At 43.3% G+C, this 126,685-nt stretch overlaps 4 protein-coding genes across 10 annotated transcripts; 3 read left to right on the top strand and 1 right to left on the bottom strand.

Moving 5' to 3' along the window:
- Window positions 1–32,178: 32,178 nt before the first annotated feature.
- On the bottom strand, window positions 32,179–51,942 carry TACC3 (transforming acidic coiled-coil containing protein 3). Its single transcript, XM_036383103.1, has 16 exons — window positions 51,892–51,942; window positions 48,168–48,348; window positions 47,886–48,031; window positions 44,468–45,550; window positions 43,238–43,337; window positions 42,587–42,779; window positions 41,560–41,606; window positions 40,562–40,695; window positions 39,827–39,938; window positions 38,975–39,127; window positions 36,598–36,674; window positions 36,464–36,507; window positions 35,352–35,512; window positions 33,913–34,019; window positions 33,588–33,708; window positions 32,179–32,356 (listed from the first exon to the last, which is right to left on the bottom strand). The coding sequence occupies exons 2-16, from the start codon at window positions 48,345–48,347 to the stop codon at window positions 32,291–32,293; spliced, it is 2,724 nt and encodes a 907-aa protein (XP_036238996.1). The 5' UTR covers window position 48,348; window positions 51,892–51,942; the 3' UTR covers window positions 32,179–32,290.
- Window positions 51,943–53,467: 1,525 nt separating this feature from the next.
- TMEM129 (transmembrane protein 129, E3 ubiquitin ligase) lies at window positions 53,468–62,190 on the top strand. The gene is made up of 4 exons (XM_036382858.2): window positions 53,468–53,880; window positions 54,960–55,434; window positions 57,672–57,831; window positions 60,347–62,190. The coding sequence occupies exons 1-4, from the start codon at window positions 53,676–53,678 to the stop codon at window positions 60,593–60,595; spliced, it is 1,089 nt and encodes a 362-aa protein (XP_036238751.1). The 5' UTR covers window positions 53,468–53,675; the 3' UTR covers window positions 60,596–62,190.
- A 2,845-nt stretch (window positions 62,191–65,035) lies between these two features.
- Window positions 65,036–83,996, top strand: LOC118686316 (uncharacterized). Of its 7 annotated transcripts, none has more exons than XM_036382469.2 (18): window positions 65,036–65,134; window positions 66,628–66,744; window positions 67,989–68,093; window positions 68,455–68,574; window positions 69,310–69,459; window positions 70,253–70,390; window positions 70,999–71,118; window positions 71,519–71,626; window positions 74,992–75,108; window positions 76,816–76,935; window positions 77,671–77,820; window positions 78,614–78,751; window positions 79,360–79,479; window positions 79,880–79,987; window positions 80,364–80,477; window positions 80,794–80,907; window positions 81,653–81,844; window positions 82,710–83,996. In XM_036382469.2, the coding sequence occupies exons 1-16, from the start codon at window positions 65,082–65,084 to the stop codon at window positions 80,897–80,899; spliced, it is 1,884 nt and encodes a 627-aa protein (XP_036238362.1). In that variant the 5' UTR covers window positions 65,036–65,081; the 3' UTR covers window positions 80,900–80,907; window positions 81,653–81,844; window positions 82,710–83,996. The 7 variants fall into 7 exon arrangements, with proteins under 7 accessions (XP_036238362.1, XP_036238363.1, XP_036238365.1 ...); XM_036382470.2 differs by having other exon boundaries at window positions 81,670–81,844; XM_036382472.2 differs by having other exon boundaries at window positions 78,617–78,751.
- A 3,001-nt stretch (window positions 83,997–86,997) lies between these two features.
- On the top strand, window positions 86,998–94,567 carry SLBP (histone RNA hairpin-binding protein). The gene is made up of 8 exons (XM_036381513.1): window positions 86,998–87,241; window positions 87,527–87,658; window positions 89,834–89,938; window positions 90,469–90,528; window positions 90,778–90,909; window positions 91,493–91,642; window positions 92,798–92,882; window positions 93,595–94,567. The coding sequence occupies exons 1-8, from the start codon at window positions 87,198–87,200 to the stop codon at window positions 93,709–93,711; spliced, it is 825 nt and encodes a 274-aa protein (XP_036237406.1). The 5' UTR covers window positions 86,998–87,197; the 3' UTR covers window positions 93,712–94,567.
- Window positions 94,568–126,685: the final 32,118 nt, after the last annotated feature.

Genomic DNA, 126,685 nt, shown 5'->3' on the forward strand with positions numbered 1-126,685 from the left:
GAGATGCTGGACATGACCCAGCAATGTGCACTGGGAGCCCAGAAAGCCAAACATGTCCTGGGCTGCATCAAAAGCCCCATGGGCAGCAGGGGAGGGAGGGGATCCTGCCCCTCTGCTCTGCTCTGCTCTTCTCTGCTGAGAGCTCACCTGCAGTGCTGCTCCAGCCCTGGGCTCCCCAGCATAACAGGTACCTGCTAGAACAGGTCCACAGGAATGCCAGGAAAATTATCAGGTGGCTGGAGAACTTTCCCATAAGGAAAGGCTCAAAGTGTTGGGGTAGTTCAGGCTGGAGCAGAGAAGGCTCCAAGGACCCTTTATTGTGACCTTCCAGTTCTTAAAAGGAGCTTATAAGAAAGGTGGGCACAGAAGTTTCAGCATGGCCTGTTGCAGTAGCACAAGAGGTTGTGGTTTTAATCTGACAGAGGGCAGATTTAGACTAGACACAGGGATGACATTTTTACTGTGAGGGTGGTGAAACACTGGAACATGTTGCCCACAGAGTTAGCTGATGACTAATTCCTGAAAATATTCAACATCAGGTTGAACAGGGTTCCAGGCAGTATGATCCAGGTGAAGGTATCCCTGCTCATTGCAAGGGGTTTGGACTAGATCACCTTTAAAGGTCCCTGCCAACCCAAAGCATTGCATAGTTCTATGAAGACAAGATTTAATCTGTTCCCACAGATCTCCATGGCAGATCCCACAGCTAATGCTGTCCATGCTTCACTGCCTTTCACTACCTTTTGCTATTCCTAATGTCTAAATTGTTTTTCTCCTCTAATTTATTCCTCATATGCTTCCTGTCTTAGCTTCATATATAGACAATATATAATTAAGAAACCAAACCCTGAGGTCTTCACAGTCCTGAATTCTGGAGTGCCAGACAGCCTAGCAGCCTAGATCTGATTTTTTTTCTTTTTTTTTTTTTTTTTTTTTTTTGGTAGCCACAAGTGAAGCTAAACAAGCTAAACAGGGGATCTAAATGTCTCCACTTGCCCTCAAGGGAATGCAGATCCAGGATCTCAGGCTGGGAGCAAGCAGTCAAGCAACGGAGCAAATTTTACTTCCTTTTATTCTGGCAGAAACTACTGTGGAAATGTGAGTAAACTGCACCTTTGGTTTTATATTGCCTAAGAGAACAAGAAATATAGACTGGCTCAGAAGTAAAAGGCTTCAATGGAAGGGACAAAGTCCTTAGCAAATATATCCCAGGTCCTCAAAAAAGACATTGCTGGCAGGAAGGAGAGGTGGGCAGGTGAGGTACTGAAGCCTCTCTATGAGGCCTGGGACTTCTCCAACTCAGCCAGAATATCCTTTTGGAAAATATTTCAGGGCCCCAGAAAAGGTGAGATACCTGTTTAGTCCTCTATAAACAGAGTGGAGCAGGGGTGGGAAGAGAGGCTGCTCTGTTCAGCTGCCTCTGGCAGAGCCCTGGCCTGGCCCTTCTCTGTCTGTCTATGATTTGGCTCCATGGATAATGACAGCAAATGACATTTTGATAGCATTCCTAACTTTAGCTTCTTTCTGAGGTCTTGTTGAGAAATCTGCCCTTTTGCTGCTTCACCAGTTCAACTCCCCTATGGACTGTGAACCCCCAAATTATGAAATCACAGACACTACAAGAGGAAGCTCAGGAACCAGCAGAGGCATTTTGGCTGCCCCAGCAGAGAGCTTTTGGACCAGCAGCCAATCCTTGTAACAATTTCTCACCACTTCATTTACTGATGCAAGCAGAGTGTCTGTGTGGTCACCAGGGTAGGATCCCTCAGGCTGTGCACTTCAGAGAGCCTGTGAAAACACACTGGGCTAGCCTGCTTAAAACCCCACTCCCAGGCTGAAGAGAGAGAGAGAGAGTCAGAGAGATATCCCATGCCATCATCAGCCCCATCTATATTGAAGGAGACAAAAGTGGTGGCTGTGCCTGTCTGGGATGGTTTGGTGATGATTTCTAATCACACAAAAACATTCCTCTGTTTTGGTGATGGATGCCCAGCCCAAAAGTCAAGGCAAAGTTTGCTCTGCTTGTGTAATCCAAACTTCTCAACTTCCCCCTTGTATTTTGGCCTCTGCTTCATCCTCCAAGCTGGGAATGCTTCTTCAGGAATGCAATAAGACTTGAAATGGTGACAATGGCCCCAGGGCTGCGAGGCTGTGGCTGTGTTGGTCAGATGGGGTGGGTTCACTCAGCTCTTGGGCTGAAGTCAGCAGTCACTGAGTCCAGACAAAGCACGAGTCCCAGCTCGACCTCAGCACACAGCCAGGCTGGGAGAAGTGAACCCGGAGGGTTTGGAAAGGAGTAAGTGAAGGATGGAACCAGTTCTTCACCTCTGTTTACGGATGTTGCCACTTCAGTTGATTCATCAGGTACCAGAACATCTCTCTAGTGTCTGCTCCTCCCACTCCATCACCATGGACAAGTGCACCAGCCAGTTCTTCCCTCCAGCTCCTGCCAGGACTGCTAAAATAGCAAGATGTTGTCCCACCTTTCCACAGTGTGTGAGATATCTCCTCTGGAAGAAGAGACAGGACCCTGGGCAAGCATCACTCAGTGCTTTATTGATTCCTCTGCTTCACTCTTCCTTTGACACTTCCACCCATGAAAGGAGTTTGGGCAGGGTACAGATTGGGTTCCCTGCCCCAGCAGGTGCCTGTCTCTCCCCCTGGCCAATACTGAGAGTGATGGGCAATTTGGGGCACTTATTAGCCAGGTTTTCTGCCCCAGCTCCCTCTACAGAGAAGCTGCTGTGCTGCTAAAGCTGCATCCTGAGACTGGGCTCTATGAACCTGGCCCTTCACCAGCACTGTCTGGAAGATGTGATGCTCCCTCCAGTCTTTGAAATAAGAAAGAAATTTTTGAGCTTCTCTGCAGTGGCCTGCATACCAACCCACTTCACTCCCAGGGCAGTAAAACAGAGCAATCTGCACCTTTCACCTCAGCCCTCTGCTTTTCATTTTCCCCTTTAATCACAAGCAGACTTCAGCTATCAAGTGTGAAAGTTTAGCAGACCCAGAGACCCCTGCAGAGGAGAAGATCCAAGCTCAATGGGAAATTCATTTTGTGCCTGCTGATATACCTGATCCCTGGCTTGAAAAAGGGGATTTGCTGAATGTTTTACCCCCATAGAGAGAAAGAAAGAGGGAAGATTTACACTCGCAGGAAGGTAGTTAAGCAAATACCAGCAGTACTGTAGACAGTCTCCCCCTACTCCAGGAACAAAAAGCACCTTCTCTGTGATAAAAAGAAACACAAACCACAAAGAAAAATGTGCATGGTGACTGATTCACCCAGCTCAGTGCCAGCTGACCTCTGCTTACTCTCTGATGTGTTCTGCATTTGCAAAGCTCCTTGCACTGTGAATAAAGAATAACTTCAGCTCCCTCAGGATGGGTCCCAGTAGCTTAAAGCCCAGCAGCAGGAGAAGATGAGGGAGGAACAGGGATGCACACTGACTGTAGGGTCAGGCATGCTCCAGGTGTGGATTCTCATTGAGGTTTCTCACAGGGGGATGTGTGAGATATTTGGGAAGGCTCTCCAGCTGAAGGATGCACGTGGATAGTCAGTGAAACCTCCAAGAGGCAGTGGGTGGCTTCTCAAAGCCAAATCTAATACAAGGAATGCTGCAGAGTGCAGCAGGAGCAGCTCCCCAGGTGGGACAGTCTCTTCTGGAGTTGTTTCCATCGCCCTGGGGACTGCTCAGGCTGTCAGGCTGGAGTAGGGTGAGGTGTACATGGAGGAACAGGTCTGCTCTGAATGCACCAGATCACACTGGGGAAGCTACAGGAACAGGGAGCGGATTCCTCAATGCCTGAGGGAGGAACAGCTACATTAAAACACCTTTTTTTAAAGTCTCTTTCACAGCCATCAATGTCAGCTTTGCTTTCTCCACTCTTGTTTATTTTAGTGACTTTATACAGCTCCAAACACTGTTCAGCTGAGCTTGCCCATACACAGAGGATGAAAACACATTGTCAGGGCAAAGCATTTGAGCACAGCCTTCAACATGCACACCCAGAGCCTGTGAGAGTGGGGGGAGCAGAGGGGCTGTCCTGGGGAAGGCTTGTGTGAGCAAGATTTTGGGGACTCACCATTCACCCCCAGCCATCTGGTTCCCTTAGGAAAACCTCACAGACAGCAGTAGCTGCTACTACTTGTCTCCTCTCACCATGCCTGGCAGCATCCCAGGCACTCACCTTTTGAAGTGTGTTCCCAAGGCTGTGCTGGCCATGTCAGTCATCCCCCACCCCTGGGCTCTTTGAATTTGTTGACAAATTTTTCGTGCTCAGCATACCAATAGCTCACCACTTGCATCCAGCTCTCCATTCCTCTTGTCCTTGTAACATCTATGTTGCTCTGCTGCTTGAACTATTTAATATTTTTGTGTCTGGGGAGCACACTGAAACTCAAATTGTAGCAAGAAAACCAATCTCCAGCAGTGTATCAGTGACTTCTATTAATCTCCTCTGAAATGTCTCCCTTCTCTGGACCATTAGTTACCATTAACTGTCCAGAAGTCAATCAAGATTAGAGTCTTATCATCTTAATACTTATTTTTGCACAAAAGAGCAACTAGTTCTTGGGTACTGAACAGAAAAATGTAGGAAAAAAAAAGAAGGGAAATTACTTGAAAGGGACTTGTCACAACCACTTTTCTCACTGGCTGCATCATGGCAGCAATGGGCTCAGGATGTGTGGGAAGCTGCTGTCAGCAGACACAAGGTCCTCAGGATCACTCATTGATCACATCCACCCTCCTGGCCCTACCACACCTGAGCTGAGGATGAAATTTCCCCATGCACAGGGGATTTTGAAGAAATTCGATTATTATACATCGAAGTTTTAGTTATTTTGTGCTTATTCTAGCATTAAGGTACTTTTGTACCATAATATTGACAGCATGGCTACGTAGGCACTGTAGTACATATTGCATTAAAATAACATCACATGGTGCATTTTAATGGGGATCAAGGCTGAAAAAAGTTTTAACACTTTGGTAATTCTGTGCCTCAAGTGAATATTTTGCCATGCAGTGAAAAAATCCCACAGGACTCCATATTTTTTCTGTCTGACATTTCCTACAGTAAAATGGTCCCGAGAACCAAAGGGATTGGAACAGACAGCTCATCCCTGGTGTAGATGGAAAGGATTATTCTAGTAAGCTGAAGTGGCTGGAGGGAGAGGGCATTTCTACTGAATTTGCTGTTCTGGCTAATAAAAGAGCTGAAGCTTCACTTCAGTTGTTGTCAGATTTGCAGTGTTCCTGTGTGATGTGCAGCTCCCAAGCCAGCCAGCACCTCCCCTGCCCACAATGGCGTTTGTGGAAACTGTGTTAGCCTGCTCCTCTGCAGAGACAAGACAAATGGCTTGTCTGCAGCCAAAGAGCTTTGTCACCTGCTGGCACCATGGTCCTGAGGGACGCTGCTCTGAGCACTTCAGGAAAGCAGGCTGCAGTTAGCTGGGGACAGGGGATGCTGTGGAGACCTGCATGGAAGGTGTCACCATGAGCCTGCACTAGGGGCAGAGACCCTGGCTTTGCAGCAGCCATTGCCCCTCCAAAAGAGACCCTCTGGCTTGTCTCCTTGACTTGGACACATCACTTTCCCAGCTTTTCCCCCACATAAGCTGCCCTTGCAGTGGTCAATTCCTCAGGAACCTGAGGAGAGGCTGTTCCCCATCAGCCTGCAGGGGAGGGCCCACACCAGCTGTGCCTTCTGCAGCCACCCCAGTCCCTTCACAGGGCCCACGCCCAAAACCACTTGCTCAGATGACCACAGCAGGATTCACCCACAAATCCCAAATTAGACACACAGGAAGCACAGCAATTTTCAACAGAATCTTCATGTGCAAGTGGAATCAAAGTCACTTGGAAATGTCACCTCTCTGGACTTGGGGTGGTGTGGGGCCACAGCCCCCCAAACATACAAAGATCCTTAAATTCATGTCCCTCTGTGTCTCCCCACGCTCACCACATTGTAAATACTGTGCTTATACCTTGCCACTACCTGGGACTCGTCCTGATACATAACATTTTCCTTCCCAAGGACAAACATAACAAGCAGGTTTCTAATGTGCTGGAAATGCTAGGGAATAGTCTGTGCTCAAGATAACAGTCCTCTTGTGTTGAGGGCCAGCCATCCTAAATTGCTCCCTTGGCTCTGGGCTGGGAAACACTCACTGGCACTGGACAGCTCTAATCCTGGAAAAGTGGCAAAAGCAGGGAAACTGCTTTTCCTGCTTCCCTAGGTAACATCAATGCACCCTAATCCCACAGACACCCCCAGACTTACCCCCTTCAGAGGTAAGAACACCTGCACAGTCCAAACACAGCAAAGATGCAGAAGTTTGAGTGGGATATCAAGAGCTGGAGATACCATGGCCCTGTTACACTCCTGCTATTTGTGTATGGAGTAAAAGGAGTTTCTGCTGCTGAGTTTCAGTGTCCCTGGCTGATGGGAAAGGCATATGCTGGAGCAAAAGGTCACATCTCAACTTACTAATATTTGTGGACATTGAGGTAGAATAAGAATCAAAGTTTGGACTTCAGACTGGGAATCTCAGGAGGCAGACAGACTAAACCTGCCAAAAATGCCCATTGCTTGTAAAGCCCAGCCTGGTGTTAATCTCTTGCCAAACAAGGTAGCAATAAATTTACCAGCCATGTTACTGGAGCTGGGCATCAGGGAGGAGAAGGAGGAGGCCCACAGATGAGTGCCAGGGCTGGGGAGTACCTTGCTGGCCCTCAGACCTCACTGAATGTGAATTCTGCCACTGTGCAAGGGTTGAAATCTCAATGTTTCCTGACGTCCCACGCTCCTATTAAAAATAAACCAAAAAGGTTTCCAACAAAGCACCACATTTTATATATGCCAGGAAGAAAATGAATTAAAAATGCATATCTTTGTTTCTTCCTGACAGTATCACATTGATTCAAAGCAGTGAGCAGAGCAGTGAGCAACAATCAGCACTCTGCAAAGAGGTGCCTGTAACCACACAAGGAGGAGGTTTTGTTCCCCAACCTTGGACTCTGCTCTCTGACAATCTGGATTTCCACACACATCTCCCTCCCCACCACGGGGAAATCTCAAGGCCAATTTGTGTGCAATGACTCTTGAAGGAAGAAAGCTCTTTAAACCATCCCTGACACTGTGGAAAAACCAGGAAACTTTAATTAAGGGAGCAAAAACAAAAAACCACCCACAAGGCATTTTTGTACTTACTTTCACTAAGTGCAAAAACGAACTTCACAGGAATTTCATCCCACAGGAATTTCCAATATTTCAGTATTTGTTTCCGTTATGACTGGGGACAAAATGTTGAAATATCAAAGCATTTTCATGGGATGAAGTGTTCTGGGAAGCAGCGTTTTTCACGTCATTTTGACGTGTTTCAGGCTTGAACTTGCACCTGGCTGAGCTGCCCAGCCATCCCCATGCTAGTGCCTTGTGGTACCAGGCTCCTTTTTTGACCAGCTCAGAATATCCAGGGCTTCCCACCCAGCATTCATCACCAGGTCCCATGGCACCACACAGAAATCCAACAAGGCAGAAAGCAGTAGTGCAGCACAGAATTCCTAATCCAGCCAATGGCCTGGTCTGTGTAGGAGAAGGGGCCATCAGATCTCATTCTGTGAGAGCTGAGCAGACAGAAATACTCAACACAGCTGAGCCCAAATGTTTCATTTCAGCATTGTTGGCCTTGTTTATTTTTTAGCATAAATGATGGACAATTTTTAGCCAGCTGTATCAGTTTATTGGTCTGTCAGCACTCCAGGGACATCCCCACCTCACACTGCACCCCTGTTGTCTTCCCTGGGGCACAGATGGGGGGAGAGTGGGGCTGTGGTGGCCAGGGTTGGGAATGTCTGTCCACATCAGCATTTCCTGGGCCTGGATCCATTCTGGGGACTGGATCTGTCCATCTATTCCCTCTATCACCATCTTCAAGACATCAGGCTCTCCCACTGAGTCTGTCCTCCTCTGGTGGTCATTTGTCCCAGCCCTGCCCTCAGAGTTTTCTAGAGGAGATCAAGGTCAGAGCAGCAGGTAGGGCCATCAGGGAGAAAGTCATCTTTGGAGGAAAGGAGAGAGTTGTAACCAAAACTCTTGTCCAGCAGGACAAGAGCTCTTGTGCCTTTTTCTGATGGCCAGTCTCAGCATCAGGTTTTCCCTCACCTCAAAAGGATGGCAGAACTGATCGTGAGCTTTAATTTTTCAAACATGTCTGGCCTAAAAACAGCTATTGTACATTTTCCACTTCTGATACTTTCTCATATTGTTTTGTGCTCTCCAACTGTTGCCTTTCTGGGAATTCAGGTGATGTGTGGCTTTTGCAGGCATTTCTTTGCCTAACTTCATTTTTCCAGACATTTTTGGTATCAAGAAAAATAAGTCCCACTCCACACACACACTTTTTCTTTCAAACCTCAGTTTCTCCTGGAGCAAGTGTGGATCAGTAGCTGGCCAGGACCACACACAGCTCTTCTAACATCCCAGCCTGAAGAACAAGAAGGGGATGGAGGAGAAAGGAAGGAGAAGAAATTCAGCCATCAAAAGGAATGGACTGTGCATGTTGTGGGCTTAATGAACAAAGAGAATTTGTTACATGTTCCATCAGATCATTTCCACTGAGATATGAGAAATTTTAAGGTCCAGACTGTGGAAGATTTTATCTATGAAAAGACTGGGCAAGTATCAGCTGATATTGATTGGGAGAAGGCCTTTATCTCTCATAACACTACACTAATTCAAACCAGAGCAGATTTCCTGAGACTATGGTGGCAAGCTCAGGCTGCTACAAGAACCAGGAGTGTTCATAAGACCAGACTGATCTGACCAGACCTAAATCTTAGAGATGATGTAACCTGGTCAGAAAGCACTGAATCATTGATGGGGTAGTTTATAGATGGTCCCACTGGTGTTTCAGCTGCCATTCAGATGTCTGATCCCACTTCAGTCCAGGACTTCAACCCTTTTGCTTGCCTCAGTGCCAAGAACCCTGAGTCCTGTGTCCTGGAAAAAGCTGAAGCACATGGCTTCTTTCTATCCAAGCATCAAGGAAATCACAGATTTGCAACTTTCCGGGAACCTTAATAATTCAAAACTCAGATAAGCTGGGACAGATCCTGACATTTTGCATCTTCAAATCCATCTGAGAGCTGCCCAGTAGGAGCTGATGAGGAGTCACTCCATATGGGGAATAATTTGCTGGTGAGAGAAATCAAATTGACTACTTCTGACTCCTGCAGTAGCACAAAAAAAAATATACTTGTGTCATTAGGATCAGGGATTTTGTCTCAAAAAAACTCATCTCAGTTTATTTGAAGACACCAGAGAGTCAAATGATGCTTCTCAAAGTATGTGATTCCTAAGGACTGTAGGAATCAGAATTTCCAGATGCAAAGTGCCATCACAAACTCCAAGGAAAAATGTCCACACACACTTACAGATAGAGACAACTGCATCCTGAGCCACCCTGCCTGCTGGCTGCTGGCCCAGCTTTGGGGGCTGCCCTTTGGTACCCAGTCATGCAGAGAAGGGTTCCATGCTGGCTTTCAGTCAGGTAAAATCATTCTTGTGGTCTGCTCCCTAGCTACACTTCTTCAGGGTAATTTTGCCTCTCACATTTTTTACTCTACCCATAACTAAGTTGTTTTCTATGCAGTTTTTTCCTGTGTCTGCTCCCAGACCTTGCCACCACCTCTCCTCCAACAATGCTGAGCACCTTCTTTAGTACTCCATGCTAAATTAATTCTTGCCCTGGAGACCTAAAGGACACTAGAAAAAAGTATTTCCTCATATTGTTTTTTGGGACTGCCACTTTTCAGAGGTGCTGGCTCCACCAGTGTAGGAAAGGTGAGTCTGGAATGAGGAGCACCTTGCTTGCAGAGGCAGCACTGGGAAGGAAGAACAGCACAGATGGAGGAGGAGTGGGGAGACCTCACAGAAATGCTGCCTGATGGTTGAGGGTGGCACCAGTACCTCAAAGCAGCAACTTGCACAGGTCAATGGCAGCATTTGTAAGAAAATTCTGTTTCCTGTGCATTTATCACCTCTGGGTCCAGATCTGTAGGAGATGGCCATGGTATTACAGCCAAGCAGAACAGAACATTCTCTAATAACTTTAAAAGTGGAGCCCTTTGACTCAAATATCTCTTTATTCTTTATGTCTATATCTATATTATATTATATATATATATAATCTGCAAAACTGGAGGTCAGTGTGCAACAGCATCTACTCACAGGTGGGTTTGCTCTCTCTGTATCTTCAACAACAAATATTTTAAAAAATAAATTCCCAGCACAGGCACAGAAGTACCAGAACTAATTTTCCAACAGATGCAAGGGACTGTCAGCTAATGTAGGAAATTAAATGTTTAAGGAAATTATAGAATGAAAATATAAACTCTTGAACGGGAGCCAAAAAATACAAATTCCATCATTTATCAAAAAAAACTCCAAAATGGGCCTGAAACGGTGTGGGGAGAGCTGAATGAAAGGCTATATTCAGGCAGCAGCACTGTTTGGCTTACTTTTTGGACCTTTTCCCCTTATTGATGCTGTTGGGAGGTGCTCATTCCAAAACCTCTAATGCTGTCGTGTTCTGGGATGAGTTACTAAAAGCAGCCATTCTTCCACATATGAAAACATTTGATTATTTGCATGTTCGGTGTCTTTAATGCCTCTTTTGTGCCTCTGTTTTTTGTGGGGGGAGGCAGATGAGGGATCTTGAATTTCAGCAGTATTCTGATATAAACTTCCTCTGAGAGAGGGAAGGCAAAGAAGAAAAAGTCTTTGCAAGGCTGAAATGGAGTTGAGGCAGGTTTAAATTTGCTTCTTGATTTGCTTGAAGGGTCTGATGAAGGTGTTATTCAGGACTTGTGCAGTGCTGCCAGCCCTGAAGTAAAGACTCAGCTCTAAAGCTGAAGCATTACCTAGCATTCCTTCAGCCATGTGACAAAAAATGCCCAATCTGAACCGTCCCAAACTGCTGCTGTGGTAGTACAAATTCCAGCACTGTGCACAGGACAGATGAAGGGCTCAGAATGCTGCTCCTCAAGCATCTCCACACAGAAAGGGGGGGGTGCTTTATGTGTAAAGGGTGAGGGTATGCAGTGCTAGGCATGTATTTTGGGGTTGAAAACCTCCTGGCAAGTCACAGCAGTCAAGTCCAAGCTTCTATGTGGCCATCTTGGCTCTCTTTTGCATGGGCTAGAAGGTTGCAGGAAAGCTGGAGGCACCTGGCCAGCCAGAGACATGTTACCAGCATCAGGAAATACTTTAAATGCTATCCAAGTGACCTGTGAAACTCATTGCTACAGGGCATTACCAGGAGCCTGGGAATAAACAGATCATGGCTTGCTCCTTAGAAACAGTCTGGTGCTGGGGACATCCTCCCCTTGTGTAAATGCAGGCTAGATCTTGGCTAAAACTGCTGAGCTTTGCTGTGCAGAGGGCTAAGAGCTCACAAATGGCCAGTGGAGAAGTGGTAATTCATTATGCCATGGTACTTCAACTGCTTGTGATTTTCCTCCCATACACAACAAACCTAGCAGGAATCCAAAAGAGAATGGCTTGCACTTATGGCTAACAAGATTAGCTAGTCACAAGAGCCAGAATTAAACAAACAAAAAAGAAGATGTTTGGATGAAATAAAGTTCCTCAGTGTTTAAACCAGTGAATGGGGATTAGGAAGATGTTTCTCTGAAGTGCAGCTATTCCTGAGCCCCTGAGGTGTGCTCCATCTCCTCCCAGAGCCTCCAGCCTGTGCCCAGGAAATACTGGCATGGGCAAAGCTTCACCTCAGGCAGGCAGGGTCTGCAGGGGACAGCCAAAGGAGAGTGCCCTGATGAATCCCACAGTGATCCATGGTTACTCCACAGTCTCTCTGCATCCCATTTTTGACTGACCAGTATTTGGCCCTGGAGCTCAGGATTTACCTGGCAAGGTGCTCCCGCAGCTCTGAACCACCCCGGTTTTCTCCGTCCCTGTGACTTGCTCATTTTACACTGCTTTTATTGGCGCTTTTCTCATCGGTGAATAAAGATCCCAGCTTTGCTTTCCCGGGACAGCAGCACCATCTAGAGCCTCCTGTGGCATGTGCAGTCCCTGTCTGCCTGCGGGAACACCTTCCAGCCACAGCTGAGAAATACAAGAGACAAAAATAATGTGCAGGTGTTAGGGTGGGAAAGAGAATGTGGCAGCCTGAACAGCACCTCTGGGTCTAGTAAAGCTAATGTACAGTCATATACAGCTGGTGTATTGCACTAAAACCGGGGAGGTAGGCTTTGTACTGTTGGGGGGTGATTTGTAGCTGTAATCTCATTCTCAGGTAGCACTGTTATGTATTTGGAGAAAAAAGCTCTTCAGGGGTGTATGATCCTTGTACACTGCTTCCATGATGTAAAACAGGGAAACAACTCGGGCAGAGTTGTAAAAGCAGCTGCTGACAGAGCCAGGGCTGCAGCCTGTGGCCGCTGCTCACAGTTTCCCAGCCAACAGTGGGGTCACTGCTCCTCTTCCAAAGGCAAACAGAGAGGGTCACTGCCTCCAGTGTCCTAAAAACACCCAGCCAGCTCAGATGGCACAGTTCCTCCATGCACCTGGGCATGCAGGGCTGCTCTGCAGTGCTTCCAAGGGCCACTCAAGGGGCCAACCTACATCCTGCAGCAGAACACCTTGGGAAATCACTCTGATGTGCCAGTGGAACAGTGTCACCACATTTCTCTTCACAGGGAAAAGCAAGGCACATCTTCCCAAGAATATTTCTGGGTTTCACATTCTCTGAACCTCAGAGAGAGAAAAAACAATTCTTATCTCATTTACTGCTCCTGTGTTGTTCACAAGTGGAATGCATCGTGGAAGATTGTTTACCTGAAGGCAATGATAATTGGATTCTGGTGTGAGTGTTTTGATTCACTGACCAATTGAATCCAGGTGTGTGTCAGGACTGTGGGCTGGCAGTCACGAGATGCTGTGGAGTTTCTCTGCAGATGGAGTGCAGTTGAGTGCTTGGCAGTTTCAGTTTAGATGTAATGTAATATAATGTAACATAGTATAGAATAATATAGTATAATAAAGTAATCAATTAGCCTTCTGATAAGATGGAGTCCTCCTCGTCATTCCTCTCCTTTATTGGGAGCAAAAATATCCACTATAGAAGAGAGCCTGAGAAACCCAGGTCTCTGGGCCATTCACTTAAGAGTTGGGCTCCAAGATCCTTGTGGGTGCCCTCCAACTCAGAATATTCTGTGAAATTCAGTAGGAAGGGATTTGTAAGACAAAGCTCTGAGATATTGCTGGCAAGCAGAGCCTGCCCCATGCTCACAGAGGAGAGCAAAAGTGAGAAAAACACTACTCATATTTATCTCCTGGTCTGGGGGAAAACCCTGCCTCAGGACCCATCACTTCAGATTCCCTGGGCTGGCTTCTGAAGGACTTGGACAGGGAACTCAGTACCCTAGACATGAGTGTGGGATGGTGTGTGCTTCCCCAAAATGACCTGGAAATGTCATTTCCTCAAATCTGGGTTAGCCAGACACTGAGGTTGGTACAGGAAAGGATGGTCCTGCATGGCCCCAGTGCTAAAGCCACTACTGAGGAGGTTACAGCAGCTGTGCATATCTGCACTGTGGCACACACAGAAATGTGGGAGGAAGAGCTGGGTGCACCAAAAAAAAGAAATTGAACAAGCTGTCCTAACCTAACCTCTCTGTTTTTGCAATCAATCAGTGTTTTGTTTTGCTGCTACAGAGGCCATGGAGTAGTGAACACAAGGAACAGACAGATTTCTCCCTCTCCTCTGCAGAGAGCAGGACCTGCTCTACTGGCAGCAGCTGAGCCAGGCCCCACCAGCATTCACTGGACAGGGGTCCTGGAGAATAGATTCCATCTTGTGGCTACATCCATCCTAGAATCCTAGCTGGAAAAATACCCTGTCTATAGTCCCAGGAGTGTCCTTGGCCTCCCACAAGATGCTGGGGCACAACAAAGCAGCATGGGCCAGAACTGGTTTTCCAATAGGTAACGTGGATGGAAACCTTTTCTCCTCCTGAGGAATTGTTTTAATCACTTTAAAAAGTGGTTATAAAAAAAAGTGGTTGTATGGAACGTGGTTATATGCAGTAGGACACCACAGTTTTGGGTACCCAGGAGCAGCAAGACACAAGTCCCAAAGCCACAACTGCAAAAATTCCTGGCAGGAGGGAGCAGAGATTTCCCAGGAGATGCTGAAGTGCAAGGACCACGTGTCTTTCACTGCCTCTCTCCCTGAGTAACAAAGGACTGCATGGGAATAAATCAGCATATTAATGGGATGCTAATTGCAGCTGAATCTGGGATGGACTCAAATTTACACATTCCTTTAAATTATGAATTCTACAACCCAGTTTGAACTGCACTTGGAACAATTAATGAAAACAACTACTATTTTAAAGATCAACCATCCTTTCAGTGGCTTTGATATTCAGATTAAAATAAAAGTCAGCTAACAGGACAGATCCCCATTTCAACATCACAGCACAAAGCAAAGCACCTCACTTATAGTGTAGAGGCCACTCAAAGTAACTGAGGTCAGGACAGGGCCCAGCATTTGAAAGTGTGCCTTTTTAACAAAAAGCAGAAATACAATTCTGTTCCCATTTCTCCTTGGCTGAACAACCTGCAGGGATGTGTAACTGGAATTTCAATGCCCGTGTGCAGTGACCATGTTCTTGAAGTGTCTGTAACTACAAGCCCTACATATCAGTGGATAGATAGATAATAGATAGATAGATAGATAGATAGATAGATAGATAGATAGATAGATAGATAGATAGATAGATAGTAGACAGACAGATAGATAGATAGTGTGTGTGTGTGTGAGAGTGTGTGTATGTATGCTGATTTCTTACCATTCCTCCCTGTGCAGAGGAGTCAGGGTGTTGCCTGTTATCCCATTCCAATTTCCTCAGCCCAGAATGGCTTCACAATGGGGTTTAAACATGTTTCTTTTCTTTTTAGGGGGCTAAATGAAGTCTAAAAGAACTGAAGCATTCCCTCACACCCACAGAGCCCTTGTCCTTGCCTTGCCTCTGCCCCCACTGAAGCCAGTGTGAGTAAACCAGTGTCAAAGACCACTCCCTGGTGGGAGCCTGTCTCAGGAGGGGATGATCTATAGGCACTCTTGAAGGTCAAATGTGTCTCACAGGACTCCCCTGAGGGCAGGAGGAGAGGTGAGAAACAAGGTTCTGCATCCTCCCCACCTGATTCCAAGGTCTGCTCATTTTCTGCCTCAGAATAAGTTGCCAGCCCCCGCGGTGTCCTGCAGCAGTGAGCTCCAAATGCCGCACCAGCACTCGTCACTCAGTCCACTACTTTGTATGAATGACCCCCAGCCTGTGGTTATCTAATGTAGCCTAGTGTCCGGTCTGCCTTCTCTTGTCAGGCCATTCTCCTGCCAGGAGGATTTTCCTCCCCTTTATTTTATTATGGTTATGGTCCAGAGTGAGGGTGACCCCCACTGGAGACCACTCAAGCCACCTGAGTCTCATCTGCATTATGCCCATGCATGATAACTGAACCTGCATTAGCTGAGTAGTTCTTGAGCTGCAGATATTTCCAGCGACAGAGAAGCTGTGACAGCCCTTGGAAATAATTTTAAATATTCACTCTTTCCTATTTTTCAATTGTCTTTCCTTTCAACCTTCTGAAGGTCCCAAAAGCACCTCACTTCATCCCTTGGCTGCCTGAGGTCTCAGTCCCAGGAGCAGATGCTGAGCTCACTGGCACAAGAGCAGCATCCAGAGCTACTCTTTATGACCTCTCCAGAATGCCACTGCTAGGAGGCTCCTCCAAATCCCTCCTCCCCCACCCACATATGGCAGTTCTTCATGGCTTTCTGTGTTTGTCACAGACACTTCATGCCTTCATCCACCCCAAAATGTTTGCCTGGAAATTAAGACATTGGCCAATTTCCCCATTGTAGCCTGTTCTCATTTCTTTCTGTGTCTTTGTTCAGGAGAAAGTGAATCAGTCTCGGGTGACAGCTCAAACCTGAAGGGATTTAATTGTGACAAAGCCCAGAGCTATTTTAGATCTTAATCTGGAATACAGCTCTACTCCTAACAGAAAGGCTCGAGACTAGGGCCAGGAATGCATAAACTTCTACACTGAATTTAACTTATGGTGTGTTGTCATATAAAGAGCTGCTAAGTGAAGTGCTAATCTTCTTCTTCAAGGATGAGCTGTAATAACACTGGGGTCTGAAGAGGCTGCTGCACATGAGCCACCTCAGTCAGATCTCTGCAGACCTTCTGCCCTGCAAGAGAGCCAGGGAAATTATAGCACTGCTGATGTCAGTGTATGAAAATATATTCTGATTATTCAGTGTATGAAAATATATTCTGATTTCTGATTATTCTGAATATCCTGATATCTCTGACTATCTGTGCATGCATATGAAATTTGCTCTGCAGTTTCATGTTTCACAGATATAGGCAGAGACTGGCTTTGTTTCTCTCGCAGAAACCTTGAGGCTGAAACATCCAGGTGGGAGCAGAGAGGCCCCAGGGCCCCAGGGACAGTGGCCCTCAGTGACACTGCTGCAGGCACGAGGCACCCAGCCCCGCAGGGACATTAGAAGGAAAAGAACAGAGGATAAGTGGTGTTGGGATGGCTCTGGATTTACCACCACCACTCCAACCTCCCTCAGGAACTCCTTGTGGGGGCATTCCAGACAGTTGTGGGAGTCAGCCCTACATTACACCATGGGAATGCAAAAACCAGCTTTAAATCCCCCTCAGCCCTTCTGGGGTTTTGATCCATCCCATCCTAAAGAAGGATGCTGAGAAGGTTGAATCCCCCTCTGGAAATGCCTTTCCCTCCCCAGTGACCAGGCAAAGGCAAGACAAGAAACTCATGTCAGGCACATGTGCCCACTTTTAAAGAGCTGCATCCATCAAGAGCAAACCCCCCTCATCCTCTGTGAGTGTGGAAGGACCCTCTAGGAGAGATGTCCAAGGAGGGGGAATATGCCAAATTCTGGGTGAGTTCATGAGCCCAGGAAAGGTTTTCAGCCCCAGGAAGGGTCTCCAGCTGCTTGCCCCAGGCCCAGCAGTCCCCACAGGGCTGTGGGATGATGCACTCACACATCACTGCTGGAGATCAGCAGGTTTCTCCATGCTTCAGCTTTACCAAGAGCATCTGGTTCTGAATATCTCACCAAATAAAAACTTCAGTTCATTAAAAGCAATTAAGCATTAGGGCCTCACCTCTAACCATGGTTCCCGAGCTCACCCCGGCACAGGCACGGCTGGAGTGAGTGGCCAGGGGTTGAACTGGGCACACGTGCTGTAAAATAAATACAGAAAGTATCAAAAGTAAATAGTTTGTTTTATGGTTGTTATATTTATTCTGCTGAGGTGTTTTGATACCAGATTCAGAGGGAAGAGGGTAGAAGCTGAATTCACTGAATGGGAACTGGCTCCAGTAAAAATGTCCTTTCAAGCTTTGTCAGCCACTGTTCTAAAGGGGATGGCAGGATGGGTTAACACACCAGCTCTTGAGTCTTGCATGTTTATGGTCAGTTCCACAGCCACACACTGATTCCAGCTCTCTCTGGATCAGCATGCCCTTGCTGTGGGGCTCTGCTCCTCAAGCTGCAAGCCCTGCTGTCCAGTGCATAGGTGAGTTCTCAGCTCCTGATAGAGCATAATCTCTCCCTCTGTCATAAGACATCACAATAGGACAGAAATACTTTAAAAAATGCACAGTAAGGAAGAAAATTAAGGTTGGAAAAGGCCTCTAAGACCATGAAGTTAAACCAGTAACACTGTCAAGTCCACCACTAAACCACCTCCCAAAGTGCCACATCCATACATTTTTTGGACATTTCATGGGATGATGACTCCAGCACTTCCCTAGGCAGCCCATTTCAGTGCTTGACCACCCTTCCAGTGAAGAATTTTTTCTTAATACCCAATCTAAACCTCCCCTAGCACAACTGGCATCCATTTCAAACACCAACACACAAAAATATTGTCACATAAGCCTTTGCTGCTGAAGCTTTTCTCATGCCTATTGGCATTTCTGCAAGAGAAAACAACAGTATGGAAACCCAGAGCACCAGGAATATTTCTCTGCCCTGACCCCTAGGGGAGCACTGACTTTGACCCTCATTCATGGAGAAAGTTTCCCAGACTTCAAGATAGACTGGAATCCACAAAAAATGTGAAATAGATTATAGAGAGTAGTGTAGGTGTATCACTTGGGGAGAAATTGAAGTTTTGGGATTTTTACTGATAAGAAATAATAAACACTTGAGTCTGAACCTGAACTACCATCTCAAGTGCCTTCAATCCAGACCCAGAGAAACCAACAACTGGTACTGCCACACACCAGGAATACAAACAGGCTCCCATTTAATTTACTGCAAAAGCAGAGCTTTTAACCAATGTCACTATGCAGCATACAAAAAAACTCAAAAGAGCTGAAGATCCTAAAAAAATTTAGCCAGGCCCAAGCCTACACAGCAAAGCACCATGGGATTTTAGTTCCATATAAACCTTATAAACCTTTACCAAAGAGGCAAAGCAGCAAGTGCCTAAATTATAGCACAGGCCAAGAGAAATATGACAAAAATATGTGAAAGTCAATGGAAACACACTGGGGGTTGGAGGGCTCATTGGCTGCTTCCTAAGAAATGGTTTCTTGTGTTTTCAAACGTGCTAAAGAAGGAGCCAAAGAAAACCTGTGGGTTTTCATAAAGAAAACCAATGAGAGTAAATGTCTCTCCTTGGTGCTCTCACACAAGAAGAATTTCACTTTCAATGCTTTGGGATAAATTTTTCACATCAGGTGTGTCTTTCACCCTTGGGCTGGCAGATGTCCAGCCAGGCTGCCACAGGAAGCAGCCAGACCTTCCTCCAGGTCCTGTCCAAACAATTCCTGGGCGAAGGTTTTGAAGGAGCTGCTGCTGGACACAGGAGCAATGGGTCTCTACTGGGCCATAAACTCACCCCAGCTCCTCTGCTCTCCTGGCCAGGTTCAGTGGAGGCACCAGGGGCTATCCTGGAGCTGTGCATCCACTGATGGCCTTGCTGGAGCTCTCAGTGCACTTGTGTGGACATTGGGCATTCCCTGACTTCCCCCAGGTGCATCAGCCTGTGTGTCTGTGAGATATAATGATGTGGGTCAGACCAGAGGTGCTCTGGGGCACTGTGCTGGCAACAAAGCAAACCAGTGCCAGAGCTTCTGGGAGTGATTTCTGGAGAAAAAACCCAAACCAAACAAGTTTCAGACCAATGTGGAAGCAAGCACAGTGTATGTAATGGGCTGATGATGGGATAAAGGGGAGCAAACAAAATGCAATGAATTTTACTGCCTCACTGTGATAAAAAGCATGTGAATTGAGGCATTGGAGAATGATGTCCCCAGGAATGCAAAAGCTAAAGAGTTATTTGATGAACACTGAAACTCCATCAATGGGAAGAATGACAATAGAATACAATGCTTTGGAGTTTGGTTTTTGTTGTTGGGGTTTGGGTTTTTGTGTTGTTTTTTTTTTTCAATTGAAACCGAGGAATGGAGGACAGGATAGAGATTTCTGCTCCACAGCTGAGAACTTTGGCATCTTCATACAAACCAGGAAACACAAATGCTCCCTGACTTGAGAGAGAGCTCTCTGTGGGACCCAAGATTTTCAGGAGGAATTACTGCAGGCACAAAGCTAGACCTGCAAACAGGAAGGCCATTAGAAATGTCCAGGGAGAGGATGGGATCAACAAACACTGGAGCTGAGCAAGGACACAGCTTCAAGTGAAGGGAGGCTGGGAGTGGGGAAATCATCTATTGCAGGGCAGTGCATGGATGTAGAAAAGTGAAAATGTACTTATTTTGGACACCAGAGCAGGGGGAAAGAGTTGTACTTTGTGTCCACAGCTAGTCCTACTTGCCAGAAGTCAAGCCAGGAATAAAAAGCAGATTTTGAATCCTTGGAACCCTCCAGTATAATGGCAGCTGTTCGAGCAGGGCTCAAGGCTGGGTGGAAGTAGACAGGACTAGAGGATTTTCCCCTCCATGTAAAGATGCTCTTATTCCAGGACAGGATAAGTCAGGGGAGAAGCTGTCCTGAACTGTGGCTCTGAAGATGTGCTGCCTCCCCCATGGAGCAGAGCAGAGCAGGACAGGCTGAGCTGATGTCCCTGGCACCCCTGGGAGAAGAGCCTGCACCCTAAAGAAAAAGTAAATGTGACGCACCTGAAGGCTGACAGCTCTCTGAACATATCCTCAGAGGTAAATCTCAAAGAGGTGTCACAGGGACAGTCTGGACCCAGCTGAGGATGTGCTAAGCAGGAGGCCCCAAACTACTGAAACAGCAACGAAGGACCAGAGTGGGGACAAGGCATAAGGATAAAACAGCCAGCAGCCCCCAGGGACTCAGGTGAGGGAAGAACCCTTGGATGGTTCCAGTCCTTTGGTGTAGGAGTGTTGGGGGGTGGGACAGTTGGGATGGATGGAGATGAGAGATCTCTGGAGCCAGGTCGTGGAACTTGGGGCTCATTGCAAAGGGCCTGGGTGCAGGGCCCTGCTTGGAGCTGCCAGCCACAGCTCAGAGCAGGCCTGAGAGAAGAGAGGGGTAGAGAGGATGAGAGGGTAAGAGAGTGGAGTTCCTGTTACAATACAATAAATCTTCTCTGTGTTGAATATTCTAATTCTGACTAACCAAACTAGTACAATGTATAAATCCCATAGCATTTCCATACAGCCTATAAGAATCATTACATTACCATCATGTGTTACATTTTAAACCCTAAAAACTACTCTTTGGACCCCTTCTGCCAAGCTAGTAGGGTCTGCTCTGACCTTTGGACCTGCCTGCAAGCACAGGGTATTGTTTCATCAAAAGGGGATCACCTTCAGCTGGCCACACCATTGTTTTCCCGTTGTTCAGTAACTGAGGTATCTCAAAGCTTGCTTTCATTTCAATCTCACTTATAGTTTCTATATTCTCAAAATCTTTTGCCAGGCAATCCTATTTATAAGGCTTTCCTGTTTCATCTTCCCCAACACTTTGGCTTGATGAATAACTCGTAACTCCTCACCATTCCAAGCCCCAGTGATGATCCTGTCCAGCACAAGGAGCCCAATGTCCCAGGAGCTGCTCCTCAGCTCCCCTCCTCCCCTTCCCAGAGGTGTCTTCTGCAGGAGACCTCCCAGACCCCAGATTTCAGAGCACACAAGCCCGAAACAGCAGGTGCCAGTTTCCCAGGGGCCCCAGCTGGGCAGCAGCACTGCTGTGCTCCCCCTGCAGCAGGGTGCCCCTGCCTTTGCCCCTGGTGGCACACGCCAGCCCCAGCCCCTGGCCCTGGCACACCTCAGGCAGCCCCTTGCTGCATGGCTCAGAGTGTTTTAAAGCATATTCAGCTTTTAGATTTGACAGTGGCTTGCTATGCACATTACAGTATAAAGGATTTTATTTGTTCGCATTGTTGCAATGTTTATTCCCCAAACTCTTTTAATAGTGGGCTTTTGACAAAGTGTTTCCCCAGCAGTGGGAACTACATACACAGCCCAAAGCAAACACTTGCAAGATAAACATCCTTCACATCCCAGGCTGGTCCTAACCCCTTGGAGCTTGCCATTACCTCCCTTGGAGCAATTCAGCACAACTTAATCAAAGTTAAAAATGATATTGTGTGATTTTATTTTTTGTACTTGCTCAGCGAGCTTTTATTGGCAGCTGCTGCCAGGATCTGGGACTCTGCCAAATCCCCTGGTTATATTGCTCCAGTGTGGACAAACAAAGAAGGCCTATTTAAAAGTTTCTTGGACACAAATAAGGTAAAAACAACAAAATAAAAAACAATGTGTAATTATTTGTTTCCTTTATGAAGGGCCTCCTTCAGAGTCCTTTGAAATCAGTTCTGGTTTCCACCTACTAAAGTCACCCAAGTGAATAATTTAATATTAACAGACATTCCTGAACCACAATGTTACAACCAGAGGCACAAAATTCAGGAGAAAAAGGCCATCTACCTTTCTCTTTCATATTACACTTCCTGAGCCAAAATGCCAACTTTAGCTCCTTGCCTTTCCCAGTAACATTTGCCACTTCTAAACACAACTCAAAAAACTTTATAACTTTATATTTAAATTATTTAAGCATAATTTCACTAATTCAGAATTCTATAGTAATTAAATATTAAGGCCCCTGTCAACAACACATGCCTTTAGATGCCTGGGGTTGATGTCCCCAACTTTGGCATTTCTGCATGAGTGCTGCCACATTCCCATGTCTTTTTGCAGGTAATGATCACTCCTGTGGGAGTGACACTGTGGGCCCTGTCACCTTGCTAAGGTCACTGCCATGGCACTGGCTCCTTCAGCAGTTAAAATGTCAGAAACACAAAGACACTGCTGAATCCACAGCCTGAAATTCATCCCTTTGCACAGCACAGCCCCTCACCCTCATATTCTTCACAAGAGGAAGAGGTGCAGAGAGGACAGGAGAGAGGGAAAAGGAGGGAGACAGACAGAGGAGAGAAGGAGAAAAGAGAGAAAAAAATATCTCCATTTGACAGGGCTATTTGGCAGTATTTTGGAGCCAAAGTGCCTCCTGTCAACAACACACACAATGTGCTTTTGAAAAACCAGAAATGTACATGTAGTTCCTTGGCAATTGGAAATAATAGTCAATATAGGGACAAACAGATTTTGGAGCATATGTTTTTGAACTCCCTAGAAACTGCAGCTTTTCCATTTTTTTTTCCAGGTCACCAATTTATTATGCAGAGGCAGTTGCTTGCTAGTGTGCACAGTCCTGAGTCACAATAAAGAATAAGGGAAAAAAACACCCCTCTCTCTCAGCAGAAAAGTCTGACAGCAATAAAGGCCTTAAAAAACAAGCTTCTTGTTTCCTCACCAGTGGCTTCAAAAAGGAGATTAGGGAGTACATAAAATCCCTGTTTTGCTTCTCCCTCTCACTCAGCAAGTTTGCATCTGAGAGAGCCTCTTAAAACTCATTTAAGAAGTTCCAAGTTTGAAAATTCCAAATCTAAGTAAAATTCAGGTCATTTGCAAGAATTTCTTGGTCTCTGGAAACATCTGAATTCTCACCTGTAACAGAAAGAAGGAGCTGAGGTGTTTGCCTTCTGTGCTGGACCATCTTCCCCACCTTGACTCCACCCTGGCTCAGCAGGTCCTTGTGTTACCTGTGCACATCAGAAATGTCACCCTGCTCCCAGCTGGGAGCTGCCAGAAGCTGCCTCTGGCCATGGACAAATTGCATTTTGGGCAGCCTCAGGGACATGGGCACAAGGGCTGGAAACCCTTCCTGCTGCAATTTGGCTTCCTCCACTCCTGGAGACAGAGACAGCCCAGCACCTGCAGTGTCTGTGCCAGGGACATGAGCCAGAGCACACAGGGACTTGTTCTGTGCCTCATAAAGATGCTGCTGTCTTATCCCAGCAAGGTGGGTTTGATTCCCCTTATTCCTGTGCAAGGAGATGTTGGCTCTTCCTTGCTTTTGTCAGGATGGATGTGACTTGGACCAGGATGGAGGGGAAGAATTGAGTCTTCACCTCACTGAGCTCATTATTGTTGAGATTATGTTGGTTTGTGGTGGTGCTAACCCAGTCCCCCAAGCTTTGCAGTGGGAATAAAGCAAGTTGACAGTGCACAGTTGGACAGTCAAGGCAAAACCCCCTGGCTCCTTCACACAGCCAGCTGCAGATGGTGTGGAAATGCTGCCTTGTACTGTGCTCTGTCTTGTCTTGATTGTCACAAATTCCCTGTTCAGATCACTCTTGTGTGGACCTGGAGAGACACTCACTGCTAATCCAGGGACACACAGCTCTGCCTGGGCTACATCAGAGGACCTGGAACTCAAATTGGCCCATCCAAGTAATTTCTCCTGCCACCTTCATAATCTTTAAAGCCCTTACCTTTATATTCTACTGATTGTTAATCAAACCAAAACACAAGCTGCAGTTGGTTTTACTTGCAAGATTGCAGTTGTAAATCCCTTTTTATCCATTTCTTTAACATCTTCTGGATTTCACAGCTACAAATCACAGCAAAATCCAATTGAAAGATGCAGTCTGAAGTAATTACTTTGTTGGTTGCCAGGATAATAAAGTTCCTATAAATAATATTCTTTACAATGCTGAGAAACTGAACATTACTGTGAGCACAGCAAGTAATTAAGCACACAGTAATGTCACACTTGGACAGGCAGTACAGCCAGCCTTGTCTAGAGCAATCAACCTGCTTTGCTCCCTGTCCATCCATGCAAATCAGCTGAAAACCACCTGGCACACATGCCAAGTGCTTTGCTGTCAGTGGATCAGGAGTTCTGGCCAGCTGTGTGTGCTGGCTTTGGCTGGAACAGAGTTAATCTTCACAGAACCTGCAATGGGGCTGTGTTTGGTGTTGAAGCAGTGCTGATAACCCAGGGGTGTTTTTGTTGCTGCTGCCCAGGACTCACACACAGCCAAGGCCTTTCCTGCTCCTCACCCCACCCCAGCAGGAGGAGGCCGGGGGTGCACAAGGAGCTGGGAGGGGACACAGCTGGGGCAGCTGACCCCACATGACCCAAGGATATTCCACACCATATAGATGGCATCAGGCTCAGGATATAAAGCTGGGGCAGGGAGGAGGAAGGGGGGGTGTTTGGAGTGGTGGCATTTGTCTTCCCAGGTCACCATTACATGTGATGGAGCCTGGCTGTCCTGGGCATGGCTGAATTCAGCCTGGGGAAGTGCTGAGTTTATTCCTTGCTCTGCTCTGTTGCATGCACAGCTTTTGCTTTACCCATTACACTGGCAGTATCCCAGCCCATGAATTGTCTCACTTTCACTCTTCCGATTGTGCCCCCAAACCCACTGGAGGGATGAGGGAACAGCTGCCTAGGGCTGAGCAGCCAGCTGGGGTTGAGCACCACAGCAGGATTTCTGGGAGCTGGTGAGCCCCAGTGGGGCTGTGAGGGGCACTTCAGATCCCTGGCAGTGCAGGGCATGGGGGGCTGAGACCAGGCTGCCTGACAAAACCACTGCTGTTTTGTAGTAGGACCTCTGAGATAAACTTATCATCACCTGCCTGTGAACCTCTCTCCTCCACAGCACACAAAGATTTTGGGATATCACTTGTAGAGTCAAGAACCTTGGCTACTTGTACTCAGGAGACAGTTGGACCCTGACTAAAAGTTGCACACCTATTTTTCACAGAGGGCTTTGCAACTCTCTTCTTGTGCAAAGGGGAGTAGTCAATTCTCTGCAGCCAGGCTCTTGCTCAGAGATCCCCCAAAAACAACACCAGAGACCAGCAGCTCCAGCTCTGATCGCACTTGCCACAAGTGGCATCTTGCCCAGCCAGTGCTGGGATAAAAATGAAAAGATGGATTTTAAAAACATGCTTAACTTTCTAGCAGACAGATGCACACTTCCTCTGCTTCTGATGTCCTAGGAAGCTTTGGTAAAACAGCAAGGAGTGAAATCTACAGATATGTGCATATACATATGGACACAGGTACATCTATATGTACACATAGATGAGCAGAAAAAAGGCAAACATGCTGCCAATATTTCCAGCTGCAGTTCTTTTCCTGACCAAGTTATCATAGATGTTCAGATTAGATCTAATCCTGGAAATTAGGATTAGGTACTGCTAACCCCAAAAGTCTCTGGAAGACTAATTTCTTTCCAGATGGGATTCTTCCTCTCTCAGGAGCCAGCCAAAAAAATATCAATGTTTACTCTCAAGTGTACACAGTTACTTCCTAATTTATTTTTTTGTGTGTGTGGTCTGAATGAACATAATCTTCTCAGTCCAGACCAAGGACAGCTCATGGTACGTTCACACCTGGTACAGATATTTATCACACACACATTTCTCTGTCACTTCATTCCACATCACCAGCTGGTGTCACCACCAGCATCCTCCTCCTGCCTCTGAGCTCTGTCATTATCCAAGTGCTTTCCCTGGGCTCCTCAAATGGGGTTTATGGTACAACAGGACAACAGCACTTGGAAGAATGAATTACACATCCCTGCCAGACAAACAGACTCCAGGCTACACTTTGCATAATTGCCACTGCAGGGACCTCAGGCTCCAGAAGGAGGTTAATAATAACTCTCACTGCTTGTGAAGAGCCACTCCAAGCACTGAAATATCCTGAGCTGGAGTCATGGATTTGTCAGTACCAGCTGCTCTGGGCTCTGCAAAGGGATGCCATTTGCCACACCTTAGAAACTCCTTAAAAGCACTCATTTTACAGAAAACATGGAGCTGTTTCCACTTTAATTTTGCAACATCACATTTAACTCATTATAAATATATGATGTTTTACCACATGATCTAAGAACAGACATAGCTCCTGCATGGCTTGTCACAGGTACTGCAAAAAGCACCCAAAAAATTTAGGTCAGGTTTCTCTTTGGAAGGGGGGTTCTGGGCATCAACAACATTAAAGAGTTAAATCTACAGCAAATCTACCAGCCCTGCTGTCCCAGATTCCTGTCATACTAGATCTGGTCTGGAGACTTCAGATTTGGGACCCAGATATGAGTTCCATTGTTTGGAAACCAACTGCTGGTCAAAACACTCTTTGGAAAGGATTTTATTTATTTACAGAAATCTCCATAGAAACTGCAGCAGAGATTTTTCAACCAGATGTGATGCTTCATTGTTAATTAGTTCATCTATTGAAACAACAGCTTTCCTATCACAAGATCTGGGCAGCTAAAATTTGAAGTGCTAACTCCAGGCTGCCCCTCAGATGGAAAATATTAGCAACACTCTCAGCTTTTGGAACTGGAAACCTCAAGCGTGTGGTGTGCAAGCAGCAGACACTGTTAATCTCCAGACACCTCCATGGAAAAGAGAGGGGCAGAGCACCAAAGTGATTTCTCCCAGAGCATGTTACTACTCAGATCCCTGTGCTCCAATTCACCTCCTATCATCTAGATCATTAAACCCTGAAATGAACTAAACCCCATCTTCACTGCAACATCCAAGAAACAACATCATTTACTGATATTATGGATTATATCTGTGACTTTCTGCATCTAAACTCTGGGGGCCAGGGTGAATACCATGAAAAAAGATCAGAGTAGCAGCAGATGATGCTGTGATTGGGAAAACAAAGCAGTCATTGCATCTGAGTCTCCTCAGTTTAGGAGCCAGGCTGGATGTATTTTTAGACCAACATCTACCTCTCTTCCAACCCAAACATAGTTCTATGTAACACCAACAATGCCTTCAAACAGAACAGTGAAGTGTGGTGCCATGATCATAAATAAAATTATCAGCTGTCAGGCACAGGCTCTCACAAAACTCCTCAGTGTAAGCCAGGGGAGCTCTTGTCACTTGCCTCCCAGGCCAGTTGGCTTTGCCAAGGGAAGAAAGGCAGGGAATGGTGTAAAATGCCAAGAGACAGACAACCAATGGAACTTACTGCATATTGAAATGTTGCATAACTAACTCTCCCAAAAATGTTCAATTCCTGGATCTACTATCAAGTGCTGGTTTGTTTCATCATTTTTTTTTTCTTTAATGCTACCTGTCCATTAAATTTGAGACAAATCCCAAACATGAGATGCATGGGAAGCATTTGGATTTCCTCTTCACCTTGACTGGCACCTTCCTGAGCTCCAGGAAGCACAGCCTGTTCATACTGACTAATGTGGGCTGCTTGATCCCCAAAGCTTTCAGTTATCTTTGTTCTCTTTTTAGTTGGTGCATTCCCCAGAGGAACTAATGGATAACTGGTTTGAAGAACTTATTCTAAAGGAAATGGGTTCATTGAATTTGACACACACATTTACTTGTGTTGGGAGGGGGTGATATAGGCTCTTGATTTAGAGAAAAAAATTATATGGCACATGGAGAGAAGGTATTAGAAGGAATGAAAAAGTAAAAAGTACAGTAGTTAACTGGGCTCCAGGATGCAGTGTTGCTTAGCAAGCTTGGAAAACAGAGTAAAAAAAAGGAGACTGTTAATTAATTTTCTGATTTTCTTCTGTGTTTTAATTTTTACATCAGGGAAGAGAAAAATACTTGATTTGGAGGTGTAACTTGCAACCTAAGAAGTAGAGCTGTATGTTTAGAAGTCCAGCTGAAGTCAGAGTTTGAGCCCTTGCCTGGTTTCAATGTCATACCAAGGTGACTCCTGAAATTCCCTCATGTCAAACTGTGACATTTCTTTACATACTCTGTGCTGTCAAAGCTGCAAAACAGGACTGGAAAATTGATCACCATATAACCCACTGATGCTAGAATCAATCTGGAGAGATTCCCTGACTCCAAAGAGGTTTCAGCCACAATTTCTGAACTGAAGTCTTTACTTGTGCAAGAGACTAAAGTCTGTTCTTGGACCACGATGAATGCTCTGCTGAAAATTGGTTTTGGTGGAACAGGAGTGGAAATGGCTGGGAAGAAGGTCCAGTACCTTTGCTCCACCTTAATCAGCTCTGAGATAAAATACATCCTCCCAAGTCCTTCAGCTGGAACAGGCTGTCTGGAGCAGGAACTGTCATCCTCTGTTTGTACAGCACCTGACAGTTTTTCATATAGGTTATAAATAAAACTAAGTGGGCAGAGGCACCAAGTAGTATCACTTTTCTGTCCTATAACCTGCTTGCAGAGCAGGCAGTTCATCAGTAAGTAAATGGCAATAATGCAAAAAACAAGACAACTTAATTCTTATCTTAGTAAGAAAACATTAATTCTACTGAAACCCATGGGTATTTTCCACACAACAGTTCACACAAATTGACTAACATGTGTTAGGCACCTCCATTGTACACCATAAAGGTGAGTTCTGAGAGGACTGTCCAGCTTTAGGATAGTAACAAGAACAATTCTTTAAATAAGGAAGGCAACACTTAAATGATGCTTTCAGGTAGGAATTACAGAATACCAAATTCTTACAGATGGTGGGAGTGTTAAGTTGGTGGTACACATTGCACCTGCAGAGAAAAATCAAACATCCTTTCTGAGCAGCTTAAAATGCAGAGGCCTTCCCTGCCCCACAGCCTCTGGCAAGGAAAAGAATTATCCAAGGCAGTGCATTGAAGTCAAGCCTCAGGGGCTCATACTACAAAAGCTGCTCACTCATCCTGCTCAGTGCCCTGGCATTTTACAGCCATCTCCATTCAAGCATTGCTTTCCATGTACTGTCAGGTTTCTTGTAGGTACTGACACAAGCAGCAAACAAGAGAGCCCCAGGCAGATTTCCCGGGGGGGAGGTGGTCACAGATTACAGTAGGAATGTGGCAATTTCCAGTATTTAATATCAACAGGCAGTAACTGGACACACAAGGTGCAATTCCTAAGAAAACTTTTGATATCAGACAAGAATTTTCAGGCACCAAAACAACGCTTGCACCTGTATCTGGCATCCTGGTGTCTACTGGCCTTCTGTATTCACCTCCATCAATACACTGGGGGTGGTGGTGTCTCTACAACTGCTATATTCAAGAAACAACAAAATACGTTTTAAGTCTCCCCTCTCTCCACCCAGCAAACTGGACCAGAGATATGCTGCATAAATAACAGAAAGCTAGGGGGAAGAGTAGAAAGTCATTTTACCCTGAAAGAATGCAGGAAGGTAAGGAAGAGCCCAGTGCTCCCTGATGCAGCAGTTTCCTAAAGGTACACAAGTGGTGTAATGCTTTGCCACCTGTATCACAAAAACTCCAGAGAGCATTGTCACTATTTACAGTTTACTATTTATCATACATCCCTGTGCAGCTCTTTATCCATTCCAACAGAAATGCATAAAAGCAATTGTCTTACTAGCATTAAGCACAACTCGAGAAGAGGGGAAACCTCCAGCTCTGACATGTGCTGAAGCATCATCCCATAAAGCCTCTATTTCACAGAGCAGCAGCTACATCTTGTGGAAATATTTAGGATTGCAGGCTTATCCCTAATAAATATCCATTTATCCCTGAAATGCTCTGCCCTTTGCTGCCCTCTTTTTATGCACAATGTACAAAGTGAACCTGCACCACACCTTGATCTATTGTAGAACAGCAGCTGCAGCCAATCGCTCAATCCCCCAGAGCAGTCTGGCTCATCACACCACAGCAATGATCCAACACCAGGGAGCAAAGCTCAGGTCTGGCCTCTGGGGCTGAATGCTGAGCCTTTGCTAATTGTAGCCTAATAGAAGCAGCAGCTCCGGTGCCAGCCTCGTGTGTTGCCCAGAGAATCCGTGGATAATTCAGCCCTGGAAGTGTTCGAGGCCAGGCTGGACAGAGCTCCAAGCAACCTGGTCTCACGGAAGGCATCTCTGCCCATGACCCGGGGTTGGAATGAGATGATCTTGATGCCCCTTTCAAACCATTTCATTGCAAATCTAATGAAAATCTGTTTCCATAACTAAGACATTTCCAAATTAGACCAAGTACAATATTTCTCATTGTCAGAGCCCAGGACATTCCTCTGGCTGCCCTGGAGGACTCAGGACTGGGAGGGGGCTCAGAGACTTTGGCACAAAGACACCTGTGCCTTTGATTTTAGCCCATGGAAACAACTACCAACTTTGTGTGAGGAGTTACAAGCCACAAGAGTTTGAGTAGAATGTTAGTGAATTTATCACAGGGTGGAAAAGTAGGATTTTGGGGCTTTTAGCATGGGGGTCCAAGAGGCAAAGATGGAGGAATCTGGGCGTGTCCTGTCTTTCTACTTCTGGTCCTCCATCTTCTGCTGTAATGGTGGCACTTTTGGATTGGTTTAGAGTAGAGACAGACTGTTTAACATAGGTGATAGGTATTGGAAAATTGTTATAAATAAAGTACACGTAGTATAAAACGATAACACTGCCCTGATGGCAGTCAGTGTGCTTCAACCCAACCTGCCAGACAGACCTCAGCAGGTCAGAAAGACAATGTATTAGATACAATCTAATGAGCAAATACACAACCTTGAGAACGAGAGCCAAGGAATCTCAACTTCTTCAGTCTTGGGGCTGGGAAAAAGAGACTTTCTAACACCTGAGGGTCATCTCAACACCAGAGACCTCACCATCTCATCAATATGGTTATTTACAAAGGAACAGCCCAAGGGCATCCTACAGTCTGAAGCTGAGGCAGGGGATAGTGAACTTTGGTTTTGTGTACTCTTCTATGGCTATTTCTTCTCCTCTTCCACCTGCCACTTTCCTAAGCTGTCAGTTAAAAAGTACAGCACAACTTCCACAAGAGCCAGGCATTTAATATCATTGCCACTGCTGTCCCCCTCTCACATTAGTGCAGGAATCACAAAGAAAACCCCACAAATCACAAACCTGAAGCATGTTTATTAACTAGCTTTGATCTATAGGGAGTTCCTGCTACCTACACTGAGCAGGAGCTGCCTCACAGAGGAGTGGACTCTGGACTTGAAGGCACTGCTGCTCATTTTTCCACCTGCCCAGGCAGACCACCCTGATTTAAGGGAAGAGCTCCAAGTGCAGCTCAGCACAGTCAGCAGCAACAGCCCTTCTGAGGGAGATGCACCTACAAGTCAGGGAAGTGGGGGAATAACCTCCCAAGTAATGTTAGAAATCAGAAGCTGTAGCTTGCACTGAGACAATCCTGCTGTCTGCCAGGTAATAACAGCTTATCCAAGATGTCTGCTATTGCCTAGGGCTGATTTTGTCATGGCCTGTGACCTGCAGCCCACAGCTCTCAAGGCTCTCCACTACAGGCAGGGCCAGGGAGATTGATTGAACATTTTATAGCCAAGAGTGTCAGACAGACTAATGACATGGAAAACCCCAGAGAAGGAGAGCAGCAATCAGTCCCGCCATCAAACCCTCTGCTTAGCTGATCTGCAAAAACAAATTCACTCCAGCTCCTCTTAATAATAATAATAAAAACCCAAACCCACAAACCAAAGCCAAAGCTCCAAATCTTTTTACATTACTAAATACTTTATAGCATTTGTGCAGGTTCAGTTTTACTTCAGTCTGGTAACTCTGGAGTGCCTTAAGTGAAAGAGCAGCAAGAGCAAAATAGAGACAATGCCCATAGCAACCCTCCCCAGCAAAGCCAGGTCAGGAGTATAGAACTCTGAAGTTCTTACACAGGGCACAGACTGAAGGTACACTGATTAAAAGTTTTTCCTTTGAGCAATGTGTGAAAATGCTATGAAAGACATTGTTAATTGGAAGCAGCAATTAAACATAATAGATGTTTCCTACAAAAGATACAGCCAACAATATGGAAGTGTGAATCAAGAATTTTATTTTTTCCCCACATACATTAAAAAAGTGAATGAACACACAAGACAGCAAGTCAGAGAAAATAAACATATTTACAAGACAGTTAAGATATCAATTTTTTTCCATCTTCAGGATCAAGTCATCACAGATTTTCGTTAATTCATCATTTTCTTTAGTCTGTGGAAGAAAAAAAGAGTGAGTTTCAGGTATGTCCAAACTATGTTAGAACCTCGTAGTGAGCTGACTGCAGTAAGTCCTGTTTGCCAGTATATGCAATAGGAAGTCCATTTACATGATGGTGGCTCATGCAAATTTAATGTAAAGGAGAGTCTACTATGCCAAAGATCACATGGCATCCTTAGGAGCCTCAGGAAATGAGAAATGAAATCCAGTACACTGTTTCTGCTTCTTCCACAGACATTCCCATAACACATGGAGACCAACTGATCCAAGGGAACAAGACTTTTGGGGCTCAGCCTTTGTTAGTTACACCAAAATTCAGGACATGGACAATTTAGATTTTGATCTTCACAAGAAAGACTCTGCAAAATGATGCCTTGATACTTTTACTGACATATGACAATTTCCAGTTTGTAGAATTCCTTATGGAACAGTTAAGCCATTTTAATAAGAACTCTTATAATGTTACTGTATTTATGACAAGACCAAACCTAGTTCTGTGTTAAATGGCTTGTCTCATCTCTCCAGTTACAGGCCTACTGTTTCCTCTGCTATGCAAACTTCAGCCATAAACCTGAATACTCACAAATATGGGTTTTTTCCATAATAGGAATCTGCCAGCATTATCAATTTTTGAGTCTTCAATATTGGCAGCAACAACAATGATGCAGTAAAACTAACAGCATGCACTTCCAGCAGTGACTTTTAATCTTCAAAAAGCTTATTCCTTTGAAGGGTTACAACAAAGGATATGCCTTTACAAAACATTCTAAGACTTTACCTATGGAATATGAAACAATATAAAGTACAAGGACTAATGGCCTGAACAACATTGAAATCTTGAGTCACATACAGTTAAATATGTGCTAACAGCTTACAAGTCATGCTCATGAACAAGCTGAGCCAGACAGTTATTCAAATTTACTCCCAGATTATGCTCTGCACCATGTGTAACTGTTAGTCACCACCTCCTTCAGTAACCTCCTGACACAGGAGCCCAGACTGGTTTGGAAATGAACCTTGTGCTCCAAAAAAATCTAAACATACAGACAAGTCCTAACATGACACTTATGTCAGGTCTCAACGCTAATTTCCCAAAGCCTGCCAGGAGAGCAGCCATCAAAACCAGCACAGTTAGCAAGGCTCCTCCTAGCCCTGATGCAAGGGAGTTCTTAACTTAGTCCAAGGCAATAGCTTGAGTAGACTCAGCCATGGTGTTGTGACTGACCTTTTGTTCAAGGCTCCTCTCTAAAGACTGGATCCTCATCTGCTCTTTGCGCAGAGTGGCTTGAAGTGCTGCAGTCTCTGACTTTGCTTTGCTGCGGACCTGAGCAATTTCCTCATTGGCTCTGAAACAGGCACAAGATGGTGTTTATATTCCCTTCAGACAGCAAGCAGACCTCTCCGAATCACATTAGATGCTTGTACTTGAGATTAATTAGTAAATGAAGTATGTTTAAGCCAGGTTTTGGCACTATTGAATCACATTCTGCAGCTACTGTGAAAACTATGTATGCCATTCCTGGTACCTGGCTTTTTTACATGGTACTTACTGCTGCAGCTTTTCTTCAGCATGTGCTTTCAGTGCCTGGTATCTCTGCTCCTCTTTTTTAATTCTAGCCAAGTAATCTTCTGCACATTTCTTCAGAACTTCTTCATTCTGTCCCAAAACCCAAAGAAGTTCAGTTAGCTGTTTAAGCTGGTAGAGGGAGGAGTTTCCCCACTTGACAAAGGGGTTATTTGACTACACCTGAGGGACAGTATTTGCTCACTGCAGTTACAGAAACAACTATGAAATCCCACAGGCCTATATGGACTAAACTGCTTCCTTTCAACTATCTTAACTTTCCAGACATTTATTCACCATATTTGCCCCCAATAAATTATTCAGTAGCAAACTCTAGTAAAAGAAGGCCACTAAAACAACAGTCACTAATTGGTTTTGGTTTGCTCCAATTTTTTTTAAATCAGCTTTGTATTAAGTTGCAAATGTCACAAGAATAGCTAGAAATCCACCTTCTCCAAAGAACCCACAGAAAGATTCAGGCTTTGGACCCTGATGTAAACAAATCCAACACTAACAGCAAGGAAGCTACCTTGGCAGTCACACTACAAAGATATTTTATTAGCCATTGTAGGAAGTTGGAACTGTTTGAAATAATTGCTAGGACTCTACTAATTGTAGGCCTCGAATTTAGTAATTGTGTCTCCAAGCAATGTTTATCTCCATGCTAAGGAAAGGCCTCCTGAACTTAGGGTGGAGATGGAAGGGACACAAGATGAAGGAAGCCTGACATGTTAGCAAAGAAGAAACTGAAGTTTTAACAGACACTATGCCTATTTCTAAAACCTAGACTAGCATGAAACTTCTAAGGGACTAGTTTCTGAGTTTTAGTAAACAGGGACATTAAAAGATAATTGAATGAAAAAATCTGAAGGCACTTTTTAAAGCACCAACTGAATCAATTTTCAGGCATTTCATGAGTAAGAAACCATAGCTTATACTCATTACCTTCTTTCCTCCAGCCTCTGAAGAAGCTGCAGAAAAAGGCTTGACTTTAGCTTTAGAAAAAAGCCACAAGCATCTTAGTAGGGAGCACCTAATAATCTATTATTCTGACTTATAATTGCACATCCTCTCCAGCATCCATTCAATATGGTGTAGGGGAAACAAGCTGCTCTTATGCAGCAGCTGCCACGTGAGAGTATCTCTGTGATTAGCAAAAAAAGATGTGCTGCAGCGAGAAAACAGCTCACTTCTGTTTGAAGAAACTTTGCCATCTAAGATATTATCTTGCTTTAAGTCAGTCACTAAATACAACAAATTAGTAGTTTTTTAATAATCTTTAAATAAACAACTTAGCACATGGTTTCACCTTTTTAGGTAGTCCTTATACTACCTAATTAATGGCTGCTCTAGAAATTTCACCATTTCCTCTCCCAAAATAAATGAACTTTAGTGAAGAGTATTATTTGCATTAAATCATCTTACTTTGTGGTAACCCTCTAACACCTCTTTCTGTTTCTCAAGTCGTTTGAAGATTTCAGAGAAGGACTTCTCCATAGAGTTCAGATCTGAAATAGCCTGCTGCTTCTCTTCCATCAGCTTCTGTATTTCTTTCCTTGAGGCTTCCTTTTGCTTCTGAGCATCCTCTAGAGAAAGTGGAGTTAACCCATGATAGTTATTGCTTTAGCATAAAACCAGTTCCATAGTACAGACAGACAGATAATCCCCACACCTTCAATTCTTCCCCTTACAAAGGTTCCATAACATGGCCTCTCACCTATAAGGACACCATGTCTGTGCTTTTAAGAAGTCTTTGTATCTTGGTTACATATTTCCTCACACCAAACTTAAAGCCATTAAACACTATGACCATGTGCTTGCCAAAAGCATTTTTTCTCCTGCACTGTAGTCAAAATACTCCACTAGAGTTTACTGTTACAGGAGCCTTGAATGTTGTGATAGAAGCAAGGATCCAAAAATATTTTTCATTAAACATACACAGCAGCTGGAAGATCTGGAGGAGACTGGGATAACAAGTCAGACTAGCACAGCAGACTTTCAGAAGAGGTTTGGGTAGTACACCCAAGCTATGTTTCCCATGGCCTTAGAGGAGCACAAAAGAGCTGGCCCAGATGTGCCTAATTCAGCTTTGAGCTAAGAAAATGCAACTATACAAGAGCTTCACTGGATGCCTTTCCTAGTTTTGAAGCCACAAACTTGACTTAGGCAAAAGGCCAAATCTGTCCAGCAGGAACTTCTAGTGATACCTTGACACTTAAATGATGCCAGAGTAAACAATCAAACAGAGTGCTGACAACTGGATCTGCCAGATTTAAAAAACCAACAGCTCCAGTGAAGAATAAGAAAAAGTTGTGTTCATGCCTGATTCAAGAAGTCATCATTACCTATCAAGTGATATCATGTCTGTATGGATATGCATAAAATTGTGAGTCTATCTTGTCTTAAACCTTACACTTATCCTGGAAGCACTTGAAATATTAATGTCAGAGGTGAAGGAGTACTAACCTCATTTAGTAACTCTGAGCTAAGCACATCCCAGCCCCCCAAAGCACTCAAAATGTAAATAGGGAACTTACCCATAATTTGCGTTATTGTCTGTTCAAATTCAGCAACTATTTTTCTAAAAACCATGAGAAAGAAAAGTTGAACATAAGTTAGAAAACGTATCTGGAATAACTAAGTAGATATAAAAGTTAAGACAGATTCATACCCCATTTCTTTGTATTCTGTATGAAGCTTATTATACTTCTGGTTCCATTTCTCAATCTCCAGCTCTTTCTCTTGAACCTTTGAGGGTGAAAAGGTAAGCCTTTACTTTTTGCACAAAAAGAGATAAAAGACTTGATACTAAAAACAGTCTGAAAGACAACTTTAACTTAATACAGAGAGAGAAATAAGTTCTAATTGCTTAACAGAATCAAAATTGTTTAATTACAAATTTGACTCAAATAAAATTTAGATTAATACAGAGATTTTGCATATATGATTCCCAGCACATTGCCAGTATCTGTTCAAGTGGCAAGATCAGAGTCAACTCAGCCAACCAACCTCTTACCCAGTGTCTGTGTAGACTATAACCTTAGAGAACACAATGGGCCAAGGAACATTTTCTCAAGTGACACACATTTCCCTCTTATTTACAGGGCAGACAAAAAAAGCACTTCACAAACCTGCTAATATTAACACATGAGAGAACAAATACCAGAAGCCTGTTCAAGATCAAATTGCTCTTTGCAGTAACTTTTACTCAACACTAAATTAGGGAAAGTGGAAAGGGGGAGGATTAAAAGATACCTCAATTCATTTGAGAATAATGATACCTATTTCACATCAGCTAAACTAAAGCAGAGCTCACAGTAACAGAATTAAGCAGCACAAATACCCTTTGCTAAACACTTTGTGCAAGCTCCATAACAATTTAAGAGCTGTAACCACAGAGCTGACTGCACTGTGGGAGGCCTTCAAAGACAAGAGGCTCAAAACACATAAAATAACCTGGAATTTAAAAAATATCAAAGAGAAAGTAGAAGCACATGATTACTGTTTGTTTGCTAGTTTTGTCACAAAACTACATAGTAAACTGTAGTACACTGATTTTTCAGTATTTTAGAGTAATCTAGTTTTAAATATATTGCAGTATTTCAGGTGACAGGAAGCAGGACACTAGCAAAAACAGAATGCACTATTAAGAGAAGGAGTGATAGCTAAGCTAGGAAAAAAATATTACAAAAGCAAAGGTATGTGAAGATGGAAACAAGTTAGAAACTTGCACATGCAAGCTCAAAAAGGTTTCAGTAGACCCCAAAATAGCAGACTTCCCTAAGTCCTGTATTTGCTCAGAAGGAAAAAAGGTTTACACTTTCCTCCTACTCCTGAGTTGTTTCACAGATGAAAAAAAAAAAAAAATTTGAAGTTTAGCCTGTCTTCCTTTCAGGTTGATATTGCAATTCCAGGCCTTTTTATTTAAGTGACATAGCTGGAGTCACCCAGTCACACCTACAACAGTGTTTGCAGGTTTAAAGTAGTTCTTTCCAACAGGAAAGAGCAGTATTTTAATGATATTACAAGCTTAACCCCCTGCTATTATATAGGTTCTTAGTTTTACATCAATGAACTAGAAGCTGTCCCCTGTCAAAGCCACATTTATTTTCCTGTACTAGACAATATGCTGAGTGAAAGTCACCTCCTAAATGACAGAAAGTAAAAGTTATTCCTACAAAAGCCACTATCTCTGTACTCTAAAACAAAAGAAGAACTTAAGCAGCAAATAATCACAGGTCATCCTTGATTGGTGTCCCTAGTGCCACTGCCTGCAGTACAGCAGTCAGCAATTCTGGAAGCTCCATCTTTTGCTGAAGTGATACAATTAGCTTTAAGGACATTTATGCTTAAATGCTCCTCTTACATTATTTAGTGTTTGTAAGGTAACATAACTCAGAAGTCATAATGAATTGAGTACTCCAGTTGCTGAAGTAAGTGGATATATGTCTTCTTGCATCAGTCAGCAGATAGGCTTTTAAAGGCAATTTCTGCAATTATAGCACAGGCTTAAAATCTTACCAACTTCTTCCCTCCTTCACTAATGTCTTTGTCCTCTGGAGTGAGCTCCAGACCTCACCTTCACTTTATCAGCTGGACATGCTCTCGTGCATTCAGGTCCCACAAGAAAAGAACTGATCATAGCACTGAACTGGCACTACAGTTTTATCTTGTCTTAGGGAAGTTACATAAGTCACTCTCTTCCATTGGCATGAAAATGTATTCCTGCTTGTTGAGTAAGTATCCAGATGACAGATATTAAGCCTAACTATCCCATCTGATAACATCTGATAACAGGTGCCTTTTAATAGTGACCAGATATAAGGCAAAACCTGACTAATAATGAAGTTTGTCCTATTTCCCTAAGTGTTAGCTCTAAAAAGTTCTATGCCTACAGAACCCATCAAGTCCACAGCAAGCTTTTCATAATGACAAACTTATGTCAAGAATGATGAGAAAAACTGCAAAGTAGAGATTTATCCCAGATAATCCAAACAAAAGGACCTTCCAAGGCTCTGCCAAGTTCTGCTTTGGAAGGGCCACCATACCTCTCTCTTCACCAGTTCAACAGCTGCATCCATGTCTTTTTGGCTATATTTTAGCACATCTATAATAGCATCCACTGCAGTGTTTGTAGAAGCAGCAAAATGGACTGGAGGAACATGACTACTCAGGGAGTCTGGAATTAGGGGACGAGCATCCTATAAAAGAAAAGAAAAATGCAAAGTTTCAACAGATTCCATTGTCATACTACTGATTAGGTCCATGCATGTTATTTTAAGTCAATGTATCTCACTTAAACATACCAGATACCTCCACAACTTTGTTAGCATAAAACTTTCTTACCTTGAAGTTGACTACATAGCTCTAAGAAATACCTATAAGGTAGAACCAAAACTGCTACCCACCAATTACAGCTATCAAACAAAGCAGATGACACCAGGCTGTTCCTCACAAGCAAAAGAGATAATTTCAGGATGAGCTGCTGCAGGCAGATCTGTTCAAACTATAAACCATAGATGCAAGAGTATCCAGTTTAACCTAAGTGCTTTTCATCCCACCAATGCAATTACAAAACATAGCTTGCCTTTTGTAGCTTGACTGGCATAAAAAAAAGACTGCTTGACTAGAGCATTCTTAAAAACAGCTCAAATTCCCTTAGACCATGTGCAATGGCATCAGCTTCCATAAAATACTTGTAATATTTAAGAGACTGTTCCTCACAAAGTTCAACTTCCATATAAATAAGTATCCAACCTGGTTAAAAACAATCATTTAAGAAAAGACTTATCAGATTCTGCAATCCCTAAAATACCTGCCTAAGTCTTAAATTCAGAACCTAGTCTATCCCCTTCCTAAACTATCAACATGAAACCTGATAGCATTCCAGACACCCTTACAGAAGTTGTAAATGTCCCCAGAAGATCTAGTCCTTTTGGTTTTTCTTCACTCTCAAGACTCACTAGAGGCTTCCCAGCTTCCTCAGGCACATTACTTAAATCAGCAACAGGACTAAAAATGAACAAACATAACACCATTAAATTCAAGTGCTGTCTTTCTTTGCAAAGCTCTTGTAGCAGCAGCAGTCAGTCCAGAGGCCAGGGCAGTGATTGTCCCCCTGTACCCAGCACTGGTGAAGCCACACCTTGAATCCCGTGCTCAGTTTCAGGCCTCTCACTATAAGGACACTGAGGTGCTGGAGCACGTCCAGAGGAGGGCACAGAGCTGGGGAAGGGTCTGGAGCACAAATCTGATGAGGGGCAACTGAGGGGGCTCAGCCTGGAGAAAAGGAGGCTCAGGGGGACCTTCTCACTCTCCACTACCACCTGAGGGGAGTTTGTAGTGACAGGGGGGTTGGTCTCCCAAGGAACAAGGCTGGATGAAACAGCCTCAAATTGCACCAGGGGAGGTTTAGATTGGATATTAGGGGAAATGTCTTCACTGAAAGGGTGGTCAAGCATTGGAAAAGGCAAGTCACCAGACCTGTAGTTATTTAAAAGATGTGTGGATGTTGCACTTGGGGACATGGTTTAGTGGTGGACTTCCCAATGCTGGGTTAACTGTTGGAGTTGACAATCTGAAAGGTCTTTTCTAAGCTAAACAACTCTGATTTTATGCACTAAGTCAATACCTACCCAGGCTGAGATGGAGCTGTCATGATACTCTCACTTGATTCAATAGTACCATAAACTGGTTTTCTTGGACTGTCTCTCAACAGAGGGTCAAACTTCAAATACAGTGACTGTTTTCTCAAGGCTGATTCTTTGAACTGAAGGGGGAAAAGAGGCATAAACTGACAGATCTGCTTCAGAGCTCAACACACACATCCCACCCACACACAAATAATCCTCTGAAGAGTGGGTGAGCCTATTCTTCAGTGGCCAGAGCACTGTTCTCAGGAGGAAAAATTACATAAGAGAACTCTGTGCCCACATACTTAAGTCCTTATGTAATATCAGAAGAGCTCAATCTGCTCACAGACTGAATCAAAAGAGCAAACATTAATGAACTATTATTCCAAACTAGAAGACACAGGGAAAGAGTATTATAAGCTGAAAAACCAGTGTATGCCATTTTCTCTTCCCTTATAAAATCATAAGGACAAACACAGCAGTACTAAAACAAGTTTCAATTCAGTGCATTGACTGTTCAGAGATTCTCCTGCTTGGGTCCAGAATAACAGTAAGAATAACTAAACAACTGAACAGATTAAAATATGACAAGCCCCACTTAGAGACATTATTTCTGAAACTGGCCATAAAGCAAAAGAGATTAGAAAAACTGTTTTTGAAACAATGATCTGCACTCTTAAAGCATCATCTTCTAGCAGTTTTGGCCAGAAGTGAAACATCCTTCACCTCAGTTTCAGTGCTATTAAAGAAAAGTAACACCTCTGCACACTGACAGCCAGAGACCATTGATTTTTGGTTAAATTGGTTATAACTACATTTCCTTGCACCATCACCCCCTCCCCAGCCTTGTCATCACATTCCTTTGGAATAAATGACAATTTCTGTGGACAACTCAAAGTGAAGTTAATTCATGAAAACATTTAAGGCTTGACACTTTCATCTTGGCTTTCCTCTCCACACTGCCAGGAAGGTAAACAAAATATTTAATATGTCATACTTACTGATGAAGACCCAAACTGTTCCAGATAGTCTATGCCCATTCCAAAAACTGGAAAATGAGGAAACAATACAATGAAGATGCAATACTGCCAAATTGTCCTACCACAGACAGAAACAAACATGTATAAAGCAAATCCCTGCTGTCAGTCTCATGACTTCTAGCTCTTCATTGGTTAAAATATCTTTCTATCCAGACCTGAAAAAAGCAAATATCTCTAAACTACGCAAACTGACAACTTCCATTTGTTCACAGGCACCTGTAAGAATAGGTAGGATTTAACACACAAGTTGTGTGGTTCTATGGCTGAAGGGACAAGTACACTCAGATATTGTGTTACACACAATGCCCCATGAAAGAGCAAGATTGCCAATCTCACCATTAAAATTAGCACACAGCTCAGATTTGAAGGATGAAGTTATAACCATTTCCCAATACAGCAATTCCACTCCAATGTGAAGGTAATGACAGAGTGAGCTGCAGCCAAACCATTTGCTCATCCTTCCACACCATGCTCCTACCAGGAGTAACCCTTCCAAGTGGTTAAATCACAGCCATGTAGGAAGCTCTCAAGACAACCATCCTTGTCAGGAAGATCACTCACACTACAATATGAAACCAGTAGTGCTAAGGCCTGCAGTAACCTACAAGGCTCACAAACACAGCTGCACAGCTCTCAAGCTCTCAGTTTACAAAGCCTTTAACACCAGAAATTATTTTAAGGGAGCAATTTTTCAGCCCAGAAACTGCCACTGAAACTCTAGAAAGACAGTTTATGTACCACCTAAATTCCCATCCTCACAGGCCACTGAATTCTAATAGCCAGCTTTTTGAACTTAGCTTAAACCAGAGGAAGTTAGAAATAGGCTTAGATACATTTCCCAGCACTGCTAGTCATTGTGGGGTCTGGAGTCCTTTCAGAAGGGCAGAATGAGAGAAAAAACTATCCATAATAGAACTTAAGCAGAAAAATATCTATACACATTACTGAAACAATACATTTTCAGTCTGTTTGAAAGAAATGCCCTTACCTTCTGATGATGGTCTGAAGAGCTCTTCAGGTTCAGCACCAGCTGTCTCATTTGCTGTTCCTTCAATTCTAGGGGAACTAGGTTTAATTTCTTCTGCAAACATTGACATTTTTCCACTGTCAGTAGAAACCAAATTATCTTGAGAGGGGACAACCTTAGCTGGAGACATTTTAGATGGGCTCATTTGCTTCTCCTGACAAAAAAAAAACCAAAATCCTTTTAATTGTTAAAATATTTATTTTTAAATGTAATGAAAATCATTTTAATGATCAAATTGGTTTGTCATGAACTAACTGGGCAGCCAATATAATAAAACAAGAATTCACAAGCATAAAAATTAAACTAACAACAGTAACAACAGTGAGCACAGCTCGGGAGTCACTTTTCTAGAAGCCACACCTTTATGTTTGTCCTTATATGCAAATGCTGATCAAAAAAGATACTAAACACCAAGGCACCAATTTGACTGTCTCTGATGTTACCTTCAAAACACAGGTCTTCACAGCTGACATCCCTTCTAGAGCTGCTGAAGATGCATAAACCCTCTAATTCTTAGACAAGATATCAGAAATAGCTTTCACAAGATTAAGCCAGAGGACTCTGTTTCATGGAACAACTTTGTAAGATCTGTCTGTCTTTCCTATACCTTACCACTTCTCTTTTTCCTGGAAGTTCAGTTTCTGCTTGAACTCCTGGCTTCTCTTCTTGAGCTTTTGGCATGTCTTCTACCACACTCTGCTTAACAATTTCCCTAAAGAAAACAAACAAAATAAAAAAATCAGTATTGACATCACACAGTTCAAATTCTGTATTATCAGATGAACTGAACAAAGGTAGCTTCCTTGAGAGTTCTACTGCCACAGCACAGGAAACTTTACAGAGGGTGGGGATGTAAATTTACTGTCTTGCCTGGTGACAACTTAGGTGACAGAAAGCTCTCCCATCATGAGAAGCAGTGTTTCCTGGGAAGCAGAAAGTCACAGCAGCATCATTTATTTCTATCCACTTAACACTGCTCTCTTATTTTCATTTGTTAGGCTCATTGCTTTTTTTAAGTTAAAGATAGGCTCTTTGTTTAATTAAGAACAGAATTACAAGCAGCCTGCTCCTCTTTCCAAGGCCATGTTGTGATTATTGGTGTGAACTTCATTAGAGAAGTCCAATACTCCACTTGTGCTGTCAGCAGTAAGTAAACTTTTCACCTTGGTAAGCAGTAACAGATCATGTTACACAGGGAGCAAGAGTGCAAACATTTCTGTCAAATGAACAATTTGTGCCAGTCTAGTTCTGGCAAGCACCTGACGTCTATAGTAACATTAATAACCAGACTTTCTAGGAAAGGTAACAACATATTCCATCCTCCAGTAAAAAGTCTGTGTGCTGCCAAGAAAAATGCAGCTTCAGAGCCAGGTCTTTTTACTAGAGATAGCATTTAGATACAAAGAACATGCAGGGAAGAAACAGAAGAGTTCAGCAGAGAACAAAACTGCCTGATCCCTTCCCATGCTGCACCATGCACAACACTGCTGCCTACTTCCCTGTTTTATTTAAAGACAGTAGCAGTCACCTGATTCTCCACACTTTAATCTTGGAGAAGTGGGGAAAGCACCCCTTGAACAATGCTCTTTCCACCCAAGCCTGTTCTCTCCCATTCTCCCAGACTTAAAAACACCTTTTGCCTAAAGCTAGTCACCTCAGGAGTTTCCTTCCCCAATTATGATCTTTCCTGTTGCAACATTAACTGTGTTACAGATTACAACAGACTCTGCCAGCCTGGGAGGGATGCTGTCTAAGAAGTAGGAGTGGACTAATTTGAGATACTATCTAACTTTGCTCACATGAATTCAAGGTGCTCCTGCATTCAGCTACAGATTCACTTACACATTTTTGGGTTCTTCTTTCTCAAGAGTTTCACAGCTACTTGGCCTGTTATCCTGCTCCACTGGAAGAGGTTCCCTTCTTGGTGAGGCACTCTCCTGTTCCTCTGGCAGGTGAGCTTTCTGAGGGCTGGGTTTAGAGCACTTGGGTGAGGTGGAAATTTTAGAGCCTCCTCCAAATGGATTAAAGTTTGGATCATCAAGTTTGTCCCAATCAAACTGATAAGATGCTTTAGGAATAGGGATTTCATCCTCCACATTACTTTTACTTTGCTCTTCAGTATTCTCTGGTTTTGTTTTGGTAATAGGAATTTTTTTGGAAGGTGGCTTAATTCCAGGTCTTTTACCTAGTTTCTTAGGAGGTGGTTTTCTAGCAGTGGTATTATCAAAGTCAAATTCCAGTTTTACTGGTCCAGCCTTGGTGACATCAGGCTTTTCTGCAGGTTTCTCTTTGGAGACACTCAGCTCTTCACGAGGCTTTGACTCTTGTGCAGAGGCTTGTTCTGCTACTGAAACATTCTGAAGTTTTGATTCCTCAGTTTTAAAAGAGTTGCTCACCCCAGAACTACTGGGACCTAAGCTGCCAGGTGACTGCACAGGAGGTGTAGGTGCCTCTACTAATACCACTGAATTATCAGTCTGGCTTGCATCTGTGGAAGCAGACTTCACACCCTGCTCAGAGTCACCAATTGCTTGCTTAGGTGACAGCTTGGATTTGTTAGACTCCAGCTCACTCAGCGCAGATTGTTTTTCAGAGATGAGAGCTTTGTCTTCACTTAAACACTCTGTACTTGCTGTGGTTGAAGCAAAAGGAGCTGCATCGTCCCGCAGAAGAGAATCATTACTTTTTTCAATAGTTTTCTCAGGGCTACTGGATACTTTTACAGGAGACTTTTGCAGATTTCCAGGAGAATGAGGCAACTGTACTGAACTTTGAAAAGGATTGATGTCATTTAAGTTATCAAAATCAAGATTGTAGGAGCCTCGACTCTTCACTGGCATCTCATCATCTGGGTAAGCAGCCACACTGACCTTCTCTGGCATTTGTGTATTGCTTGTTTCAGCTTCAGGCTTTTGTTGACATGTGCTGCATTAAAAAAAAAAAGACAGTTACTTTGCAGGCATAGTTTGAAATTAGAAAAATTTGCACAAGTAGATTTGCATGGTCAGAGTAATCAGTTCGGGTTTTTGGTTGTTTTTTTTTTTTTTTTGCAATATGACAGCTGACAGCAAAATATAACAGCAAAAATTCAGTTGTCACCTAAACAGCCAAGGCTTATGAGCTCTGGTACTTATGAAACAGAGGGAGATCAACCCCTGAAGTTAGCCAGTGTTCCTAAGCTACCTGCTCTACACAGCCTTGATACCTCATGCCAGTCATCCCTGGAGACTGCTGTACTCAGCACAGCATTTGGACACTGCCCTTTCACCGGGCAGTGAAACACACACTGCTTAGGAGGAGTTATTGACAGTCAGCAGCCCGAAAACAAACACAACTTGTGGTACCATCTTCATGCAGATTCATCTGAGTCATGACAGACTCAAGTCTGGGACCAAACCAAGTCATGATTCAGGTCCTCCCACACTAGTCATTACTTTGTCTGGGCAGTCTGGCAAATATTTTACCCCCTGAAAGTATGCACCACCATTTGATTTTTGAGGGCCTACATACAAAACCCGACCCTGAACTTCAGGCACTCTAAATTCTGTACAACAGCACATGTGAAGAGCAGAGCAATACACAAGAAAACACTTCTCCAGTAAGAGAATGGTTAAGATTTTCTAGTGAAAGATGAAGGTTAAAGAGTTTGTGTACTCGCTATTGCTGAATATTCTACAAGTTATTGCTGCCCACTTTATTTCCCCAAACTCCACACAACTTCTGAAAGCTTAGCCTCAGACTACAGAGAGTTAAGCCATTACTTCCTGAAAGAGGATTTCCTCCCATTGTTTTGTCCCTCCATAAAGTTATTATTTCTATATGCCATCCTTATCTGCTGCAGAACAGAACATGATTAAAAGCCACTCACTAAAAACTCCACTTTGATAAACTCGAAAGCAGAGGAGGGAGGTAAGAGCTGAAGAAGTTGTTCTCACCCGGTTTGAGCACCTCTTCCCGGCAATAGCTCAGCCCCAGGCTGCGACTACTCAGGTCCCTCCCACTCTCCTTCAGCGTTTAACCTAATAAATGCCAGTCAGGAGCGAGACACCTGCTTGGAACGCCAATCGCTTGTGACCGGGCCAAAGTGACCCCGTTCAGCAACACGGAGCCCTTTCACGGATTTGTTACAAACGAATCCTCACATTTTAAAACTAGAGAGGACACGTTCAGCACAAGCAGTGCATTGACACAATCATGCCCTAACTAAAACAATTCTGTGCTGATCCTTTAAACTCACTTGAACTTCATAAGTACTAAATCTTTGTTTATTTGTGCAAGCAATGAATTTGGGGCATAAATACCATAACATTATTTAGTTGTGGTGATTAGTTCAGAAATAGCTTTCTGAGCTAGACTGTACATGGAAATAAACAGTTGAAGCAAACATATACACTTAAAAAACATTTAAGTGTTGCCACCTTTTTCCCTTTCTCCCCCTCCCAACAACAAAAACACAGATCAAATGAAAGTATTGGGTAGTTAAAAACAAATAAAAGGGTGTATTTGCTTGCAGAAGGCAAAACTAAGACCTGAAACTTCTTGCTGGTGGGAATTACAGATGTCAGATGTCTATACTAGTTTAAAGAGGGGCTAAAAGGCAGTAACAAAATTTGCATTTAATATTGTCATGATACCACCAAATTGAAACATTACAGATTTTATGCTCTTCTACAAACAGCTATTATGAGCCACTTTGAGACTAAGGCTGCTAGACTATAAAGGCACATAAACATGTTTACACTTGTGACTGATGGTATATTCACTTTGTGCTGCTAGATTAAAGAAAATCTTCATACTCCCTGACTCAAGGTGTCAATTCAAGCTAACCCTTCAGAAGATTTATCTCTTTAGATTTTACTCCTCAAGATACAACAGTACTTAACATACAAGATAAGATATTTTAAGGCTTAGCTTCAGAATAGTTGTATTCTCACACAGAAACCTTACATCAAGTAGAGAATACAAGACTGTTTCTTACAATATTTCTTCTCAAGCTATTTACCCATACCATAAGCTACCTTAATGAAATCAGTTACAGAGGAGTTGGGAATAAAGTTCAATAACTAATATTACAATCAAGATAAAATTTTCTTAAAAGTAATGACAGTTTTCTTTGGAAAAGTTCATGCATTGGTCAATCCTAATTTTGTTCCTCTTGCATAGATTGCATCTTGTTATAGAATATTATACTTTAACTATCCAGGATTAAATTAGGGAAAGTTAACTTGAGCATGCCCCATATGGGTAACACACAACTCACCCAGCATCAGGGGGTGCAAATAAAACATCATCTGCCACATCTTCACGGCAGTCGTCAAGTGCAAAAGTAGTCTGAAGTTTGTCTGTCATAGCAGGACTCAGAATTCTTCTAGTGTGAGGATCTCTTTGAGGAGTTTGAAAGGTTACCTTTAAGAAAGGGGTGGGGGGGTGGGAAAGGAAAAACATGAGCACAGTATTTTTCAAGCACCAAATAGCACATGCATTCAGTGGCAGCTCTCATAGAAAGAGAAAGAATAAAAAGAATACAGAACCAGAAGTTTACCTTCATCGCTTTTCCCCCACTTTTTGGTGGCAAGTTTTCTTTCTGGGACAGGCGGAGAATAGAAGGTCTCCCTGTGGGTTCCGGCGGCGCAAAGAAAAAGTCGCAGTCTTCCGCTGTTAAATCATCCTTCAGGCTTCCTCCGTTTTCTCCATTTTCTGCATTTAAAATCTGCAGACTCATTCTAGGACATCAACACACACAGCACCGCAGCATGAATGAGAGGGTGTGGTCAGCCAGATGCACTTTGAGATAATGGAAGAAGTTGGCAGCCTGGCACTGGCTAGCCAAGACTAACAGCTTCAAAGGGAAAGTTGGAAGCATGGAAGGGCTTCGCAGGGAAAGGTCTATCTCAGGAGACTCTGAAGTACCTAAAAGCAGCAGTGCACAGCCCCTCTGCTTTGGTAAGGGCTTGAGAAGCTAATTGTTGATATTATGCCTTCTACAGCTCACATTCTAGCCTGCCTGTGCTCTAAAGGGAGCTCTGTCACCTGCAATGTTTCCTCCTTCCCAGCCCCTTCAGGCAGTGACGTTCAGCCGTGTGTCCTGTGACAGGGCATCCAGCTGAGCAGCACAACTGCTCCTGCAAGGGCCACATGAGAGATGACAATCATCTCTCTACTCCCATGCTCTCATTACTACATTGCACCCCAGCTAACAGCAGAAACAAGTGTGGTTAGTTAGGGTGTGTTTGGGATCAGAGTCCTGAATCAAATCAGCCTTTTCCTGCACTGAGTGTATGCTGCTCTTGTAAAGCAGATAGTACTTAGGAATCCTTTGCAGCATAGACATTACTGGTATGCAAATGAGAAAAGACATCATTAGAAAGGTGTTTCTGAAATATTGGTCTTACACTGGACATGCACAAGCTTTAGTAGATTGTTAAATACTGATCTAATTGTACTAATGTGAAAGACTTGAAAGTAAAGCCTGGGCTGCAACTAATATTAAGGATGAAAATAAACTAGAACTAGAGAGAAAGCACATTTAAAACACACCAGGCAAGCCACCATGTAGTATTTGAACTCTGCCTGCTTTTTATTCCCATTGGAGCCACTGCTGTTCTTAAAGGTTTAACACTAGCACTCAGTGATGCACAGCTGCTTTTAAAAAAAAGAGCTAGACAGAAGGCAAGGAAGATCTAAGCATAACCACTGTCCATGAAGAATGACACCTGTGCAGTTATTAACCTGGAAAACTGCTATCAAAGCAATTTATTTCATGTGAGCTGATGTATTATCTTTTGTCACCTGTGCAAGATCACCAGTATCAAGTGGAAGAGACTTTGACTTTCTGCAATGTGTAACCATTCTGAGTGATCTCAAATGCTTGATTTGACCAAACATGTAATCCTTAGCCTGTTTTTCCCTCACGTATTCAGGATTAAGCTATACATACAATTGTTTTCAGTGTCATAAAGAGGTAACAAGAACACTTGGACTGAAAATTTTAAGTCATGTTTTCAATCTCCTCACCCCTAGGTATTTAAATTTCTGTACATAAGCCTGCAAACATTTCTGCACATTAATGTAGGCATTAATCCTTATGGGAAAATTTGCTTCCTACTTTCCATAGAATTCAGCTGCTTTGCCTGCAAGCCTGACAGTAGCACTTTCAATCAGCAATGGAATGCAAACAATAGCTGCAGAAGCAATGGCATGCAAAGCATGCCAGTATTAGCTATTTCTTCATTCCTTCTTTATTCATCATATTAATGCTTCAGTTCAGCTTGGTCTTTGTATTAAGCATTTTTATATTAACCACTTGTAGAACTTGAAGTGAACTTCACAGCTTTCCTTTTTCCCAAACTAAAATTGAGACAACAGATGAAGCAAATCTTTACAAATTGTATTTTTTACTGTAATTACTTTAGAAGCAAGCCTAGGACATGGTAAAGTTGTCAACACCTTCTAAAACAAGCTCCATAAGCAGGGGAGGTTTGTTTAAAGACTTTTTCAGCTTTGTCATTGAGCTACTTGTGCACCATTGCTAATTGCAAATTGACACCATATACCACTTTAGATATTAAATCTAAAAACCAAATTTCTTTCTAGGATTAAAATACTAAAAGTAATTAATCATTTTATTTTAAAAATTTGCAGTCAAGATTTGATCTAAATAATATTCCACATGTTCATTAGCTAGCAGCTGTGACAAGGTGAAAGGGTGGCCTTATTCATATCTTTGTTTGAAGTGATCAGCATCTGAGGCACATAAGTATTATGAAAGGCAGAAAGTTTTCCCATCATTGCAAAACAAAGCTCAAGGCCAGGCTGGATGGGGCTTGGAGCAGCCTGCTCTATTGGAAGGTGTCCATGTTCCTGGGAGGGAGGTTGGACATAGATGATATTCAAGGTCCCTTTCAACCCAAACTTTTCCATGGATCTATCAAAGTTCACAAAAATGGAAATGCTCCTTATTTTAGAAGGATATTTATGTGGCACATACCAGAACCTGCCATTCTACAGTTAAGAATTTACATAAATTCAGTGACATGACATCAGGTAATTAATCCTCAGATAACTATTATTTGTAAAGTGCTTCAACCTAACCTGTTGTTTAACAAATTCCAGGACACAATATCCAAAACACCAACGTGGTCTCAAATGCCTGAAAAGCCACTGAACATGCAGGGCAGAGATGGAATTTTTATACTTAATTATCCTTCTGAACTCCTCCAGCAGCCAATATGCAGAGCACTCGCTGATGGCAAAGCAAATTGGTATATGCTGTGAATATTTCCATACCAACTAACACATAGCTGACTGATGTATATATTTATTTATTTTAGTGCAAATATCTCACTTCAGAACAAATAAACACTCTCCTGAGAAGCAACTCTCTCATAATCACCTTCTCCTGACTGCAGGGGAGGAGCAGCAAGGCCAGGGAAGGAGCAGCAGGTCCACCCCTGCCCATCATGGCACCAAGACATGTTTCAAGTCAAAAAAACAAGCTCTAAAAAAAACCCCAAAAACCCAAACCCAATCCTGCCTCGATCCCTCTTTATTCCTGTCTCAATCCGGCTTTCCCATCAACCCCATATTAACCTGCAAACACACAGAGATGCCCCCAAGAGCCTCACCTCGTCCCCCGCTTCAGTGGGGCGGAGCACCTGAGCTCCACCCATTACCCCCAAGTTCCTGCCTTCTCTTCATCCTTAAATTGACAGAAATAACCCTCAAATATCTTAATCTGAAGCTCACAGAGCTGCCCCAGACAAGGGGATAGCCCCGGCCCCACAGCACCTCAAGCGTGAATTTCACAAAGGGGTCGCTAAACTCCCCAAACACCACAGCACCCCAAGGTCACTGAGGGGCCCTCAGCCAGTCCCCCATCAAATTCAAACCATCCCAAGACCAGAGGGGTCACCAAGCCTTCCCCCAAACTCACAGAGCAACCTCGGCACTCCAGGGCCACAGAAAGGCCCCTGAACCCTCCCCCAACCCCAAGCTTCCAAAGGGGCCCCACAGCTCACCCCTATAGCACCCCAAGCTCCCAGAGCGGCCCCCGAGCCCTCCAATCTCACAAAGAGGTCCCGACATAGCCCCTCCCAGCCCCACATTGCCTCAAGCGCTTACAGAGCCCGAACTTCCCCGAGCCTGTCCCTCCCCCTCCCTCGCAGAGGGCTCACCGAGATTCCAGCACCCAGTCTCACAAAGGGAAACCCAAACACTTCGCCCCAGCCTCACACCACCTTACAGCGGGGTCCCCCAAGCGCCCATACCTGCCGGCAGATCCCAGGTCGAGCCCTGAGGGCGCTCAGCCGCGACAGCACCGTACACCCAGCACCGACCGCCACCCCTCCGCCGCCGCCTCACGATTTCAAACCCAACGGAAGCCCCGGCCCGCCAATGAGGGAGCGGCGTTCGGGGCGCGCCCGCCAATCAGAAGAGCGTCCTGCGGAGGGGCGGAGCCAGCGCCACGCGTGACCGTTGCGTCCTCCCGAGCCCGCCCCCGCGCGGGGCAGAGCGGGCGGTGCGGGTGCGGCTCCGCCCGGGACGAACCCTGCTGGCTGCACCGTGTCCCCGTGTCCCCACGGACAGACCCGCACCGGAGGCTGCCCCATCCCCGGCAGCGTTCAGGGCCGGGCTGGATGGGGCGCTGAGCAACCTGGGCTAGTGGAAGGTGTCCCTGCCCATGACGGGAGGTTGGAATGAGATGAGTTTAAGGTTCCTTCCAACACACACGTTTCTATGATTCTACAGTCTCAGCTGTTCTGCTTCATTCTTTTGCATGAAATCACAGAAAGAAAACTTGCTGCTTCAACAAGCCGTTTTTTATTACTGGACTTCACAGTCTATTTAGCACATTAAAACAGTCCTTACTGTTGAGTCATCAAACAGCAACAACGAAGTGATTGTTAAAACAATAAAGTTAACAATGATGTCTTTTAGAATGAAGTAAGATGCACAGAATCCAAGCATGCTTTTACTGATTTAACCATCCTCAAGAGTCACTAAACCACCATGAATTCCCGATCTCCATCACAGCAGCAACGCATCAGCCATCTGCCAGCATTAGAATGTCACACACTCCATGGGTAGCATTTACTATTGACTTGGTTTTCCATCATTAGTAGCACATAACATCACATGCTGTTTTCTGTGCTGTGCTTTTCCAGTTATACAATCTCCTCTTTCTCTAAAAGAGAGAAATATGGAAGTTTGCGGTTATAACAGGGTGTGTTCAGGGGGTTTCCTACATTCTGTAAGAAACAGCAAATCTTGTGGCTATTTGCTATTGTTTATACTTCAATAGTAACAAGATATTCCTGTCAGGCCTCTCCCTTTACTGTGTTTGGGGGTGTACGAAGATACCTTGAAACACACCTCCCTTTAAGGCATTTTAAGATGCTACATCCCTGTCTTATTAGAAAATATTAGAAAACATTACATAAAATACACAAGGAAAAGCAAAGAGAAGCTTTTCCCGACGCTTAAATAAAACAGGCCATTTCCCTGCTTCAGAAAGACGCTGCCCTCATCCAGCAAAGCTCTTTTACGTGCATAAAGAACTGGAATCGGTTCCTTCTGCCAGGCCTGTGGAGCATGACCTCGAGCATGGACAATGCCTGGGGCCACGGGCAGGGGCTGCGCGTCCCGGCCGGGCTGGGCTGGGCTGGGCGGCCGCGGGGTGCGGGCTCGGTCCGGCCCCGGCTGGAACGCGGACGTGGCTTGGCGCTGGCGGCCGGGCAGGCGCGGAGGGGCGGGAGGAGATGGATGGAGGGGCGGGGACCATCCGTGCGAGGAGAGGCGGGTCCCGCCACGGCGGCCCTGCCAGCCCGGCAGCGCCCGCGCCGCGCATCCGGGGGTGCGGCGGGAACTACCGCTGGAGTGGGGGGAACTGCCGCTGGAGCATCCGGGCCTGCGGGGGAACTACAACTGGAGCATCCGGGGCTGCGGGGGAACTACCGCTGGAGCGGCGGGAAGCACCGCTCCCCGCTGGAGCATCCGGGGCTGCGGCGGGAACTACCGCTCCCGGGGACCCCGGCGCCCCACGGGGCGCAGCATGGAGAGCCCCGCGGTGACCTTCACGCTGGCCTACCTGGTGTTCGCCGTGTGCTTCGTGTTCCCGCCCGACGAGGTGCGCTCGGCGGGGCTGACGGTGCAGAGCCTGCTGTCCGCCTGGCTGGGCAGCGAGGACGCGGCCTTCGTGCAGTACCACCTGCGGCGCAGCACCGGCACGCTGCTGGCGCACTCCCTGCTGCCCCTCGGTGAGTAGCGCCCCGGCTTCCCCGGAGTGAGCCCCCGAGCTTTGTAACCAGCGGGCTGCACCGCTGCACATGCACTCACAAAGGAATTGCAGTTTGAGTACAGACTGGGGAATGAGGGGCTGGAGAGCAGTGCCAGGGAAAGGCACCTGGGGCTCCTGGGCAGTGGGAAGCTGAGGGTGAGCCAGCAGTGCCCTGGCAGCCAGGAGGGACATCCCTGTGCCGGGGACATCGGGCCCAGCATGGCCAGCCGGGCAAGGGAGGGATTGTCCCGCTCTGCTCGGGGCTGGGGCGGCCTCACCTCGAGTGCTGGGGGCAGCTTTGGGTGCCACAAGATAACAAAAACATGAAACTGTCAGAGAGTGCCCAAAGGAGGGCACGAGGATGGTGAAGGGCCGTGAGGGGAAGCCGTGTGAGGAGAGGCTGAGGGCGCTTGGTCTGTTCAGCCTGGAGGGGACAGAGAGGAGACCTCAGTGCAGTTACAAATTCCTCGTGAGGGGAACAGGAGGGACAGATACTGATCTCTGCTCTGTGGTGACAGGGACAGGAGCCAGGGAATGGCCTGAAGCTGTGTCAGGGGAGGTTTGTGTGGGATATCAGGAAAAGGTTCTGCCCCCAGAGGATGGCTGGGCACTGACTCCAGCCTGATGGAGTTCAAGGGGTGTTTGGACAATGCTCTCATGCACATGGTGTGACTCCTGGGGTGTCCTGTGCAGGGCTAAGTGTTGGACTTGATGATCCTTGTGAGTCCCTTCCAGTGCATCATCTTCTGTGATTTAACCAAGGAATGCAAATCGGCTTCCTTTAGCCATATAATTCTCCTAAAACATCTCACAGGTAATTTTTTTTAACAACCAAATTCAGATGGCTTTCCTTTAGGTATATAATTCTGGTAAAAGTCATTGATGCCTAAGAATTTACCTCAGCTTGCTTGAGACAAGAGGCTTGACTTTGAAGTCATCCAGAAATACAATACCTCTCTTGGAGGTGAGCTCACTGGTTAGATAACCATATGATTCAAGGGTATCTCTTTTGCAGATATTTAATTGTTTTCTGAAAGTAAGTTCTTTTTTCCCTTGCAGGTTATTACCTTGGTATGTGCTTTGCTGCACCTGAAAAACATCTTTGTTTTTTCTACCTGGCTTCAAAAGAGTGGAAAACTTTCTTCTTCTTCGCCGTTCTCCTCCCAGCAATCACCAGTGCCCTGGCATATTACTGGTCACGGAAAGGTTGGAATAATCATCCACTAGCCCGGACACTCGCTGTTCACGCCCTCCCACAGTCAGGCTGGAGGGCAGTAGCTTCTTCCATCAACACAGAATTCAGGAGAATTGACAAATTTGCTACTGGGGCGCCAGGAGCCAGGGTGATCGTCACGGACACGTGGGTGATTAAAGTGACCACCTACTGTTTACATGTTGCCCAGCAGCAGGACATTCACTTGACGGTGACAGACTCCAGACAGCACGAGCTCACCCCAGACTCCAACGTGCCCGTGCAGTTCCTCACCATCCGCGTTGCCAGCGTTAATCCCTACGTCAAGGCATTCGATATCCGGTAAAACGACTGCTAAACCTGTTATGTTACGTGGGTGCTGTTTTGATGGTGCTGAGGGAGCACTTCTGTGACCAATCTGGAGACTCATCCCTTCCTTTCTGGTCCCTGCCTGGTGTTCAGGGCTGCTGTATGTGCATTTCTGCCATGCAGTGCAGGGAAGGTTGTTTAGTGCAACACTGAATACACAACGGATAAACAAAGGGATTGGCCTCTTTGATCCATTCTTAGGGAGAGGATTGTGCTGGATGCAGAAAGAAGTAACTGGATAAAATTAGGTGAGAGATGGAGAACAGGAATGAAAGGTAGATTTTTTAGTCTTTTAAATTTTGGGTGAGGAGAAATAGCTATTTGTCTAAAACTGTTGTTCATCCACGACTTTGGATTTTCCCTCTGCTTAAGGCTCACAATTTCATCACTGCTCAGAAGAGCTCTCACTGAGCTACTGCAAGCCAACTGCCCCTAAAACAAGGAAGAAATGTTGGTCCCTTTCTGACTTAGGTGTTCTCATAACAATAAATCATAACAATTGTGAACTGTGAGGGCTTGTTTTGCAAGGGCCCATGCTGTTTATCTCATCGGTCTCTGTGTAACCAGGCTTAAGTACAAGTTTGGCAGAAACCTCTGAGTAGAAGGATGCTCAAGTCTTTGGTGTTGTGTTATTAAAAGCCATCTTAGTGCTCCTAAAATTACATTTGAAAAGGTGTCTTTTTGCTGTAAATTTGTATGTCAGGAGCATTTATTAGGTAATTAAAAGCATGCAGATCACCAGACTTGTAGGTGTGCAATGGGACAAGCACGAGGAAGGCAAAGAGGTGATTATAGTAGAGATCCAGGTGAACAGAACTCAGAACAAGAGGGTGGTTAAGGTAAGCATGACAATGCTAAGAAAAGAGACTTTTGTAGACCTGTGACAGTGATGACCAAATTAGTATTAAACAACTAATGATTTTCTTCTGCAAGCACTTCAGTGCCAGAATACACCACAGCTGAGAAAAACATGACTTGTTTGACAATTCCTTTTATGGAAAAAAAGTCCTAAGCCCAAACTGTATTTTGTGACTAAACAGATTAGCATCAAGAACAGTGTTTAAAAGCTGTTCTAATAAGATGTCAGTGATAGTAAATCTCTGCTAGAATGTAGCAGAATCATACAGGGTCATTGTATATATCCAGAATCAGAATCAAATATAGTGAGGTGTTTCTGGAAGAAAAATGCTTTTGTGCAGGTGGGCCACATTTCTCTGCATGTTCAGTGTGAATTGTTCCTCTGGTTATAAATGTCTCTGATTTGTATGGACAGCATCTGTTAAGTGACATTATCCTGTAGCAGTAAAAACTAAGCCAGCCTTGCATTGTGCTGGGCTCTGGGAATTCAGAGAGTGGTAGGAAAATGAGGGCAGTCTTCCAGGGACTTCTCCCTGAAAGCTGTTTAATGAGTGGAAACATTGAACTGGAGAGTTTTGACACTACAGTTCAGAACTCTTAAAAAAGGGATGACAACAGGAATATATCACTGTAGGATTTGTGTGAGGTCTCAGGTGCCACTTGAGTGCTGTGGACATCACTTAAATTTAATTTACAGAAGCAGCTGGTGTGAAACACAGCTTGCTGCAGCCTTAAATCAGCAGTGGTTTGTGACCTTTGTGAAATTTCTGTGATTTAGATTGTATCATAAAATCACAGAACCTGATAGATTGACATTCCTCTGCTACTTGTGTAGAACTGTATCACCTTGTGATGCCTGCTGCATGATACAACTAATTTCTCTTAATTAAATTCCTGCTGCATGATACAACTAATTTCTCCTAATTAAATTCTCAAATATAATTTAGAATTTAGATATTGTCTAAGTAAATAGGCATTAAAAAGGTGACAGAAATGGTCAAACAGCACTGTGCAGTTAATGCATGATTTACATACCTACATGGCTTTTTGTTGATGCTGATTACTTCAAAATCCTTTGGTTTTGTATGATGTTTTAGCTGATCTCTGACATACCCTGCTGGCAATCTTACACAGATATGAATGAGGACAGCACGTTCTGTTGACCAAGTTGTGCCAAAACCAATAACTAAATAGCAGAAGAAAACAAGAAAACACAATTCTGTGTATTTATTCTGACTAATAAGTACCAGCTTTCCTGTGGATTCACTTCAGATGTTAACCTCTGCAAGGTACTATCAAGGTATTTGGGTGAATAATCATGGTAACATTTTGCTCCATCTTCTCTTCTTCAGGTTGAACTCCACAGAGTATGGGGAGCTCCGGGAGAAGCTCCGTGCTCCTATCAGCAATGCAGCTAATGTTGTGATCCATCAAAGCCTTAGTGATTTGTTTTTAGAAACCTTTACATCTCTGGTGGAAATAAACCAGACATACCACGTTCCAAGCACTCAGGTGAAACTTTCTATCCATGTGAGACTGTAACAATTATACTTTCAGTATAGATGAACCTGTGATTACTGTGTAAATGATAAATGTTTACCTAGGGCTATCTCCAGTGAATTATTAAGAGAATTCATGGTTGTGAGGTTAAAAAAAAAGGTTTTATTAAAAATATGGATTAAATAACAAATTATGATTAAATTATATTTATCATGTGATTACTGCTTAATAATCCTCATTTAATAATTAAGCAGTATTCAGTCAGTAATTAAATGGTAATTGAACAGCAGTTAAACACCCTGCTACTCTCTACATTTCTAATAATTCAGCTAGCTTGCATAAAATATGTTTGAGATCTAATATAAACTGTTACTCTCCTTTCTGTAGATAACAGATACCAAGTAAGGGATACTAAGTCAGGTCTCCTACCTACCTGAGGCTGCCCTACAGGAGAGCTCTATGGGCTTGGGAGCTGCAGTCACTTAGAGTGTGACTGGTGGTTAAAGTGCCCCTGGCTGTGGGTACAGCTGTAGGACTTAGAGTTTCATCTTGTGGTACTGATAAGCCCCTGAGAAGACATGACCTAGATTCCTTAACTTCTGAGAAGATACAGCCAAGCACAATTTCTTAGGGTGTGCACAGCCAAGGCTGGCTCCAGTCAGGCATCCTAGTCAGTGATGCCAGGAACCCAAGTGCTCTTTGCTCAGTCAGGGTGATGCTTCCTTCACAAATGCTCACCTGCTGTGTCAGTAAACTCATCATAAACCTTAACTCTGGCTGCTACTTCTGTTCCTGCTACGAGGAACAAACTGTATTGTGAGCATTATGGTTTTGAGACATGAGAAATGACATTGTGAAATAAAGTCCCCTGTAATAATTGCTACTAAAATGTTACATGAACACATTTGGAAATGATGACCTTGCACTTGCAGAAGTGCAGGGTCATCATTTATGGGGAGCCAGAGCCACAGCTGCTGTTGCTGTTCTTTAGGCAGTTTGCTCCAATACAGCTTGCTTTTCTAGACAGCCAGGTTTTGCTGGATCTACTGCTGAAATAAACTATTGATTCTTAATTGGGGTTTGCTTTGGTTATAATTATTATGGCTATTAGTATACAGTGTTAATTATAACAGCACAGAGTCCTACTTCCAGTAATAGTCACAGAGACCTGGTCATTATTATACTTGTGCAGCAGCTGAAGTGTGACTGCAGCACTGTCCAGTGTATCAGAGGGAACCAATTAAACCAGTACTGGTGACCCTGCAGGGAGTCTGTGCCCACTGGTTCAGCTCATGGAGTGAGGGGTTGGTATCTTTGGCAGTGTTGTGCAGCTTATATGGTTTGTGAGCTAGCTAAAATAAAACTGGATCAGGTGTGTCTGCACATTATGTTGTGTGTGTGATTGCACTGCCAGCAAAAAGAGATGGTCACAGTAAAGAGAATATACTAAAGCTGCTTTCTTGCAGAGCATTTAATTTGTGACACATTTAAGTGGCAGCTGAGCTACTGAACTTGGGTTTGACATTGGGTGATAAATTACATCACAGATGATGATAAGGATGTTAAAAATACAATATTGAATTTTTCCCTATTCTGAAGCTCCATTAATATTTTTAAAAGTTAGTTAATCTTTCTGTGATAGAATTTTTCTGTGATAGAATTTTTCCTGCTTAAAAGCTAAGACCTAATTTCACATGTTAAATCTGAGTAGCTTTTGTTCATCTGGATCTGCTCCACAGCCCAGCTCACAGGGCAGCTGAGCAGGCATTTGAGCTGACAAGGGAAGAGTCATTGGAGATGGGAACTAGAGACCACATAGAGAGCTGATTTTTGTTCTACCAGGAGCATTTTGAACAGATTCAGGTCTCTGTGCCTATTCAGTGTGCTGTCTTTTGAGCTTTGTCAAGTTCTTGGACAGCTGGAAGATGTGGGAAATGCTAATTATTGTTTATTAATTGTAAAACACTTCATAGCAAGATGTTGTCCCCATATGCAACTGCAAGTTCATGTGGCATTATTAACTGTGGGCAAAATCAGTTATTCCAATTTTATCAAAAAAAAATTAAGTACATTTCTGGACCTTCAGGTTAAGCATCCTTGTGTTCAGTACAGCCCTGGTTTCCTCATTTATGCCTCTTACTTAGATGGAAGATAGGAACAGCCATTTGCTGATTCAGTGTTTAAGGTTTGTTTTCCTTACTTTATACTGGTCCATTTTTTGAAAAACAGCTTGAATGACAAAGGTGGCTGCTTAGCTTGCTGTGGCTGCTGGAAGCTCTTCAGAGAGTGAAAGAACATTTATTTTTCAGTCATTTATGCTTAATCATTAGTGTCATGCAGCAGTTCTGAGTTTTCTGTTCAGAGACAAGCTTTGCTGTCATTTGTTAGAGAGCATTCTAGTAAAACCATTTGATACCCTGTGGTGGGGCAGTCCTGCCACAGATGATTTTCTAAAAGCCTTTGAAAAAGCAGTAACAGGAACCATTCTGTGCAGTTCACAACTTTGATGGTTTTTCTCCTCCCTCAGGAGCTGGAGCCATGCATAGGCTGTATGCAGACTATTGCCAACATCAAGCTCATCAAGAACTGCCAGGAGCCCAACGAGGGGGAGTGCCAGCAGTGCTACTGCCGGCCCATGTGGTGCCTCACCTGCATGGGCAAGTGGTTTGCCAGCAGGCAGGACCAGCAGCACCCAGAGACCTGGCTGTCGAGCCAAGTGCCTTGCCCGACTTGCCGAGCCAAGTTTTGCATTCTAGATGTTTGCCTAATACGATGAGTAGTAACTTGGGTATGTTTTAACTTTTTTAAATTTGACTGTGTTTCATAGTGGGTTTGGTTTAAGGCCTGCTAGATCTGTTTCTGAGACTTCATGTTCGACCAGGGTACAAACTCTAAACGTTTCTTTTACAGTGTTGAAAACGGATGTAAATCTTTTCAGTTCCTTTCCACTTTTACCTTATCTGGATTTTACTCACATGATGTCAGCTTCTGGATTTTAATTTTGTTTAAACCCCTGTTTTCCTTTCTTACCTTTTGGATGGAATAAGGTTATCGTATATTTGCAGTACCGTTGTTTTTTCAGGTTTTAACATAGGTTAAATTCTTTCTATTTTTAAATTTAACTTGGGTTTTGATTTTTTAATAAAGGGCTAACTGAGAAAATTGCTTTGGTTAGACTTCATTGATACTTTTGTTATTCTTTAATCCAGTTGTAAAGTTATTATTAATCTTTGCAGTTGTTTTTCAAACAAGTGCACCAGTTGTGTTCCTTCAGCTGGAAGGAGCTACTTCCACTACATCTACCACAAAGGGTTGCTGTAGGCTGAGAAATGTAATCCCTGAAGATTTACAAGTCCTGTATGGACCTTTTATTCCAATAATTTGCCTCTAGCATACCTTTTGATGGATGACTTTATTGAAAACAGAAAGGATTTGTCAACCCATTTACCTCCACTGCTAATACATGGTTAAAATCTGTTGGTTTCCAGGAGCTACATTGCTTAGGGTTTCAATGTTCTTTAGGTGATTGGACTTTTTTTTACATACATTTGAAGAGCGTGCAGCAAACATCTGAGCTTTAATTTGTAAATTAATATCACAGGTGGGACAAATAGAGAAAGAAATACTTTAAAGCTTTGGTCTACAAGAATAAAAGCTCTTAATACCTTCCACCTGAATAATCACAAGGATCTCACCAGTAAATCATGGGCAGAGGTGGCATGCCAGTGCTTACATGACAACCTCTTGATTACCATGACAGGCAACTGGTTTGAGCAGGATCAGATGGCAGGATGTAAAAATGGTACAAGTAGTGGAAGCACAGCTGTGAAACATTTCATGAGTCTCAGCTGAGCTACAGGTGGTGAATGCACCTACCTGCACTTGCAACCAGCCAGGAAATGGTTACAAATGTGGCTGCAAGCAAGAATTCATAGAGGGGTAAGGAACTGAAGACAGGTCCAACAGCATTGCTTGAAAACTAACATTTAATTGGTGGTGTTGGATTTTAACTTTGGAATTTTTAAATAATATTCATTTGTAAAAATCCAAACTGGTTGAGCTAAAGAACACTTATTGCTTCAGCATATCTCAGTTGCTTTATATACAACATCTACTATGCAATTAAGTAAATTACCTGTTAATAACAGTGGCTTCTCTGTTTTCCATTACCTGCTGTTTTGGATTTTATGGATGTACAGAGTGAAAATTTGACGCTGAGACAGGTTGTGTGGATTTATCTCTCTTTCCCAAAGAGATCTTCAGTGGCATGTTACTCTTCATCTGAATAGAATTAAATGGAGTTCTGGAGTTTCAGGCAGATTTGTTGCTAAGTCTGAAAACTAATAAAAAAATCTAGAAGTCAATTAGTAATTGAATTTAAAATATTTCCTTAGTACTTCTGTGGGAAAGTTATTTCCAGATTTAAAATGGTCTCTGCAGGATTTTTTAACCTTTGGAAGGTTCTTGCAGGGCAGGGTGGTGTGTCTGACATGCACCTATCACTACACAGCAGCCTTCACAAATAAGCATTTTGTAACATTTGCTTCTGAAAAGTTTACATAATGTGTCACCAATACAAGGGATGTGGTCCTTGAAATAGTTGCAGAAGAGAGGGTATGATTTTGGAGCTGTGGTTTTGCCACCCCCCTTCAGTTCCTACAGCACTTTGCCTGTTCAGAATAAAAATATTTGTTGTAAAGAATGTGAGGCTAAAATCATAAAGGCCTTGAGAATCTCAGATGCTGGTAGTTGCAGATGGTTTTATAGACTAAAGCCAGGTCAGTTGCCAATAGTATCTCATGTAATAAAAGCTTTAAATTCCTAATTTCTACTGCAGTGGAATCTACTCTGAGTTGACTGGAAGTTTTCACTTCAGTGGAATTTTGCTTTTGTTCATCCTACCTCTTTTGTCAATATAAAAGTACAACAGAGTAACAGTCATTAGTGTTTTATACCCTTGCATCTTTTAATGCACAGAAGTGCCTCTTAAAAAACTTAGTAATAATTACCAAAACAAAATTATGATTTATGTTAATGATAGTACTTGACTTATATTCCTTAAAACAAGTAGTTTTCCCCAAGTAAATTATCAAAGTAATCTGACATGCCTCTGACATTTGTGAGCTTCTTAAAAGCTGTGTTAGAGAAACAACTTGGTAAAAATCCAAATGAACATGAAAATAATAGAGTCCAAAAATAGGCATTTTTCAATGTGATAGCTTCAGGTTATCATCCAAAGAGCCACAGGGCCATTTCTTTAAGGTCCCTTCCAACTCAAACCTTTCTCTGATATTGTAAAACTTGCTAGACTGCAGCTAAGCACCATTCCATTCAGGACAAACCTCAGTAAGACTGAGGTTCTCAGTGCCATTTTTAAATTTTAAATTTTTAAATTTTAAATGTTTGTGGACTTTGAGCTGTTTAAGGAGTTGAGATAGAAATACTCAAGCTCTTACATGGATTACAAGACATTTTCTTCCAAAGACATCCTGCAGGATTTCTCATTTGTGGTTTTTGGGGTTGGTGGGGTTTTTTGCTAGATAGCTTGCCTGTTTAAAATGAGCAGTATTATTTGGATAGCCCTTAGGGAAAAGGCTTAATGAATCCATGCAGTTATTGTTAAAACCCTTTGAAGAGCTCAATAAAAATACAGTCAGTTCTTTGTAAGATGTCTGGCTTTAATTTTAAAGTTATGTTTACCAGGTAAAACTTTATATGAGTGGAAATCAGTCTGGCTTATCTGTATGCAGTGTCTTACCTGAGAACATGGGAATAAATACAAATAGGGCTTAAATTCTCCTAAAGGTGTTCATGCTAAATCCTCCTTGGATGGCCTTTCCTACTACAGCCTGAATGCAGAGGCTTGCATAAATGGAAGAAGGTGTATATGAAATCTCTATAAGAACCTCAGGGGGAAAAAAGCCTCCAAATATTCTCACAACTACCAGATGGGAAGGGGTGACACTGGATGTCATGAAATCAGCAGGGGCAATGACTCAAAATTTGTCTTTCCAAGGAAGCACTGGCATTGTAGCAATGGTGTGTCATATATAAAACACTTATTTCATTGTGACTTTGCTCAGATTTATTACTGAGCACCAGCAATAAAGAATCTATCACATTCCTATATCACATTCCTGTGGTAGTGGACCTATTAGAGTGCATTCAGAGGAGAACCATGAAGATGTTCAGAGGGCTGGAGCACCTCTGCTGTGGACACAGCCTGAGAGAGCAGGAGGTGTTCAGCCTGGAGACGAGAAGGCTGCAGGGAGACCTTGGAGCACCTTCCACTACCTAAAGGGTCTCCAGGAGGGCTGGAGAGGGACTTCTGACAAGGCCATGGCATGATAGGACAAGGGGGAATGGCTTTAAAGTGAAAGGGAGTAGGTTCAGATTAGATACAGGGGAAGAAATTCTTTACTGTGAGGGTGGTGAGGCACTGGCAGAGGTGACCAGAGAAGCTGTGGATGCCCCATCCCTGGAAGGGATCCTGTTCGTGGCCAGGCTGGATGGAGCTCTGAGCATCCTGCTCTAGGGGAAGGTGTCCCTGCCCATAGCAGGCGAGTTGTAAGGAGATGGTCTTCAGTGTCCCTTCCAACCCAAACCATTCTGTGATTTTGTGAAACTAGCTAGCCTGCAGCTAAGTACCATTCCAGTCAGAATGGTAAGACTAAAGTTCAGAGTGCCTTTCTTAAGAAATGTTTGATGACTTCGAGCTATTTAAGGAATTGAGATATAAATATTTGAGCAAGTTATCTTTAGGGTCCTTTTCAAGCCAAACTGTTCTATGATTCCATTAATGGTATGAAATGTGGAATACATTCCTATAGCGTGTACACTGTGGTGGCCACCAAGCCCTCACGACATCTAGGAGAAACATTACTTGTCCCAAAATGAACCCTTGGCTATTGCGTGAGGTAACGCCGTGATGTGGGAGCTGGGTTTTCCCTGCATTTGCGAGCGGAGTGGGCCGAGGATGCAGCCAGAGGGAGAGGGTGTGAGGGCACTGGTGTCCCTGGTGTGAGGGAAGCTGCGCCGGTGCCCTCACAGGGGCGCCGGACGCTTTTCTCTCCTCCGGACCGAGCAGCGCTCCCTCGCCACCATTGCCGTCCTGGGCTATCCTGGCCGCGCCTGCGCTCCCTGCGGGAGGACGGGCCGCGCCTGCGCTGCCGCCGCAGCCGGGCCGGGCCGGGGCCGTGTTGGGCTGGGCTGGGCCGGGCCGGGCCGGGCCGGGTCGGGCCGGGCCGCTGCCCGCCCCAGCCATGTCCGGCGGGCCGCGTCGCCCGGGTGCAGGGGAGCCGGGCGGGCTGCGCAGGTGAGAGCGGCCGCGGGGGCACGGGAGAGCGGGGCGGGCAGCGCTGGGCGGGCGGGGGTGCGGCGTTGCCCGTCCGGAGCGGCTCCGGAGGCAGTGCCGGTGTGCAGCCCCTGCTCCTCCGGCAAACGGCCCCGTCTCCTGCGGCCTCCTCTGTCAGTGGCGAGTGAGGGACTCGCCAGCACCCCCGGGCAGGGCGTGTGGGCTCGGCGAGACGCCCCAGCCCGGCTGGTAGCACTGGGGCTTGGTGTCAGGCTGGAGTGGGCGGGCAGTGCAAAGCAAATACGGGAATGTTTCTAAAAGACAGAATTTTCGGTCATCATTTCCCTTTACAAACAGTGTCGTACTTACGGCGTGTGTTGTAGTGTACCTAAGCTGGTTTAAAAATTGTTTTCTTTCAAGTCGTTAAACCGAGTGATTGTTTAAGGTGGTTAGGGATGGGTTGTAATCGTTTATTGCCTTGCTGAAAACTGAGCGGGTTGGAAAGTGGAGCCTTTGCCTGGTCTGTGATTCTGGGGAAGGTGTTTGTGCTGTTTGTGCTGTGTGGTGCTGGTAACTTCGAGCCCTCTTGGGAGCAGGAAATACCCAAAGCCAGGCAGGGTGGAGGAGGAAGGAAAAGAAAACATGGGCGGTTAACAAAGGAGTAAAACATCAGAAATCCTTTTTTCTTCCTTGTTGAGTTAAGGGCAGAGATCTGGCCAGTACAGAGCAGCGTGTTTGCTGTTGGTCACACATACAAAAATGTGTAACAGAGGCTGCTGTGCCAGAGCGTTCTCTCAGGCAGGTGTGGGGTGGATCTGCAGCTGCCCTCCTCAGCCCAGAAGCCACCTCAGGTGTTGGGAGATGCTACGGTTGTGTTTTGTTTAGTAAGCTGTCATTTAAGGTGTCAAAGCCTCCAGAACCAAGGAGGAGAATGTAGACAGCTCAAGCCTTAAGCAATCCCTGGCTGAGCTGCCAGTGTGTTGTGAGCACTAGAGGCAGCTCCCTGTCCCACGTTTCCTTGTGAGGGCTCCAGAATTTCCTGTGTAAAAGTGTTTCCACATAAACATTTGACCTACTTCTCCCTAGCCATTATGTTGAAATGTAGTTTCTGGACTTGCCTTTTCTGTGAGTTTACTACTGGATGGAACAGTAATTAAATATCAAATAATAAGCTGCTGACAGAGGACGGACATGTCCACAAATCCATAAACGCTGGTGGCAGTCCTCAATTAGGTTTTTCTTCCCCACCAATTTGTTTGCAAAAAGAGTCTATTTTTTTGTTATCAAAATATTAAGTGTTTAATTGATAATTTTGATGTCTTAATTGTACTTATTTTCTGTTATTTATTTTCTCAGCAATTGCGCCAACACCTTTGTTAAGTATGTGTTGCCTGAGTAAGCTGATATGAATCATGTGTCTGTATGCCAAATCAAATTGTCCATCTTTGATTTTTAGAGGCCATGCTCAGTGGCTACCAGTGACTTGATTTCAAATGAAAATTCTTCTTTTCTAGTTCTGTGCAACATCCACACTGCTGGCATCAGGAGCAGGAACATAGAAACTGCAATGATTCCAATTCTCTGGTGTTGGAGGAATATCAATGTGGCCATTCAGACCACTGGCTGGAGAGGTAAGGAACAAGTGTACATTTTTTCTAAATCTCTCCTTTGCTGGGCTGTTCTTTAGGACTCCAAGAAAAGCTTGGATGTGTTTAGGTTGAGTGTTCTCTTGTAATGGAGTAGCACAGAGTGAGGACATGATACCTGCATCATGCCTAAAGCAGACCATCCAGTGTGTCTCATGGAAATACCTGCCACAGCATTAGCAAGTGTTCAAAGTGAAAGGGGGAAGGGCTGTGTGCTGAAGCAGTAGTTTGAGCCCTTTATTGCTGAAGTCTTCAATATTAGTATAAAACTCCCAATGAAGCCATTTGCTGTTATTCTTACACTTTGCTCCTGCATCTTTCTGTGTAAGTGTGAGCAGACCATCTTTGTCTCTTCACAGTCCACTTGGTATATTGAGCTGTACTACAGATTTTAGTGAGCACCTTTTTCTTCCTGTAGTCCATTCCTGAGGACAATTTGAGATGAGCTAGAACTCTATACTTAGGTAATTCTATGAATATTTTCTTGGCTTTTGGATATTCTAGACTAAAGACCCAAGGTGGAGGAGGTGGTTGAGACTGGTTGAGAGTTAGTGTCTGATAGCAAGGGTGAAAAGTGGTGAGTGCTGAGATATGTGCAGCAAACTGAACAGAATGTAAGAGGATGTGTTTTACTAAGGGTACGTGAAAATAGTTTTGTATGTAATTCATCCATTTCTGAGTATTCCACTGTAGGAAGGTGATTTTAATTTTTGATGGTATGTTTAATATTGCTTTGTTAAGGAATGAATTAGTGTTTTGAAGAGCTTAGGAAAGGCCTTGTATTCAGGAGTGTTTTCTGTGTCTTTGATGTGGTCATAAAAAATACTGAGAGTATGGCATGAGTGTGAGACTTAAGTAGATGTGCCAGCAGTGTTTTGTGTTTTTATTTTGCTGTGTAGGTTTGTTCCTTTTCAGTGTGGAGTCTTTGTCCTGTGTTACAATGAGATTGTCAGCTTGCATGGTAATTTCATCTGTTGATGTGAAACCATTTAGGGAAAGTAAGACTGTCAGCTAAATCTGCTTCTGTATTATTTACATGACTTGTTAAATGTTGAGGCCTTAAAATTGACAGAAGAGGACAGGCTGAAGGTGACTTAGAACTGAAATAGAGAAGGAACATGCCCATGGTTTTACAGTTGTGGAGCTGGTTTTGTCCATTAGTGATGTTTCTGTTGATTAATTGTGTAACATGCAACCAATAGTCGTGTTGAATTCCCATTATTTTTTAGCTCTGCAACATCAGAACATTCTAGGCCACTTTCCAGTTGCGTGAATTGGGAAGGTAGAACTGAAGAAGGCAAAGCAATGAGGACTTCAAATAAAAAAATGACCCAGTAGGTATTGAGCTATTGCTTATTGCTGCTTATTATTGTATTGGTTTTAGCAACAACCATCTGATGGTCCCTGACTCGTTCATATGCAGTAATGAAGATTTGAAACCCCAGACAGGCTGTTTCATATCAAGCCTGAAGGATGCTTTAGGGAGGGAGTAGCACTGAGAGGTTTTAACTCAAAAGTTACTTGTGTGATTTGATTAGTACAGCTTTCACTTCTGTGAACTAGGGAGGTAAGAGTTGTGCTCGCTGTCTGTCATCAAGAATAGAGGGCAGTTCTGGAATATGTGTTTATTAAACTTCCTATAATGCTATTAAGGTTCTTTTCAACTTTATTTTTATTTTCAAATTCTGTTACAAGCAACTCTGCCAGTCCAGCAGAAAGGGAAACTGATGAGGTGGTCCTGAGGAGAAGACAAAAACAGATCAATTTTGGCAAGAATACTCTGGCATATGACAGATACATTAAAGAAGTTCCAAAGTAAGTTGCTCTGTGTTGCAGATTTCCAGGTGAACCCTTAGTTGTTTCTGGTGGGTGTTTGTGTGTGTAGAATAGCACACAGCCTTAGCTCTCTTGAAATTCTTCTGTGGTTTTTACAGCTGAGTGTGACATTATATGATGTGTGATATCTCTGGGTAATTTAAGTCAGCTGTCCCAGCACTTTTCCCTCTCAACCCTCTCACCTTATTGTGTGTTTGGTGGGGAGAGGAGAAGACCTTGAAGCTGTGCAAGCACTGTTCAGTCATGCCCAAAAATCAGTGTGTTTATCAGCACTGTTTTAGTGATTAGTACAAAACACAGCACTACAGAGACTGCTGGGGAGGAAGGTAACTCCATCCTTGAGAGACTGAGTACAATACTAAATAAAAGATGCTACACTTAGGAAAAGTAAAGCAGGAGGAGCTGGAGGTTAGGATAATATTGAAGCAGTGTGAGTTATGCTTCTGTTTCATCTTTGTTCATGGGCAGTGGGGCTCTGCTTCTGGCAGCTGTCAGAGTGCTGGACTGGATGAGCCTCCAGTCTGACTCAGCACGTTATGGTGTGTTGTTGCTTTTGTGATTTAGTTTTGGTAACACATTTCAGTGAAGTGATTAAAAATATGAATGTTTCTTTATTAGACCACTGATGCTTGTGTGACCTGAAGGACTGAGGATTCTTCTTAAGAAAAACTCTCCTTATGCTCTGAAATAACAAATGTCACTGTGTGTTTCCAGGAGCCAGCGACTTCCAGGGGTTCACCCTACAACTCCCAACAAGTTCAAGAAGTACAGCCGCAGGTCCTGGGACCGGCAGATCAAGCTGTGGAAGATAGCACTGCATGCCTGGGATCCTCCTGCTGAAGAAACCTGGGATCTGCAGCCTGTGTATGTTCTGTGGGGCAATCAAGTCAGGGCTTGAGGAATTTAGGGTGGGCTCTGTACTTCCTTTAGAGCATTCCTGACTGGGAGAGAAAAGGCCAGACTCAGCAATGGGAGTAGCCTTGAATGCTTTGTTTTCCATTCTGTTAGTCTTCAAGGTATTGCAGTTATTTAGTCTAAGTTACTCTGCAGTCAGGTGTTATGGGGAGAAAGGCATTTGGTCTGCCTGCAGCAGCACATTCCCTTCCCCTTTGTATTTACACTGCTGGGCACAAGGTAATGCTACTTCTCTGGAAAGCGACAGACACGAGCAGAAACTTGGCAATTATTGTTCCTTGACTTGAATAACTTTCCATCTTTGCTTTTCCTGATGTCAGTGGAACCACATGTCTCCTACACTGACAATATGTGAGAGGATTGGAGATGTTTAAGTAGTTGAGAGAGAGATTTCTGTGCTCTCTGCAGGATGGTGGCAACTGTGTTCAAGAAGGAAATATTTTTATCTTTTCCATATCAAGGCTGGTTCTGCTACTTAGTGCCACGTCATTCCTTACAAGATTTGGACTAGTAAATTGGGAGGAGAAGAGTGAATGGAATTCTCTTGCTGTGTTACTGCACTGTGTAAATAGTTTTACCTGTGTTGGAATTGACCTGTGGTAGAAGTTGCAGTTTTTCTGTCATTTGGGTGTCATATGGGATTAACTGTTACTTCTTACTGCAGCTAAATTGTTTTCTGTTTGGAGCAGTAAGCCAGATTAATAGTTTTTAAAAGATTTTTCTCTTTTCCTGCTGTGTTTAGCAGTACAGAACCTTCAGGTAGTTCCCAGGAATGGTTCTGCAAAGATGAGGATGTTCCTGGCTCCTTTGTGTTTGACGAAAAGCAGATGAGAAATGAGTGTGAAGATGAATGCAGGCAGACTGCCCACACACCTGAGAGGTATCAGAGCAAACTTCTGTGCTTAACTTAGGGAAATAATTCTGTACAGGTCAGTGCTGTCAGGCTTTTGGAGGAAATGTTTGGTGTGCAAGGGCAGTTAATACTCAGCTCTGGGGTTTCACACCTTTGCTGTTGAAAGTAACCCATCAGAGGTACAGAGCAATAAATATGGAAAGTTTACCAGCATTGCTGAATTACATGATTTAACAGAAGGAAATGCAGTGTTTTTTCAGCTTCTCAGTTTATACAGCAGAGTACTGAGGTTTCTTTAACCATTGCTGGTATGTTCTGAAAGTAGAGGAGCTTTTCCAGGAGCAGGAGTCCCCATCGTTCTTAGAGTTGTGCCTGTCTGGAGCACAGCAGGGAGGCTGACCGTGACAGGCACTTCCCTGTTTAGTGAAATATCTTGTCCTGGGGTGATGTGTGTGAAGCCCAAAATGGTTTTGTTTCCAAACTGTGAGAGATTTCCTCAGTGTTCCTCTGTGTGACTGAGGAATCATAGCCCAAAAGAAAACTTCCTCAGCAGCATATGCTCTTGTTTAGCAGGACAGTGATAAACATTTGAACATAGATAAGAAGTGTTATGTGTGTAAAATCTGTTTTTGTAGCTCCTGTTCTCCCAATTCTTCTCCAGTATGGAAACGCAGAAGAAGAAACAATTCTGACTCCTCTGTGGTTTCAGAGAGCAAAAACCATTATCTGCACATGTACCACACTGCACTGGAAAGGTATGAAGTGATTCTCCATGTGGGAGTTCATTGATACCATGAACTGACTTTTGGAACATGACTGGTATTTTTCTCTCCCTTAGTCAATAGCTTTAATTTTATCTAAATATGTACAATTTAATGAGGAAGGGAGATCGTGTCAGAATAATTGTGCTGTATGATAGCAAATATTTACACTACTCCATTGCAAAGTGTCAGAAGACACAGCACAGCTTGTGTTTTGTGTGTAGATTTCGGCAACACTAAGGATTTTGGCAGTTTAGTAGACATTTCACACTAACCTTAGTCAAAATGTTCCTGCAGGTATGGTTTCTTCTCTCTGCTTAGCCCCCTTCTGAAAAATTAAGAGGAACTGTGTTACCACAGTGTATGGACTCAGGCATTTTCATTTTCTTTCCAGCCTTACTGCCTCAGGACATCAGGATGCTTTTTCCAAGTGCTCAGAGTGGGAAGCCTTTGGTGAAAAAGATGAGGTCATGACAGTGCAACAAAGTATAGAAATAACAAGGTAAATACCCCAGTGATTTTGTTGTTTTTGTTGCTGATGCTGTAGCGGTGTCCTTTCCTTTTCTTTTTCTTCTTTTCCTTCATTGGTCTCTACTTTTTTTTTTCCTCCCTTTCTACCTTTCTTCCAGCACATGGTATGTTTGGTTGTTATTTCTGTTCTTTGAGTTTACTTGGCTTTTTCCAGTCTGTCTCTCCATCTGTTGCTTTCTGCTGCTTCTACCCTCCCAGGTGATGCTGGAAAATGATGAGCCCCTTTCAAACTCTGTCTTGTGGAAAGTTTGCCTCTCACTTCCTCAGCCTATGAGCTGGAAGCTTCCTCCATCTGTCTCCCTAGAGGTTAAGTTGTTTTGTTGTTGCAACAAACCAACAAACAAAAAAACTAAGGAAAAAAACGCCAGGAAAAATCCCTAAGTAACACAAGCGACTCAAATATTTACTTAAAGAATTTTATTTTTTTTTATTTTTGTGTGTAAATCACTAAGAGTGATTTCGTTTTGCATTTCCACCTGTGTGTATCCTTTTCCACATCACTGATTTGGGGGTGGGCAATGTCAGTAATCTGAAGTATATTATATAAATGTGATGTAATTAAACTAAAGACAGTCTGTGGGGTGGACTGTGTCAGTGCAAATACCCCATATGTTTGTATCATGGATAGCCCAAATTTCCCAGTCTGCTGCAGCTCAACAGGTCTTTCTCAAAACATGGCTTATGGCTATATTACTTATTTCCACAGTTTGTAGTTCCAGAGCATACTGGGGAAATACCTTACCTGTTGTTTTTTTACATTAACATAATTTGTCAACCCAAAAAAACCTTTTTTTCCCAAGCAGAAGATATTTTTAATCCATTATATGAGTACAGTTTTTCTACTGTGAGGTTTAGCACAGCCTGAAACCAAAATACCAAGTTATCATGTAATCTCTAAAGTATGAGGGGCTTTTTGTGTCTTTGTAAACTGGATTAAATTGCCCAGAGAAGTTGTGGCTGCCCCATTCTTGGAAGTGCTAAAGGGATTGAACAGAACTTTGAGCAACCTGGTCTAGTGGAAGGTGTCCCTGTGGCAGAGGGTGGGAACTGGATGATCTTTAAGGTCACCTCCAAGTCAAACCTTTCTCTGATATTGTAAAACTTGCTAGACTGCAGCTAAGCACCATTCCATTCAGGACAAACCTCAGTAAGACTGAGGTTCTCAGTGCCATTTTTAAATTTTAAATTTTTAAATTTTAAATGTTTGTGGACTTTGAGCTGTTTAAGGAGTTGAGATAGAAATACTCAAGCTCTTACATGGATTACAAGACATTTTCTTCCAAAGACATCCTGCAGGATTTCTCATTTGTGGTTTTTGGGGTTGGTGGGGTTTTTTGCTAGATAGCTTGCCTGTTTAAAATGAGCAGTATTATTTGGATAGCCCTTAGGGAAAAGGCTTAATGAATCCATGCAGTTAATGTTAAAACCCTTTGAAGAGCTCAATAAAAATACAGTCAGTTCTTTGTAAGACGTCTGGCTTTAATTTTAAAGTTACGTTTACCAGGTAAAACTTTATATGAGTGGAAATCAGTCTGGCTTATCTGTATGCAGTGTCTTACCTGAGAACATGGGAATAAATACAAATAGGGCTTAAATTCTCCTAAAGGTGTTCATGCTAAGTCCTCCTTGGATGGCCTTTCCTACTACAGCCTGAATGCAGAGGCTTGCATAAATGGAAGAAGGTGTATATGAAATCTCTATAAGAACCTCAGGGGGAAAAAAGCCTCCAAATACTTCTCACAGCTACCAGATGGGAAGGGGTGACACTGGATGTCATGAAATCAGCAGGGGCAATGACTCAAAATTTGTTTTTCCAAGGAAGCACTGGCATTGTAGCAATGGTGTGTCCTATATAAAATATTTATTTAATCGTGTGAGTAACATGGCTCACTATTTAAAATTTTTAAAAAGTTTATTAAGGGATAAGAGTGTTAAAATCCAGCTCTGGGGTGCTTGGCTGTTTGACAAAAGCCACAGTTAACTTTAACCATGTTCTCTATATTCTGTTTCATTTCAGGTGGTACATGAGTATTGATAAGGATTTGTATATATTCAAACAATGTTTTGAGTTTAGATGTTCTTTTGCTTGGTTTTAAACTTTGACTTGTCTTCATGCCATCTTGTAGCTTAAACTAATGTGTTTTATTTCTTCTTGTGGTCCCATCCTGTTGTATTTTCACTCCCTGATAATGAGATTTAATAAATTCTTCTTCTTTTTGGTGCTCTGGTTTCCGTTTCAGTTATCTTGTCTTTTAGATAAGACAGTCCCCGAATGTGGGAAATCACCTAATCATTTTACACCATTTTCTGAGCTAGTTAAATGAAAATTCACTACAACATTTCACAGTCTCTGTTATGCTATGGTCTAAAATATTATAGATTACACTACTATTTATAAAAGCTATACAGTACATATATAAACAGACAGATTATACTCTATCAAAAGCAGTAATTACAAATTTTACTGTATGAGGATTTTTCTGATCAATAGTATCATGCAAAACAAAAGTTACTACATAACTGTGAAAGCCAATAACTCCATTTATTATTTATAACCCACACATACAGAAACATGGTGGATTTAGAGTGCAGAGGCTGCCGTGCCAGAGCGTTCTCTCAGGCAGGTGTGGGGTGGATCTGCAGCTGCCGTCCTCAGCCCAGAAGCCACCTCAGGTGTTGCGAGATGCTACGGTTGTGTTTTGTTTAGTAAGCTGTCATTTAAGGTGTCAAAGCCTCCAGAACCAAGGAGGAGAATGTAGACAGCTCAAGCCTTAAGCAATCCCTGGCTGAGCTGCCAGTGTGTTGTGAGCACTAGAGGCAGCTCCCTGTCCCACGTTTCCTTGTGAGGGCTCCAGAATTTCCTGTGTAAAAGTGTTTCCACATAAACATTTGACCTACTTCTCCCTAGCCATTATGTTGAAATGTAGTTTCTGGACTTGCCTTTTCTGTGAGTTTACTACTGGATGGGACAGTAATTAAATGTCAAATTATTAGCTGCTGACAGAGGACGGACATGTCCACAAGTCCATAAACGCTGGTGGCAGTCCTCAATTAGTTTTTTCTTCCCCACCAATTTGTTTGCAAAAAGAGTCTATTTTTTTGTTATCAAAATATTAAGTGTTTAATTGATAATTTTGATGTCTTAATTGTACTTATTTTCTGTTATTTATTTTCTCAGCAATTGCGCCAACACCTTTGTTAAGTATGTGTTGCCTGAGTAAGCTGATATGAATCATGTGTCTGTATGCCAAATCAAATTGTCCATCTTTGATTTTTAGAGGCCATGCTCAGTGGCTACCAGTGACTTGATTTCAGATGAAAATTCTTCTTTTCTAGTTCTGTGCAACATCCACACTGCTGGCATCAGGAGCAGGAACACAGAAACTGCAATGATTCCGATTCTCTGGTGTTGGAGGAATATCAATGTGGCCATTCAGACCACTGGCTGGAGAGGTAAGGAACAAGTGTACATTGTTTCTAAATCTCTCCTTTGCTGGGCTGTTCTTTAGGACTCCAAGGAAAGCTTGGATGTGTTTAGGTTGAGTGTTCTCTTGTAATGGAGTAGCACAGAGTGAGGAGATGATACCTGCATCATGCCTAAAGCAGACCATCCAGTGTGTCTCATGGAAATACCTGCCACAGCATTAGCAAGTGTTCAAAGTGAAAGGGAGAAGGGCTGTGTGCTGAAGCAGTAGTTGAAGCCTTTTATTGCTGAAGTCTTCAATATTAGTATAAAACTCCCAATGAAGCCATTTGCTGTTATTCTTACACTTTGCTCCTGCATCTTTCTGTGTAAATGTGAGCAGACCATCTTTGTCTCTTCACAGTCCACTTGGTATGTTGAGCTGTACTACAGATTTTAGTGAGCACCTTTTTTTTCCTGTAGTCCATTCCTGAGGACAATTTGAGATGAGCTAGAACTCTATACTTAGGTAATTCTATGAATATTTTCTTGGCTTTTGGATATTCTAGACTAAAGACCCAAGGTGGAGGAGGTGGTTGAGACTGGTTGAGAGTTAGTGTCTGATAGCAAGGGTGAAAAGTGGTGAGTGCTGAGATATGTGCAGCAAACTGAACAGAATGTAAGAGGATGTGTTTTACTAAGGGTACATGAAAATAGTTTTGTATGTAATTCATCCATTTCTGAGTATTCCACTGTATGAAGGTGATTTTAATTTTTGATGGTATGTTTAATATTGCTTTGTTAAGGAATGAATAGTGTTTTGAAGAGCTTAGGAAAGGCCTTGTATTCAGGAGTGTTTTCTGTGTCTTTGATGTGGTCATAAAAAATACTGAGAGTAGGGCATGAGTGTGAGACTTAAGTGGATGTGCCAGCAGTGTTTTGTGTTTTTCTTTTGCTGAGTAGGTTTGTTCCTTTTCAGTGTGGAGTCTTTGTCCTGTGTTACAATGAGATTGTCAGCTTGCATGGTAATTTCATCTGTTGATGTGAAACCATTTAGGGAAAGTAAGACTGTCAGCTAAATCTGCTTCTGTATTATTTACATGACTTGTTAAATGTTGAGGCCTTAAAATTGACAGAAGAGGACAGGCTGAAGGTGACTTAGAACTGAAATAGAGAAGGAACATGCCCATGGTTTTACAGTTGTGGAGCTGGTTTTGTCCATTAGTGATGTTTCTGTTGATTAATTGTGTAACATGCAACCAATAGTCGTGTTGAATTCCCATTATTTTTTAGCTCTGCAACATCAGAACATTCTAGGCCACTTTCCAGTTGCGTGAATTGGGAAGGTAGAACTGAAGAAGCATAGACAATGAGGACTTCAAATAAAAAAATGACCCAGTAGGTATTGAGCTATTGCTGCTTATTATTGTATTGGTTTTAGCAACAACCATCTGATGGTCCCTGACTCGTTCATATGCAGTAATGAAGATTTGAAACCCCAGACAGGCTGTTTCATATCAAGCCTGAAGGATGCTTTAGGGAGGGAGTAGCACTGAGAGGTTTTAACTCAAAAGTTACTTGTGTGATTTGATTAGTACAGCTTTCACTTCTGTGATCTAGGGAGGTAAGAGTTGTGCTCACTGTCTGTCATTAAGAATAGAGGGCAGTTCTGGAATATGTGTTTATGTAAATTCCTATAATTCCATTAAGGTTGCTTTCAACTTTATTTTTTTTTTTTTTTCAAATTCTGTTACAAGCAACTCTGCCAGTCCAGCAGAAAGGGAAACTGATGAGGTGGTCCTGAGGAGAAGACAAAAACAGATCAATTTTGGCAAGAATACTCTGGCATATGACAGATACATTAAAGAAGTTCCAAAGTAAGTTGCTCTGTGTTGCAGATTTCAGGTGAACCCTTAGTTGTTTCTGGTGGGTGTTTGTGTGTGTAGAATAGCACACAGCCTTAGCTCTCTTGAAATTCTTCCTGTGGTTTTTACAGCTGAGTGTGACATTATATGATGTGTGATATCTCTGGGTAATTTGAGTCAGCTGTCCCAGCACTTTTCCCTCTCAACCCTCTCACCTTATTGTGTGTTTGGTGGGGAGAGGAGAAGACCTTGAAGCTGTGCAAGCACTGTTCAGTCATGCCCAAAAATCAGTGTGTTTATCAGCACTGTTTTAGTGATTAGTACAAAACACAGCACTACAGGGACTGCTGGGGAGGAAGGTAACTCCATCCTTGAGAGACTGAGTACAATACTAAGTAAAAGAAGCTACACTTAGGAAAAGTAAAGCAGGAGGAGCTGGAGGTTAGGATAATATTGAAGCAGAGTGAGTTATGCTTCTGTTTCATCTTTGTTCATGGGCAGTGGGGCTCTGCTTCTGGCAGCTGTCAGAGTGCTGGACTGGATGAGCCTCCAGTCTGACTCAGCACGTTATGGTGTGTTGTTGCTTTTGTGATTTAGTTTTGGTAACACATTTCAGTGAAGTGATTAAAAATATGAATGTTTCTTTATTAGACCACTGATGCTTGTGTGACCTGATGGACTGAGGATTCTTCTTAAGAAAAACTCTCCTTATGCTCTGAAATAACAAATGTCACTGTGTGTTTCCAGGAGCCAGCGACTTCCAGGGGTTCACCCTACAACTCCCAACAAGTTCAAGAAGTACAGCCGCAGGTCCTGGGACCGGCAGATCAAGCTGTGGAAGATAGCACTGCATGCCTGGGATCCTCCTGCTGAAGAAACCTGGGATCTGCAGCCTGTGTATGTTCTGTGGGGCAATCAAGTCAGGGCTTGAGGAATTTAGGGTGGGCTCTGTAGTTCCTTTAGAGCATTCCTGACTGGGAGAGAAAAGGCCAGACTCAGCAATGGGAGTAGCCTTGAATGCTTTGTTTTCCATTCTGTTAGTCTTCAAGGTATTGCAGTTATTTAGTCTAAGTTACTCTGCAGTCAGGTGTTATGGGGAGAAAGGCATTTGGTCTGCCTGCAGCAGCACATTCCCTTCCCCTTTGTATTTACACTGCTGGGCACAAGGTAATGCTACTTCTCTGGAAAGCGACAGACACGAGCAGAAACTTGGCAATTATTGTTCCTTGACTTGAATAACTTTCATCTTTCCTTTCTCTGATGTCAGTGGAGCCACATGTCTCCTACACTGACAATATGTGAGAGGATTTGAGATGTTTAAGTAGTTGAGAGAGAGATTTCTGTGCTCTCTGCAGGATGGTGGCAACTGTGTTCAAGAAGGAAATATTTTTATCTTTTCCATATCAAGGCTGGTTCTGCTACTTAGTGCCACGTCATTCCTTACAAGATTTGGACTAGTAAATTGGGAGGAGAAGAGTGAATGGAATTCTCTTGGCTGTGTTACTGCAGTGTGTAAATAGTTTTACCTGTGTTGGAATTGACCTGTGGTAGAAGTTGCAGTTTTTCTGTCATTTGGGTGTCATATGGGATTAACTGTTACTTCTTACTGCAGCTAAATTGTTTTCTGTTTGGAGCAGTAAGCCAGATTAATAGTTTTTAAAAGTTTTTTCTCTTTTCCTGCTGTGTTTAGCAGTACAGAACCTTCAGGTAGTTCCCAGGAATGGTTCTGCAAAGATGAGGATGTTCCTGGCTCCTTTGTGTTTGACGAAAAGCAGATGAGAAATGAGTGTGAAGATGAATGCAGGCAGACTGCCCACACACCTGAGAGGTATCAGAGCAAACTTCTGTGCTTAACTTAGGGAAATAATTCTGTACAGGTCAGTGCTGTCAGGCTTTTGGAGGAAATGTTTGGTGTGCAAGGGCAGTTAATACTCAGCTCTGGGGTTTCACACCTTTGCTGTTGAATGTAATCCATCAGAGGTACAGAGCAATAAATATGGAAAGTTTACCAGCATTGCTGAATTACATGATTTAACAGAAGGAAATGCAGTGTTTTTTCAGCTTCTCAGTTTATACAGCAGAGTACTGAGGTTTCTTTAACCATTGCTGGTATGTTCTGAAAGTAGAGGAGCTTTTCCAGGAGCAGGAGTCCCCATCGTTCTTAGAGTTGTGCCTGTCTGGAGCACAGCAGGGAGGCTGACCGTGACAGGCACTTCCCTGTTTAGTGAAATATCTTGTCCTGGGGTGATGTGTGTGAAGCCCAAAATGGTTTTGTTTCCAAACTGTGAGAGATTTCCTCAGTGTTCCTCTGTGTGACTGAGGAATCATAGCCCAAAAGAAAACTTCCTCAGCAGCATATGCTCTTGTTTAGCAGGACAGTGATAAACATTTGAACATAGATAAGAAGTGTTATGTGTGTAAAATCTGTTTTTGTAGTTCCTGTTCTCCCAATTCTTCTCCAGTATGGAAACGCAGAAGAAGAAACAATTCTGACTCCTCTGTGGTTTCAGAGAGCAAAAACCATTATCTGCACATGTACCACACTGCACTGGAAAGGTATGAAGTGATTCTCCATGTGGGAAATCATTGATACCATGAACTGACTTTTGGACCATGACTGGTATTTTTCTCTCCCTTAGTCAATAGCTTTAATTTTATCTAAATATGTACAATTTAATGAGGAAGGGAGATCGTGTCAGAATAATTGTGCTGTATGATAGCAAATATTTACAGTACTCCATTGCAAAGTGTCAGAAGACACAGCACAGCTTGTGTTTTGTGTGTAGATTTCGGCAACACTAAGGATTTTGGCAGTTTAGTAGACATTTCACACTAACCTTAGTGAAAATGTTCCTGCAGGTATGGTTTCTTCTCTCTGCTTAGCCCCCTTCTGAAAAATTAAGAGGAACTGTGTTACCACAGTGTATGGACTCAGGCATTTTCATTTTCTTTCCAGCCTTACTGCCTCAGGACATCAGGATGCTTTTTCCAAGTGCTCAGAGTGGGAAGCCTTTGGTGCAAAAGATGAAGTCATGGCAGTGCAACAAAGTATAGAAATAACAAGGTAAATACCCCAGTGATTTTGTTGTTTTTGTTGCTGATGCTGTAGCGGTGTCCTTTCCTTTTCTTTTTCATCTTTTCCTTCTATCTTTTCTTTTCCCCTTCTTACATTTCCTCCAGCACATGGTATGTTTGGTTGTTATTTCTGTTCTTTGAGTTTACTTGGCTTTTTCCAGTCTGTCTCTCCATCTGTTGCTTTCTGCTGCCTCTGCCATCCCAGGTGATGCTGGAAAATGATGGGCCCCTTTCAAACACTGTCTTGTGGCAAGAATTGCAAGTTTGCCTCTCACTTCCTCAGCCTAAGAGCTGGCAGTTTCCTCTCTGTCTCCCTAGAGATTGTTTTGTAGTGACAACAACGATAGCTGTTCATTTTTATGCAGTGGCTTGATTCCAGCCAGTTGTTCTTCAGTATGGAACAATCCAAAACAGAAGAAATCCAGCTTCTTTCTGCCTGACAGCAAGACTTGCAGAGATGCAGACTTCAGGCTGGAGAGGTATCAAAGGCAGCTCATCAGCTGGGGTTTGAGGGGTATTTTTGCCTATTATTTTAGTAGCTTAGTTGCTTTCTTGCTGTAATTCAATCCAAGCATTTATTATAAACATATGGTTTTTAATTTTTGTTTAGCTATTTTTTAATATTTATCCTAGAGATATGTTTACCAATATTTATATGTTGTATGGTAAAATTCTGTCTTTATGTTTTCATGTTATAGTCTGTGTTAATGTAAAAGGATTGTAGCTGTATTCAGTATTCAAAAGTTACCATAGTAAAGCCACTTAGTCTTTGGTTTTTGGTTTTTTTATTTGTAGGCTTAAACTTTGTAGCAGTTTATTGGATGGACATCAGTCAGAATACCCTGACAGAAAATGGGAAAGTGCAAATGCTGCAGATACAATACTGAGGAAAAAAATCTAAATATGAAGGTGAGTTTGTGCTGACTGCTTACTTGATCTCTTCTGTTTCAGTCACCCATCCACAGGATCATTCTGCCAAATGCAACTGTTCAGTTCAGGCAGATCAGTTTCTCTTTTATTTTATTAGTGTTTTATCCCATCCTCTTGCACTTAATACAGCACCTTAATTAAAAGACCTAATGCTTCAGACTTGCTAAATTGAAAGTGTTACCTGTCAGCCAGAAAATGTGTTTTTATCTCTCAAATGAAAAGTGCCAATTTTAACGTATTTCAGTAGCACCTTTTCTGTCTCTTAATATTTTTGTGAAGAAGTAACAACTTGGCATTTGCAGCAGTAGATTTTAGTGAAAATTTTCTCTTGTACTGTAGATTCCTGTGGTGCATTAATAGGATGGTGGTAATCTGAGTTAAACAGATTTTATTAGCAGTTAGTCTTTTGTGTAATTAGATTGTCTTTGATCTACATTTGGTGCAGGCTCTGAAACATGGACTAGGATATAAATGTCTGTTAATCAGTGATCTTTGAAAATTTAGTCCTTATAAAACTCATTAAGAATATGGCCAAAATTAGTTTTACTCTTAGATTTTGGATTATAGCAGCGTGAGGAAAAGGCAGCTAGAGCTTTTAAAAATTATGCTGATGACATTTTTCTCTTGACTTTATTGATTTTTAATTTAAATTCTTTGAACATTAATAAGATTTAACATGCTTCCACTTTTTTAAAGTGCTAATTCAATATTTGAAAATATCTAGTCTCTCTTTGTATATAGAAATATTGAAGAAAGAATTTCTCCTGTGACAGAAAAAGACTTGAAGAATAGGGATGTATTCTGAGATCAGCAGATCAAGTCTTGGAAAACTGGTGCTGTCATGTAAGACCTGCACTGAAAGGGAAGAGATTTACAGTCAGCATAAGTGCAATCAACATAAGGTGAAATTATTCAGGTAAAAGAAGCATCTCTGGGTCACAGTTAAGAGCCTGTCTGGTTTCCACATAGTTGATATCTAGCTTTTTTTGCAGTGGTCTTTGTTGTAAATTAGGCTGTATTAAGGACTGTATATATGCAGTGGGTTTGTAATCACTTGTTCTAGTTGGAAAAAAGGCTCTGTAGTGTAGAATATATGAAGTGAATGCCTTCTCTGTGGAGCAATACATTGGTTTTCTGGGATGTAAAGATCAGTATTCAGAGCAGCATTGCCTTTAACCTTGGCTTTTAGGTATGATGGGCTCTAACTCTCAAGTGTCAGGAACTTTATCTGTGGAAGTTTAATCTTGCTTGAAAATCAGATAGTGGTTTACATGGTAGAATTCCACACTACCTTCCCTTTTGCTAAAAGAAAATTTCTTTCTTAAACAGTAAATGTGAATATATCTGGTTGATTTCTAGGGAAGAAACCTTAGTCGATAGGACACTTAAGATATGGCAGAAATTTGTTAATTGGAATTGAGATAAAAGTTTGTTTTATGAATTAATAATGACATTTAGACAAAAATTATGCAGGGGGTTGGGAAGAATAGGCTCAGCTGCTTCCTTTTCTCTCTGACAAATGCTTCAGGAATGTAGAGAATCTAGTAGTGTATTTTTTCAGTGATTTATGTTCTCAAAATGTTCATACTAGTTCTAACACTTTATTTAGTATGGGCAGTATGGGTTTCTCCTTTATACTGTGCTAGAAGCTCACATATGCTCTCTTCCATTTACTGCTACTGTAACACTACAGCTTAAAAGAGGAAAAGAGGATAATATTTTGTTGTTAATGCCTGGATATAGCACGTTTATAAAATGCTGTTACCTGCTTTTTTGTTTAGGTTTCTCCAGATCTTTATAAGGATAGATTGTTTTCTGCAAGCTGTGCCTCAAGTGTAAAACTCCAGATTTTGTGAAACCTGTGCTGCAATGACAATGGATGTTCCTTAAAGCTTTTGTGAGGACATTGCTGCTGTGCCTGCATTGGCAGGTGACACATCATATAATGTGCATTAGATTTCAAAAGCTGCTTCAGGTGATGGATCCTGCCATTCCTCTGGAGGTCTTGTTCCTCAGGATGTGCTGATGCTTCACCAGAGTCAAGTCAGACTGAAAAATGAACCCCTCCAACCAAGGAATCTCCTCTGCTCCCCTGGACCAGAACTGGACATCCAGCCTGAAGAACTGCTTCAAAAGAATGTAGATCATTTCAGCCTTCCTCCAGCCATTAAAGACAAGCTGTTCATAACTTTTGGATTGGGTGATCACCCATTTGGCATATTTATTGTTCTCTGAGATGTATTAAGGTGGCATTTGCCTAAACCAGGTGAGAGAAGAGAAAGGAAAGGTAGATGGTTTATCAAAATCAGATCCATTTCTTGAAAGGGTTGAGTGACTGTTAGACAGCAGCACAGCTCAAATACCTGGATTTTGCTTTTATGTGTGTTGCAGCCTGACCCAAAGAGCCAGTCTACAGTTAAAGGGTAGGAGAGGATGCATTCAGTGCCTGTTGTTCACACAACTGTTGGGGATAAATAGCAGTATTTGCAGGTGTGGAGCTGCTCTTGTCCAGGCTAAGGGTTGTGATGGTGTTGGGATAGACTCTCTTTTTTTTGTTCTGCTAGCACTGTGTGCAGAAGTTTGAAGTGAGAGCTGTGGCTACAGTGGTTTGGACTAAATCCACGTGCCAGTTACAAGAATTTTACAGTCCTAGTGTAGCATGTACTGGGATACCAATGGCTGCTAGAGCTGGGGGTTGTTTCTCTACAGGAGTTTGGTTTTGCTTTCCCTTGCTATGGGGCTGGCAGTACCCAGGGGCAAGAGCCCATTGTGCTGCTGATTTTGAAGTAAGCTGCTTCCTCAGAAACTACTCTCACTCCCAAAATGTAATTTCCAGACATGCTCAGGCATTTTTCCCAACACAAGGGTGTATCAGTCACACACCATAGAGCATGTGTGTGTACAAGGGACACATCTGTACAGCACTTTTCTAAGAGGTAATATTTAGAACCTTGTTGTTCCAGTGTGCATGTTTCCTTGTGATTTATGATGATTGTAAATAAGGGGATGTGTTACATTTTTGGCAATTTGCCTTTATGCAGAAGAATTAAAGACTTGAATTAAAAATCCTTGCTAGTCTGCTTTTGCAGTTGTGTTGTCAGTTTGATTATAAAAGGAATATGTGGGTTCAGTAGTCCTTTCTTGTTTGTTTTAGGTAGCGATTTTGGATTTTTAGTCCTTGCTAAAAGTGGAAAAGAGGAGTCTTCAGAGATTCAAGTTAGACTCTTGAAGGCAGTTTACAATTCTGGTTTTGTCCAACCCCTCAGTTTCAAGGCATTGTAACTTGGTGGGAGGGAGCAGCTGAAGTCCCAGCACCCATTCTGCCATGGAAGGGGGTCCTGCTGGAGAAGGTGGAACTGCTAGGTGAGAGTAATGGGCTGTTGAGAAATACTTAAACTCAAGTATTTTATGAGTATTAAGAGCCCTTAAGCTTTTGCCTGTGATGGACAGGGCCTGCAATGGATTTAGGGACACATCCATAGGATTTTGCAATTCAGCGGTCCTTAAAAGATCTTTGTATTTCTTGGTTGAAGATATTAGACTAGACAAAGCATAACCAGTCTGCCTGTGGCAGTTAAATTTTGGGCAGGTTTATTCCCTAACCCAGATTCTGTGTGCCTGAACAAGCTGTGGTAGCACAAGGGAAGGAATGAAACAGCAGATGAAGTTTGAGATCTACTGAAGTGATTCCATGCAGTGCTGCCAGTGGATGTAGAATCATCCTGTGTTCTAATTAGTAACCTCATTAATCTAAATAGAGCAGTCAAAACTGGAATGCAACCTGGCCATGCACTTGTTTACCTACCCAAGGCTGTCTGACACAGAGCTTGCAACTAAGTGAAGCAGAAGTCTGGCACTCCACCCCCAGTTTTTCCTTTAATTTTACCCAACTTAATTAAATCTCCCTTGCATAAATCTGTGCTCAGTTTATAATTAAACCAAAATATACCCTGAACTTCAGCAGACAGGTTTCAATTTCTCCCTAGCAGTAACAAGTATCTTCTGTTGGCATGCTTCCACGGGGAGAATCTCCTTATAGATGATACATTATCTGTGTTTGTGGAAACCATCCTTCACTGCCAGTTCTGAAACACCACGGGCTGTGTGTACTTCATTTTGTTTCTAAAACTCCTTTGAGGTCACAGCTGAGGATATCTCCTGATAGCTCCTCCCCTTCAATTCCCACCGTGGTGTGAAACAGCTTTTCTGAAGGATTTTTGTTGCTGACAAGGACACAAAGATGCAGTGCAGCTGTTAAGCCCTGAGGTGTGTCCCAGCAGATAGTTCTGCTGGATAAACTGAATTTATTTTGTAGATTGTGTTGTGCTAAAAGTACAGTGTGGCTTCCAGGCTGTAGCTGTCCTCTGTCTGCCTTGCTTGGGTGTGTTCAGGTAAACATGCTGGTCTAGCTTTTGTCAGAGCCAGGCTGAAGGGAGGGGAGTTTGTTTGTGCATGTTTTGAAGCTCTGCTGTACCTCAAGCATGACCTTGGTGCAAGAACACAGTTCTGTTTTCCATTGTAGTGTGTGGGAAAGGAGAGGTGCCAGCAGAGCGGACTTATCTCTGCAGGAATGTGGATGTTAATGCAGATGCCCCACAGAAGATGTGTGAGTTTGTACAAAATTTAACACAGTAAGGCCAGGCAACAGGAATGGAATTTTCAATGTAAATACCTTCATGCATAGCAAGGCTGAAGTGTATCTTTATTAAAAAAAAAAAAAATCAAAACCAAACACCACCTGTTGTTGTGTGCTCAGAAAATTTCTCCAAAACCATTGCTGCACTTGGATAGTTGCTTTAGTGTTTTAAGCTGATTAGAAAAACCCACCAAACAAATTTTTGTTTGCTACTTCTGCCGTCTGTTTCACCAGATGTGGTACTTGGGGACATGGTTTAGCAATGGACTTAGCAGTGCCTTGTTAACAATGGTTGTGCTTGATCACCTTAGAGGGCTCTTCCAACTTTTATGAACCTGTTATTGTAAGGCTTTTTCAACCTTAGTAATCCTGCCATTGTAAGGCCAGAAGAAAACCATCTCTCTGAAGTGTCCCACCAGTCTTCAGGCTGCAAATTTATTATTATTTAAAGCTGCTTGTGTTCTGCTGGAGTTCTCCAGGTTGCTTCTAAATTACTGTTCTAAAATGAGTGTATGCCCAATAGCAGGACCAACACGATCTCACTGTGCATGCATCTGCAAGTAAAAAGGTCCATGAACCAAGGCATAACCACCTCATGCCATTACCCAGCCTTCTTCACTATTGATAATTAAATTTGGACAATTAGGATTTAGGACAGTACGAGACAATAAAAACAAAGAGTTACGGACAGTCCAGGTACCTTTTTCTCGGCAAAATAAGCCCGGAAAAGGACCCACGTTACCAGAGGATTAACCCTTAAAAGCAATAACCTGTTGCATATTCATACACCTCATGCATTATGCATAAATTCCATTCAAATACAGGATTCTGTCTGGTCAGTGTCAATTTCTTAATCCTAATCACATCTTCAGAGCGAGGCAGGAAGAAATCAGTTTCTTCTGATAAGAGAGCAGTGAATTTTTTTCTCTGAAGATTTAGGCTGCTATTTCGATGCAAGTCCTTTCTTTAAAGTACCTTACATAGCATAGTTTCTATTTTAACATTATGTTATAACCTAAAACTGTATTTAACACACCACTTAAGAAAATTAATACAGCATAACTTTCTAACTTTATAAGATATATAATATTCATTTTAATATTTGCGAAAAGCCAATCATAAAATACGCATTTTTCACACCGCGGACCGTCATGCTTCATATTTAAATCGCGGGAATTTGTATTTTTCTTTTTGTTTGGGCTGGGTTTTTCCCTGTTGTTTCACCGGAGTCCCGCCGCCCCAGCGCGCCAAAACCGCGCGCCGCCGCGCTCGATTCTCCCGCCAACACGCCCCGGGGGCGGGGCCGGGCGGAGCGGGCTGAGCCATTGCCCTGGCGGGGGGGTGGGGGATGTGTGTGAGCGTCTGAGGGCGCGGGGCGGCCGCTGCGCCTTCCCGCTCTCCCCCCCTCCGCACCTGTCCCCGTGGAGGCGCCCCGCGGGGAGGCGGGGCGGGCGTGTCGCTCAGCGCCGGCGGGAGATGCGAAGGGGCTGAGCGGGAAGGCGGCAGCGCTCCTTCGGCTCTGCCTCACCGCCCAGTTCTGCCTCACCGCCCGGCTCTCCTTCCTCCTCCGGCCTCCTCAGCTCCCCGCGCCCGGCTCTGCCTCCAGCCCTCCCTCCCGAGGATACCCCGCGCCATGTCCTTCCGCCACAGGAGCCCGCACGGCAGCACCAAGAGCAGGTAGGGCCGCCGGGCTGAGGCGGGGGTGGCGGCGCCGGCTCTCGCTCCCCCCTATGCTCCCCGGGCCTCATTCCCCCTTTACTCCCCGGGCCTCGCTCCCGCCGTCCCGCAGCGGAGCTCTCTGAGGGAGTGGGGGGGGCAGAGCCCCCTCAGGGTGCCCGCAGCGAGTGGCGTCGCCGCCCTGCGTTTGGTGGCAGTGCACTCGGTTAATAAGCGCGGTCTCTGAAGGAGGTTGAAGCCCTGAAGCCCACCCGGGCTCTCTTGTGTCGCTGTGTCTGTCCCCAGCCCGCAGCACCCGCCGCGCTGGGCCCAGGAGCGGAAACGCGGCGCCGATGGGAAGCGGCGGAGGCAGAACGAGCCCGAGTCCTCCGTGTTCGAGGAAAACAAGGCCAGGCCTGAGGACAGCCGGCTGGACAGGTGAGCATGGTGACAATGGCAGCGGCTTCCTGCTCTTTTGTTCGCCCGGAGCTGTTACACTGACCCTTCTGCTCAGCTTTCCTAGCCCTGCCTGTTTATCAATCGCTCATCAGCTACAAATAGCTGGTCTTAAAGGAGGGAAAAGGATCGAGTGCAGGGCTCTTATCTTGGAGTCAGTTCTTAAGAGTCAGCATTTTTCATTCTTACCTCTTGAAATATATGTCCTTGATAATTTATATCCTATTTCGTGTTGGTTTACTGCTGCTTATCGAGGATTAATACTGTACAGGCCCATTATATTTGTAAATACAGGCTGTACAAACAGTTGTGGTAAAATTGAAGTAAATGACAAAAATTCAATTCTTAGAAATCATCTATTTTCTGTTTCTGAAGGGAGTACAGAGAAGTTGTGTTATATTTCAGCACATTTGTGGGGGGATGCAGTTTTGAGGTCACCCCATAGCACTGCCTTCCATGTCTGTCAGCACAGCTAGACTTAAGTATTTATTTTATATCACATTTTCAGTCTGAGCTATTCATGCCATGGTCTCTTTAATCACTTTGATCTCTGGATGGGAGTTGGCCCCACAGCCCAGTTGATTGAATCAAGGTTTCTTGAACAGGGCTAGGTTGTGCCCACCCATTTTCCTTTGCTGACAGTAAGCAGGGAACATGTTGGTCAGTGGCTCAAGTTACATTATCCAGAGTAGCTTAAACTAATTCCAGGAAGCATAGTTGAACAGCAGTACAAGGATGGAACTTTACTGATAGTTTCAAAGTAAATAAGCGACACTTCTGTGTGTCTCCCAGTATTGAATTGTGCAGACATACTTCCTGGTTTCAGTTTGGATTGAGCTCTGAAATTGTTCTCTTCCTCTGCCAAAACTTTATTTATGCTAATCCAACCATGTCAAATGAAAATTCCCAAAAGTAAAGAGGATCAGGGTGGAGGCTTGGTCATCTTGATAGTCACAGCACAGGTACAGAATCAAACAAATATAAAAAGGTATCACAGCACAGTGTTGAGGAAGAAATTCAGTTGGGACCAACTGGGATTCTGCTGTTTGTTCTCTACCATGGGAGAGCAATTACTGAACATGGTCTGTATTCTCTGCAAATCTAGAAATTGGTATAAGCAAAAGTTAAAAATCCTTGGAGCTTGAACAAATCTTTGCAGAGGGACCTGTACTGTATGCTATGAATTTTTAATTTTTTTTTTCAAGTTGGTAACTGGATTTCATCTAAAAATAACTTTTAGTTTGAATTTAACAAACCACTCAAAGTTGTGCAAACCAATTTAGGAGCAGGGAGGGAGTTGGAGCTGGTTTTAGTGCAGATGGCCCTAATTCCCTGACTCCAGGGGACATGTTTGCACAGAATCCTGGAAAGTCTCCAGAGCATTTCCAGATCTGCTGAAAAAGCTCTGCTCTGTAGGGTACAGTTTTGAGTTTTACTTAGGGGAAATTGGTCATCAGGAAGACGGGCAGGGGAAACACTGAATAATGCAGGCAGCAGTAGAGAGTTGGGAAGGGATATGAGGTTATTCCCCACAAGAGTCTGAACCTGCTTGTGATGCTAATGGACTGCAATAAAGTTGTTAAACCAGTTTGCAAAGTCACAGCAAATCTGTTTCCTAGCTAAAATAGGATGGTTTTGTGCCTTTACCTTCTCTACCAGGCATATACACACATGGAGCAACTCCTGGTGCTATCATGTGATTTTCATTAATTAGCTTTGCAAGTTAATTCTGTGCTCCAGCCTTTTATCTCTTATATAGCTAATGAGTCTGCAGTCATCAAAGTATAAATAATTGCTGAGTCATTTAGTGGAGTGAAAACAAGTGAGTAAATGAATAAAGTTGGTGTTTCATGTCCCATTTTCTGAAGAACACGAGCTGGAAGTTACTGAAAGCGTGGGCTGGGTTATCAAGCTACAGTGGTATGTTTCTATAGATACCTACATCAATTTTAACCCAACACAAACCACACAACCTCGAGGTGGGAGTCACAACTGATGCTTAATTTTACAGTGATAAAATTTTAATAAAGCACAAGGTTTTCACAGCCATTTTGAGTATTGTAAATAATCATGTTTAAGGGATCAAGCTGTGAGTGGTAAATACAATAACCCAAACTTTTAACATAGAGCCTTAATTTTTTTTTTTTTTCTTTCTAGTTTTACAACACCAGAAGGTCCTGGACCCCTTCCCAGGTGTTTAGACTGGGGGACTGCAGTGGAAGAAGATGAAATGAGGACCAATGTTCACAAAGAAATTGCAAGGTATGCCTGGGTGTCTAAGATGAAGTGGTAAAAGGAAGAGAAACGGAAGTTATCTTGTAGAATCTGTTTCAACTTGTATTTTTAACTTCACCATTGTAGTAAAATCAGGCCAACCTTAGCCTCTTGTCTGCTGCTTTCAGATCTGCTTTGGGTTCAGTCCTGCAGGAATGTCATGGGATACTCTCTGGAGATTGAATGTGTATCCCTAAATATCTCCCTTTTGGAAGAAGCTTTTCCTGAATCTCTTAGTTAAACTACTTAAAATACCCTCTCACTAATGACTGTTTTTTTTGTATCATTGCTATAAGAAGTTGCTTTAGGGAAAAATAGTCAGGAAAAGAAAGTCCTTGTATTTTTATTGGTTTTTAAGGGAAAACTGAAATATCCATTTCATAGCAAAAAGGTCTTTGCAGTGTCTGGGGGTGCTGCTGCTTTTCTGAAAAGTTAATTCACCCATGAGCTGTGACAGTGCAGCCTTCATGTTCCTTTTTGTGTATATAATTTCTTAAAACTGATTTGAATTCTTACAGACACAGAAGAAAACTCCTGATAAATGAATTTTCCAGAGAAAGGAAGTCCTCCTCAGGAAGGTAGGTTAAATTTCTAGCTTAGCTGAGGAAAATCTTGAAAATAGAATTTTGATTGTACAATGTTGTTTCTTAAAATGCACAGTTTAAAATACTTCATCTCAAGTCTGTTCCAACACCATGGTTTAGTAACACCCTGAGCATTTGTTTGAGAAGTTTTAACATGTTTATTTATAGCCTTTTACAAGTGGGTTTGTTTGAGTGTCACTGGTTTTCTGGTAGTCCCAAACCTACAATGTTCTTTTCCTTCAGTTCTGATTCAAAGGAGTCCACGGTGGCAGTAGAACTTGAGACAGATGAGGTGGTTTTGATGAGAAGACAAAAACAGATAAACTATGGAAAAAACACGATTGCATATGATAGATACATTAAAGAAGTTCCTAGGTAAGCTGCTTGACTTTCTAGAAACTAAATGTCCACCTCAAAGTCATACCTGTTCTTTATAAGCACATTAATGTACTAAACTTGGTATATAATACTCATTTAAATAGAAGGCATCTACAAAGTAAACTTTTAAGACATTTTTGAACTGTTAGATCACACTAACAATCAACTGAGATGTGGCTTAGGGTTTATTTTAATGAGTCAGTATAAAAGAAACACCTCATGCTGCTGAAATGGAAATGAAAGTTCTTTTGGATGTGCTTGTCAATGAGAGGAAATGAAACTGCTTTTTTTGCAGTCATTTTTCACATGAGTTAACTTCAAGACAAAATGGGCTACAGTTGCTGTTGAGTTTGGAATTAAGTTTTCAAACCTATGAATGATAATTCTTTATTATTGTTATTTCATTTGACTTGGAGTCAGAAAAACTGAGAAGTTTGTATGGAGCTGGCAAACCTTTGCTCGAGTGCTGGAATTGCACGTTGGTCTTTTCTCATAAATAATAAATCAGTTAACATTTAAAGGCATGTTATGTATGTGTGAATAAAGCACTGATCAATTTTCATGTCTGATATCTGAATAGATGCCATCGTATACCAGGAGTTCATCCCAGAACTCCAAACAAATTTAAGAAGTACAGCCGTAGGTCATGGGACCAGCAGATCAAACTGTGGAAAGTTGCACTGCATTCCTGGGATCCTCCAACTGAAGGAGGATGTGATCTGCAGGAAATGTATGTACACAGAGTATTCAAGATGCTGTTACAGAAATTATGATGTGAAGTCTCATGTTTAAGAAATAAACACCACCCCCAGCATGGTTCTTTTTGAGACAAGTCAGTGAGTGCTGAATGTTTTCCCTAATTATTTATCCACACTTAGTGGTGCTCAGTTCCTTCTCAATCAAAATATCCAACAGCTTCCTGGTCCTTGCCCAGTGTCCTTGGAAGGGCAAACATCCATATCCCTCTCTTTAGGTGAGGTGAAAGCAGAGCCAGTTCTGTGCTGCTCTGTAAAATAATCACCAACCATCAAGAGGAGGCAATTCTTTCAGACCAGTGTTCAGATTATCTGGTAGGAGCAGTGCTGGAGTGTTCTCACTAATGGCAGGTCTGAATATTGAGCTTGGACTAATCCGGTGTACAGGAACCTGCCTCTCTTCTCACTTGTTAGTTCAAGAACAGTGGTGTAAAATGTTTCTTCTCCAGAGAGGGAGAATTGTCAACTCATCCCAAGCTCTAGAAGATGTAGAGTGATGCCCTAGTTATTTTCCTTTGTTGAAAGCAATACAGCTGATCAGCAACATGACATAAAACTGGCAGTAGAGAATGAAGGGGACAAAGATGGAACTTAATTCCTCAGCCGGCAGTTTTGTGTTAATAAAGTCCTGTTTTTCCTAATGGAATGCTGATTTTAAAACTACTGCAGAGCAATAGGATCTAAAAGAAAACCTTCCTTTCAGCTTCCCTTTAGTTGCTATCAGTGTGAGGGGAGTTGGTCCTTCAGCCAGAACCTGCTGTGTGCATTGGTGTTGAAATGCTACCTTCAGATGCTGTGTATAATGGATATTAAATCTTTGCAAAACAGAGAAAAAAAAATTCATTCCTCTCCTGTAACATTTGCATTGAGGCATTTCTTGAGCACTGGGTTTTTGTCTTTGACAAGTTGCAGTATTCAGTCTCAAGACTTCATTCAGTCCTTGGCCATTTTGGCAGTACTGAGCTGTCCTGCAGTTCTGTTTGTCTCCCCAGTTTGCCACCACTGTCCCTGTGATCTCTGCAGGTCTCTTTGCTCTCCTGGCCATTTTTTTCAGGACTGCACAACAAAGTTCATCTTAACACTAAAAAATCAATTTATTTTATGCTGTATTCTTCTAAATGATTTTACAGTTGTCCTGTTGACCTTGGTGAGATGGAGACAGAATCTGTTGGAAGCAATTCTACTGAATCTCAAACGAGCTGTCAAGATAATGATGTAAGTATATCTGTCATTTGCATAACTACTTGTTGATAATTGGTTCATTGCTTAGAATTATATCCAGAGCAGCCTGAATACCTCACAGATCCCATCATCTGCTTTGTTTAGGGACTGTTTAAAAAGCTGAGCAATCTTGAAATTCAGGTATTTTCCAGCTAAAGCTATTCTGTCTGTAGTCTTGGGTTTAGAGAATTAGAACTTAAGTGATCATCTCAAATTAAAAATATCCCATTTTTTCATAGCTTACAAAAGAAAATTTATTTGTTGAAAGCAAATCAGTTATGAACTGTAATGTACAGTTGAAATACTACTTTAGATTGCAATATCTAATATTAAAAGAGGGTAACATTTCCTTCTCACACAGAAGTAGGCTCCTTTTATGTCCAGAAAGCACTTGGTACAGCTGAGCATTAAAGATCTAGGAATGCTTTTCTTACTGGATTTATTTTTCTAATATTAAATCTGTATAATGTTTTAATGTTTGCATGCATAGGTCCTTGGAACACTTGCAAGGTATCTCCAAATGTGCTTGGATGGGCAGAAGCCTACATCTCTTTAATATTAAGACTGGCATTGAGGTTTTATGGGTTTTAAAGCATTTGTAAGCCTTTGGTATAGGGTGGTCTAAATGAATTACAGAAGCTAATTGAATTACCTGTATTAATAACTTGTACTTAGCTAGTAATTATTAATTGCCTTTTCCTTCCAGGATACCTGTTCTGGCACTCCCACCAAAGTTAGACATGTTGACTATCAAGCAGAAGGAGAATTTGACTTGGAAGTGTGTTTGAGTGAGCCACTGAAAGAATTTGATACTGTGAGTTAAATAGTCTTGTGCAACCTGTTTTAGAGAAAGTTTCTTTTAAATTTGAGAGGTTAGCTTGATCCATAACCTGTTAATAGTAAGAAAGCTTAAGCAAAGTTGAAGACTGTTCTCAAAGCTGTGATTGGTCTAGGTATTCTCCAGACCAAACTTATGTAAAATTGCAATTAAGTTGTGTGACTTCTTGTTAACTTTAATTTATGTATATCAGATTTTTTTATAAAACTTTTCAATAGTAAAACTAGTCAATGGCAGTGCTATCCTCTAGTAATTATAAATAACACAGCAAGATCTTACCAATTTCCCCCACTCCGTCCCCCACTGTGAACATGATTTCAGTTGTCCACCTGCAGATCAAGAGCCAAGTTGGGGGATTTTTTTTATGTTTCCTTGTTTTTACATATGGCTCTTGTAACCCACCTGACCTGAAGTAATGCACGTGGTGCTGTGCATGTGGCTGATTAGTACTAGTAAGCCCATCTGCTGCAGTTACTGGAAGTTTAACTACCTTACCTTCAAAAACCACTTTTTTTTGCAAAAATGTCTCAGAAACAATTGGAAGTTTAATACCCTCAAGAAATTGGAAGTCAGCATGGTAAAGTCTATGCAATAATGTTGGGGTTTTTTTAGAAGTAGTAGCCTTAACTTGAAATTTGTAAATAGTCATCAGTCATTTATTAATGCAGTCAAGAAAACAATGTCTAGGGAAAGTGCTTGATTCTTTCAGTTTTCTGGTTTTAAATGTAAAACTGTTGTAAATGTTACCAACTGTACAGATTTTCTGCTGAGAGCAGTTCGTGTTTCTATTGCTTTTGTGTGGGATGTTGCTGGAAAATAAACAGAACTGCCTTTACTTTTACATATGACTCTTCATTTCCTGCTAGCAGTGCTCTGTGCATAATGAAATGCAGGGAAATGCTGAAAACCAAGTGTCTGATATTGGAACTGAGCCAGGATATATTTGTGTTAGCACCATCCTCTGACTTTGAGGAGACCTTAAAATCTATTTACATGGCTACCAGAGTGAATTGGAGACAATTTCGTTTAGTAGATGTCCATTAGCTGGTTGCCAAGTTCTGTTCTCTAGGAAAAACTGCTAGAAGAGCTGGGTGAACAATTCTTCACTTACAGGACATCTTTTACAGTCACCTCACCTGGTTTTATCTCTTTAAATGAATTTTCCTGTGTGTTGATGTTACACCCTTTAAACTCATCAACTCAAGGGAGTACCTTAGCTAGTAATATTGCTTACATCTGTCTGATTTGTTTTGAAATCAGGGAAACTTCCAGAAGGAAGCAGTGGCATTGGGATAAGGTTGGTGCTCAGCTCTGATGTTAAGGAGACAGCCTTCCTAACATGTATTTTTACCAGAGAAGGCAATAAAATGGTAGTTGCCTTCTACCTGCACTCTGCACCCTCTGTCCTTCCCAGATTGCTTTTCTCATGTCACATTTTCTGGCCACGCTGTTCCTGGTTCTTTTTAAGTATTTTTGCTGTGTCAGTCTGTAGCTGAGTATCAGAACTGCCACTAGAATTGGTTTATTTAAAAGAAGTTTTTCTATCCTGTAGCTACCCAAACAGGTTGGATCAGTGGGATATTCAGGAGTTTGTTTAGAGGCTTCTGAGGGGTAAGGTTACTTACACCTGGTTTTGAAATAAGGAAGGACATGGTTTGGGACAATCTCTTGAGCACAAATGCAGGCTGGGGGATGAACAGATGGAGAGCAGCCCTGAGGGGAAGGACCTGGGGATGTTGGTGGGTGGATGAGAAACTTGAAGTGACTCAGCCATGTGCACTCACAGCCCAGAAAGGCAGCTGTGTCCTGGGCTGCGCCAAGAGCAGCCTGGCCACCAGGGCAAGGACTCTGCCCCTCTGTGAGACCCCACCTTGAGTGCTGCATCCAGCTCTGGGCTGGAATGTGGGGAAAACCTTGTGAAGAGCACTAATCCCTGGGCAGGGTTCAGGCAAACAACTGGGATGCACTTCTCTGTTATAATGGAGAACACAACAAATAATTCTCCTTTGGCAAATGGCTTAAGGTGCTTTTAAATTTCTGCAGAGTAACTTCTCAGTGGTTAGTCCATAATGTGGTATATAATTGGAGATTAATCCAACTAACCTGCTACTACTCAGACAAGGTTCCCAGCACAGGCCTTGGGACATGACCCTCCTGCACTGCCTGTGCCCTCCTGTGCATGACCCTGCCCTGCTGTGGTGGGTGCTGCCTCTCACTGTGCCCACTCTGTTCCATCTCTGCTCTATTCTGTCACCTTTCAGTGTGCTCTGTCACTTCTGCTTCAGACTGTAAGATTATATGTCACTGTGTTGGGGAGTTTTTTTGGCTAGTTTATCCCTTGTTTTCCTGTGGTGTGCTCCAGCTTGCTTACAGGTATCTTAATAGTGTTGATCTCATTGAAAGCAATCTGAGGTGCTGTTCAGATTTCAGCTCTGTGCAGCACACTCACTCAGGAACTAGGTGGGTATGATCCAGACTAGAAGTGTAGCTGGTCTGTGTTCAGTAGCTGTTTGTGAAACAGGCTCAGATTTTTGCTTTTTCCTGAAGGAGCTGGCCATCCACAGCAATGTCTTCACTACAACAATTCCCCTTTGTCTCAGTTACTTAGATCACTTAGTTTTTGTGGCTGGTATTTAAAGAGAGCACTCAGTTTCGATGTTTTTCCAAAGCTCCTGAACACCAAATTGTAAAAAGACCCAGAGTTTTTGCAATAGAATTAAGCCCTCTAGTGGTTAAACGTGGGCTAACCCATCCATTTAGGGCAGTGTCTGGTAACAGAGGAATCTTAATGGAAAAACAATGTCCATATGTTCAGTTGTGCATAGTTGCATGCAGTGGAGTTTGCTTCAGATGGAGAACAGGCAAGTACTGCTGTCAAATTTTAGCCTTATTAGGTTAAATTCCTCTAAAAATAAAACTGAGCAGGTTGTTCTGTAGGCAGCAGAACCTGTCAACCCTGCTTTTTATAGACCTGTGCCTTCTGGTTTGTGTTTCTCTTACTCCCTTCACACCAAGCCCTGTCCCCTCTCAGCATCCTCATGCCATGCCTGGCTGACAGCAGCCCTGGCTGTGGCTAATTTAAAGCTCCATCTGTTTTGGCTGGGCCATTGGTACACGAGTGTGGGTAGGGTGGCAAGCAGAACATGAAAGAGCTGAGCTGCCCCAGCTTGTCCTTCACTTGGGCATTAACTGGGTCTTCCTTCATCACTCAGCTGTTGTCATATAAACCATAAGGGAACATATTTACCTGTCTGATCAGTACCTGGACAGCCAGTTCAAAAATTAGAAGTGACAGGACAGAGATTTTGGAAAAGATTTGCCAGTACAACAATTTAATGCTCTTAAGGAAGCCAAGCTAAAATCAGTTTTCTTCTATGAATCCATTTTTAAGTCAAAAATACCATTCAAACAACTTCTCTTCATGCAGGTATTTACTGGAGTTATTTTCAGGATTATCTGTTTTATGGTGTTCCTAGTGTAAGTAAGAGTAACTGCATATACCTGAGGATGAATCTGTATGGAAACCTGGGGGATCAGGCACTTCTTTATCAAAACTGATAAAGTAAAAGACCCCTTTTAAAAGAATTTTGACCTTGCTAGAAGTTCTTGCTCTTCTATTTTCTTCTATATGGTTTCTCATAATGTGAGAAGATTGTTTGCTAGCTGTTGAATACTAAGTTTGAGTGCTTCCTGACAACTAGGGATAAATTTGCCAAAATATTATATAAATAGTTAAGAGATTGAAGTTACTTTGTGAAGTGTCAAAAATCCATTTTACTTTCAAGGAAAACAGTGTAGTTAGAATGTAATATATACACTTCAGTTAGAGAAAGTGATAATGCTAAGCAGAATTTACTCCAGTTGTGCACTGTTTAGTTTTGTGGCATTGGGATAATACCTAAATGCAAAGCATGCAAGGAACCAAGATTTAGCAACTGCCATTGCTGGCCCCCACTGTATTTTTTGATTACCAGTCCTGTTCACTCTGAGCTTGTCACTTACCTCTTGGACTGTGTTCAAGCACAAGAGGAAAGTAATTTATCCAAAAAATGCTGATTCATACACTCAAGAAATAACTTCACTTGGAGTGGAAATTTAGAACTTTTTTTGTGGGTTAGAGTGAGGCCCAGCTCTCTGTGTTGGGACCTTTCTGTCTGTCCAAGTGTATTGAGAAAGTTTCTGGGAGGTACAGGAGTGCCTCTAATTATTAGCAAAAACAACGTTCCCTTTTGTGTTTCTTTAGAAAGGGGCTGTTCCATTTCTGCTGAGAAATACTTTGTTTTCAGAAATATGAGTGCCATATAGAGATGAAGATTTGGGCCTGCTCTTTCATTCCACTTTCATGTGCTGGAATCAAAGATACTTTGGAGCACTGCAGAGGGCAGTAAAAGTGCATGTTTAATTACAGGCACACAAAAGGGAGCTCTGAGTTGCTTTACATTTGTTGTAAATGCCAGGAATCTAATTATACTTACTGATTCTGACCTCAGGAGCAACCCATAGTCCCAATAAAGCCCCTTCAAGTCTGTCATCTTTCACTGTTCTTTCCATTTCCAGTTTCACTTGATCTTAAGCCCATTATTACAAAGAATGGAAGATAATAGTAACTTAACAGCAGACAGAGGAAAAATGGACTTCGGGGGGGGAGAAAAAGTTCTCCTGACAGACAGTATGAGCCTGCTTGCATTTAAAATCCTACAGGGAAGTATCTGAAAATGCTTATTAAGTTGTTTGAGCTTCACTTTTGTGAAGAACAGAAAACTATTTTTTCCTGAGGAGTAAAGATTTTCCCAGGGAAAATTAATTTCAAGATTTTATCCACAGCTGACTTGTTTCAGAATATTCTTGGATATTGAATCCATATTCCTTGACATGTGTTACAAAGAGTTTGTCTCCCAAGCCCTCACTGCTCTGAAACTATTGCTGTCTGAGCTAAAATTCCCCTTGTAGCTGGAGTGTTGGATGTGAAATCGTAGCAGGGAATTAGCAGCAATGAAAGGAGCTGTTGGTGAGGTTACCACGTGTGTGCACAGGAAAGAACATCAGAAAAAGGAACAGAGAGAGAGTCAGTCCCTCCTAGAGACTGCCCATAGCTGAGCAGCTGAGTGCTGAATTGCAAGGATATGGCAAAGCTAGGATTGATAGGAGTATCAGGAATAAAATGTCGTTTTGGTGGGCCCCTGCACTACAGCACTTATCTTGAAATGAAAAAGACAAAAAATGAAGCCAGCCAGGCTTATCTGGAAGCAGACTCAGGCCTCAATATGCTGCTAAAATTTCTGGAACAATGTACTCCAATGATAAGACTAGTAAGAAATGTGCAGTATTGATTAACAAAGAATGGCCTGATAGTGCCTAGAGAATTTGATACTTAGTGACCTGTCAATGTACCAAAATAATAAATTATTATTCTTCTGACATTTGAGAATAAAACTCCTTCCTCTCATTCTTACTGGAGAAACTAAACTGGCAGCAACAATCTTGATGCTAAACCATGAGTAAGGCACAGGGGTGAGGCTTAACCTGATTCTTAATCTATTTTTAATGGATTCTGACCATTCCTTAGAATACTTGTAAAGAAACATTCTGATTTCACGTTGTCCTGCCAATAGTAAATTTAGATACATCAATTATTGGAATTTAAATATATATATGTATTATAGATACAGATATATGTAATATTTTAAAATTTCTGAATTGTTGATAGAAGTGCTTCCACTAGGAGTGGATCCCATTATTTCTCTGAATTATAATAATGCCATAGGCTAAGTGAGATCTAGTGCAGTTTTGCTGTTGGGAACTGAAGGGCTGGATGGATGGAATTGCAAGTTTTGCAAATCATAATCCAGTGTGGTTGAAGTAGTTATGTCCAAGCAGATGGTGAGCTCCTCAGAAAGTGTCTACAGCTGGGCAGGGACAACTTTCTCATGGTGTAAAAAATACATACAGACAAAACTTCTGATTTTAATGAAAAAAGCAAAACTATCACTGCAGAAGTTGGATTCAGATCCTTGATGTGCCTGTTGTGGGAAATCAGCTAAGTTCTTAGCTGGGGACCAGGGTCTCCTCATGGTCAGAAAATATTCCCAAAGCCTGTAAATTAGCTGCCTGTAAATACATCACTAATTCTATGTTTTTACATCAGTTAATAAATTATTTCTGCTAAGATATTGCCTCAGAAAAACCCCAAATTCATCTGAGATGAATTTTCAATCTCTAATTCAAAGAGGTGAAGTAGATTTGAGCAGCGTGGAAGAAGATACACTTTGTCTGCCAGCACAAATCTGTTTCACTGGATCCACAGTTAGAATTTAGACTGTTTGCTGGAATTCAGCATAAAGCTGTTTGTTTGTTTTACATTAATGCAGTATTTTTAAAAGTTATGAAAACTTGTGTCTCAAGAACACCAAGAAAATGGGACTTCTTTCATTGAAGAATGTAATTTTTCTTGCTTTCATAGCCTTTCTTGGTTTGGCTGTGATGCATTCATAAGGGAACAATACCAGCAGCTTTGGGAAAATGTGTTTTACAAATTAAAATGGGTATTGATATGGGGAAAAAATCCACATTCTTGCTGGTCAAATAAGTATGTCTGACTATTAAGAACAAAGTAGAGCCCTCTGCATGAACTTTGTTGTAAATCACCTAATAATATATTAAAGCTGAGAACAGTATTTTGCTTTCAGAGTCTTGCTGCTGTGAGTTCTGCTTTTCATGAGGATGCAGATGAAAAAGGGATGATCCCTTTAAGAGTTTGATAGGTTAAGTCACAAAATTCATATCTCACACACCAGGCAAAAAAATATGCCAGCAACTGCTGGGAAAATGACAACTGCAGTGTCTGATCGCTTGTCAAATCAATGAGGCTTTTCTCTCCTTTTGGTGAGAATTTATTTGCAGGGGTTGGTGAGCTGAGAAAATAAGATTCCTGACCTAATGGTCACCCCCATTGGTATCTCATTGTGGAAAATACTCTCTGCTGCAGTCCATTCAAGTGATTGGCAATGACAGCTTGGATGGATATTGTCAGTTGACAGGGCTTTGCACTCTCTCTGTTTTAAAAATGATGCGAAAGATCCCTTCCCCAGCATGCCGTGCCACAAGTTGGGTTTATGAATGAATGGATGAATGCATGCTTCTCTCCTGTCATCTGCAACAAAAAAAAAAAAAAAAAATTCCAATCCCATCCCTGAAATGATATGCTAAGTAAATTCACACACATGCATTTAACACGCAAGAGGTGCCCGAAGGCAAGCTGAGCAAGCCCTACCAAACACTGGGGCTGTATTTTTTTTGTAGTCATTAGGAATTTCATGGAAAATGTGAAACTGCCCATTTGATATGGAAAATCTCCATGAAAAATGTGAAATTCCAGTGTTTCCAGCAAGGTTTTGCTGACAGCTCATGCATGGAGAATAGCCTGAAAGACATGCATGCAATTAAGGGATCCACATAGGCAAGCTGGGGAGAACAACACAGGCAGTGGGGGATGTGGCCTTTGCTAGGGCCAGCTGGTGTCTGCTCCTGGACTCTCTGAGGGCACCAGACCATTGAGAGAAGTGGGGCGAAAGGGGAAAAAAAGAGAACACAGAAGCTTCAGAGAAAATGAACCAAGTCTCTCGGAGAAAATCCCGGAGCTCCTAGGTAACACTGTCCCCCCCTGCCCCCCGCCTCGGGATGCTCCGAGATGCAGCTCCCAGTGTGACACAAGTTTCTTGTTTCCACAGACGTGAGAGTAACCATGCACATAACAGAGGTGCTGGGGAGCTCAGCCAGGGAGCCAGGTGCTGGGCTGGGAAGATGAGGATGAATGGTTTGGGAGGGAGGGCATCCAGCTTGTGCTCCATAATCATGTCAGGCCTGTCAGGCCACTGCTTGTCTGCAGCCTCTCCTTTCTCTGCTCTTTCTGAATGGTTTAGCCCTTCTGATGCTTTTTCCTGGTCTTAAAAATTGAGAGTTAGGGGATAAGGGGTTTTTACCTTGGTATTTTAATAAGGATTCTTATTGGTGCACCACTTTGCTAAGGTGGGATGTGGCACTATGCACACACACACACAACAGATTGTCTATACAATTTATAGACCTTACAAATTAGCTTATCTAACAAGGATGCCCCAATGGGAGGAGGATGAATGGCATGATATTCTCCATTCAAGGAATTCCCCCCCTGGATGGGCCAAATCTCTAGTTTACAGGATATGTTCTAGAGAGGACCTTGGTTTCCCAAGATAGTGTGGGGTTTTCCAGCTTCCTACTATGAGGCCCTTAGGATGTTTGGTCTCCTGGTGTAACAAAATACTAAGTTACCACACTTAAGGAATTACAAGTATGCATGCTAAGAATACTGAGATACATAAAAGTTATATAAAAGGTATATAAAAGAAAAGGAAAAAAAAATCTTGGCATCACTTCCAGGAAAGGCTCAGCTGCACTCTTTATTCTGGAAGAGGGATTGAAAAACCTTCATGGATGTTGTCAAATGTGGAGGGTAAAACAGAATTCCGAACCCTCCCCCAGTAGCTGTAATAGAACGCTGCAGGTGCTGACTCCTTACCTTGTCTGTGGCCATTTATCTGCTGTCCACTGGCACCAGCCCAGTGCTGCAGCACCGTGTCACCTCAGCTCCTGATGAACCAAGGGTAGAGGGAAATGGCTGGGGGGTTGTGAGCTGGGGGCTGCAGGGTCAAGGAAGGCAAGGTGGAGCACAGGAACTGCCTTGCAGTGTGTTCTGCTGTGAAAACATCCCCTGTGGAGTCACCTAGTGCCATTGCTCCTGTCTGACAGGGACAGCGTTGGACAGAGCAGGCAGGGAGGTCCCTGCTCCATGCCAAAGCCTGGGGTGGAGGTGCTGAAGCCATCAGGGATCTGCACTCCTGGAGGAGCCACATGGATCAGGAGCAGGGCTGCGGTACCCTGCTGCAGTGCCACAGCTCCTGATGCTGCTGGACCACCCTGAGCTGGCTCTGCTCCCTGCTCCTCATGCCTGGAGGCCAGGATTCATGGCACCACGTAAAGGGGTGTACAAGCACCTCAAGTGTTGTCACCATAGCGCAAGAGTTCTAATGTCACTTCACTGCAAAGGTTCCATATTGCCAGAATTTCATACCTCCTTGATGTTTCTTGAAGCAGCTCCTCCAGGCACTGACTCTTCCATGTTCTCACAGCAGCCAACAAACTCCCTACCAATCCTCTCTTTTATAACACTCTTCTTATTGGCTACAGGTGTGGCCTGTTAACATCAGGCCTGCTCCTAATCCTTAATAATTGGCTCAGCTGCAACTCTTTAGGGGGTAAGATTACTTATATTCTATCCCCCTACACCCAAGGAATTGGGAATCAACCTGGAAGCCACTTGGGATCCTAGTGCCTCAGCTCATTGTTCCCATCTGGGTGCTATTCTGCTGTTTTCTCACAAAGCAAATCGGGTTCATTTGTGCTGTTTTGTTTGCACTGGTTAGGAAATGTTCCTGGTATGCCATGTTTAGGAGAGAAGGTGGGAGATGGGGTCATAAGAAGGGGGAAAATGAAGCGTCAGTTCTTGTTGTGTGGGAATTTAGAACTGAGGTCTGCTGTGCAGGTAGGAGAGATGGACTTGAGAAGAGCCTGACCACGGAAACTTGATTTCTAATTAATAAAGGACAGGAAAACTCTGCAGCTTCTGAAATATAGCAAAATCATCTCAGCTGCCCTCTCACAGCTGCTCTATCAAAGGAATTACATTTAAATGTTCTGTTTGGACTTCCCCCCTTTCTCTCTCCCTTCCCAAATCCCTGAGCTCTCACTCCCACACACAGAGACTATATAAACCATGCAGCAAGAGTATGAGGGTCCTGGTGCATGAGCTTTGCAATTGCAGAGAGGAAGGTAAGAAGCTTTTGCTGTACTCCAGGGCAGTGTTCTTGTAATTGGAACACATTGTTAACTCATTGACTTAACCAACATTTTCCAGAGAAACTTGGGCATCCAGTGCAGCAGCAGTGCTTTGTTTGTAGAGGTCTGTTTGCTTTACCAGCAGCCTGCAGTCCAGGGGAAATGGAAACAAACGGGGACTCCTTGCAAGGAATTGGCTGAGGCTGCAGCACAGCCTTGCTCTGCTTTTTAGGGAGTCACCTGCTTCCACCTCTTCTGGTTCTTTCTGTCTTGTTTTGAAGATGGTGTCTTGTGTAGCCTGAGGACAGGGGGCTCTCCCCTGTGAGAGGGGAGAGCACATGAGGACAGGAATTACGAGACCTACCAGGTGTTTTTAGTAAAAGAGAATTATGTGCAATGGAGAATATGCTGGCTGCTGGGAAGGTCCTTGGGGAAGAAAGTAAATCCAGACATCCCCTTCTCACAGCAGTATCCCAGTTAACACTCCTGCCCTGTGATGCTGCCAGTTTGCAAGTGATGCAATGTGGCCTGTCTGGAGGATCATGCATTGCCTAGCAGGGAGCAACATGCCTTTATTAATGTCACATTCCTCACAGTTTGGAAGGTGAGCATTTGTTTGATCACCATGGATATGCAGGGCTGTGGTTAACTGTGGAATTGGCTCAAATTGTAGGTACTGTCAGGGTTTTGACATATAAGAGCTGTGGAGTAAGGTGGTGGCTTAAATAGGAGTCAGCTGGGCCTTTATCCAGGGTTTGGCTGTGGGTTAGTGCATCTCATCAGCTGAGTGTTTTATATTGATAAACAACTCAGTGCTATTTTGTACTTTTTTCTCATTTTGCTTGCAGAAGACAAACTATCTTTAAAAGGCAAAAAAACCCAGCTCCATACCTCTGTAATATTAATATTACTTAAGTACCTGATTTCTCCTCTTCCATGCAGAAAAGGCAGATTTGTACCAAGGAGGGCCAAGTGAATTTCCCTTCATCACTTACATGTGCACAACTGGAATAGCCCCACACAACACCAGCCTGGTGTAAAGGTTCTTTCACTCTGTAGATAAAAATAATTGTTCACAGGATAAGTCACTTATGTTCTGTGACAGAGCCTAGATTCTTCTATAAAAAACACACTTTTGCTGTTGCTGCAATAGCAACAGGCACAAATAGATCTATCCAGAACCAGTTGCACCAGCCAAGCCTCTTCCCCTTGATTAGTGGGCAGAGTGTGGGTGAAATGATAAGGAGTGCATGGCAAATTGAAATAAAAATGATGCATTGTTCTGTATTTCTGAGGATTCACTTTCTGCATATGTGCTCTTCATGCCATCATCTTTTCAGGGGAAAATATTCTGATTCCCTCAAAATGCTGGGGGTCACTCAACCATGGTGAATGTACTTGAATCTTAAGATTTATGATCACAATCCTGTTATCTGCAGCGTCAGAGTGATTATCCCAGCAGTCCTGCAAGATCAACATAAAAATTGTTGGACAAGAAAATTATTTGTCAGAAATTACACCAAGAAGATGATTGGTTCTGAATTAGAAACAGACATAGTTATTTGCAGCTGCTCTGGCTGCCCCCCTCTCAGCTTTCCCCTGCTGTCCAAACAAGGTGAGGTAGAGGTTCTTGTTTTGTCAGCATGTGACTGGAAGAAACTTTTTATATTCTTACTTATTTTCTTTATTTTACAGCTGTGAGTATGCAGTAGCTTCACCATATATTAAATACAAATGAAATATATTTTATCTTCTGTGTCCAAGGATTTAATAAATTGTATTGGGGTGGGCATATATAATAACTGAATGAAATACAGAGAGGTCTCTTGTGACTAGAAATCTGAAGTCTCTTTGCCATGCAAAGCTTACCACTGCCTGAGTTCTGATCTCTAACCAAACAAAAGACAAGCCAGTGACAACTACACTACCTGTTCCAGCATAATTTCTTAGAGCCTCTGTCACTTCTGCAGCATTTCTCAGAGAATAAAAACTGGTCTTCAGACCAATGGAGTTCAAAAAACTATGATTTTCCTGGCTATAGGAGAATCACTTTTATACTTTTAAAAGTAATTTTATTAAGATTCCTTCTCTAAGCACTCTCTCCCTTCAACTATGTCTAGACATCAAACTAGAAATCAGCTTACCATCTGTGCAAATTTGACCAAGGCAGCAAGTTCTACAGACTTCAAGAACTGAAAGATACTGATTGGTATCCCAAGGCTTTTTAGATAACTGGTCTGATATGAGATCTGCAGTAAATGGAAATCCCCACTGACTTCAGGTGGCTCCCAGATGAGGTGTTTGGGAAGGCCACAAACACCAGCTGTGACACACAAGTAATTCAGCTGATGCTATGCCAGGTTTCCTGCCTCTGTCTGACTTCTCACTCCAGGCTATAGCAGTGTGTTAACTGTGCTGGGCTGCTTTTCTGTGGACTTACTGAGTGTGGTTTCTGAACACAAGGGCTTCACCAGGCACCCCCCTGGCCCATCTGGGGGCTGAGATTTGAATTCTTGCATCTGTGGTTGTGACCTGATTGGCTTTAGCATCTCCCGTGAACAGCCAGGGCCGAGGTGGGCACGGCTGTGATGCATTCGCAGCAATTGTCAGCAGGCTGTGGGAAGCTCTGTGAGATCCATGGGCACTTGCTCCTGCATCCTTCACCTTGGATTGTCAAGGAAGTGCAGCAGAGCAGATTCCTGCTCTGTCCATGTTGCACACACACTCAGGGCTGTGCTGTGCTGAAGGTCAGAGCCACTTGAAAACTGTTTACATAAGTCACAACCCAACAGAATTTACAACCTGATATTTGCTCTTGCTTTCTTATGCTCTTCACTGATCCTTATACTCTGGCTATGATTTACCACCACATCTGGTTTGGGGAGTGGGGTGGAAGAGTCAAATTCAACAGCTGCAACAAGGTCTAAGTAATGCCCAACATCATTAAAGGCTGGAGGAGACCTCAAGACAACCACAGGGCCCTGCTATTTTTGTACCATCACTTGTAGGTGTCAGATCAGTGAGGATCAGGCTGAGAACATGAAGGCAGCACACAGCCAGTGTCCCTTCTGTGCTGGGTGCTGGAACAGAAGACAAGCACAGCACTGCAGGCTGGGATTTCTCTGTACACAATCCCACTTCCCAGCTATCCATGGCTTAAGGGCCTCCTGAGTTAGACATCATGCTTTTGTGTTTCATGGCCCTTGGCATGCCTTCCTCCTGGAAATTTATTTTTCATGTCTTTAAATCCATGAAAGGTTCAGCATGATAATTGATAAAAGATCTTTGGATGAAAAGAACCACAGTGATATAAAAACAGATATTGAAGGATTTCTCCAGTATGATGAAAAATTCATGTCAACAACACAAATGTTTTTCCTAGAATATGTGTATATATATAAATCCAGACAAATCCAAAAACATTCAAGTATTGGTAAAATCTATGCACCTCTTGGAAAATCATTCCTCTGCTTTTCTATTCACTGAAATAATGAGGATTTTGTTCTATTTATGCTGCCCCTACATGGCCTAAGGGGTTTTGCCCATATTAACAGCACTCTGTCTCTCTTCCTGCTGTGAGCACTCACAGTGATGGAAATTCAGGAGCTGTGGCTGCTGCTAGAGGTGTAGGCACCTTGGTGTGGTGCTACAGGTGTAGCTGTGAAGTGGCAGAGGCAGCCAGCAGCCACCTACACCCCAGCTCCCAGGGCTCACCAAGGCAGGGAAAAGCCAAATTGTACCATCACCACCAGCAAAACTTCCAGTCACTTCCCAAGCCCAGGACCCACTCAGCAAGCAGGTGGATGCTAACAATTTCTGTAGGCTTCCAGTGTCCCACTTGCACTTTCCTGATGGAAAATCTTCTGTGTGGCCCATGGAATTGTACTGCACCACCTGGCACCATTTTGCAGATACACAGGTCTCTTAATATTTTCTTTCTGCCGTCTGTCTTCAGGGAGAGTGAACAACTGGGTAATGGCCAGGTGAATTTACCAGCTGTGTGACTTTGGAACATCAGGAAAGCTGGCTTCAGAAAAGAAATTTCTGCTGTATTTTACTTGAACAAATCAGAATAAATTGACAAGGACTTAAAGTCACCAGATCAAGCCTTCACCCTACTGAGAAGACAGATAGCTTCTACATTAGATCAGGCTGTTTGGTGCCTTGTATGGTTTAGTTTTGATTACCTCCATGGATGGAGATACCACCATCTCTCTGGCCTCCTCTGCTTTAACTGCTCTCATCATTTAAGTAACTTCTTAATATTGATTGGAATTTTGCTGATGGAGACTGGATCTGCTGCCTCTCTTCCTCCCCCAGGCACACATGAGAGGAATCTATTCCATGTTCTTTGTAGTCCTCATCAAGACTGACAACAGGTGATTTAGTCCTTTCCACTCACTGAAAAGAGGGCAGAACCGTGAAACAAAAATGTTCCAGTCCCATCCCTCCCCTCTTTTCTTTTTGGGCTCATTTTCATTGAATACTGATTTTCTCTGTGACTTTGGGATGGTGTTCCTTGCAATTCTTTCATTTTTTGGCTCCTGCTGACATTGCAGTTTTTCAGGTGACCTGCACTTTACCTGGCTCCTTACATGGTCCCTGTTAACCATGGTATGAAAGCACTGGTGTGGCTTTATTACCTCCTGGGGGGACACTGGCCAGAGAGTGCAGACCTGCAGCAGAGTCCCTGGGTTGGGTGAGAGGTGTGGCACCCCCAGGACACAGCCCAGCTCATGGCCCTGGGTGCGTGTTGGAGGCTCATGACGATTTTTTTTTTTTTTTTTTTTTGGTGGTTCCAATCTCTGCTGAATGTCTGAGCTTGTCCCTGCAGGGAGTGAGCAGCAGAGCTCTGCCAGTGAGAACTGCCTGGCATGATTTGCATTGCTCTGTTCCATGTGCTCTGTGAAACCAGAGCAAACCTGTCCATGGGCGCTCCTTCCTTTGGTTTAGTTTCTCACCAGATTAAAGCAAACCGATAGGAGCCCTGGGTTTAGCACGGGAGCATCCCTCCCTCTGCTCCGGGGTTTGTATTAGGTTAATGAATTGGTTTAAATTAACATCTACTTGAATGGGTGCAACTCTTTCATGTAGATGAGGCCTGAGGCTACGAGATAAACAAGAGATGAGGTGAGAAGACCTTTAAATTATTCACAGCCCAGCAGAAACCCGTATGAATGGGGTGAGAGCTATTTTTGTCTTTATTCTCCTACCTTTTAAAAGACATCATAAAATGGCTGGAACAACTCTTAGCAGACAGCCGGGGCCAGAGGGTGGGTGGAGAATGCCAGAAGGTTATGGGTGCAACTTTTGGAGCTTGTACCTGTGAGTGCCTCATCCCAAACAAAGCCAGAGGAGCTGCCAGAGAGCTACACATGTGCAGCACATGAATGGGGAAAAAGAGGAAATGCAGGGAAAGGCTGCAGGGCTAAATCCCAATCCCATTTAAAGTCAGTGGCAGAGCTCCACTGACTAAGATTGGCCCTCAGCCCTGATTTCATTTGTTCTGAGGGTTTCTTGTGCAATTGTTACTCTGTGCTGATGAGCAATAATTGCTACAGGAAGGGAAAAGTGAGGAGGAGGCAGCACTGAAGCCGTGGAATCTGTCCTGACCCTGCCTGGACTCGGCATTGCACTGCAGGGTTTCACTCTGCTCATGGCTGGAGGGGAGCATCCTCCCTTTGCCAATGCCACATCAAAGTGCAGTGTGTGGTGCAGGATTTCAGCATCCCGGGGTTGCAGACAGTAACAGCCTGAGCTGCCTGTGAAATGAGCTGGGAGATGGGACTGCAGCAGGACAAAGGCCCACGTTCCCTCTGGAGACGTCTGGGGAAATGTAAAACCTGATCAGTCACACAGGGGCATTCAGGAAACTCTTGCTGTAAGGAATGTGACAGTGTGACAGTCACACGTGGGTTTTACATATCACTGCTTCCCCAGGAAGGTGGCTGGCACCACCCCAGTGGTGTGACAGGAGCCCAGCAGTCACTGGCAGGGGTCAGATGTAGTCTGGTGGTCAGGGATGATTCTCCTGGATGAGATTGTCCTCTCTCTCTATTCTCCTCCAGCTCCACCACCCAGCTGGGTTTCTGCACTGGGGTCTTGGTCCATCTCTGGCTGTGCTGGGCCACAGGCACAAATTCCATGGCCTGGGAGGGAGCACAGGACAAGAGCAGCTGTTTCCCCCTTTCCAATCTCCATCCCATATGTGGAGGAGCTGGCAGGCTCCCATCTTTTATGAATGCCTGAGACTGCATAACTTCTAATCTTGGATATCTGGTGCATTTTCTTCTCCATATCTTCCCTTCCTCCCTCCAGCCAGTCAGCCTTAACATCTGGAGTGGAGTTGGGAAGATTATCAGCATGCAAAGGCTTGAGATTGCTCTAAACCAGACCATGAGCAAGCTGTCCTGTACTGCTGCTTCCCCTTTTCTCAGAAAAACATCCCATCTAGTGTTTGCTGCAAACAGTAGCTGGCTATTTTTGGTCTCTAATGGGACTCCTCATCCAGCCTTTATTTTCAAACTGGGATGAAAATATCAGTATTGCTTTAATTTGCATGAATAATCTTAGCAGCTGAAAGACTGGGCAGAACTTCTGCAAAGGTTAGTTCAAAATGTGTTTTCATACTTTTGGTTCTTCAGATAAACACCCAAACCAGGTTTTTCTCATGTTCTCTCTCACTCTCATTTCAAGCATTGTAAACATAATAAATATATAACAAAGAAAATAGAAAACATAATTAAAAACTGACTCTTTATTAAACCTACAACCTTCTGATTTACTCAGAAGAGATCTGCCCACTAAACCAAATTCATGTTTGCATTTTGTATCACACAGTTTAACAGCTAATACTAAGCAGCTGCACAGAAGCATGCCAGAGTTTAAAAATTTTAGTTTTTACATTGGAATTACTTAAAATCTTTACAGTATTTATTGTCTATGTTTCTGTGGTATAACTGTCCTATAACACTTCAGACTCCCAGGCCTGGTGTTTCAGAGCTTCTGACAGTGAGGATGCTGCACTTGGTTTATGTGGTTTACTTGGCAGTATTAAGCATGTAGAGGAGTGGAGAAAAGACCTGCTGATGATATTTCTGGGTAAATGAGAGGGCAGAAGGGACATTTAAGGGGGTAAAAAAATGAGACAGAATGGGCTTCCAACAGCCATGGAGGGCAGAGCAAGGAGGAAGATGACAGTCATTTGGAAAACTGCAAGCTGGAGAAACAGTGAGGAACTGAGTTCAGCTCCTGGGCCTCCTTGCAGAGGCTGGCAGCTTTTTAAAAAATGGGAAACATGCTTTCCTCATTGACTGTTTTTCACTTCCACCTCCTCCTGCTCTTGTGCAATAGGAATTGTTTTTCACTGAATGTACTGACCAAAAGTAAGGACTTTTCCTGGATGGATTGTTTTAAATCTTGTGATTTGGGCCTTTCTTACTCTTAAGGTGTATAACCTAGTAAGGTTGGCCCACTCAGTTAGTGAAATTGTACTTTTATTATATACAACGGAGCATTTTCAGAGAAAGTTCAATAATTCCTAGTTATAAGAAAAACCCTCTAGAGCTCAGTTTGCCAAGGTGTACTTATCTTCCATTTGTTCTCCAATGTGTCGTTTCCCTCTTTGTGTACCTCTTTCAAACCTGAGCTAATCCACCAAAGGCTCATCCGTGTCTCTGTTGCAGTGGCCAGTGTTGGTCAGATGAGATCTCATTTTCCTCTGCAGTAGCTGGAAAATGCAAATCAAAACAGGAGCACCAGAGCTCCTGTGGTCTCCTGCTTTGATTGAAGTCTGAGTGGTTTTGCAGCTTTTATTCCTTTACACACTTTATTTTTCCTTGCCTGGTTCAGCTGAGGGGCAGAGGCAATGCAGTGCCCAAGTGGATGCCAAGGAACTGGTGTGACAGAGAGAAGGGCTACAATCCATCTCCAGACCAATCCAGCTCTGGATGGATGAGGAACATCCCTCACACAGTAATCACACAAGGCATTAGTAGGCTAATGGCTCTCTGTCATTTACTAGCAGTGTTATAATTTTTTTTAATTTTTTTTTTTTACTTTTTGATACTTTTGTGCCATCAGCCATTCCTATCCATCTTCTAACCTCCCTGTTCTCTCTGCCTCAACCAACAGAAGAGACCAAGTCTCTGTGTTTTTTAGAGTTTTAGATTCAGACTTTGCCCTCTGGTGAGTCCTAGGAGGTGAAAATGTTCCTTTCCAGGTTTCAGCTATGTTCAGCCCCAAAGAAAAGCGGCACAGCCAGATGTGTACAGAAGGTCTGTGGTACTGTGGTTTCCTCTGGGCCCATGTGTGGCCTTTAGGCCTAAGACACAAAGTGTCCAAAAGTCCCTGCCTGTGCTGTGCATCCCATCCAGATGGGTGGATGTTTCACAGGGTGGAGCTGCAGGTGTGTGTGTGGTGAGCCCTGGTGTGCAGCATGAGGAGGGACCAGACATCCCTGAGGATGCAAAGGCTGCTCAGCCAGTGCTGGAGGAGCATGGAGGGAGCCAGAGCTGGCCCTGTTCTGTCCATACTGCCTTTTAGGAATGGCTGCTATTCCCCAGGCCATGCCAGGCATTCTCTGGGAAGGGCACAGGGCACAGCTTTATGATGAAAGGCACTGCCAGATTAGTAGGGTGGTTAATAGTCCAGAGCTTAAGTTTGATTTGGTTCTGGAATTAAACACACCTGATCCATCTTCAGTAGAGATGATAGTTATTTTCTGTGATGTGATTTTGGGTTGAATTCATCACATGTAATGTTTTGTTAGTGGTACAGACTGACCCAGAGCACACAGCTCATCACAGGTATTGTGACATTTCTGTGGTCAGCCTGTGATGAAAGAGGGGTTTGATGGAGGGATTTTTTCAGGGTTGCTAAACACCTCCAGCTCCTAAAAAAAACTGATGAAGTTGTAGGGAATGGCAATTCTGAGGACTGGGCCTGAAGAAATTATTGTTAAGCATTTTGCCGTGCAAGGGAAGAAAAAGGGAGGGGATGGGAAAAGTGAGATAAGGTTTGTCATTCAAACGAAACACAGAATAGCCTCACCTTAAATCTTTAAATCTGCATCAATTATAATGCCTTGTTCACTTGCAAATTTCACTTTAAGATAAAGAATCACGGCTGGTTTGTTTGCCATTCCTATAGCCAGAGACAAGCTTCAGTTACTCCCCTTTTATTTTCAATGACTAAGACTGAAAGAGCTAAATTACATTTCCTCCCCCCTATGGAAACCTGATGAACCAGTGTGAACCTGCACCTGAGGAGCCCCAGGAACGCCGAGGGTTTGGCCACACAGATGGGACAGTTGGATGCTTAATTGCGTTCCGGGCACAAAGCCTGCCTGAATGTGCGCTTTTTATGAAGTGTGTGGGAGGCCAGCACAAAAAATTAGACCCCAAAAAGGTGCCAGAAGGAGGGGAGTGGTGCAAAAGCCTTGCAGTGCCTGTCTCTGCTGTGCTGGAGAGCAGCACCAAGCTGGCCATGTCAGAAGCCCTCTGAAAATTGTACCCTGAGTGTCAGCTGGGACCTCATAAGAAACACACAAAGATTTGCTGCAGGTGCTGGTAGAGACCTGGATGAACAGTTATTTATGGAGCTGATAAATAAGGCTGGTGCCAGGAGCAAAAGGAGAGTTAGACCTTAGGGAAAGAGAACCAGAATGGATATGAGGGGACAAGGAGAGCACAGGAGTAGCTGATGTGTGCTGGGAGCACATACACCCTGCAATGGAGATGATCCTTCAGTAAAAGGATTCACCCAGAGATGGAGGTGAAATTCATTCTTGTGAATTTTGGTCTAGACAGAGAAGTGAAGAACAAGGACTCACTGGCATAATCAGATGAGTTCAGGAAGTGCAAATTTTGTCAGATAAAAGGGCCATGATTTTTCAGTTTGTTCAGTTTTTCGTCTACTCCAGGTCTGTGTTTGCACTTTCCCAGGCTTTGCAAAGTAGATGGTACAGAGCCCTTTTCTGGGTGGGAGCCTCCTTAATGTGTGTATCCTTTCAGGAATTGCTGTGGATTCCCGTAGCTGGAGCAAGATCTGTGCCTCCCAGACAAAACAGCCCCTCGTGTCTGCCCCCTCCTACCACCTTGGTGAAGACACATTACAGTGCTGGCACACAGACGCTTGTTCTTGCTTCAGTCACGAACCAGCATAGTGTGGTATAAACAGGCATGTTAATATTTTGAGTTTCAGGACCTTTTCAATCACCTCCTCATTATATTTCGTAGTGGCAGCCCAGCTGAAGCACAAAAAGCCAGTATAGTTCATGTCCAATATATCTTACGGTGCTCACTCAGGATTTGTAACTCGGGGCTGTCCTTGGACTCTAAATCAGGACATGAGTGAAGCGCATTGAATGATCCCATTAATATAAATAGCACTAAAGTTAAAAGCAGGGCTCCGTGAAAGGACTTTTGATACACTGGCTGCCGCCGCCCTCGAGTCAGCAGGTGGCATTATAGAACAATCGGGGATGCCCAAAGCTCAGCCGCAGCCGCAGACCTGGGCGCACGGGGGAATGAGCATGAAACGCGCCCGTTCAGCGCAGCTGAGGCCGCACAATGAGCGCTCCCAATTAGGGCCTGGGCTATTGTCTGCCAAAGGTCAAGGGCTGGCCTCGCTGAAATCCTTCAACACCGGCTCCAGCAGCATCGGGACTTCATGTATTTTATACGGCTGAAAACTTGCACGGCCCTAGGCAGGGCAGAGCCAGCCTTTCCTCTGCCCTTCCCCCGAATTCCCCAGGCTGGACATACGTGCTGGGAAACCTCACGAGGGAGGAACCTGGCTTTTTAATCTGCTACCGCCTCCCTCCCTGTAGGTATTGTGGAAGAATTGAGTTGTTGGCAGGGCGGTAGAAAAGGAGGTGGTTTGGCAACGTGGGCCAGGGGAGGGTGTTTGGGACTGGGTTTGTTTTACCATCTCCCAAGAGATTTTCTTTATAGCTCTGGTGGTACATGTTTTTACAGCTTACTACTTTTAGTATCTGTCACTTGAAAAGAATAGATGGTCTAGATACACGGGGGAAAAAAACATGTGCAAGCAGCAACACGTAACTAACAAAAAGGAAACTTTCCCATTAAATATCCAAGCGATACAGATGTTGCAGGGTGCTTAAGGAACCGCGGGGTAGGGAAAGACTCAGCGCTTCTGGCTGGCTTCTGCATCCAGAGGCTGCAGATGGGAGCCTTCCAGCTCCCTCGGGTCGGATGCCAGATGTCCATCAGCCCAATGGCCATGCCAAGACATGGCACCTTCCAGCAGCTGTAGCTGGCAAGGATCTCTTCCCAGACTCCAAACCAGAAACTGGAGCTCCCCGTGTGCCTTTAGCCCCGGTGCTGTAATTCACTGCTGCATGGACGAGCATTGCCGGGGGGTTCCTGGTGACACAGGGGTTTGGGTGGGCACAGAGGCAGAGCTGAATCCCCTCCCTCAATTCCCAGTGGAGATGAACTCCTGGCGTCACCCCTTTTGCCCCTTCATTTAGGGGACAGCCCTTATTAAAGCAGATGGTGGCTTTGATTCCCAGGCCGCAGTGATTAGTGACTGCAGTGTCCCCGCGGGCTCTGGGCTGCAGTGTCCCCTGGGGCTGCAAGTTCAACCCTTAAACCCCTGCACAGGAGCTGCCCTTTGTTTCCACCAGTGGCACAATGAGGGTGGGCTCAGGGTGGTCCTGGGGAGACCTCAGCCTCCCTGTAATTGCTGGTGACAACAACCACAGGCCAGCCTGGACGTGGCCCACATTCTTGTGTTGTCACCACTGTGCTGTGTGACTTTGTGAGGACGTTTTCCAGTGGGCATTGGCCGGGAGCCAGACCACAGCCCAAGTTACTGGTTAAACCCAAGGTTTTAATGTGCTAATCCCCGAGTTTGAGCTACACGTACTGTGTGTCTGTGTGTGTGGTCTCGAAAACTCCCCAGTCTACTTGCAAATTAAAAAAAACACTATAATATTTGCCCATTTGTTACCATGGTGATGAAGGAGTGTGGGACAAAAGAAAGATATTCCGGTTGCCCCCGGGCCTGTGAACAAGCAGAATCAGAGAGAGTGGGTGAGAATGTGCTGTTAATTGTAACCAGAAATGCAGTAGGTCAGCCATCATCACTGCAAAGTGTTCTTCAAACCTCCTTTCATGTCCCAAAATGACATCCTGTAAAAGCTGGTGAAAGCACTGACAGCGGGACTCCCATTGTACCAGGCGAGACTTGGCCCATAAATTAAGCAAACTGAAGGCCTGGCCTCGCTCCCTCCAGGTATTCGTTTTCCTCCCCCTATCGATAACCTGGCAGGAGCAGATCTTGAACCGAATGTTATCTGGGCGCTGCCAGGGCTTGCCGGAGCTGGAGGGGGAAGGCAGCGCTGCTGCCTCCCGGAGATAACAGGTGGAATGCAGCAGGCGCTGCTTTTGTCTGCCGGGACTTGCACTTGGAGCCCTCGGATGCTGCCGGGCCCTTCGCTGTCCCAGCCTGCAGACTCTCCTGCCAGCCTGGACAAACGCGTGTGAGAGAAATCCGAGGCATTTCACAACTCCCAGGCTCTGACAGCATTGAAAAAAATGGACAACCCCCTATAAAACCCCTTCCCCCATGCATTTGTTGTGCTAAGGAGGCATATTGCTGCTTCTTGGGTACAGAACATGGGCTCAGAAATTTACTGTAATGGTTGGTTCTTGTTCTGTACGTGCACAACATTTGGCATGAAAAGCGTCTGCATCTTCTGTAAATCCCTCTTCAGTTATGTGGAAGTGTTGGGTTTAATTTAAACCATGTCTGCTCCCACCAAGCTTAAAAATAAAATAACATAAAAACAGAACCACCCAAATCAGTCATAGTATCTTGGTCATTTATATATATATATATATATATAGTTAAATTTGCTCCTATATAAATGGAAACCTGAAGCCCACTCTCAGAACTACCTAGTTTGTAAAGTTTCAAGAGGCCATTGGATCCATGTGTAGTTGGTTCTTCTGAGAAATTGTTTCCCTGTCTCAACCTATATTTTTCTGTTTGCAAGAACCCAGAAGGTAATGCAACCTTCAGACCAATTCCACAACCACAAAAAAGCCTGTACCCTTGGTTCACAGCCCTAAGGATGTCCAGGCACAGTATTTTTAGAGGCAGAATTACATAGCTCTTGCTAGGTAAAACGGATTTTTCAGAAGCGAAAGTGTGTTAAAAATGTGCCCAAATTAAATGCAGTCTTATCGATGTAGTTTTAAACACAAAGCTGGTCAATATAAAGATCACAGGATCTGGCTTACAGTCATCAGAGATGGAAAAATACCTATCAGACAAAGCTCTACAAGGGCAGAATCTGGTCCCTCCTAAAAGAGCACTGGCTCTCATCTTTCACTGTTCTTTCTTCCATTAACTTGATCTTTGATCTCAGTTCCTGTTGGAAATATCTGTAAACAGTGATGAAGTCCTAGGCCATTATCCAGATGTTTAACATAGTGAGAAGATCCCTGCATCCAAGAGACCATCTGATAAAGACAGATACAAGAGCAATAAATAATAATAACAACAATAATAACCATTATCATTATTATTATTCAGGAAAGAAGACACAGCATTTTCATTTCCTGAAGGATTTGTCGTCACCTTTGAAGCAAATCAGGCTGCTGGAAATGTGGTTGTGGTTCACATTGCAGAATCATCCCTTTCAGAATCATCAGGCTCAAGCATCCAAAGCCAAGCTAATATTTTAGTTTAACAAATATGAGAGTTCAGTTCAACTCCATTAATTTGGTACTCAATCCACCACCAAGTTCTTGACCTAAAAGATACTTGAAGAACAGATATTACAGAAACTGACCCTGTAATGGGGTGTTGCAATTATTTTAGTTTAGCCTCGATAAAGGGTTGAAATGCCTGAAGCTTCCAGCCCCACACAGGTGACAAGCTGGGAGCTCCTGGACCCTGGCTAGTGCTGTGGAAAGACTGTGTTCCCTAGGGAGAGCTGCCTGGAAAGCCTTCCCAGAAACCATCCACCTTAGCCCAGGCTGATGGTGCTCAGGGAAAGCTGCAAAGTGCATTTTGAAATTCACAAAGTCCTCCCCTGATCGAACTGATACATAAACCCACACCGGCAGTGGTCTTCACTGAGGAAGGAAGCAAGGAAAAAAGCCAACAGTTTTACTTTATGGTTTTTTAGTCCAGTAATTTTGTACAGCATGTAGGAAATACATAAAGGAATGGTGTGTGGAACCATCAGGTTAGAGAATTAAATTCTATGTGCTATATAGCCATGATTTATAAGCTATGGCTAAGGCATTATTTAGTCCCATTCACAGTCCTGAGCATTTAAAAGTCAAAGCCTATCACTGCAAAAATGAGGCAGAGAAGGAGATCTGCTTTAAATGTACTCCTAATTACTGCTAGAGAGCTTTTATGAAGAACAGACCACAGCACTTCCTATTGTTTTGCATTTTGTCCTGTTTTAGAGCCTCAAGAGTGATGTCATAACAGGGGGAAACTTGTCATGGACACACATTAAAGCCTGGACACAAGGAGAAGACCTTTGATAACAGATATTCAGATACAGAAATGGGTAACTCAATAAGGGGAGAAAATGCTGAATTAAAGGCATTTTTAAAGTTACTTATATGCATGTCTCAGAAATTCTACCTCTGTTCAGAGAGGCACATGCTGAACTGCAATCAAATTACTATGTCCAGCTCTGCAATTTCAATCATTTATCCCATTTATAGGGGTCTTTTTGTCTTGAATTAGGCAAAATGTGAGCCCAACAGGAAATTAAGCAACTAAGCAAAACCAGGAAATTCACTCAAGTGGCTTAGTCAGAGGAATGTCACTGCTATCTTCAAACTAAAACTCCAAAGAGGTTGAACTGCAGTTGGATTTATTTTCAAAGTGGCTAATGTGCTTTTAATTTGTACAAGATTGGTAACCAGGAAAAAAATACATTGCTCTCATGAAGCTTGCCTTTAATTTTTTTCACAGAAGGCCTCAGCATACAGACATACATAATGAGTTAAAAAATGTAAAAAAGTCAGAACAGCTATTTTAATGACAAAGTTTGTGATGCTTATTTTAAATAAGTACCCACTGTCTTTAGAACATTAAAAAAGAACTGAAACAGAAAAAATATACTCAAAGATGATTCTTCTTCCTCAAAATACATATTTGATGATAGTTCTTGGGGTGGGGAGAGAGGAATTCTTGTAGCTGTTTAAAGTGCCTCCCTGCATTTGGGATCTACAGATCTGCATGCAGAGTATTTTAAGTGATTTTTCTGGGAGGACAAATTACCTTTTTTGCTTCACAGAAAACACTCCATTGCCCTGAACCCTCAAAACAATTTCTTGTTTGCAGGTTACCATTATTATTTATCTACCCAAAGTACCTAGGAACTCTTGGGATGGTGCAGGTCCCTGTTGTGCTGAGCAGTGCACCAACACAGAATAAGTGCATAATCCTTGCCAAGAGGCACACAGAAGCCCAGAGGTGCCTTTTTGTAGTTTAAAAAGAAGACAGAGGTACCATCGCTGATCTTTATTATAATTCTAGTAGTCCTCATTCTGTTCATCCATTGCAGTTTGAAACCAGACATTTTCTTGTGATTTTAAATAATTATTGCTGCTTACACAGCAATGCAGTGCACTTGGCTTTGATTTAAACTAAGCCATGAGATGCTTCATTAGCTTCAAGAGGAAACCATGGAGCCTCACCCTGTGGGTCACAGGTTTGGAGCTGGAGGGTTTCACTGCTGCTTTCTGAGCCCAGTACTTGTGCCACACTCCTCCTGCTCAGTTCCCTCCTTCTGAGAGTGTCCTTGTGGGCAGCCTTTGCTGGACTTGTAACAAATCCTGTTCAGTATTGAGATAACAACTATAATTCAATCTTCTACTTTTAACCAACAGGATTAGAGATGAGGGAGGAAAAAAGAGTAGATGTGGGGGTACCAGTCACTGGTTTTTCTGGGTCTGGATGGGAGGCACTTGAGACAGTAGTTGATGTTTGGACTCAAGTGTTTATTATTTCTGATCAGTAAAACAGTCTCACTGCTGTGAGTTCAGCAGCCTTTCCTTAGAAGGCACAAAATGGCCAACAATCTCTTGTTACAAGGGCTTTTAAGACTAAACTATCCAATTAAGAAAGGACACCTGGATTATTTTCCCTTTTAACCCAATCACTGATCCCAAAGAGCCCACAATGCAGACTCTTCTGCCCAATTACAAAATATCACCCAAATCCAAGAAGAAGAAGGAAGAAGAAGCATGAAGGGGAAACCCAGGATGACACCCTGTGCCCTCCATCTTGCTTCCATCTAGAACATACTAAAAATTCCAAAACTAAATTTCTCACCAAGTGATACACCTACACTGCTCTCTATAATCTATTTCACACTTTTGTGGATTCTAGTCTATTTTGAAGTTTAGGAAACTTTCTCCATGGATGGGTGTCAAAGTCAGTGCTCCCCTGGGGGTCAGGACATCCCAGAGCAGACAGAGAAATATTCCCAGCACTCTGGGTTTCCACAAGTAGATTTATACTAGATATAAATAAGAATTTTTTATGATGAGGCTGCTGGAGCACAGGTTCCTCAGAGGGGATGCCCCATCTCTGGACACATTCAAGGCCAGGTGGGCTGGAGCTCTGAGCAATCTGAGCAAGTTGAAGACATCCCTGATCATTGCAGGGGGGTTGAACTAGATGGCCTTTAGGGGTCCCTTCCAAGCCAAGCCATTCTGTGCTTCTGTGATAACACACAGGCACTGTTGCGTGTTATCTGTGCCTGTCTCTGCATATCTGTACACGATGTAACAGATTTAAAACCAGTTGGGCAACTTCAACTGAACTTGGTAGAGGTTTAGAGACCTTCTGGAGATTGCACAAAATTCATGGAAATACTCAACTGAATAGAAAACACCCCACAAGTATTCTGCTGAAGACAAGCTCCTGTGGTCTCAGACAACAGAGAACACTGAAAAAAAACCCCCCAAATTTGTGAGGTTTTCTCCTACCCCAAGTGCAGAAAAAGTTTCAGCCAGGACTTGCATCTTAGTCAGTCAGCCTTGAAATACATTCAAAAGACACCAAGTTTCATTAAAACAGATCTTAAAATGTACTGGTTCCAGCATTATCTCCTCCCTTCTTCAGAAACATCCTAGATGCCCCATATTTCAAAACACAGAACAGTTTATGTGGGTGCTTGGGGGTGATGAGGAAACCCCTCTTGCTGATGGATGTCTCTTGCTCCCTTGCACAGGGTTGATTGGGGGTCAGGAAGACATTTCCCTCCCAGTCAGGGAAGGAGGGACATGAAGATTCATTTGTCTTTTTTTATCCCTTTCCTCTACAGCCAGCTGACTGGCTGACCTCCTGAATCAGTCAGGTCATCATAAAAAAGCCTCAGGTCATGGTGATCACTCTTGTTTTCTGCTTGTGAAACACAGGTTACTCTCCTGAGAATGAAAATGCTTTAGTTTAATTGAAACCTTTGGGCTTAATATATGAGTACCTTTTTTAAATGGAAAGGCCTGAGGTAAGCAGAGGTCACACTGGTGCACTTCAGTGTCTGGGGGCTCGAGAGGCAGAACAGCCTTTGCTTTAGTGAAACATAGACAGAGGCACAACAGGCTGTGAAGGGCTTTGAATGAAAAGATGGGGAGTTTGTGGTTGGTACAACTAAAGCAGAGCACAAAACCAGAGCCACCAGAGTTAGGAGGAGGCTCATGTGGCTAAAGGACATGGCCAGACAGCCACTGCAGCAGTAGGGAGTGGGTCTGGAGGGGATGAGATTGTGTTGGTTGAGGGGAAAACTGAGAGAAAATGAAAAGTTCTGTTTGAGTCATAGTGAGCTCAATCTCCCGTGTGTCAGGGACAGGAGTTCTGACAGGCTGGGATTTCAGCTGGAGCAGAGCTGGCAGGTCTGGGAGCATGAGTAGAAATGTGGTGTTTGAACTGCTTTCTGCATGGGAAATTATCCAGAAATATAAGATGTAAGAGAAAACCCTTCAATACTTGAATATCCCCATGATCCCCCTTCACAAATCTATGTGAAGAATTCATGGTTAAAATCTTGGGTACATATCTGCTTGGCTGAAACACAAGGAAAATTCATCCCTATACTCCTGTCTTGATTTGAGGATTAAAATAGTCCCTGCTTTATCTAACCACAGTCAATTTAGGAATGAGATGAAGTGACATACAGATATTATTGGCTTGCAATCACTTTGTTCTCCAGTGAAGATTCACATTTGAAAGATTTTTTTTCCTAAGAAATGGTAAAAGATATTAAGGCCTGACACTGTGACACTGCCCACTGCACATCTTCTACCACCTGACAGCCAAGCTTGAGGCAGAATAAAAGTAATACACATGCAGGTATAAACAATTCTAACATTAACCAAATATTTATTCAGTGTGTTTCCACAGGAAAATTAATTTGCTAATTGCTCTCTCAGGTTCCTGGGTAAGTAAAAGCAGAAAAGTACCATAACAGTGCTAACTATCATCTCCTTGAAACAAAAACCAAAATGAAACAAAACAAACAAAAATCTGCCCAATAACAACAACAAAACAGAAAAAATACCCACAAAAAACCAAAAACAACAAAAAAGCAAAACCAAAGTGAAGCAAAACCAACCAAAATCAGCCCAAACCAAACAAAAAAACCCCAACCTCAACTCATAAAAAACGAGAAGCAGATGAAATGGCTCATACAGAAATTCTATATTGAGGATAGTGAACCATAACAAACCATAACAAGTGGGATATCTTGTGCAGAGTGGGCTTTAAGTAACGGGGCTGATTAACCAAATTTCTTTGTTAGTTATATGCCCTCCCTATGCCTGGCATTGGAAATCACTAGAGGATTTTGCAGGAGCTCTACAAGCCGTGTCCTAGAGGAAAAACTGCAAACCTGAGAACTCCACAGCAAGATGCAGGTGCCTGATGTACCTGTGCTGCACCTGGCTTATCAAGGAGACACAAACTGGGGAAAAGTTCTGGGCTGAGAAAAAGCTCAGTCAAGAGATGAACAAGCTGTTTGGAAAAGCAGACAAGTATTGGAAAGTGCTGTATACAGCAAAAAGAACAAGGCACTTGGAAATGTATGTAGGAAGGATTAGAAACTTGAGGAGGCAGAAGATGCTGTGGCTGAAGTCGTAGTGGTTCAGAGTTCTCAGAGTTGGGCTGTTCCTCAGGGACTGCAGTGAAAACTGAGCAGTCCTGTATTGGCTCAGCACATGGAGCTTGCTTGGCCCTTTTGGAAAGCTGGTGGCTAATTCATACCCTGAAGAAGGAAATATATCCTGGCCAGTTGGCTCGATTTAAGAAACAGGCAAGTGTGTAGCTGGAATAACAGGTAATGGAGGTAAAGGCTGGGTGTAGGAAAAGTGTGCAGGGGGCATGGGATGGAGTCACCCATCCATGAAATCTAATAAAACTGATCTGGTCATGATTAACTCAACATTTTCAAAATCCTTCTAAGACTTCACAAGGAACATAATATCTAGCCAGCTCATAGTGGTATGTGGGAGACCCCTAACTCTAATATCCCTGGATGTCAGCCCTCTGCTTGTTTCAGATTTTGAAACAGTGTTCAGCTCTTGTTTCAGAGCTGAACACTGCTCTGCTTCTCAGTTCCAGTTTATTTATTTAGCATTCGTATTGCTCTATCTCATTTATAGCAAGTTTGTGAGCATAATTAAGGAAAAGTACCTTGTACAAGAACTTCATCTGTTTGAGCAGTCTGAGCAAGGTCTGCATTAAACCCACCAACTGATACATACAAGTAGTGGCAGAACTTCCTCTTGTGCCCAGAATCTGTGAAACCACTCAACAGAGAGAATGGTGAAGTGTGAAAAGCAGCTTTGATGGGGCTCAGCCACGCTCAAACATCCCCTCAAAACAGGAAGAACATCACAGCAAACTCAACAGCCAGGCAGTGTCTCCTGTACCTGCTCTGTGTCAGACTCCAGAATCATCCAATGTCTTTCCCCACCCCCTGTGTGGGGACTCCCTGGGCTGGGAGATGGAATCCACGTTGGATTCCTCAGGGGCTCCTCAGGGGAGTGCAAAGTGACCCTGAGGGAAACAGGATCAGTGAAGGATTTTATTGGATCTGGACTCTTTCTGACAAGCCTTCATAAATGTGTCTTTTAAAACAGAGGCCCCTTTGCCACTATATATATATATTTTACGGGGAAGCAGATGAATGGTCAACAGTGGTTGCTGCAAGAAGAGAAATAGCATGATTTGGGGTAAATTTACCTAAGACTTGCTATCCCAACCTGCTTGTCTTGCTTTTGTAATTCACTGATAAAAGAACACTTTTATGCAGTAAATACACTAAGTTTTGGCATACTAATGTTGACCTAATCAGTGTCCACAGCAAACACTTTGCAATCAGTTTGAAACAGTGCTGGAAATGCTCATCTGACCTTTAAGAGCAGTTGTGCACATTACAGAGTGTCTCAACTATTTTTGCACTTCATGACCTTACATCAAATAGCTGCTGGGCTCCTTGTCTACAAACAGTATGAAAATAATAACAAAAAAAAAGAACTGAGTTGCACAGTCTCCTCTGCTTCCCTTCCTGATTTTAGGTGGTAATTTGCCTAGATAGGCAGCAGCTTCCTTGTGACACACACCCAGAGCATTCAGGTCTGTCTGTTGTTTTTGCCCAAGAGACAATGCCAAAGTGTCACTCATGTCTATGTGCCATGCTCTAAGGAGGGGAAAAGGAAAACATTCCCTTTCTTGAATACCTGGATCCATGACCTGGATGTGGAGACAGGAGGTTAGAGGAGCTGCTATTTCTTTATGGAACATGGGGGTGAAGATGGACCTAAACTCCTCCTGTAGTGAAGACTTCCATATTCTTAATGCAGCAGTTTAGGTGCATAAAATAATACTCAGAAGGACATCCTAGAGAAGCCATGCCACCCATTGGTTCCCTAGGTGAAAACTGCCTCCTGAGGTTCATTCTGATTGCACCTATTTCAGCTTGTGCTTTATTGTAAAGACAGCTTTGTGTCTCTCTTTAGTTTGTTTTCTTCCCCCTCTCTATTTTTTTTTATTTTTAATTTAGAAACCTGCCTACATTCGTGTCTCACTGTTTTGCTGGAAACAGATGGCCCTTCCTGAAGACACACAGTTGAGTGAACAGACACAGACCACTTTACCATGTGGTAGCATGTTTGTAATTAGATATTTAAAGTGCTAGACAATTACTATCAAACCTTGTCATGAGGGAAATTTAGGTCTGTGTTTACCAAGATCTGAATTATGAACTGGATCCTTGCCAGGGCTTTACTCTTGGGTATAAAATGAAAGAAGGCTTTGGTGGAATACTGAGTGACATTGATTAGAGCTACCACCCGCCCTGTCTCAGACATGATCACTCACTCCTCTCTCCCACTCCATCCTGTAGTTTTTGTTGACCATTGTACCTGGTTTCCCCATCTGATAAGTTTTGGGATCATTGCAGGTACCACCTCTGTAACATCTCTTGTTAAAGACTCATCTTCCCACGTGGTTTTGGACTGCAGAGAGGTAAAAGCAGCTCTATCCCAAAAGAAGCCAATATAGAGCCATTGTCACATTGGGAAAGAAGCAGATAAAGTTGGAGAGGAGAATGGAAAGTGATAAATCAGGGGAGAAATTACAGGGGGGCATTACAGAAGACAAGAAAGAAGTTCAGGGATTTATCTAATGCATAAGATAGTTTAACTCCTGCAAAGTTTTGTCCTAGATGGGAATATCCAGCCTGTGGAAGCTGAGAGCAGCAGCCCTGGCTGCTGGGGAAGTGCAGCTGTGCCCCTTTCACCTGCCTCCCCCAACACTGCAGCCACGGCTGTGACTGAACAGTTGCAATCAAGAAACTTCAATTTCAGATACACAGAGTTCACTCTGGTTTTGAAACAGAAATAGGAGTCTGGAGGAAAGTATCATGGAGACACAAATGTTTGCAAGCTATGGAAATGGTTAAAGTCATAGGTAAAGGAAAACCAGGTTTACCTCAAAATCTCACATCTGAGATGCTGTGTTCGAGTGGAATAGTTATAATGGTTGTGAAAGAGAAATTATATCATGACTTCATTTAAAAACAAGCACAAAAAAAATTGTCAATTCTAAATTTGGATATGGATTTAGCAACTAAATGCTTCAGGGATAAGTTGTTTTCAATGGGGAATTCTGAGAACAAAAACTGATTACAGGATGGAGCCAAATCCCTGCCAAGGATACAAACAGGATCATGGAAGCAGATGAGCTACATTTTCCCATGCACCAGAATCCACAACTGGGCCAGGAGCAAAATGAGCACAATCACAAAGCATTTCAAGAGCCAGGACTGAGCAATGGGAGAAAGCTGTGTACTTTTTTCTGTGTACCTGTAATCACTTGCAAGATCTTTCTGAAGAGAGGTATGTGTTGATCTTACAGAGAACTAGAACACTGATTTAAATATTCATTGTATAACCAGGGGAAGGAATCTTGGAAAACTATGTGAAAAAAGTACTGTGGGGTTGTACAGAGTGTAAAAGATGGGAGGAGAGTGATGAAGACCAACAGTAAAACCTGGTAATGTTGTTTAAAATAAAATTGGGTCTAATTTATTGGTCTCTTAAGGTTCAAATTTGAAAGTAAGCTAGCCAAAGTAAGCATTTCCCAGAAAGACAACTTTGGTTTGCACCCTTCATTGCAACATTAACTTGGATATCTCTTGCAGCATTGTCCTGTAATTCAGCAAAATTTCCCAGGGAAATAAGGTAAATTGAGCTGAAAAACTCGTGGGTCGAAGGAAAGGTGAGTGAAATACAACTCCATGTGCAAACTCGGGAGAACAGGTCGCAGAAGGCTGAAACAACAGATGGTTGTCACAGGCACAAGAAGAGCTAGATAACAGTTACCGTGGATAAGAAATACCTGCACCGCGGTAATGTTGGGCCTGTGGGCAGCAGTAAATCAGGGTTTGGTTTCTCATGACGTTAAGGATTATGCACCCACATAAAGCAGCCTCTGCCCCGACAAGCGCACGGTGTAATTGTTGTCCAAACACATCCCACTTCCTCGCTCCGCCTGACTCACGGGGAAGCTCCCATCG

Source organism: Molothrus ater, chromosome 4 (assembly GCF_012460135.2).
Source record: "Molothrus ater isolate BHLD 08-10-18 breed brown headed cowbird chromosome 4, BPBGC_Mater_1.1, whole genome shotgun sequence".
Classification (NCBI taxonomy): Eukaryota; Metazoa; Chordata; class Aves; order Passeriformes; family Icteridae; genus Molothrus; species Molothrus ater.

Bases quoted from the DNA above. Each gene is read 5' to 3' on its own strand.
- TACC3 (XM_036383103.1), bottom strand. From the start codon at position 48,347: ATGAGTCTGCAGATTTTAAATGCAGAAAATGGAGAAAACGGAGGAAGC. The intron at 36,675-38,974 runs GTATGGTGGCCC...TCACCCTCAAAG, and splicing joins TTGAACTGGTGAAGAGAGAG to GTTCAAGAGAAAGAGCTGGA. The intron at 32,357-33,587 runs GTCAGTCACAAC...TTTCTTCCACAG, and splicing joins AGAGGAGCCTTGAACAAAAG to ACTAAAGAAAATGATGAATT.
- TMEM129 (XM_036382858.2), top strand. From the start codon at position 53,676: ATGGAGAGCCCCGCGGTGACCTTCACGCTGGCCTACCTGGTGTTCGCC. The intron at 53,881-54,959 runs GTGAGTAGCGCC...TTTCCCTTGCAG, and splicing joins GCACTCCCTGCTGCCCCTCG to GTTATTACCTTGGTATGTGC. The intron at 57,832-60,346 runs GTGAAACTTTCT...CTCCTCCCTCAG, and splicing joins ACCACGTTCCAAGCACTCAG to GAGCTGGAGCCATGCATAGG.
- LOC118686316 (XM_036382469.2), top strand. From the start codon at position 65,082: ATGTCCGGCGGGCCGCGTCGCCCGGGTGCAGGGGAGCCGGGCGGGCTG. The intron at 77,821-78,613 runs GTATGTTCTGTG...TGCTGTGTTTAG, and splicing joins ACCTGGGATCTGCAGCCTGT to CAGTACAGAACCTTCAGGTA. The intron at 79,988-80,363 runs GTAAATACCCCA...ATTTTTATGCAG, and splicing joins CAAAGTATAGAAATAACAAG to TGGCTTGATTCCAGCCAGTT.
- SLBP (XM_036381513.1), top strand. From the start codon at position 87,198: ATGTCCTTCCGCCACAGGAGCCCGCACGGCAGCACCAAGAGCAG. The intron at 90,910-91,492 runs GTAAGCTGCTTG...ATATCTGAATAG, and splicing joins TACATTAAAGAAGTTCCTAG to ATGCCATCGTATACCAGGAG. The intron at 92,883-93,594 runs GTAAGTATATCT...TTTTCCTTCCAG, and splicing joins CGAGCTGTCAAGATAATGAT to GATACCTGTTCTGGCACTCC.